General features: G+C 37.4%; 7 protein-coding genes, 1 long non-coding RNA gene, 2 other non-coding genes and 1 pseudogene across 14 annotated transcripts in view; 6 read left to right on the top strand and 5 right to left on the bottom strand.

Moving 5' to 3' along the window:
- Positions 1 to 24,368: 24,368 nt before the first annotated feature.
- On the bottom strand, positions 24,369 to 24,941 carry LOC132143102 (uncharacterized). Its single transcript, XR_009434190.1, has 3 exons — positions 24,811 to 24,941; positions 24,541 to 24,658; positions 24,369 to 24,429 (listed from the first exon to the last, which is right to left on the bottom strand). It is a non-coding gene; the product is annotated as an uncharacterized LOC132143102 (long non-coding RNA).
- Positions 24,942 to 40,757: 15,816 nt separating this feature from the next.
- LOC132143758 (uncharacterized) lies at positions 40,758 to 43,535 on the top strand. Its single transcript, XM_059554266.1, has 7 exons — positions 40,758 to 41,007; positions 41,085 to 41,142; positions 41,980 to 42,306; positions 42,411 to 42,455; positions 42,540 to 42,683; positions 42,779 to 42,819; positions 42,911 to 43,535. Exons 1-7 carry the CDS (start codon positions 41,005 to 41,007, stop codon positions 42,998 to 43,000), a joined length of 708 nt encoding a protein of 235 aa, XP_059410249.1. The 5' UTR covers positions 40,758 to 41,004; the 3' UTR covers positions 43,001 to 43,535.
- A 574-nt stretch (positions 43,536 to 44,109) lies between these two features.
- LOC132143101 (OX-2 membrane glycoprotein-like) lies at positions 44,110 to 54,651 on the bottom strand. Of its 2 annotated transcripts, none has more exons than XM_059553252.1 (7): positions 54,585 to 54,651; positions 54,314 to 54,389; positions 53,345 to 53,677; positions 51,589 to 51,918; positions 49,148 to 49,429; positions 48,927 to 49,032; positions 44,110 to 44,504 (listed from the first exon to the last, which is right to left on the bottom strand). In XM_059553252.1, exons 1-6 carry the CDS (start codon positions 54,621 to 54,623, stop codon positions 48,944 to 48,946), a joined length of 1,149 nt encoding a protein of 382 aa, XP_059409235.1. In that variant the 5' UTR covers positions 54,624 to 54,651; the 3' UTR covers positions 44,110 to 44,504; positions 48,927 to 48,943. The 2 variants fall into 2 exon arrangements, with proteins under 2 accessions (XP_059409235.1, XP_059409236.1); XM_059553253.1 differs by having other exon boundaries at positions 48,927 to 49,002.
- A 4,612-nt stretch (positions 54,652 to 59,263) lies between these two features.
- tpt1 (tumor protein, translationally-controlled 1) lies at positions 59,264 to 63,993 on the top strand. The gene is made up of 6 exons (XM_059554252.1): positions 59,264 to 59,415; positions 60,366 to 60,439; positions 61,499 to 61,686; positions 62,014 to 62,119; positions 63,056 to 63,172; positions 63,542 to 63,993. The coding sequence occupies exons 1-6, from the start codon at positions 59,388 to 59,390 to the stop codon at positions 63,542 to 63,544; spliced, it is 516 nt and encodes a 171-aa protein (XP_059410235.1). The 5' UTR covers positions 59,264 to 59,387; the 3' UTR covers positions 63,545 to 63,993.
- On the top strand, positions 62,399 to 62,468 carry LOC132144358 (small nucleolar RNA SNORD58). The gene has a single exon (XR_009434349.1). It is a non-coding gene; the product is annotated as a small nucleolar RNA SNORD58 (small nucleolar RNA).
- On the top strand, positions 63,283 to 63,414 carry LOC132144362 (small nucleolar RNA SNORA31). The gene has a single exon (XR_009434352.1). It is a non-coding gene; the product is annotated as a small nucleolar RNA SNORA31 (small nucleolar RNA).
- A 1,380-nt stretch (positions 63,994 to 65,373) lies between the features above and the next one.
- On the bottom strand, positions 65,374 to 72,446 carry LOC132143750 (general transcription factor IIF subunit 2-like). 2 transcript variants are annotated; one of them, XM_059554249.1, is made up of 9 exons: positions 72,246 to 72,446; positions 72,007 to 72,080; positions 71,892 to 71,910; positions 71,664 to 71,808; positions 69,340 to 69,381; positions 68,958 to 69,039; positions 67,851 to 67,950; positions 67,613 to 67,756; positions 65,374 to 65,878 (listed from the first exon to the last, which is right to left on the bottom strand). In XM_059554249.1, exons 1-9 carry the CDS (start codon positions 72,309 to 72,311, stop codon positions 65,759 to 65,761), a joined length of 792 nt encoding a protein of 263 aa, XP_059410232.1. In that variant the 5' UTR covers positions 72,312 to 72,446; the 3' UTR covers positions 65,374 to 65,758. The 2 variants fall into 2 exon arrangements, with proteins under 2 accessions (XP_059410232.1, XP_059410233.1); XM_059554250.1 differs by lacking the exon at positions 69,340 to 69,381 and having other exon boundaries at positions 72,246 to 72,445.
- A 941-nt stretch (positions 72,447 to 73,387) lies between these two features.
- LOC132143100 (GPALPP motifs-containing protein 1-like) lies at positions 73,388 to 76,819 on the bottom strand (annotated as a pseudogene).
- Positions 76,820 to 77,266: 447 nt separating this feature from the next.
- On the top strand, positions 77,267 to 112,117 carry pibf1 (progesterone immunomodulatory binding factor 1). 3 transcript variants are annotated; one of them, XM_059554244.1, is made up of 17 exons: positions 77,268 to 77,722; positions 77,832 to 77,932; positions 79,079 to 79,277; positions 79,413 to 79,532; positions 80,047 to 80,180; positions 80,409 to 80,517; positions 80,827 to 81,008; positions 81,248 to 81,373; positions 88,786 to 88,884; positions 95,042 to 95,207; positions 96,397 to 96,547; positions 98,231 to 98,321; positions 98,436 to 98,538; positions 105,279 to 105,409; positions 108,125 to 108,209; positions 111,450 to 111,629; positions 111,890 to 112,117. In XM_059554244.1, exons 1-17 carry the CDS (start codon positions 77,474 to 77,476, stop codon positions 111,941 to 111,943), a joined length of 2,280 nt encoding a protein of 759 aa, XP_059410227.1. In that variant the 5' UTR covers positions 77,268 to 77,473; the 3' UTR covers positions 111,944 to 112,117. The 3 variants fall into 3 exon arrangements, with proteins under 3 accessions (XP_059410228.1, XP_059410229.1, XP_059410227.1); XM_059554245.1 differs by lacking the exons at positions 111,450 to 111,629; positions 111,890 to 112,117 and adding an exon at positions 111,271 to 111,420 and having other exon boundaries at positions 77,267 to 77,722; XM_059554246.1 differs by lacking the exons at positions 111,450 to 111,629; positions 111,890 to 112,117 and adding an exon at positions 111,100 to 111,120 and having other exon boundaries at positions 77,267 to 77,722.
- Positions 112,118 to 113,393: 1,276 nt separating this feature from the next.
- Positions 113,394 to 125,146, top strand: klf5a (Kruppel like factor 5a). Its single transcript, XM_059554247.1, has 4 exons — positions 113,394 to 113,972; positions 116,614 to 117,508; positions 118,744 to 118,803; positions 123,807 to 125,146. Exons 1-4 carry the CDS (start codon positions 113,802 to 113,804, stop codon positions 123,983 to 123,985), a joined length of 1,305 nt encoding a protein of 434 aa, XP_059410230.1. The 5' UTR covers positions 113,394 to 113,801; the 3' UTR covers positions 123,986 to 125,146.
- A 13,748-nt stretch (positions 125,147 to 138,894) lies between these two features.
- Positions 138,895 to 144,179, bottom strand: part of klf12a (Kruppel like factor 12a) — a 25,473-nt gene continuing 20,188 nt past the window's right edge. Inside the window, exons 5-6 of the mRNA XM_059554248.1 lie at positions 140,816 to 140,973; positions 138,895 to 140,713 (exon numbers count right to left, since the gene is read on the bottom strand). Coding sequence (XP_059410231.1) covers positions 140,520 to 140,713; positions 140,816 to 140,973 — 352 coding nt within the window. The 3' untranslated portion in view covers positions 138,895 to 140,519. The remainder of the gene's footprint in view (positions 140,714 to 140,815; positions 140,974 to 144,179) is intronic.

Genomic DNA, 144,179 nt, shown 5'->3' with positions numbered 1-144,179 from the left:
ACAGCAACACTGCTGTATAAACACATAATTGTATTGTATTAAATCAACAGTATGTTTCTTGTATATTACTTGCTGTAAATTCACGGCAATTAGTTGCCAGGAGTTTCCTGTAAAAATACAATACATTTTTAACAGTGCAAACCATAATCTTAACCATAAGTGCATGTAGTTAATTAATATTACTCAGAACCTAAATGTATAATTACACTGCAATAAGGACACCTTATAAAGTGTAACCGAGGCTTATTCGCAAAAGGCAAATATTCGGTATGGAAATTCACAGTTATACATTTTATTTTGAATGAATAGCTGTCTATATGTCTCTTCAGACTGATAAGAACATTTGTATGCCATCATTGGAAGTTTTTTTTTTTTTTCAATATCTTTTACATTGCATCGCGAAGAAAATGACCAATTTTGGTCATCGTTCTGTTATATAAAAAGAGTCATGGAGTTGTTTGATAAACACCTTAGTGACTACAAAAATCTGAACTGCTGTTTGAAAAATCACGCTGAAATTACATGCCAAACACTTGAGTTGTTTAGTGAGGCCTTAAGCGATGAGAATCATTGTTCCTTTGTGTTGTTATACTTATATTGGTGTATAACTATAGATATCATCATAGTACCTTTACAGTAAAGTTTGGAATATTGTACTTAATTCCTTTAGAAACTATATATATATATATATATATATATATATATATATATATATATATATATATATATATATATATATATATATATATATCTCATAAATGTATTGTAAAGTGTATTGTTATGATTTAGGTTTTTATTTTTTCTTTCTATTATTTTCTGATTTTCCAAAAGATCACCAGGCATAAGCATGTTCCATTTTTCAAGTTATGATTTGTATAGTATCTACACAGAGTACAAACTGAGAAGCCCACAAGAGCAAAAGCATGCAAACACATTTCCTGTATGAGCAGGGGGAGAATGCAACTTACCAGATATGATGGTGGGATTCTTTGCCACCCACAATGAAGAATAATACATACGACCTCCTTAAAGGTCAATGAATATACTCAATTCTATTTATAATGTACACCCACAATAAAAAACAGTAGGTATATATGACCTAATACATCAATGAATTACAGATCAATGAGTAACAAACGCCCTTTTATTTATACTGTACACACTGTTAGTTTTTGTGTGCATGTGTGTGTGTGTGTGTGTGAATAACTTAACCTGACATCCCATTCCTTATTCAATACTTATGTGCAAGTTTATAATTCAGTGTGCTGCTGTTGTATTTGTGTGTGCGTATGTGTGTGTTGGTGTGTCTAGACTGGTTTCACTTAAGACTGTGACTCATTCCATTGAAGGGACCTTCCACAAATGATTTCCTTATTTAATCGCAACACTTTATTTACCTTGACATGAGTCAGTTAGAGGTTTCTCTTGGAATACGTACAATAATTACAGTTTCAGAATGTATTTGCAAGACGTTCTTCTCATGGGGGAGCCCTTTGCTTCAAGTTATTTTTAAATAATAATAGTTAAAATTATAATAAACGTGAATATGTATGTTTGCTGCAGACTCTTGTCTGTAAATCACTAAACTGGTGTAGTATTTAAAAATAATTCAAGCAACCATCATTAATAAATGTTAATATCTTACTTTCCATCATAAATTCACCATAAAACCCCAAGAAAAGACTTTCGATTTACACTTTGAAGTGTGAATTGAATTCACAGTGTATAAGATAAAAAACATCAAACCACGTGGCATCTGCAAACAAATCATGCAGTGAGGCTTTCTTCACTTTTTTTGCAATGCCTTTTAACTGCTGTCAAGGTGATATTATAGCGGATGTATGAAGACGAGTTCACCTAGCAGGGTAACCACAGGTGTAGTTTATCCTATTAGCATATACTGTAAACACAAGTTTGACAACCATTTTTGAAATTTTTTTCTTCATTTTGAACAATAAATAGATTGTTTTATGATTTGGTGCAAATGTATAGATGTACAGTGTGAATGGATGTGTGTATGCATATAAAATAAATAACACTTTTTTTTAACACATTTTTTATTTTTTATTTTTTTATAGTACAATGAAATAAAGTATCCATAAACTTTTGGGAACACTGTATATGACATTTCGAGTTCTTTCCAGTTCTGTCAGAATGCAGAAATCTTTTCTCATTTCCCTGGAACAGGTCTTATTTCACATGTTTTGAGTTATCCTGAGAACCATATACCAGTTAAGATTTACTTTTGCTTGTCTCTCTTCTGCTTTTCAAAATAACACCGCAAGAGGTTATAGAGAATTGAGAATACAAAACACACGAGACCACTTAAAAAAAAAAAAAAAATCTGAGAGTCTAAGACTCGAATTATCAATTGCTACATTAATATGTTATGTGAAAGTTATATGTTGAAGGAATAGGTCATCCAAACAGAAAATTTACTCACCCTCAGGACATTGAATGTAGATGAGCTTGTTTCTTCATTGTAACATATTTAGAGAAATGTAGCATTACATTACTCGCTCAACAATGGATCCTCTGTAGTGAATTGATGTTGTCAAAATGAGCACAAAAACAGCTGATAAAAACATCACAATAATCCATAATTAAGACCGTTTTAACTTGAAATTGTTGTTTCTGGGTAAAATGCAAGTCATCTATCCATAAAATTACTTTCTCAAGATGTTAGAAATTCTTATAATATAGTATTACATGTTCAGAAGTGAAATATGCACAAATATTTAGGCCCTATATGTGTCTTAAGATGGCTGTATACTCAGCAGTGTCATGTTTGAGAATAAGTGTTTTATAAAAAACCTTTGAACAATACTGTGAATCCGCTCCTCTGTTATCAATGAGAGGAAAGTCTGTACTTCCTCAACACACAACAAGCAGCCATTTTTGGGTTATTAAAAAGGTGCGCTCGTTCAAAGCAGTTCTGTCTGATCCTTCCCTGGCTGTGCTGTTTTAAATCTAGTGGTTATTTTGTGTTTGTGTCGCAAGTTCAGTGAAGCAGGTAGTGATGATTCTCTCCTATATATTAAGCAAAATGACAAAAAAAAAAACATAATTTTAGTAGGCTACTGTTCAATTATCGAACTGATTAAAATTATGTTAGAATACAATAAAATTGACATCAACGAAAAATCATAAGATTTGACTATTTCATATTGGACTAACACTTTCTGCATCATAATGTAATTATAATACATCATCATTACGCATTAATTATGCATGGCACACGCAGTTAAAATAGTTTTGCCATTTATGTGCTCTATTGTATTATTGTACATCGTACATTAGAACATTTTAACTGGCAACAGTGAGACTGTGGAATGTTTTTGCTTGAGTTAACTGCTTATTTAATTTTACTTTATTTTTTTTAAAATAAATTTAAGCTTCTGTAATATTGTTTTAAGTTTCAGTTACATTACTGCTTGCTTTTAATTCACCAAAAAGTGTCTAAATGTCTTCTGAAAAAGACCATAACTATGACTCCATGGGGATTGAGAACCTTATTCAAAAGACCATTCGAGTATCTCAACGCTTATCTGCCTGTGACAATCCATTTACCGCTGTCAGTCCTCCGTCCTCGGCTCCCATTGCTTCTCCTCCAGCACCTGAACTCATGCAAGTGCACTCCACCCATCTCACTCCTTCGGAGCGTCAGCGTCGCCTCCAGCTTCACCTGTGTCTGTACTGCGGGGGTGAAAATCATCTCATCTGCTCCTGCCCTGTTCGACCTCAACGTTCAGCGGTAAGCTCCATTCAGATCCCCCCTAAAGTTGAATCCTTAAACCGTACCATGGTTCATCTGGTAACCTCTCATATCTGTGTCTCAGCGCAAGCCCTCCTCGACTCCGGTTCAGCGGGGAACTTCATTTCAACCCAGCTCCTCCAAAAACTGAACGTCCGCAAGCACCGCAGTTATCAAGAACTCCGAATCCAAACCATTCAAGGAAAGCCGCTGGGTCGAGGTCGAATCAGTCATGTTTCTCCCACATTAACGCTCCGCATTGGCTGTTTACACTCAGAGGAAATCTCATTCTTGGTGCTGGAGGAGTCTACTGCTGAGCTCATCCTGGGACGCCCCTGGTTGGTCCAACATCAACCCACCATTGACTGGAAATCCGGGGAGGTCCTTCGATGGGGAGAAAACTGTACTCATACCTGTCTAGCTCCGGTCAAGAGGAACCCGAGAGCCCTATTTCCTCCCTCTTCTTCGTCTTCAGTGCGAAAACCCAAGAAGAGTGGAAGCATTGGCTGGAGGGAGCTAATCACCAATTTCAAGTCATTACCGATCATTGTAATCTGGAATACCTCAAAGAAGCTAAGAGGCTCCATCCTCGTCAGGCCCGCTGGGCTCTCTTCTTTACTCGTTTTGATTTCGTTGTTTCCTACCGACCTGGCAGTAACAATGGTAAAGCAGACGCTCTCTCTCGCCTCCATCATTCCTTGTCGGAGGAGCGCCTCCCTGAGCCCATTCTCCCTCCAGCCGTGTTCGCCTGTCTGGTCCTCTGGGACTTAGACGAACAGATATCCCAGGAAAACCATCTCCACCCCGCTCCGCCGGGAGGTCCAGAGGGGCACATCTTTGTACCTCAACAATTCCGCACCGCCCTTCTGGACTCTGCTCATACAGCTCCGGGCTCGGGACATCCAGGTAGCAGGCGTAATCGCTCCTCAATCAACGGTACTGGTGGCCATCTATCTCCCAAGATGTTTCCCGGTTCTTTCAAGGTTGCTCAGTCTGCGCCATCACTAATACTCCCAGAAAACTCCCGGAGGGTAAACTCGTACCACTCCCTATACCCCATCATGCGTGGTCTCATCTTGGAGTAGACTTCATGACTGACCTTCCGAAATCTAATAACTTCACCTGTATCCTAGTAGCAGTGGATCGGTTCTCAAAGGCTTGCAAGCTGATCCCCTTACCTGGACTTCCTACCGCCTTCGAGACCGCTGAAGCCTTGTTCCACCATGTCTTCAGAAATTTAGGAATTCCCGAAGATATAGTATCAGATAGAGGTCCGCAGTTCATATCTCGAGTTTGGCAAGCCTTCTTCCGACTACTTGGTGTTACGGTTAGTCTCTCCTCAGGATACCACCCTCAGACGAACGGCCAGACTGAGCGGAAGATCCAGGAGATAGGACGATACCTCAGATCGTATTGCCACCAGTACCAGGACAGCTGGAGCCGCTACCTCCCCTAGGCTGAATACGCCCAGAATTCTCTCAGACAGTCCACCACCGGGCTCACCCCATTCCAGTGTATCCTGGGTTTTCAACCTCCTCTGTTCCCTTGGTCTGGTGAGCCCTCGGAGGTTCCAGCTGTTGACTATTGGTTCCATCAGAGCGAGAGGGTATGGGACTCAGCTCACGTACACCTCCAACAGGCAGTGCGAAGGCACAAGACCCAAGCCGATCGTCGACGGACAGACCCTCCCCAGTATCAGCCTGGTCAAAAGGTGTGGCTCTCAACCCGAGACATCCGCCTTCGCCTGCCCTGCCGTAAGCTGAGTCCCCGATACATCGGACCATTTACCGTGCAGAGGCAGCTGAATGACGTCACTTACAGGCTCAACCTTCCACCTCATTACAAGTTTTCACCTTCATTTCACGTCTCCTTGTTAAAACCCTTCACTGATCCTGTCACTTCTCCTCCCTCAGATCCAGGACCCAGTTACGTACCTCCTCCTCCCGTTCCAGTAGAAGAAGAACATATCTACCGTGTCCGCACTATCATGGATTCACGGCGACGAGGTCCCCGGCTGGAATATCTAGTAGACTGGGAGGATTATGGCCCCGAGGAATGCTCATGGGTACCCCGCGAAGACATCCTGGACCCAGCTCTCCTCACCCAGTTTCATGCAGACCATCCTGACCATCCTGACCATCCTGCCCCCAGGGGTCGTGGTAGACCTCGCCGCCGTCAATGCCCCTCTTCTCAAGCGTCAAGAGCCGCCTCGCCCCTCACCCACCTGTGATCAGAGACTCTTCAGTTAAGTCAACATTGGTTCATATCATCCTGTTCGCTCTCATATTCCCTGTCTGGTTCGGAGCATTCTGTGAATAAAACTATTAGACTTACCATCTTGTCTGCCTCCTGTCTCATCCGTGACCCCTTTGTTGTCTGTTAGACTATTTTAGGCATTTCATATTTCTCTTTGTTGTAATAAGTACATCTCACTGTAGGCATAGTTGTGGGAGTAGCTCATGTCTGTTCTCTTCGATAGGCTATTTTAACAGATTCACACATAAAATATCCAACCTACAAGGTGCTTCAACATCTCCATATATTTATTATCACAATTTATTCACTGCTTATCTATTTAATACTAATCAGTATTTATGTTATGTTATGTTATGTTATGTTATGTTATTTTATGTTATGTTATGTTATGTTATGTTATGTTATGTTATGTTATGTTATGTTATGTTATGTTATGTTATGTTATGCTATGTTATAGTAAAGTTTTGAAAAATCAGCATTTTCAGATTTTTTTTCAGGGGGCAGAAATCTAAAATCTCACCTAGGGCATCAAACTTCCCAAAATATGACACAACACAGGCTATTTTATATATATATATATATTAGTGCTGTCAATCGATTAAAAACTTTAACTAGATTAATCACACATTTTTTCTGTGATTAATTGCAATTAATCGCAATAAAAAAGAAATGTTTTTGTACGTTTTTAATATATTTTTTAATGTAATAATTTCACAATTAAATTTAAATACTTGTTTAAATGAGATCTTTTTATGAATGAAGGCCAGTATTACTGATATTAATACAGCTACTGATTTTTTTTTTTTTTTACATTTATTATTAGGCTTCAAAAATATAACAGTTTTTAATTTAAGTAAACTTAAAACAATGCTAACATAAACCCATAATAAATGTCATGTTTACTCCTGCCCTTCCTGTCTTAACAGTTAGGAAATATACAGAAATTTAATAAAGTTATCAAAGTTATATGCAGTCTGCACTGCATAAACTATAAATTAAATAGTTAATCCTTATTAAAGCTACAAAAGTTATTTAGTCAAGAGCAGCGAGTCATTTTCTCTGTTCCCTTTGTTATTTAACTTTACTGACAGGAAGCTTTATTGGCTGCTGTCCCTTTAAGAGCAGACAGACACGCGGATCTCACCGTTTATATACTGTCTATGGATCTTGCCTCATTCTCTCACAACTCTTTTTGTTCATTTTAGACTTTATATAAATCATTTAAGATTGCTCTTATGAGGATAATCGACAAAACTGGCACTTTGGGATGTTTATTGTTAGTTCAAGCGCTTAAGAGAACTGGATTCTGGCGCCCTGTCGATGCATTGTGTGTGTGTGTGTGTGTACGTGTGTATGTGTCACATAAGGGCATTCACAGACAGCGCATTCTCTTTTGTCTTGCCGCGCTTGAAATGTTTAAAAGCATTTAAATAAATAAGAGCGTGATCATATAATGTAAAGCTAGCCAACGGATGGCAGAAAATACGGATGCTGCGTTAATTGCGTTAAATATTTTATATAATATAATTAAATTTAAATACTTGTTTAAATGAGATCTTTTTATGAATGAAGGCCAGTATTACTGATATTAATACAGCTACTGATTTTTTTTTTTTTTTACATTTATTATTAGGCTTCAAAAATATAACAGTTTTTAATTTAAGTAAACTTAAAACAATGCTAACATAAACCCATAATAAATGTCATGTTTACTCCTGCCCTTCCTGTCTTAACAGTTAGGAAATATACAGAAATTTAATAAAGTTATCAAAGTTATATGCAGTCTGCACTGTCGGCGCCCTGTCGATGCATTGTGTGTGTGTGTGTGTGTACGTGTGTATGTGTCACATAAGGGCATTCACAGACAGCGCATTCTCTTTTGTCTTGCCGCGCTTGAAATGTTTAAAAGCATTTAAATAAATAAGAGCGTGATCATATAATGTAAAGCTAGCCAACGGATGGCAGAAAATACGGATGCTGCGTTAATTGCGTTAAATATTTTATATAATATAATTAAATATTTTGACACGTTAAACTAGACAAAAATTAATCGCATGCGTTAACGCGTTAACGTTGACAGCACTAATATATATGTATATATATATATATATATATATATATATATATTGTCGGGAGCTCTCATCAGTGCCGCCCTGGAAACCAAAGATTTAGCGAACAAATTTGGGAAGATATTTGCAAGGTGAGCAAACCGCCAATAGTAGATTATGGAGCATATAGCCACCCGCCAAGGAGAATCGGAGCGAGAGATAGCAGCGCTTCGCACTTCCACTGCCCAACGAGTTCCACTTGGCAGTGGAACTCGGGAAGGCTGGCCTCGGTAGGAGTGGGTGAGCGTGCTGGCACCGCTCTTAACGGTGGAGGTGCAACATGCATTTTGTTCAATGTCACTGGCTTTGACACCATCTGTGATCTTGTTTAGGCCGTTGAGTTGGCGGAGGCAGCCCAACACAGCAAGGCTGGGGAGCAAGTGCCGCCTTTTCTCCGGAGGGTGAACCAGGAGCGACGCATGCCGGAGCGCATCTTGCGATCGGTAAGCAGGCAGACAGTTCCCATCCCACAGGACAAGCCTATGCACAAGGAACCACCCCGATTGCCAAATCAAGCCTGGATGGCAGGCTGCGCTCTCCACCATGAACCACCGGCGGGGGCACCGCGGATGGAGGTAAAAGTTAATGGATGAACCTTCCTATCCCTGCTGGATTTGGGCAGCACTGTCAGCCTCGTGCAGCCTACAGTGTTCCCCCCTGCGTGTGGAGTCCAAGGCTCTCTTGCCCATCACCTGTGTACATGGAGACACGCAACAGATCCCCACTTGTCATGTCACCCCAAGCACCTGGCCCATCGAATTGGGGATTGTGAAGGATGTCCCTGTCCCCATGCTGCTCTGGAGAGTCTGGCCGGGGTTCGACTGGCTGCTCGCCGTCATCACTCAGCCTGACAGCCCCGCCAGGAACCACCGAGAACAGAAGTTGACCCGAGGGCCTCGCAGACGCCCCACCTTGCTAGTTTCAGCCAGTGCCAGAGATGGTGAGTCTCCCTCCCACAATGCTAACCTCTATTTTGAAGTGTTCCAACAGATGACAGGATGGGGGCATTTGCAAAGGAACAACATGGGGATGATCAGTTAAAATATTGCTGGTTATACGTAAGGGTGATCGAGGGGAAGGAGAACCAGCTGTCGCCTCATCCAGTTCCTTACTTTGTTGTCCAGAATGGCCTGCTTTACTGTGTCGCGCAGCGAAGTGGGGAGAAAAAAACTGTTAGTTGTGCCCCGGACAAAGACCGAGACCATGATGGAGTTGGCACACTCCCATCCGATGGGCGGCCACCTGGGGGCGCAAAACACCATACAATGGATCCGTGACCATTTTGTCAAGCTTGTCCAACCTGCCAACAGGCGTCACCATGGACACCTCCCCACAGCCCACTGATCCCCCTGCCTATCATCGAGGTGCCCTTCAAGCATCTAGGGATGGACTTGGTTGGGCCACTGCCAAAGTCCACCCGGGCCAACGAACACATTCTCGTGATACTGGACTACGCCAATCGCTACCCAGAAGCGGTCCCCCTTCGCAAGACCACATCCAAAAGCCATTGACCAGGAGCTATTCCTCCTCTGTAGTCGAGTTGGCATTCCCACGGAGATATCGACCGACCAGGGAACCCTGTTCATGTCCCAGCTAATGGCTGACCTCTGTCATCTCCTGAAGGTAAAACAGCTGAAGACCACGGTTTACCACCCCCAGACCAATGGGCTGGTCGAGCGATTTAACCAGACGTTGAAGCAGATGCTCCGACATGTGGCCGCAGATGCTGCCATATGTCCTCTTTGGCATCAGTGACGTGCCCCAGGTCTCCACTTGTTTTCTCCCCCTTTGAGCTCTTGAATGAGCTGGGTAGCCTGGGCTCGGGGGTCAGGTAGCAGATTTCGTGGGGCGGCGGCCATGTGTTCCGTTCCGTTTCACCTTGTCGGGAGGCCATGTGCTCCATGATTTGTTGCTGGCGGATGCTCACCTCGGTGAGGTGCTTCAGCAGATCTTCCATCGTTGGGGGAAGAGCGCCACCTGGGGAAACAGGAAGGGGACGTGAGCAAAACAACCCGGAAAAAAAAATTCCGTCAACAAGCCAAGTGAGGTGACAATGGATGTACTGGGATCCTGATCGGTAACTTCTTCACTGCAATCCCTGTATTCTCCACCAGTGTGACGGGGTGAAGAAGTACACGAGGACCAAAGGGTGGATTTTTATTGGTAAATGTGAAGGGAAAGTAGCCAGCATGAGGGGTTTCCAGTGCTCAGTGCTCGGCCTTCTTTTCTCTTTCACTCTCTCTCGGTGCGCAGTGCTGTGTGAGTCCGTGAAGTTCGTGTCTGATGAGGGCTGGCGGTCACACACTGCTGTCTGGAGGGAAACACAAAGAAATATTAGCCGAGTGTGACCGCTCAGCCCGTAATGAGCAGTTGCAGGTGTGCCTGCTCCGTTTCCAGGGCGACGCTGATGAGAGCTCGGGACAAGCGTCACAATATACAGGTCCTTCTCAAAAAATTTGCATATTGTGATAAAGTTCATTATTTTCCATAATGTAATGCTAAAAATTAAACTTTCCTATATTTTAGATTCATTGCACACCAACTGAAATATTTCAGGTCTTTTATTGTTTTAATACTGATGCTTTTGGCATACAGCTCATGAAAACCCAAAATTCCTATCTCAAAAAATTTGCATATTTCATCCGACCAATAAAAGAAAAGTGTTTTTAATACAAAAAAAGTCAACCTTCAAATAATTATGTTCAGTTATGCACTCAATACTTGGTCGGGAATCCTTTTGCAGAAATGACTGCTTCAATGCGGCGTGGCATGGAGGCAATCAGCCTGTGGCACTGCTGAGGTGTTATGGAGGCCCAGGATGCTTCGATAGCGGCCTTAAGCTCATCCAGAGTGTTGGGTCTTGCGTCTCTCAACTTTCTCTTCACAATATCCCACAGATTCTCTATGGGGTTCAGGTCAGGAGAGTTGGCAGGCCAATTGAGCACAGTAATACCATGGTCAGTAAACCATTTACCAGTGGTTTTGGCACTGTGAGCAGGTGCCAGGTCGTGCTGAAAAACGAAATCTTCATCTCCATAAAGCTTTTCAGCAGATGGAAGCATGAAGTGCTCCAAAATCTCCTGATAACTAGCTGCATTGACCCTGCCCTTGATAAAACACAGTGGACCAACACCAGCAGCTGACATGGCACCCCAGACCATCACTGACTGTGGGTACTTGACACTGGACTTCAGGCATTTTGGCATTTCCTTCTCCCCAGTCTTCCTCCAGACTCTGGCACCTTGATTTCCGAATGACATGCAAAATTTGCTTTCATCTGAAAAAAGTACTTTGGACCACTGAGCAACAGTCCAGTGCTGCTTCTCTATAGCCTATTTCCTGCACACGCCTGTGCACGGTGGCTCTGGATGTTTCTACTCCAGACTCAGTCCACTGCTTCCGCAGGTCCCTCAAGGTCTGGAATCGGTCCTTCTCCACAATCTTCCTCAGGGTCCGGTCACCTCTTCTCGTTGTGCAGCTTATTTTGCCACACTTTTTCCTTCCCACAGACTTCCCACTGAGGTGCCTTGATACAGCACTCTGGGAACAGCCTATTCGTTCAGAAATTTCTTTCTGTGTCTTACCCGCTCGCTTGAGGGTGTCAATGATGGCCTTCTGGACAGCAGTCAGGTCGGCAGTCTTACCCATGATTGCGATTTTGAGTAATGAACCAGGCTGGGAGTTTTTAAAAGCCTCAGGAATCTTTTGCAGGTGTTTAGAGTTAATTGGTTGATTCAGATGATTAGGTTAATAGCTCGTTTAGAGAACCTTTTCATGATATGCTAATTTTTTGAGATAGGAATTTTGGGTTTTCATGAGCTGTATGCCAAAATCATCAGTATTAAAACAATAAAAGACCTGAAATATTTCAGTTGGTGTGCAATGAATCTAAAATATATGAAAGTTTAATTTTTATCATTACATTATGGAAAATAATGAACTTTATCACAATATGCTAAGTTTTTGAGAAGGACCTGTATATATATATATATATATATATATATATATATATATATAAATTTATTTTTTTATATTTTGATCATGACTTTGCACCACAACCCTAAAATAAAGCCGATATGCACCAAAAAGAAAAGAGAGAGAGATCACAGCCATTTGTGCATATTTTATATGAGGGGGATAAATCATACGAAATTCATATGACTTTACTCATACGAATTTCTACTTTTCATGACAATTCATACATACACAGTAAAAAACATTGGGTTGTTTTTTTAACCTAACCATTGGGTTACACATATTGGGTCAATGTGTTGGGTTATCTTAAAATTTGTTGGGTCATTTTTTTTCGCCGTTGGGTTAAATATGTTTCCTGCTTCACTCCGTTCAAATTTTAACGGTCCAGTCCAGTCAGCGACTCAGCGCGGACATCAGTGGCAGCCTGCCTGATTATGCAGGGTAAGTATCTGTTAATATAATCGTATGATGTATTTAACTGTTATAACATTAAGTAATGTGTCTGATACGTTAATTATTATTTTTTTATACATTAAAAAAAGTTTGTATTCCCTTTAGTCCGTTTGTTTCCCCCAGAGAATCAGATCGATTGTAAATTAATGCTATTCCTGTTTGTTCACCAGCATTAATACATTAAAAGATTAGCTGCAAAAATGTTTAGACAAGTATTACTTAAAGTTAATAAAAATGTTAGAAAAGCCGCACGGACCATTTATCGGATCTGACCAGTGAAAAAAGCTGCTCGAGCGAGCTGAGCTCACACATCAGTCATGCGACAGACAACAGACTCTTTGAGAATCATTTGAATTAACCTGCAATTTTCTTTTATAAAAGTTCAAAACCTAGATGAAAGAATAGCGCGCAGTCGTGAGGTAATCCGCTCTTTCAGCGAAAATTTATACCAGTGCCCCAAATTTACATAACATTACTCCTACGACCAACCTTTAAGAGGGGAGCATAAAACTGAAGTCATATTCGTCTCAGTGCACTACCACTAATTAATTGTACAGTAAAAGTGTTTTTATGGTTTATTCATATTGAATATTTTTATGCATCTATTAGAATACCCTATAAAACAGCAATTTCTCTTATGAAGCTAGGTTGATTGATATGTTTTTTAATGTGTTGTACTAAATGTGTTTATACTTATGTTTTAGACAATGGACTTTTTCGTGAAGGAAAAATTGCAACAATAGAATTTCTGCCTGTTAATTGAAACATTACAAGGTAAGTAACCTTTAAATTAATGATACATAAGTTTTCAATTTTACTTAGACTTATGACTTCCAAAAATTATGAAAAATGACAAATGAGGTGAAATAAGTGTATTGCCGCATTCCATCCAACAAAGCTTCCTTTCATTTATAGTGTACTTTCGTTCCTCCCTACAAGTCCAAATCAGTTAAAGGATAAAGGGTGGTACAATTTACTTACATTAGCCGCAAATATTGCCACAAATTTTCTGGAGGGAGTGAAAACTGGTTGTCTCTTAGTGAAAATGATAGTAGATCCCCACAAAGATTTAAACAGTAAGCTTAGTTTTTTTTTTCCTACTTGTGCTTTCTCTGTACTTTTGTCTTTTAAAGGCCTTCGTGCAGAAATTGTCTTTAAAACCCTGCCTGCCATCTGCACCATACCACACAAATAGAAAAATGGTGTGCACATCATACACTGAAATGAAGCAGTCCTTCACTGACATTCAACCTGTAAGTAAAAGCAGCACTTAAAATTACAGTGCCCTGTGTAGTCAAGTCACCTTTATTTATTTTGTATAAGACAAACGTTGTACAATATAAATCGTTCCAAGAAGATATTTTGAATTAAAAAATTATGACAGAATTTTCATTTTTGGGTGAATTATCAGTTTAACCAATTTAAATTCGCTATAGCTTTTAACTCATTTAAATTCACTCATTTGTGAATTTAGTGTATCAATGAAATATCATCACAATGCATGTTAACTTAACTTTTTTTTTACAAATTCTTTTAAGGTTGGCACTAATTAGTGCTGTACTTGAATAACGAGACAATCCAGAATCCACATGTCCTGGTGCTTGGTGACAAGGAAAACTCCTCCGAGGTTTTTATTATTTTAAACGGGGAGGCGATGGAACAGAAGACGATACTACAAGCAATTGATCTGTGTTTTAAACTTTTCTTTGTGTATGACATCTACTACCTAAAGCCCTCTGCTCCCATTTGAGAGTTTTTGGAACACACAGTCTTTGAACTGGTGCTCTGCATCTAACCCATCCAAGTGCACACACAAAGCAGTGAGAAGTGAACACACACCGGAGCAGTGGCCAGCTATAGATCCAGCGTCCGGGGAGCAACTGGGGGTTCAGTGCCTTGCTCAAGGGCACTTCAGCCATGAGTATTGAGGGTGGAAGAGAGCGCTGTTCATTCACTCCCTCCCACCTACAACCCCTGCCAGCACCAAGACTCAAACCTGCGACCTTCAGGTTACAGGTCCAACTCTCTAACCATTAGGCCACAGCTGTGAAATGTATGTTTTGATGTGACTATGAATTGACACATTTGTACATCTTGAAAATGTATGTTGTATTTTTACACATTATTGTACATTTAAATTAAATTATTTAAAATATATTTCTAAATGTATTACTTGCATATTAAAATAAAAATCTGTAATTTACAACAAAGTAGTTTCAAAATATGGTTGTATTAAGTAATTTTTAATAAAAATACTGATGTTAACTAATATAAATAATTAACTCAACTGTTGGGTAACTTTTAACCCAACAGGATTTTAACCCAATGGGTTGGGTTGAAATAACCCACAGATGGGAAGGTGCTATACCAACCCATAGTTGGGTTACAGGTTGGGTTGTTTTTAACCCAACATTTTTTTATGTATTTTACGAGGTGGTAAATTTGTAGAAATTTGTACGATTAACCACCCCTAAACCTACAGAAACTGTACAAAGAATAAGCCACATCATACAATATGTTCAAAGGTTTTTTTTTTGTGTTTTGTTTTTTTGTTTTGCAGATTTAGAAAATGTGGCTCAGCTTCAACATATATAGCATGTTAATTGGACTACAGAAGTAGTCCGGCATTGTGCTGGACAGGGGTGCTTTTCCCAAAAGCATTGTTAGTTAACTACAGTATGGTCACAAGTTTCTTCAAACTCTATTTGTAACAACAGAATTTGAGACCATAGTTGCTTTTTGGGAAACGTGCCCCAGTTTAGCAAACCAATGTGTAAAGATAATAATAATGTCTTCAAATAAAATTCCTTTTGCGCAATCAATAAATCCCAAAGCTTTTATATACAGTACAACCATTTAACAACTTATGTACATTATTGTAGACCGGGTAAAGTAACTGTGAAATGTGGTGTGACTTTTTTTTTTCCTTAATGAGTAGGTGGATGAAAATACACAAGGTAGATGCCTCTGACCTAAAATCACGTTGTGTTTCTCTTTCAGAGAAAAAACTACACACAGTATTGTGTGATTGACAGTGTTTGGCAGACTTTGATTAACAAAGTGAGTATTTCATTTTTTATTTCAAAGAACTTTAAATACAAAACAAATAAAACACTTTTGGAGGGGTGAAAAGGAATAGAAACACTCAAATTACATGAGTGAGCTTAACATTTTCAGCTATTAGTACACTTCCCCCTAGAGTGACAACAGTTTAAGTAAAACTTCCTTTTTCAGTTTTTTTTTCAACTACTTGACTACTTAAACATCAAAACTTCATACAAAATCTGTAAAACCATAAATTTATCCTCAGCCTTTGACTCAGTTTTCAATTATATAAAACACTTTTTTCTTGCTAAACACAAGACAAAATTCTGTATGTAATATACACAAATCTAACAGGTATTAATATTATGGCAAAGGTGCAAATGTTTGCTTTTGGGATGTGTTTGTGATATTTTGAATGCAGTGCTTCATTTTGAAAATAATGTAAGGCATTTTGTGTGTGCAATTCTTGGATTTGTGTGTAAAGTTAAAAAGGCAAACTTTTGAAAATGTAAGCAGTTGAAAAAAAACTGTAAAGTAAACATCAAGAAAACAATAACTTGGCACCAGAGGGTGCTCATGTGTAAAACATTTTTTTTAAACGTGTTTCATAAACACTAACAAATCAGTAAAGCATTTTCTCTATTGACTTTTGGTTACAGATAAAGTTACAGACAGAAGTTCTCTCTCTCTCTCTCGCTCTCTCTATCTGTGTGAGTGTGTGTGTGTGTGTGTGTCATATCAGGACTCAACTCTGTATAATGACATGGGTATGACACAGGTATTACAAGGAGAATGTGACTTATGATACCTTATCATACACAAAACGCTTATAAATCATACAGAATGAGTTTTTTTTTTGAGAAAGTAAAAATGCACAAAGTTTCCTGTGAGGGTTAGGGTTAGGTGTAGGGTTGATGTATAGAATATACAGTTTATACAGTATAAAAACCATTACGCCTATGGGATGTCCCCCTTTTTCACAAAAAACAAACTTGTGTGTGTATGTGTGTGTGTGTGTGTGTGTGTGTGTGTGTGTGTGTGTGTGTGTGTGTGTGTGTGTGTGTGTGTGTGTGTGAGTGCGAGAGAGAGAGCAATAAGGTATAAGAGAACATGAATGAAGTCAAGGCTGAAGAGCATTGAAAGGCATGACACATAGCACACTTCAGAAACCGAGGAGACGTAATATGTCATCCAAGTACTTTTGCCTAAAGTTTTGAATACTGTGAATTCTATTTACTACACTTTTGGCGTACTGTTTTTTGCATACTATATAGTTGGTAAGTGTTCAATTTCAGACATGGTGGAAGCATGGAATGTTGGACACTTCATGCACTCAACTGCTGTCCCCCTCAACAGGGGGATGTGCTATCATATTTGATTATGAATGACATAACAACCTTAAAGGGGCATAATATATATATATATATATATATATATATATATATATATATATATATACATCTGTCACGAATGCACACAGGATACGAGAGATCCAAATGCAGTGTTTTAATGGGGTAATTCAAAATCAATCCAAAAACAGGCAAGAGGTCATAACCATAAAAATCAGTCCAAAAACAAGAACAAGAAACAAGAAAAACACAAGGGAACACAAGAAAGTAGGGTGACGGAAAACAAGGACTTCATGAAACAGATAGAGACAGGCTGGTATATGGACAGGTGCATAGAGGAAAACAGAGACAAAAGACAACAACAACAACAAAAAAAAAAAAAAACAGGAGGGAACGGAAAGTTCAGGGGCCCAGGGCAGAGCCGACAGGGCAGGAATCCAGGGTGGAGCAGGTGGAACTGGAGCCCACCACAGCCGAGCAGACGGGACTGATGCCCACCAGGGCAGTGCAGAGAACCACCACTTCCATGTGGTCGAGACAGCAGCCCACAAGGGCGGCGCAGAGGACAACCACAGCCGTGTGGTCAAGACAGAAGCCCACCAGGGTAGCGCAGAAGACCACCAGAGCCGTGCGGTCGAGACAGAAGCCCACCAGGGTGGCACAGAAGACCACCACAGTGGGATCGATGGCACAGGAGAGCAAGTCTGGTTAGGTAAGCCTGAAATAGAGAACATGAACAGGTTAAGGGTGGCATCCGTGGCCCTGATGAGATGGTAGATGGCCTCCATGGCCATGACAGGATAGGACGAGCGCTCAGGAAGTTCGGCTGAGACGTGACGAGGCTCTGGAAGTTCCGCAGAGATGTGAAGAGGCTCTGGTAGTTCAGAAGAGACGTGAAGAGGCTCTGGTAGTTCAGCAGAGACGTGAAGAGGCTCTGGTAGTTCAGCAGAGTTGTGAAGAGGCTCTGGTAGATCCGTGGTGATTTGACTGGGTTCAGGAAGATCAACTGTGGCTTGACTTCGTTCAGGAAGATCAACCTTGACTTGACTCAGGAAGATCAACGGTGACTTGCCCTTGCTCATGAAGATCCTTGGTGACTTGCCCTTGCTCATGAAGAACACTGGTGACTTGACCTTGCTCATGAAGAACACTGGTGACTTGACCTTGCTCATGAAGAACACTGGTGACTTGACCTTGCCCATGAAGAACACTGGTGACTTGACCTTGCCCATGAAGATCACTGGTTACTTGACTTGACTCCTGAGATCTAATGAATCATAATGAATCATAATCATAATCATAATCAGTGTTAATGGGGACCTGACTCGACTCTGGAGGGACCACGGGGACCTGACTTGACTCTGGAGGGACCACAGGGAGCTGGTCAGTGGGGACCTGACTTAACTCTGGACGGTCACCTGTGGCTGCCATCTTGTGCAGTGGCACATGACCGGTGGCCATCTTGTGCAGTGGCGCTGGGCCAGTGACCATCTTGTGCTGGGGCGCTAGGTCGGCGACCACCTTGTGCTGTGGTGCTGGGCTGGTGGCCATCTTGCGCAGTGGTGCTGGGCTGGCGGCCATCTTGCGCTGTGGCACTGGGCCGGCTGCCATCTTGTGCAGTGGCTCTGGCCTGCCGGTCACCTGGTGTTGTGGCGCTGGGCTGCTGGCCATCTTGTGCAATGGCGCTCTGCAGGCGGCCACCCTGCCTGGAGACACAGGTCTATCCCACTGAGACCGATGTTGTAGGTACATGGTGAAACCCAAAAATCCAGGATCTCCAGCTCCTTCATCTCCCACTCAGGCACAGGGTTATCAAGACAGGTGCTGAATAGGTCCTTCAGGGCCTCATCATTATACCACTATACCACTGCCATTGTCCAAAAGACTTGAGCCAAACCACCGAGCTCACTCCCCTTCTGACGGAGAGTGGTTAGGTTTGACAGTCTCCCCATCCGCTCCTCTATGGTGGTTGGGGAATGGATACGAAATCCCACACCACTGGATCTGGGCATGATGTCCCGAATGTCCCTTCTGTCATGAATGCACGCAGGAAACGAGAGATACGAATGCAGTGTTTTAATGGGGTCATCCAAAATCAATCCAAAACAGGCAGGAGGTCATAACCATAAAAATCATTCCAAAAACAAGAAACAAGAAAAACACAATGGAACACGAGAAAGCCGGGTGATGGAAAACAAGGACTCCATGAAACAGATAGAGACAGGCTGGTATATATGGACAGGTGCAAACGATGAAATTGGAGACAGCTGAGTGCAATTAACAGGTGTGCAATTAACAGTGATGAATGGGACAAAGGCTTGTGGGAAATGTAGTGCCTGCAGTGGGGTGACTATGGGGAAGTGAGACCACTATTAGAATGGATGGTGGGGGGTTGCTGCGGAGGGCTGTTCCAGTTTCCAAGTATTAGCAGTGAACGTTAGGAATATTTTAATGTGATAATATAAAAAATTAACTTTAAGTTGACATGCTCTTGAAAGTTAACTATCAGTATGATGGCTGACTTGAAGCTCTTTATTTCCTTACTGTCAGGTTCCATTCTATTAAAAATTATATCAATGAGTGACAGTAATAAGTTCTCGACAAGAGCATATTTATAGATGAATTCTTCTACAGGCACATTCTTCTACATAAAGTATTTTCTTGTTGAATATCCTGTTTCGCTTGTAAATGGGTCACATTATTAGAGTATAACTGAAAAATATATTAAGTAGTTTGTCAAAACAAGTGAACATATTTATTATCTGTAGAAGCACCTTATTGAAGTGATTTATTATGATTTTAAGCAATTATTTCCTGTTACCAATGTCAACTAAAAAGTCATCAGTCATGGTATACGGCAAGTTAAGGGCTTGTTGCAAGAGACAGGAAGTGGTAACTCCTTAGACTTCCTGTGGTTGTGTACATACAGTTCTGTAAAAACTACATTGGTTGCACTAGATATTTTGCTATAGTTTACTGAGATTATCATCTCATTCATAGTCAATACTCATGTTTACAACATATATTTTTTTATGTTTGCATATATACTAAAATGTGCAATATTGATGTTTTGGTAGCATATAAAATGTACACGTTTTTTTAACTATTTTTATATTTGTATTATACATATATATTTACATTTTTAGTATTATATAGATATATGGGAGTCCCTTAAACCACCTCACCTTAAATCTTAAATATATATATATACTGTATATATGCACTACACTGTCCAAAACCAGTCAGTATCTGGTGTGACCACCATTTGCCTCACGCAGTGCAACACATCTCCTTCACAACCGCCGTGCGTTATCATGCTGCAACATGAAGTGATGGTCGTGGATGAATGGCACAACAATGGGCCTCAGGATCTCGTCACGGTATCTCTGTGCATTCAAAGTGCCAACAATAAACTGCACCTGTGTTCGTTGTCCATAAAATATGCCTGCCCATACCATAACCCCAACACCATCATGGGCCACTTGAAACTACAATGTTAACATCAGCAAACCTCTCACCCACACGACGCCATACAGCTGTCTGGGGAATAATTATGCTGTCTAATCAGCATCTTGATATGCCACACCTGTGAGGTGGATGGATTATCTCGGCGAAGGAGAAGTGCTCACTAACACAGATTTAGACAGATTTGTGAACAATATTTGTGAAAAATAGGCCTTTTGCATACATAGAAAAAGTTTTAGATCTTTGAGATCAGCTCATGAAAAAATGGGGGCAAAACAAAAGTGTTGCATTTTTAATATTATAATTTTGTTCAGTGTATATACAGTCGTGGCCAAAAGTTTTGAGAATTACATAAATATTAGTTTTCAAAAAGTTTGCTGCTAAACTGCTTTTAGATCTTTGTTTCAGTTGTTTCTGTGATGTACTGAAATATAATTAAGCACTTCATACGTTTCAAAGGCTTTTATCGACAATTACATGACATTTATGCAAAGAGTCAGTATTTGCAGTGTTGGCCCTTCTTTTTCAGGACCTCTGCAATTCAACTGGGCATGCTCTCAATCAACTTCTGGGCCAAATCCTGACTGATAGCAACCCATTCTTTCATAATCACTTCTCGGAGTTTGTCAGAATTGAGTGGGTTTTTGTTTGTCCACCCGCCTCTTGAGGATTGACCACAAGTTCTCAATGGGATTAAGATCTGGGGAGTTTCCAGGCCATGGACCCAAAATTTCAACATTCTGGTCTCCGAGCCACTTAGTTATCACTTTTGCCTTATGGCACGGTGCTCCATCGTGCTGGAAAATGCATTGTTCTTCACCAAACGGTTGTTGGATTGTTGGAAGAAGTTGCTGTTGGAGGGTGTTTTGGTACCATTCTTTATTCATGGCTGTGTTTTTGGGCAGAATTGTGAGTGAGCCCACTCCCTTGGATGAGAAGCAACCCCACACATGAATGGTGTCAGGATGCTTTACTGTTGGCATGACACAGGACTGATGGTAGCGCTCACCTTTTCTTCTCCAGGCAAGCCTTTTTCCAGATGCCCCAAACAATCGGAAAGGGGCTTCATCGGAGAATATGACTTTGCCCCAGTCCTCAGCAGTCCATTAACTATACTTTCTGCAGAAGATCAATCTGTCCCTGATGTTTTTTTTTTTGGAGAGAAGTGGCTTCTTTGCTGCCCTTCTTGACACCAGGCCATCTTCCAAAAGTCTTGGCCTCACTGTGCGTGCAGATGCGCTCACACCTGCCTGCTGCCATTCCTGAGCAAGCTCTGCACTGGTGGCACTCCGATCCTGCAGCTGAATCCTCTTTAGGAGACGATCCTGGCGCTTGCTGGAATTTCTTGGACGCCCTGAAGCCTTCTTTACAAGAATTGAACCTCTTTCCTTGAAGTTCTTGATGATCCTATAAATTGTTGATTTAGGTGCAATCTTAATAGCCACAATATCCTTGCCTGTGAAGCCATTTTTCTTCGACTTTCTTTGCAGGTCACCATGGTTAACAATGGAAGAACAATGATTTCATGCATAACCCTCCTTTTAACATGTCAAGTCTGCCACTCTAACCCAATCAGCCTGACATAATGCTCTGCAGCCTTGTGCTTGTCAACATGTGCTGAGTTAACAAGACGATTACTGAAATGATCTCAGCAAGTCCTTTAATGACAGCAATGCAATGCAGTGGAAAAGTTTTTTTGGGATTAAGTTAATTTTCATGGCAAAGAAGGACTATGGAATTCATCTGATCACTCTTCATAACATTCTGGAGTATATGCAAATTGCTATTATAAAAACTTAAGCAGCAACTTTTCCAATTTCCAATATTTATGTAATTCTCAAAACTTTTGGCCACGACTGTATATATATATATATATTGCAGCTGTATCATAGAAATGCATGGGGTAAAACATAATCAATCTGCAAACCTATGTGTAATGGCAAGAAAAGGGGCTTCTTCAGTCAAAAAACCATAACAATGACCTTTAATTGCCTTACTTGTTACACACCTAGTTATTATGCAAAACAAGGTAAAAAATGTGACACTTTCTGTTATAGACTGTAGAATGTGCTACCTGAAAGGAAACCACATCCCATTTTGATTGAGAGTATGAAAGGAGGAGCACAGAAGAATGTTAAAAAGCACTGAACAATCTAACATTTCCATCTAGAGCACTGTGGATTTATGATGCAAAAAAATGTTATGTAAATGTACTAATGTCTTGTACTATTTCTTTCCTTTTTTTGTGCAGATTTAAATCTCTGCACACTGTGTATCTCTGAAACCTAGTTTATGCCTTTGTTAAAGGTATAGTCCACCCAATAATCAAAATCATGGAATTAATAACTCACCCTCATGTCGTTCCAAACCAGTGTGACCTATGTTTATCTTCGGAACACAGTTTAAGATATTTTAGATTTAGTCAGAGAGCTCTCAGTCCCTCCATTGAAACTGTGTGTAAAATTCTAACTGACCCTCTGATGTCACATGGACTACTTTGATGATGTTTTTCTTACCTTTCTGGACATGGACAGTATACTGTACACACAGTTTCAATGGAGGGACTGAGAGCTCTCTGACTAAATCTAAAATATCTTAAACTGTGTACCCCCCCCCCCCCCCCCACTGGTTTATTGTTTATTTTTCCTGCTATTGACATTTTTAATGATTTTTTAAAAAAAAAATGGAAAAATAAAACAAATGCGTATAAAACATAGCTTATTGATAAGCAACAACAATATCCATAATCACCTTAAATAGTCTATACTGCACATCACAATCCCATTCATGGAAACACCAGTGTTAATATTGCTATAAACAACAACAACTAAAAAACATTTACACCTAGGTAAAACTATAAACAAATAAATGTGACTCAATTATCTTAGAACTTTAAAAAACATTTCATTTACCTAAAACAATGATACAATTTAAATTAATCAATTCAATTCAATTTTAGACACAATGCAATTAATAGTAACATTTTCTTTCCTGTTCTAAATAGTGGTAACTGATTGGGAGAATTCACAAAGGACATTTTAAGAAGTTGATAAGCCTCCAGAAAGCTGTATTTAGCTTAATAAACCAGTTTCTCAGCAGCATAAGTTGTTATACAGTAGTGGAGTAAACTTCGAGAGCAGTGAATGGGGGAGTATTACAAATATATTTTTTGCATTCTCATTTACTCAAATAGCAAAAAAAAAACTCTAAAGATAGCATTTTCACAACTTTCAGTCAAAGGAAAAAAACTGACAGAGACTGATAACAGCAGTCAGAAGAGAGAACAATGTCAAATTTAGCATTCCTCCCAAAGAATCTGGATTTGAAACACCCTTGCATTAGCCATTTTTTTTTTATTTGATACAAATGTGATATAATACAAAGTATAGTGTTATAAATGCACATCATTTTTTAAAAATCAAAATATTAAAAAATTGTGAGGATTTACGATGTTGATGGCCGCTGAAACACATCATCAGTCATGTGAAAATGGTCCATGATCTCCTCCTGAATGGCCCACAGATACAGCAGAAAAACAGTGTGCTTTAGTGTACTTTTAATTGCTTTTCTGTATAATGTTAAACAGAACAGCACTCATAGTAAGGTGAACTCATGTCTGCAGGTTCATCAGCAAGATGCTCCTCACCATCAGGAAAGTCCGCAGTGCTACTCTCACCAAATGGGTCTCCTGTTATTACCACAGCTGTTCTGAGATTATGTATAGGCTGTTCATTGAAAAAAAGAGTGATTTACATAAAATTAAATAACAAATTATTTACATTTATTCATTTAGCACAGGTATTTTTTTTTTAATTATCTTAAAAATGAGGAACACCACAGGAATTATTTTTTGTCATATTAGTGCATTGATTAATGTTTGTGGGCTAATTAAGTGCACAATGTGTGTATAATGTGTGTGTGTGTACACTATATATGTATACACACATGGACAAACTCATATACTCATATACAATCCAGGACAGCAGGATCATCATGTTACAGATAGGGCAATGTTAGAATTACTCTGAAAACAATAAAAAAGATAGAAAAAAAGAACTGTTAATAAACTATAAATAATTGAATGTTTTAGACGGGTTTCTGGTGTGTCTCTGCAATTGTTCACTTATTTACACACCTGCAAAAGATGGGGTACGTCCAGAGAGGTCTGTTTATTGTCAGCCAGCATCAGACATCAGCAGCTGTCTGTCCACTGCCTCACAGGTGTCCACTACAGAGCCACATTTCTTTATTAACTGATGAATAAAAAATAACGTATGGGTAGTTTTTTAAATTGTTTAATTCAGTTCAGTGTAACAGTGTATACAGTCATATATTATTTTGGATTAGGCCAAGCTGAAACATAATTTCAGTTATTTCAATGTCAAATAAATAATTAAATACTTACATAGTGCTGCTCTGTGAACCCTTTGAGATTTTTAGAGAAGTCGTACTGGATTTTCTGAGGAGAGAAAATGATCAAAACCAGTTTTATGTAACGTTACGTTATGTGCAAATGACTCGAAAAATAGGCTAATACAGCAAACATTTGGACGTCTTTTGACCGTTGAAAAGACGTCCGTCCGACACGTCCCGTCATGGTTGAAAAATAGTTCCAAAATGAAAGTTGAACCGACGTCTTTGACGTCTTCTGGACGTGAACTGCACGTCTTTTCTGCACGTCTCCTGGACGTCTAAATGCGTCGTCTCCTGGACGTCCAAATGCGTCGATTTCTGGACGTCGTCGTTTAAATGTTTAAATGCGTTGCTGCATAGTTTAAATGTATGTATATATAAGCCTGCATATAAAATAATCACACACCCACTGTGTAACATCGTGAAAGGCAATCAATTCCCAGCAAACATTGTCCGTGTCAGACGGACGTCTTTTCAACGGGCAAAAGACGTCCGTCCGACACGTCCCGTCATGGTTGACATCGTGAAAGGCAATCAATTATGTCTTGAGGTTTAACACATCTTGACAAAAGTTCTAGATCGGTCCAGTCAGACCTGAACATCCATAAAACATCTTAATCAAGTGTACATCACAAACAATAACACATTATTTGTGGACATATGCAAAAAAGAAGCATGCTCTGATTTAGCACATTTTATTGTTTTTGAACAGTTTAGCATCTGTTAACCAAACTAAAATACCAATTACAAAATACTGAATTATTATATAGAGGGATAGTTTACCCAAAAATGAAAATTCTGTCATTTACTCACCCTCATGTTTCAAACCTGTATACCTTTCTATGTTCTGATGATATTGTTTTGACGTTTGCTTTACTGGGTCAATGACAAATAAGAATCTTCAAGATGATTAAAATCTATTTAAAAAATTAGTTTTTCAATGTAATCTTTGTATCCATTTTGGATTTCTGAAATCAGTTTACAGGCCTACCATTTTCATCAGAAATATGATTTAATGAGGGTCATCACTGAATAAAAAGTGCTGAAATACTCAATCTTGAAGTCCATTATTATTGTCAAAAATTTCTATTTTCGCAGAATTTGTTTATTAATGTATTTATTAATTGCATTTATTTTTAAATACTTTAATCATATAAATAATATTAAGAATATTATATTTGAACGTGGCATAACCACCTTGCAGGAGCCATTGTTGTCATGTGACAAGAAAATCATAAAACATAGAAGACCCTCATCATAAAATATGTTTGAAATCATTGCTATTTATAAAATCAAAGTAGCGTAAATGATGTTAAACTGTATAGAACCGACATGAATTCAAATATTACATTTCTGAGAATGCGTTCACGTGTTTTCGACTAAAATGTTAAAAGATGGTTTCTTTTTATCATGTCTTTATTAATCTTGTCATTGACTTACACAGTTGTCTTATAAACTCAAAGATATTTGGAAGAATATTTGTAACCAAGCAGATCTCACAATCTATTAACTGCCATTGTAGGAAAAATGATTATGATCGTAACATGAGGGTGAGAAAATTGTAACCTCCACCCCCAGCTCTTCCTGGAGCGAGCTTCAGGTGTTCTGCCATCGCTGCATCAGTCTCAGAGACTCTAACTCTTCACAGCATCTGAGGGAAGAGAATATATTTATTTTTAAAATAAATAGAATAAAAAATTTGAGATAAATGACAAATGGCACTTACTTTCAAAACATCTTTATGGTCTACAGCTAAAATAAAATAAAATAAATAAATAAAAAACCTTGGAACAAAATGAATGAATCATGAATGAAAGATTAGAAAAAGGTAATCAACATGCATTAGATTTTATTTTTATTGTATAAAAGATGTGTTTTAATGTGTTGCCGTTGAGAAACACTCTTGTGTAACTGTGAGAAAGTGAACAGGACATTTCTGATGATACAGGAGGGCTGTGATGTCCCCTGAATAATTAATTAAAGCGTACCAATAAAAATTACATCAATATAAGTAACTTTTAGCCTACTAACGTTAGCGAGTTTTAGCCATACTCAGTGAATTTCAGTTGACAACGTGGGCATCATTTCTCTCGGTTCCTTCGTGTCAAACAAGTAAAACTCAAGCACGTTGATCAAATAATACAAAATGTACTTACCCAACAGTAGATTTTATATAATATATATCGATACATCCAGGGACGTGCATAGACATTTTGAGGTGCAGGGGCAGGGGCGGACTGGGACCAAAAAGTGGCCCTGGACTTTCTGGCCCACAGCAGCCCACCACATCAAAACGCAAACGCCCCTGTTTTGATGTAATTTATTTATTTGATATTTAAGTATACTGTTTGGGGATTTTAACCAATAGGGCAACTGATCCTCCATTGAAAAAAAAAAAAAAGATAACCTGCGTGCTGCAGCTGTTCATTTAGCGACTCCTAGTGAGCGATACATGTTCATCACGAGACAAACATTCTCCTAGAACTCACACTTTGCATTCAATTAACAGATGCATGAATATGCGGTAATATAAGTTCATGATCCGATTCGTGAACAGATTATTCTCTTGAGTAAATCTTTTAAAATAATCATTTATTTTGTTTAACGAAAACATTGTGGAAACCAGTGGTTCACAAACTGGATAGATCTGAGGTGCAGGGCTCGCAAAATCGCTAGCCCGACGTCCAGGGGCTATTGTGTTTTGCAGTCAGGCTCCAAAATGTATCACTGCTCTTCCCGACGGGCTATCATGAATAGCGATTTAAAATTCGCGTTGTTCACTCGATTGGAGGGGTGAAATGTATCGTAGTTGATCGTTTTCACTTGTTTCTAAATCTTGCTGATTCAACTTTTTTAAACAATTTGCGCGCGTTCGAAGCTTGCGCGCACTCGTTCAAAGCACGCGCTGTGAGCAGCATTTCAGACAATGCTCGTACAAAGAATTAATTCATCTTTTGAATTGAATTTTGAATATATATATATATATATATAAACTCACGCAATTGTTTCATTTTCAAAAGATGTCTACAAAATAATCAGTTCACAGAAACCATGGTTCTCCTATAGTATTCACTAGGTTTATAGAGCAGCAAAGGAAACCATTCCACAATGTGCATGTTTTGAAAACATTTTTTATTATGATTTCCGTCAATTAAAAAAAAAAAAAAAAAAAAAATAATATATATATATATATATATATATATGTGTGTGTACCGGGTGGGCCGGCCCACATTGGCTAGCGGCCCACCGGGAAAAGTCCCGGTGCTCCATATGGCCAGTCCGCCCCTGGGCAGGGGCTCAAGTGAAATAAAGGGCACTTCTCATAATTAGTTTTTTTTTTTTTTAAACAAAAAAGTATATATATATATATATATATATATATATATATATATATATATATTAACGCAACTCTGACTTCCTTTTAAAAAAAAATTAATTTAAAAAGTTAATTAATTTTATCTTCCTCAAACTCACGCAATTGTTTCATTTTCAAAAGATGTCTACAAAATAATCAGTTCACAGAAACCATGGTCTCCTATAGTATTCACTAGGTTTATAGAGCAGCAAAGGAAACCATTCCACAATGTGCATGTTTTAAAAACATTTTCTATGCTACTAGTTTCAAGTATATATGAAGAGTTCAGATGCAAAAGCCTCTAAGTGCCATCTGAAATTTTCTTATGAGCTTTTTTTTTCAAGCTCCTATTTAAGTTCAGTAATTTAACTTAAATGACAATTAATAGGTAATTTTCATTTCCAGTAATGTGAAATAAGTGAACATAAACATACAAGCTTGATAAAAATGATCATTATTGAAGGAAATTTCAGATGGCACTTATAATAACCTAATAACCTAAATAACTGCATCAAACAGAGGGGCGTGTTTTACTAATAATTTGTTTATTTTTGCAAAAGGCACTACATCGTTTTAATTATTTTGGTGTTATCAGAATACATAACACTTTAAAATTAAACTTACCAAAATAATTGAGTAAAAATTCAATAAAAGCCAATGTCATGTATGTATTTGTGGTGGTATGGAATACTGTTTCGAGGAAATAAAAAAAGTTAAATTATTTAAATAGTTAATTTATAAATATTGTTATTTTTAAAGTTTAATGTTAACTTATTTCTACTCAGTTTTATTTATTAATGTACCAGATGCAGTTACTCAGATTTACTACATTTTTTAGAGTGTATCCTCCATCTGTTTGTATCTGTAGATTTCTTCTAAATTCACCAATTTAGATTTCTAAATTTCAGGGGGAAACACTCTTGATGTAAGTCAATAACTGGGGACGTTCTGTATGCAAATTAGGCGTCAACTAGTTAAAATGCGCACATTTGCATCTAATTGACAGGGAAATGCAGGTAAATAGGATAAACAAAATAACTAAAGCATATCACCTGGTGGTGATACATGCTTATTTTATTAACTTATTTTATTACATGGCTTGGTTGAATTCCAATGTAGAATGCGGTCTGTTATAACCAAAAGACCGCTGTGTGGAGTATAACAGACCGTTGCCATGAAAAACAGAGCGTTGCTATGGACTCACAGGATTCTAACCGTAGAGACGGAGCGGGCTATTAGGGACTTTAAGCAACAGCTGCGAATGGAACGGCTACAGCGACCGGAAGTTTGCTGTCACACCGCCGTAGCCAAGAACGTAAAAATCACTAAGCAACGGTAAACAGGACAGCGCTACGCGGCATTAATTCATTTATTGAGATACAAAAAAATGTCATTTAAAAAAGCAAGAGAAGGATTGCTTTTGGCATTAAATGACAATCTTTTGTCAGAAGAGGAGTTTTTAATATTGTATGATGTAAATAAGTCTAAAAACCTAGATTTACCATGTAAGCAATACTTGTCTTTTAACCTTGATTACATGGAGGAAGACGAATGCTTAAATGAATTTCGTGTCAGAAAATGTGACCTACCAATTCTGGTAGATGTTCTCGGGATTCCCAATGAGATCGTTTGTGATCAGAGAAGTGTTGTGGGAGGAGTCGAGGCGCTGTGTATGCTCCTTAAGAGGCTGGCATACCCTTGCCGGTACAGTGACATGATGCAAAGGTTTGGTCACCGACAAGTCCCAGTCCTGTGCATGGCCACAAACTCCGTGCTGGACCATATATATTCTGCACATCATCACAGGATAACGCAGTGGAATGTAAACATACTGAACCCTGTAGCATTGAGAAACTATGCTGACTGCATCCTCCAAATGGGAGCCCCTCTGGATAATTGCTTTGGGTTTATTGATGGCACTGTACGACCCATTGCCAGACCAGGTGTAACACAGAGGATCCTATATAATGGACACAAACGCATCCACAGTCTAAAATACCAGGCTGTAGCCATCCCTAATGGTTTGATTGCCCATCTGTACGGCCCTGTAGGTATGTCTGAATAATTTACCATCTATGGAAACATTGTCATTCCCTTTAAAATTTATAAAATAAAATAAAAACATTTTTTAATTTAAAAATATATTTTAACAGAGGGAAAGAAGCATGACTCTGGAATGCTGGCAGAATCTGGGCTGTTGGCATTGCTGCAACGTCATGCCATCTCTGTAGATGGCCATCCAATGTGTGTGTATGGGGACCCAGCATACCCACTGCGTGTGCATCTGCAAGCCCCATTTCGACATGTTCATCTCACCCCTCAAATGATGGTATACAACAAACGAATGAGTGAAGTCAGAGTGTCTGTGGAGTGGTTGTTTGGGGACATAGCAAACTACTTCAAGTTCATGGACTTCAAAAAGAATTTAAAAATTGGTTTGAGTAGTGTTGGAAAATTGTATGTTGTATCTGCTTTGTTAAGAAATGCACTAACTTGTCTGTACGGTAATCAGACATCGCAGTTTTTTAACTTGGATCCTCCACACATTCGTGACTATTTTTCATGAGGTAACACATACATGCAAAACTACACTGCTATGTAGGCCTATGTATATATAAATACATTTAAAAATAAAGATAAATAAATATAACATAGTATACAAACACACAATATAAAACCAGAATTGTATTTAAAAAGAATAAGACATTTTATAATAACACATTTTTTATTTTATTATTAACAAAAATATAGTATACATAGTTTACACAAATACACAATATACATAAAGTAAAGTAATAAAGTATAGGCTACTAACAACATTTTATTAAAAATATGCTATTTTATGTTAACATATTTTATATTTTATTATTAATAGAAGGATTTATACATTGAAATGTTTTATGAATGAAATCACAAATAAATGTTTTTAAATGGCAAAAGAATAATCATTTCTTTGACATATTTTCAATGAGGCTAAGTAATGCTTGCCCTTGCTGTTGCTGTTGCTGAAGTAGCATAGTCTGCATTGCCTGCATTTGCTGTTGCTGTTGTTGCATTAGTTGCATCATGTCCCTCATCTGCTTTTGTGTTTGTTGTGCTGCTTTTGCTTGCTCTTCAACCTGTATTTTTTTCAATTCCAATTCCTTTTCTCTTAGAACCCTCTCAGTCTGGCTTCTCTCCCTCAAAAACTCAATGGTGTCATTCCCACTCCTTCTCCTACGTTTGTTGTTTGTCCAGTCCTCTCCCTCTTCACTAAGCCTCCTGTTGGTCTGGCTAACCCTCTCCATGGCCTTCTTCCTTGCCTCTTCTGCTTTGGCCCTGTCCGTCTCTAACTTCCTCATACTCTCATCACTCCCTTTGTTTTCCTCAGCTGCTCTTTCTTTCTCTGTTATTTCTTCAATTAGTATATCAAGTTCTGTTATTTCTGCAGATGTTCCACTGCTCTTCTCGTCTTTATTGTTTCTGGCCTTGTATTTCGTCTGAATCAAGTTGAATCTCTCCCTCACTGACCTCTGCATAACTCTGAATTTGGGTTCTTGAGAGCAATTCAGTGTGTCTGCTATACTTGACCAGGCCTTGCCCTTGTCAAAACTGCCCTTTTTATACCTGTATGGTTCTGTGAGCAGGATTTCTCTACAGAGAAGCACATCATGTTGCTCTTTCCACTCCATAGGGACTCTAATCAACAAGAAACATGAAGTAAATAAAGCTAATTTATGAAAAGTAAGTATAATTAATAGTCTTGATAGATAACTAATAAAAATAACCAATCCATTAATCTATTTCTTATCTGTTAATCTACTTTACCCAATTCAAAATATTTTAATAGCATAGTAATACATTTAACATGGATTTTGAGAAGGATAAATGCAATACTTACATTGTCCGCTTCACATCATCTCTAATCTCAATGCTGCCTGAGGTGTTGTTGCTAACAACAGACATATCTTTATACAAACGGAAAAAATTGTTAAAATTAGCTTAAGCTTAAAACATTTTAACACATATTATATAAAACACTAGTGGTACAATTATAAACTGATGCAAATTACAGTGTCATATGCCATAAAACATAACATTTATTTACCAAATCTCTCACGTTGTAGCGACTCCGGCAAATCAGCTGTTCTCCCGTAGTAGACCGTTAAAGTAGAACGTCACAATGTAGCAGTTAAATTCGCGCATGCGCAATACAACGCCAGAATGGCGTTGCCGTTCCACCAGAGGGTGTTGCTTAAAGTCCCTATTTTCTTTAGCGGAAGCAACACAATCGGGTTTAACAATCGGGGGAGAGGGAGAGGGAGCGCTTCAGAACTCCTGACCTGATATTTAGATACTATATTTCAATAAATATATTTGTTTGACAGGGAAGCTGTGTGCAAACAGAAATATATATTATTTTTCAAAAATAAAAATAAAGCATCCCAGAAAAAAGGGCACTTTCTCTCCAGGAATAAAAAGGGCAGGTGCTCAAGCCCCCTTTCATGTCTATGTGTGCACGTGCCTGGATACATCTCCCTCCAAGAGTCCTCTTCGAGTCCTCTCCTCCTGGTTGCCTGCTCCGGAACTTCCGAAAAAAAAAAGCGAGATCTCGCGAGATAATCTATCCTGTAATATCACAAAATATATTACTATGTTTTGTGTCTACATCTTGGCAGCACCGTTTTGGCAATTACATCCAACTCAGACCGAAATGGTGACCGGATATATATCTGTTTTACATGTATATGCATAGATTCCATAAAAATAATAACAACGAATACATAAAACAGGTTGAAATGATGACTAAATTGCAGCATGGCTTTGCAATCACTTAACCACACTGGGCAGTTTGTGATTATCATTTATTTAAACAAGATAAAGCAAATGTATTTACTTTGTATACAAAACATTTTTTCCTGCTAGTCTTGCTTGGATGTCTTTTCACAACCATGACGAGACGTGTAAAAGACGTCAGTGGACGTCTATTCACAACCTCTTAAAAACTACTTGGTAAACTTAAATTAATTATTGCAGTATTAATCAAGGTGTAAGCACAGCTTTTGCATACTCCACAAGGATTTCATAGAGGGTCACGATGGACGTGTAATGCACGTGTAAAAGACGTCACTAGGTGACGTCCTCTCACAGGGCTGGACTGGGACAAAAAATCGTCTCGGGTATTTTTGCCCAGACCGGCCCACTATATGATCATAAACACCCCCCATCTTTGCATGCCCTTAATTATATGCATACCAACTCCTATTCATTAAAACCACTAATGCCATGTAACGAGTGAGAGTTAACAGATGAAATAAGTCAAAATTGTATATTTATTAATATAGTTGAACTATACTCCACAGCGGTGAACCCTAAAACAAGCTATAAGCGGCTCTGGCATAGCAATACCAGTGTGTCTTACAAGATTTTTGTTAAAACTATGGTGGTGTGTCTTCGGTCCTTCTAGGGGGGTTCGGGGGCATGCCCCCTCGTGAGAAAATTTTGTGCATTTTAATGTTAAATTCATTAATCTGGTGCACTTTGAGAGTTCAAAATTAAAAGCTCCAACCCATATTCAGTCTGCAAATTAAACAAAGAAAAATTCAAACCTCTTTTAGTTACAGTGTCTATTTACATTACACCTATACATAATAATAGTTATAATATTAATCCAATGACAGTAATAGCCATATTTTGTAAAAACAAATGCACAAAAAAATAAAGGAAACTTTCTTAATTAGTTGTACCAATTTCTATACTTGAAAGAGATAAGCACATGATCTTTTATTTTGACGCAAACTGCATCAAGCTTTTATTTTGGCGGAAAACATGGTTTACAAACGCCTCTTATTAAATTTCTAGTGAATTGCGGTAATCGTCAACTATGCAGATGTGGAAATAATCTACACTCATGACATGGCCTAAGTGTTTTGAAAGTAGTTATGCTTACCGCAGGCTCTACACTTTCTCATCTCTCTCCTGATCCTCCGTCCTCACTATCATCATCTGCCACAAGAGCTGATGAAGGTCAGAAAACGTATATTTTGACACAGTTTACAGTGTCTGCTTTAAGGGCCTGGTTCTATTTTTTCACGCTATTTATCTGCACATTCCTTGCGTTTCTTCTCCATCTTTTTTTGCAGATACACACTGACACTGCTGCCGCTCGCTCACTCGTTTAAAGTTGTGATTGGGCCAGCCCAGTGTCAATCAAGAAAAGAGCTAATGGGCCGCTGATCTACGTGTTTCATGGGCTAGTCTGTCAGAAAAAAAACTAACACTGACTTTGACCAATGCATTACACCGGCACAAACCCAGCGCCGCCAATTAAGCAAAACAAAACAAAACAAAACGAATGGGCCGTCGATGTACAAATTTTATGGGCCGTTTAAAAAAAAAAAAAAAAGTATGAGTATGAGATATATCGGCCCAAAAAGCACGTCAGCCCATCGGGCAAATGCCCAATGGCCAATGGCCAGTCCAGCCATGTCCTCTCACAACCGATTCACAACACGGGTAAATATTGAACTACACGCAGCTAAAAGTCAAAGAAACAAATATACATGAAACCTCATAGAACTATAGACATGTACAAACGTATCTGAATGCATTTTTAGGAAATGTTCTATGTTACACATTTCTACTGATTTATGCTGTCCTACCGCGATTTTTGGCCGGCCACACGACGTCGCCGTCGGACCAATGTTTGCTGGGAATACAGTGTATTTAGTAAAACAAGTAAAATCTAATTCAGTACATTTTTATTAAACTAAGTACAATCAAAACCAATCATTTTCTTACCAATGTTTCAAGAACAAGCTGGATCCTTGATGACTCTACAAGGTGAAAGAAGAAATGGTTTACTGAAAAGTTCTTAAAAAGCAGGATTTCATATTATACCATTTCTTTAAACCATTGGTTCTCAAACTTGTTATACCAAGTACCACTTCAGAAAATATTTGTTATTAAATATTAAGTTGCACCATAATGACCAACATTAAATTTCAGCAGCGTAGTAGGCCTAACTATTCAGCTACAGCTCTACAGTTAAAAAATGAGGCAGTTTTATTCTAATAAGAATATTAATTGTTGTCAGACACTTTTACCATGGGAAATACAGTTTGAACATTAACACTACACTGTGCTTACATACAGGTAAAAGAAAATAAAAAGTTTAAATTAAAATATAGTTTTAAATGTAATTATGTAACAAAAGTTACAAAACTGTACTGTACATTAACTGTAACATACTTAAATGTGCAAAAAAAAACTTACTCAACGATTAAATTAAAAAGTATTAACATTAATTAGTTTAATTTAGTGATTCACCTGCGTTACAACTAGAGGGGGCCTGACACTTTGAGAACCATGGCTTTAAACAATCCTTTTTTTTAAAATTCATTTTCATTAATTCATTAAAATTGTACCGACATTTGCACTTATATGTTTCAGAAACACTTTGAAACTATTATAAGAATAAAAACATATATAACACACCTAATGCATGGGATTCATATCAGGAAAATGTGGAAAAATCTCTAAAAGACAGATATTAACACATAACTTACCAGCAACACATTAGGTGAACATCTAACTTGATCATCTGTGATAAAGCAATGCATAAATACACACACACGATTATTTATTTATCTTCTGCAGGTTACATGTCCTTTAAGCTACGCATTTGTAAACTCTGGTTAAGTTATACTTTACTATTTTCGAAAGATAATAAAGATAGCGATTTTCTTACCTCATTTTGCCAGTATGTTTGCAGGACATCGCAGAACACATCTGACCCTTCTTGTGTGCACAGTTTTTGTTCTCCATTCACATGTCACAACTCAAATTCGCTCAAAATAAAAAAAAATTACAGGCAAATATTAAATAATTCGGGCCCGACCGAGCAGTCAGTTATAGACGGTTTCATCGGGCGCACGCACCTGGACCTAAGTTAACTTCCGGTCTGTGTTGTGTATTTCGTTGTTCGTTCGTATGTTTAAATATCAAAACGAGGCACAGGTGTTTTTATATCTCTGTATTTCTGAAGGAAGACTTGCATGTTATATGCCTGATAAAGCAGCGTGTGAGCGTACCAGCTCTGCTTTGTTTACAGCTGTTACTGGGGAAACCTCTATATCTTGTGCTTTATGTCTATGCTTTAAAACATCGCCTGCTGGCAAAGAATGAATTTGCATTTTCATTAAGTCCGCCTGATCCAAGCGGCAAACATATTTTGTTTGTTATCAAAAAATACCTAGTCTAGAGGGACTTGGCTGTTGTTATTGATTCTATTTGGAAGTCTACCGGAAGTTAAGTTAGGTCCACAAAAGCGCGCATGCGCAGTAACGTTTGTTTATGTTGTTGCCATTGAAACAGCAGCTCACAGTCAGCCGCCTCACTCACAGAAAGACGACAATAACGGTCATATTTTTAAATGTAGAAAGGCGCGAACCGATTCATTATCCAGTTTCCTGAATGACAGCCAGATTAACCAATCATGATCGAAGTAATAAAATAAAACTACCAATGGGAGTTGTTTCAGTGTGATAAAGCAGCAAAATGTATATAGTTTTATTGTTGTTAATGATGATAATATTTAACATATACATTTAGATTTTATAATAGGTATCATGACTAAAATATTTTAAAATGCTATTAAAATAATAATAATCTTAAATAATTTAATATAAATAATTTAAAAGCTTGTTAACCTTTTTCAACCATTTAGCATTAAACATTTTTAACGTTGTTTCATTAAAACAACTGACCTTATTTCAATCATATTTCAATGTTGAAAGTTGGTCATGTGCTGGAAGTTTTTCAACGTTCATCTTTAAACGTTGAATCAACGTTGTTTCAACGTTGACACCACAACTGACCTTATTTCAACTATATTTCAATGTTGAAAGTTTGTCATGTGCTGGAAGTTTTTCAACCATTCAGCTTTAAACGTTGAATTTCAACCATATTTCAACGTTAAAGGTTGGTCATGTGCCGGCTGGGTAGTCTCTATTTCGTCCCACAAAGTGCATTAGACTCGTAAGCATCGCGGCTATTAAATTAATGGGTAAAACAAACATTTTAAATGAAAAAACATACAGTTTAATGTGCCAGTGTAGGAATTAGTATACAAATAATAAAGCTGTGTATTTATTTTGGAGTCTTTACTCACCTCACGAAGCGGTTGTTTCTTTCTTTGAGGAAAGGAGCCGTTATGGAAGCATACGGGTAGCAATATTCAATTTGGGATGTAATATGCAAAATGACAATGCAATATATAAAATGACAATGCATTTCTGTATTTAAATTTACAATTTCCTATACATTTGTGCAACGTTTGGTGCAAAATTAAAATTAAAATTAAATTACATAATTTTCATTTGCCATTTCATACACCAGTTTTAATATGTAAAATGAAAACTAATTTTAACGCTTTATAATATAAAGCAAGGCGCTTTATACCGCCTTGTTCACGCAGTGATTGACATGGTGGGAGGGGGCGGACACGTGATCGGCTCGGAATGCATTTTCAATGTGCACATTGACTTTTGCTACATTCATTGTGGGACATTGAATGAAAATGCAATCGAAGTGTCTTCACCGTCCCGTATACGGGACGCCTAAATTTACTTCAATATATTACAATTATATCCTAATCTAATCATGACAAACTATATATTGTTGGAAAGGTCTAAGACTCCTTAATAGATATTTGACCCCTTTTTGTTGTTAAAAATTATGAAGGAACAGTAAAATATTAATTTATAAAAAGAGTGCACCTCAAAACATATACATCATAACAGGAGTTCTGACCTTTGTCACAAAAAATCTACTCCGCTTCCTTTTTCCCTATCACATGTTTTAGTAATCATCATAAATTATATATCATTTGAAAGCTTAAATACTCCAAATTCATCCTATGAAAACCATTTTGAAATCGGACACTGCGTTACCATGGAAATCGTACTTTAAAATCTTTTAGTGTGCTCCCCCCCCCCTTAGTGGGAGGGGTCATATTCCAAATATATTACGGTCTTTTAGAATCAAAACTTTTCATAATCTTGACAAAATACATATCGTTGGAAAGGTCTGAGTCTCAAGATTCCATATTCGGTGGTTATTTTGTCATAGACATAATATTGAGAGAGAAATTGATACATTTGTGACAGAAAAATGCATCCAAAAAATTCAATGGAGTTTCAATGGCACCCGGTGGCTTTTTGTGGTATAACGCCTAAACAAAATTGCATATGAACCTACATTTTTTTTATATCAACTTCAAATTTGGAACACAACTTATTTAGACATATGGCTTTAATTTTATAGCAATTTTGGATTTAAACATTTTATAAAATATTTATTTTATATAAAATATAATAAAAATAAAATAATAAATTTATTTACAGTAAATTTAAACTTCTATAACTTGTTTATACTTTCATTTTTTTAAATTCACTTCTGCAATAATCTGCAGATTGTCTTCTTTAAAAAGAGACCAACCTTTGGTCTGTATTCAAAAGCGTTTATGAATTATAACAATTTAAGTGTGAATAGTGTACTTTCACGTCTATGTTCAAAAATGGGGGTGACAGTTAAAAGGTTAAGAAAAATAGCATTTAAATTATAATTTTGCCACAGTTTTTGCTTGAACATGTTATACATATCTAATCATTTCTGTATTACATTTTATTTAAATTTTGCAACTTATAAAGCGTTAAAATTAGTATTCATTTTACATATTAAAACTGGTGTATGAAATGACAAATGCAAATTATGTAACTTAATTTTCATTTTCATTTTGCACCAAACGTTGCACAAATGTATTGGAAAATGTAAATGTAAATACAGAAATGCATTGCCATTTTACATATTGCATTGTCATTTTGCATATTACATCCCAAATTGAATATCGCTACCCATACGCTTCCATAAGCCGTTACTTCATACGCACGCGTGCGCGAGCAAACATCAGGAGCGCGAGGACTCCAAGCCTCATGCATTTTCTTCTTCTTGACAACAGCTGAATAATTTAAACTTATTTCATTAATCAAATAAAAAAATCTAAATATTACTATTGTACCGATTGTTATAATTAAAGTTTTTTATTAAATTAAAACTATTTTTAGTTATTGCAGTCTGGAGGAAATTAATAAATAATAATAACAAACATGGTGTAGTCACTGGATGCCTGTTTGCTTGTATATATTCCCTATTGCTGAGAACAGTGTTTTCAGAAATAATTGTAACATTTTAGTTGGATATTCTGGCTGTTTAGAAGATTTTGTATGTCCTTTTGTTATTTTATTTATTTATGTTTTGACAGAACAAGTGTGAAGATTTGTACAACCATTTAGGTTTTTATTTTATTTTATTTATTTATTATTTCACATGGAAAGTGCCACACAATTCATTGTTCCATCACATTCCTAAAAAGTAAATAATAATAATAATAAGTCAAATTTCATTTTTGTTACTTCTCTGGGTTCTTCCAGATGCTGGCTTTTACAAGTGAGATCTTCCAGGAACCACTTTAATGTTAACAGAGCCTACAGTAACCCCTTTTTAAAATGTGAGTTCCTCCAGGAACCTCCAGAGCACTTTGAGGTCTCAGTGTGACGAAAGGTTGACTCCAGAACCTTAGAACTGGGAACAAATGTGCTTCAAGGATCTCATGAGTTCCTGCACGAACTGCTAAGACTATAATGGTTCTTCCAGGAACCCTATTATGAGAAAAAGACATTTGAGGCACTTTAAATACATTTTAAGGTTCCTGGAGTACTCAAAAGGATACCTGAGGCACCTTTAGTTTTTACAGTGTAACCCTTTAAGGTCACAGTTAAACTGAGTATTCTGACTGTGCTGCTGTTCAGTCATTATCCACAATGAGGGGCCACTGAGTTCATTTGTTCACTCATTGTGCTACTGTCAGTGTTGCCAAACCATTTTCAGGGGAAGTTGCTTAAAGGCAGGATGATTTGTTGCTAAAAGTTGTTAAATGATGTTTTCATTACAAAATAATGTCATTATGTACCAACATGAAATTGGTAAAATCGTGTCATTGCATGAATTTACTCAGAGTTACTAGCATCTCAGCGAAAATGTTTATTTAAAATATGTTAATTTAGATGTGTTCATAAAAATAATATAAACATATTATTTGTAGTAGTATAAACACAACATTGAATTATTGAAGTTACATGTTCTTACATTGAATGTATTTTTTTTTTACATTGAATGTATTTTCATAATAAATAGTAAAACTACACAATAGGATATAGTTTTAAGAAGTATATTTTTAGTTAGTTAATATAATAATAATTATTATTATTGTTATAAACTATTATTTGCATTGGGCATATTTACTGTGTCAATATGAAATAATTTCACAGTTATTTTACCTTGATTTTTAATCATGCTTTGCATTTTGTTGTGTTGTAGGGTTACAGGAAATGTCTTTTTATTGATTAAATTAAATTAAATAGCAAGTTGCTGGGTGCTTTTAGGAAAGAAAAATGTTCTATATTGTAGGGAACCAAAGTTACCAAAATAGCAACAAAACTGCTAAATTGACAACTGTTTCTTGATCCTTTTTATTTTCAGTATTTGCATGAAGGTTCAGCCACCCTGGACAACATTCAGAGAACCTGAAACCACTACAGACACACGAGATGAGGTTTGACACTGTCAATGACGAAAGAAGACAAACTAAGAAGAACAACCCTCAGAAAACGGACACAGACACAAAGCTGAACAAATAAAAAGAATTTGATGAGAAACAACGCAGGTGAAAAGCACCTGTGATTCAAGGATTTGAAGATTCAAGTCAAGAAGTACAAGAAAAGAGAAACAGAGATGGTAAGAGATTATATTAGATTTTTAATATGCATTTTCTGATAAAAAGACCTTCAACATTAAGCAACTCTTTCTTCTAGATTATACTGGCCACTATTGTGATATTGATGTGTGTCACTGCCAGCAGCACCAAGAACGGTGAGTATTCAGATCTGCCCTATAGACTGACTGATGTCAGTCAGATATATATTCCTAAATGTGTATGATGGTATGTACTATGGTATAAGTTTGAAATGTGATGCCACGGCATGTGTGCAATGCATATAGCAGATAATGTTTTATGAGATATATGGGTTTTATGAGTAGTACCTGACCTTGGAAAAGTTTTGCTGTTTGTCGTATTGAAGAAAAAAAAATCACTGACATGTAATAGTTTTATAGAAAATGATTATATATTATTACATTTATTTATAATATACATCCTGGTAAATGTTTGCTTATAAATTTGAATAACAGAATTTCCATGTATGTTTTAGATACCTCTGTATACTTACATTTGAATAATTATCTAATTCATCTTAAATCAAGTTAATTTAGGTGAATAACCATTGACTTTGTCCAAAAGCATAGAATAAGCAAAGGTAAAGCCTCAAACATTAATGTGCTGCATTACACTATTGGGTGTGATGCACGGTTACTAAGAAATGTTAAACCACCTCTATGAAAATAAAAATAAAACATCTAAAGAATTTATCATAGATGTATAGGCTGAGGTGTTGTACAAACACACAAACTTGAGATTTGTTCTTTATTTGTTCTATAAAGTTGTCCTATTAATGTTTATACCACTAAATATTATTTGTAGTTTAAATAACAGTATCAAAAACCTTTTTTCAGGATTGTATGAAAATTCTGCTTATGGTCTCAAAAAGTTTAATTTAGTTGATGATGTCAATGCAGCTATCTAAAGACCTGATATATAAAAAATTTACTCTGCTATTTTTCTTGACCTATATTTTTTCTTCATTCCTTTAGGGTCTGAGATGAATTGTCGTTCATTGATCAGAGTGCCACGAAACACAGTGTTTCTAGCTCCTGTTATGAGCGTGTTGAAGATAAACTGTTCTGTAACTCTACATGGATGTCAAAGGAAACCAAGAGTCTCATGGTGCAAACTCTTTGGAGAGGACTGTAAAGCTTTAAATGATTCAAATCACATCAGAACTGAGTGGAAGAACATCACAGAACAGGAAGGGATGGCTTTCCTGGTTTTCCTGAACATCTCAATGGAGGATGCTGGTTTCTACAGATGTAAAGAAGGCGACATGTCTATAGGCCATGCTATTAATGTGACTGTGACAGGTAAGAGACATTATCATTAGAATTAATAATATTCACACTTTGTTGATTACAAATTGTAAAACATTACTAAATGTCTTCACTAAGACATTTTATTATATTTTCAGCTGATAATATGAATGAAGAGTTTTCACTCACTCACAATAACACAAGTAAGGACATGACCTTTACAACATGATATTATTGTCAAGTTTTTATGTATAATTTCTACATCTCTTTAATATGTTCTCCTAAAGTACCTACAACAGTACATGATCTAAATACACCTCCAAACGATGGTCTGCAGTGGTTTTGGTATTTTGTATACATCTGCAGTGGAATAGTGGGGCTGGTCTTCATAGTTATGATCATATCATTTCTTTATATCTGTAGACGCCAAGGTGAGTTATTTGAGTGTTTTAACTAAACATAACAGTTGCTTTTATAAATGATACTAGTTTTGTGTTTCCTTGCTTAATCCTATGAAATATTTTAGGGAGAAAGTCTCCAAGAAAATATATGGCAAATAAAAATCAGGTATGTTTTGTTTTAAATATGTCTGTGGAACTTTTTATCGTATCTGTTGAAGCTATTTATTTATTTATAAATGCTGTTTTCACTTCCACAGTACATGGAAACACACAAAAAAGGCCTGCTTCTTCCTCCCTATCTCTATCTGAACTCAGACGTGCTGACTTCTGTTGTATACCATTTTTAAGAAACTATGCTTTCAAAGAAAAAAAGGTACAAAGCTGTCACTGGGGTGATGCCCTAAGTTACAAAAGCTAAACTGTACATCTTTGTACCCTGTTTACCCTTATGGTACATCTACTTCATAGGTACACATTAGTACTTTAAACATACATACGTACTAAACCTTCATAAAGGGTACGGCCCCAGAGACAGTTTTGTACAGTGCAGCTGTGCACTGATGCAGAACAGCATCAGAAGAACAGAATGTTATTTAATATGCTTCTGAATCATCAGTCGATGTGAAGAGATCTTTTTTTTTTCTGTCCGTTTGTTTGTTTTTTCGTCATTCAGTTATTAATGTTCAATGTAAAGATTAAGTTACTGTTAAGTTACTGTAATGCTTCAGAAATCCGGTTAATATCTTGCAGTTCAGATTACTTTAGAAGTATTAATATGACCAACTGTGGAAAGCATTACTCCATAGTTGCTTCAGAAATATTGTGCCATTGTTTTTGTGATTTGCTGATTAATACATTTTTCTTTAATAAATTCTTCTTAAACATCACAAAACACTATGTATACTACCCTGTTTTGTTTAAATATTGATATATATATATATATATATATATATATATAAATAAAGCATATATAATACATAAGATGGGCAAAACAATGATTTCAAAAAGAGATATGTATAAAGATATGAAACTGATAAGGAATTATTAGTTATATATATTTAACTGTTTAATGTTTTATGAACTTTGCTGTAGACCTGGTACATTGTTATTATTATTAGAGTGGGTGGATCAAAACATGGTGTAGACCTTTGACTAACCTTATTATCTTTTAACAACGCAAAATTAAATACAATATCTTATGTCTGACAATGTCACACAGTTTAAGAGAACAAAGTGCATCTTTACTTCATTATTTGAGGGATTTCAGAGAACTTCTTTAAAACACATAACACACAAAGAGGTGTGAAGGGGAATGGAAATATATAATTTCAGAATGAAGAGGGTGGGCTAAATGTTTTTAACTATGAGTTCACTTCCATCTAGTGGAAAAATGTCTGTCATACTTTAATCACTTTATTTCAAACATGACGACAATAACTTGACACAAAAGAACATATATGTTCTCATGTCTGAAGGAGTTCCCCTGATAAAACTCTGTTATTTTATTACACACATCAAAACATCAGTAAAGCTATGACTTTTCTATGGTTACAGAATGGCAGAATTCAGATAATAAAAGTCTGCTTATATTTTGGTCAATTTAAAGAGCATGATTCAGTACAGCTGCACTAAGAAAAAATGCCTCACTAAACTATACAGTCTATAATAAATAAGGCATTTAGTGTTGAAAGTGTTGTGATAACATGTTTGTTTTTATACTGTTACACTGAATATCAGTTATATTAGAAGACGTTGACTCAGATTCATCAGAAGGAAAGACAGAAGGAACACTGTTGTTTGGTCAAGGTGAAAATCTGAACTATAGCAGCAGTTCCTTTCATTTCAGTCAGCCTGAAGAAAGAAAAGACAAGAAATATAAATGTTTTAATATCCTATAATTAGGCAGCAAAAGCATTTTTTAACAATGAGTGTTCAATATAATCCTCCAGCTCCTACAGCTAATGTTTTATTTCATGTTCTCCATCTTGAGTTGATACAGGGCCGAGTTGAGTGATGAACAATGTTTCTTTATTATTCCAGTTGAGGCTTTTTTCACACGAGACTGCATCAATATTGAAACAGAGTTAAAAATAAATGACTTTTACAGCTTAAAACTACTGCTGCCTGCAATCTGTACTCCAACCAATACGCTCGTATAGGTCGTTTGTCCAAATCCCTGAATTACGACCCATCAGAGCATATACTACAATTGCGCCCCTATCGACAACAGGACGTTTTCATATTAATGTTTTGTACTCTTTTATTTGCACTCTGATTTGCGTTTCATGTAGATCAGTTGTTAGATTATTGCGTTATACCTTGATATGTAATCATGCTATCATGGGTTCAATCCCAGGGAACGGATGTGCACGTAAAATGTATATACTCAATAATCATAACTTAGCATGATTTCTGTGAGGGTTAGGTTTAGGGGTGGGGTTAGGTGGTCATTCGAACGAATAAGCCACCTAGTAAAATATGTAGGAAATACTGTGAAATCTGTGTAAAAAGTCCACACATTGCATTTGAATAAACGTGCGTTTTGATTGGTAATGATTTCATGACGACAGACGCAACGCGATACTGTCATTATTTTTATGCCCGCTAGATGGCGCTTAACTTTAAAACTTAAATATAGGTCGTAATAAGGTGCTTGCACAAACGACCTATATGGTCGTTTTTTGTTGGAGGACAGGCTCGCTGCCTGGGTTAATTTCTACTATGTGGTACATCCTCATGCTTCCGTCATCTACGTCTTACATGGTAACAAAAAGTTAGTTTTATTTCATTATATCACATATTTAAAAAAAATTATGATGAATTAAAAATTTCAATCATTTTGTTCAAGCAGATGTGACCATTTCCTTATATCCTGTGGTGCTTACAACATGAAAATCTGGATTGTTTTCCCTCTCACAATATTGTTTTAAGTGAGAGAGAGAAAAAAAAAAGAAGAAAAAAGGTTGTATTCAATTAGTCTTTTGTAATAGGCCTTTAACTGGGAACACTAGCGCATAAACATGGGCATGTATATTTATAGAATATATTTGTGGTCTGTTATACAATTAAATTATTTTGTTAAATTATATTTATTTTTCTAAATGTTACAGGGGTTAAAAATAAACTAGTAAATTCTGGAATAAAAAAGTTAGAACAAATAGTTGAGCTCAAATGATTGAGCGAGAGGTTAACGGCTCACACACAGCAGTGTTTTGACAAACACCACAGAGCCACAATGTTTCCACTGTTCACAGAATTCAATGTATGAACAGCTCTGCAAAATACACTGGGTTAAAAAACACTTAAAATAGATTCCAATGGTGAAAAAAAAAGTTTCAAAGCAGGTGTATAGAGACATTATTGCCTTAATGTCCTTGGGAAGCAAGTGAAAGATGATGGTAGCAAAGAAAAGCTCAGTAAAGATGTTTATGTGAAGAGGGAGAATAATCTTGGGAAGAACCAGGCTCAACTGAAGGAGCTCATCCTCCTCTAGAAACATCAGATAAATGAGTCACTCAACATTTAAGGAACAGCAATACAGTTTTGGGTCAAATGGAATGTTACATTAATTTCTAAAGGGCCAAGTTATTTCTCCAATCCACTTACTGTGAAGGATTCATCAGAGCTTGTTATTGAAAAGAAAAAGGTTTTCTTTATAATCTTTATAATCTACATTCTCACTCCATTCTGGTATTTAACATCCACTTTTCATATTTTAATCAAGCTGATGAATAAGTGATGTCCCTTCCATTTATTTCCTGTTTCATTCATAAATCATTTCCATCATTGGAGTAAAAATAGTTGCAATGGCAATTTATATTGATTTTTTGTTCATCATCACACTTCATTGTTTCCTTGAAGAAGCATTGTAAATATTAAACAGTTATGGTATAAAATGGGCTTCTTGCAAGAGACAGGAAGTGGTAACACCTTAGGCTTCCTGTGGTTCTCTACATAAACGGGGCTCTGTATAAATGTAATATACCGTTGACTTTGGTTTCACTAAAACCCTTGTAACTATACTACTTTTTACATTTTATCTGACAACAAAAATTTATTTAAGTCCTTACTAAATTACTTATTTTAGTTACTTTTTATAATTATAATAATAATAATTAATTACATTTATATAGCGCTTTTCTAGGCACTCAAAATGCTTACATTGTCAGGGGGGTATCTCCTCATCCACCACCATATTTTTTATGAAATAAAATTTAAACCAGCAATCACATCTAGGAGCACTTCACTGATTATAAGTCATGAGTTTAGTGCAGTAATGAGCTATAAGAGAATAACTTAATGAACACAACCTGAACAGAATGATTTGACTTCCTGTATGATGGGTCTGAGGCCCTTTGTTCATTCCCCAAATTTAGCTGCATTGTTTTTAATTTAAAACTAATATGATTTTTTTTTTCTTTTGGCCGTCTCAGGTGACCTGCAGATTCTATGAGAGGAACATTGAAGAGAATGAAGCAGGAAGGATGACTTGGATAAAGAAGAGAGATTAGTGAGTCATTCTGGTATCTCTCTCTTTCTATTTCTGGCTATACATTTCTCCAGTAGCTGTTTTCATCATCTCCTGTGTAAAATGCATCTGGGCTATTTATTAACAAAAGTGCAGTCTTTAACTTAAGTAACTTTAACTTAACAGAGTGAAACACAATATATCACATCTACAACTGTAAATCTAAATTACATCGTAAAATCTAAAATGTACAAAGTATTGACATATTATATTATATTATATTATATTATATTATATTATATTATATTATATTATATTATATTATATTATATTATATTATATTATATTATATTATACTAATTTTATAAATTACATGTTATATTATTGTACTATTTACCTGTGGAAATGTTACACGACATGCTGGCCTGTCAAGAGTGATATTACCATATATGTAACATATATGGCAATATCATTTTCATACATAATTAAATTCACTGGGTAGATATAATGTAGTTTATAACATATATAAAATCCCCATAGTAGATTTGTATATGTACAAATGTTAATAATGTCTATATTATGATTTTTTTGACATCATGTTACAACCACGTTTTATTTTATATATGTAACTTCATTAAAACAACATATTAAAAACCTGTATGTTATGTTTTTGTAATACATTTATTAAATACATGTATGTCTTTCATATTTACACATACATAAACAGTAACACTTTAGTATAGGGACCAGTTCGCACTATTAACTAGTTGCTTACTATCATGCATGTTATTAACATATTGGCTGTTTATTAGTACTTATAAAGCACATATTCTACACAACCATATTTTACATTCCTAATACCTAAACTTATAATACTTATAATACCTAAACAACTACTGTACGTTACTAAATATAAATAAGCAGAAGATTAGGAGGCAAAAGTAGTAGTTAATTGTTTGTTAATAGCGAGAATTGAACCTTAAAATAAAGTGTGAACACATAAACCTACATAACTATAAGGACTAGATGTCATATATAAAACTGTTAAAATTTCTTATAATCTTCAAAAATGTTTTTACATCATAATACAGCATATTTCTGTAACACTTTATTTTAGGGTCTCTTAACTATTAGTTAAGCAACTATTATTAGTTGCTTATTAGCATGCATATTACTAGACAATTAGCCATTTATTAGTAATAATTAAGCACATATTAAATCCTAAGTCTACATGACCTTATTCTACATCCCTAATCCTACCCAATACCTAAACTTAACAACTACCTTACTAAATATTAATAAGCACCAAATTATGAATTTTTTGAGGGAAAAGTCATCGTTAATAGTGAATAAGAAATCCCTATTCTAAAGTGTTACCCATATTTCATATGTGGAAATCTAATATGTACATACACACATATTACATTTGTGTATGGGTCAGATATTTTAACATGGTGGACTGAAATACTTCTTTCCCTCAAAAATAAATGAAAAGCTTGATTTTAATTTCAACACAGTAATGTGTAAATTGTTGCTTCACCCCGTCAAACATTAGTTTAGCCAAAGTAAACTTATTCTTCTTCCTGTGTTTATTCTTGCACACAAACGTCTATATTCTTGTATGTGTACTTAAAACATAAAGGCATGGATCCAACAGCCTTTTTTTTAACATTTATAACTAATTTGTAAATTACTATAAAAATTGTGCATGCCCGAATTTTCTGCATTTCATACACTGAAACATTCAGCACTGAAAAATTCTGCATTAAATAAATGTGAGACATGATATGAGTGGACCTACTGACCATATCAGCAGATGAAGTTAGCATCTCTTCAGACAGATACACAGACAAATGAGCAGCACAAGGGCCACACAGCTGGCTGAAATGAGAATGACATGGACGTTCCTGGCTGCAATAATAAAACACACACATATTAACTAAATAAATCAAATATTCAAAACAGTCTACAAACAAAACCAGAACATAACAGGACAAAAACATTGAATTGAGTAAGTTTCACTCACATTTATTCAGAGACACATAGATGGCAGACTCAAGGCCTTGGTGACGAACTTCACACTTCACAAGTTTATCATCCAGAAGCTCAGTCTGCATTTCAATGGAACTGACCACCATGGTGGTGCCGTCCCCTAAATGATACAATGATGTGACGGCAGGGCCCAGAGTTTGATTATGACCCTCCACATTCCAGGAGATCTCTGCTGCAGGACGTGATACAGCTGAGCAGTTCGCCTCAACAATGCCCTGCGATACGGTGATGTAACTGGCCTCAGGTTTGGGTAGGACTAGGAAAATGACAGGAAGTTCCTTATGTAATTTTTTTAAGTGTAAATATTTGTAAATATGACTAAATCAGTTTCATGACTAAATTTTAATTTCACGATATGACACTTAATTAATTACATTAATCACTTATCAGTGTATTTTCTGGAAATCTGCCCCAAATAACTAAATCACACAGAAACACGGAATAGACATTTTGAAAGGTGGTTTTAATAGTACAGTATTGTTTAAAAGTAGTACTTAAAGCTTAAAAATAATAATTTTGCGTATGTGGGACATGTTAGTTTAGGGACCAATTCTCACTATTACTAGTTGCTTACTATCATGCATATTTCTAGCATATTGACTGTTTGTTAGTATTTATAAAGCACATATTAATGCCTTATTCCACATTACCACATTTTAGATCCCTTACTCACCATACCTGAACTTAACAACCTTAATAACTATTGATAAGTTGCAAATTAGTAGTTTACTGAGGCAAAATGTGCAGGTAATAGTTAATAAAAGAACTGGTCCTTAAAATAAGGTGTAGTTTTTTGTATTATTTCAGCTAGTTGACACCACTTTTTTATTATTGGTTTAACTTGGTGTACTAAAATAACTGAAACAAACTGAAGTAAGAAATTTATTTAAAAAAATATATAGACATTAAAAAAATAAAATAAAAAAAACATGCAAAAGATTGTTTTACTAAAACTTTAAAATAAAAAGAATACTGCATAACTTAAGAAAGCTAAATCTAAATATTAATAAATACTAAATCTCAATGATACTAAAATATCACTTTGTCCTACTGACAAATGAAACCCATATCTATCTTTAATTTGTTTGTGTTCCATATCAAAGTGCTTTCAAAGTGAAATCAAATTTCTTATTTTGCAGATGCATTCAAATCTTTATTATCTGCTAATTCCATCAGCAATTGCAGTAAATTAACACATTCAATTTACAGTCATAATTTTAACATTTTGATTACTTTTTAAATCTTTAGACTTAAAATCCATAGAGATGGTTGCTGAGATAATGTTTAGTTGGGAACCCTCACAACAGTCTAAAAGTGTGCCAAATATGTGAACTTTGTATATGTCCATTACAACCTCTGTATTGGTCATGCTGAACTTTTCTTTGTTGTATTATAAGTGCTAGAAGACAACAGAAGGCACTTGTGTTGTTATGCTGATTACAAGCCGTCAGACGCAGGTCATGTCTGCTGCAGACTCCATCAAAGAGGGACACTGTGACATAAGTCAGATAAGACAAATAAGAAAGAGACAAACTATGACTAGACGAGGGGAGAGTGAGGCTCTGTCCACTTCTGTGGCTGTGTTAGCTTTTTGGTGACAACAGCCAGACTGTTTGGGGAATATCAACAGAGGGAAAGCAAACACAGTGGAGCTTTGTTCTAGAGGAACAGAGACACAGTAATCACACTGGCCTTTTTCCCAATCTATCATAAAGTCAACGCCAAGCATTATAACCAGTGTCAGCTTTCACTGATTGTGAGCTTCCTCCCCATAAAAGATCTAACTATTCCCTTAATTGTATTTATTTCAGGTTTTTTTTTCTCTTTTCTGCACTTTTACTTTTTAATGACAGTGTTTACACTGTATGCAAAACCTGAACGGCACACAGACAAACACTTTAATTTCTCACCCTCTCTGCATCTTTCAGTTTATTACAAATACACCCGGAAGAGAGGCAAGGGGGCTGTTAAATACCCAAACCTTGCTAATGGAAAAAGCACATTGATTTTCCATTTGTTTTCTATTCTACACACGTGTGATATGTTCCAAACCCACACGTGTGAGATCTGATGCAAAATTACACGTGTCAGATTTATGTACCTTTTAGCTGTCACAGCTTAATTCTGTAGCAGTGCTATTTACTGTAGTAACATCCATTTTGGTATTATAAAACATCAAGGTTCACTTTAATTCAGCAATTAGAAACATATATTAGAAGAGGTACATTCAAGCTTTTTAAGTACCTGCACCTTTTTTTTTTTTTTTTTTTTACTAATCAAGAAAAAAAAATCTAAAGTGTCAGTCTGCAATGCACTTTCACAATAACATTTAACTTTTGGGTAAATATCCCTTGAATTTTAAAGCAAATAAACATGCCTATAAGCACTGTCATTACCCATAAACTAAGCACTCACCATAAACTGACAGACAACCTGTCGCACTCTTAATGCCATCTGGATACGTGTGGAACTCGCAGGTGTAACAGCCCTCATCCTCTGTCTGAGCCCGGTGTATGGAGAGCTTGGTTTGACCAAGTGATGGACTTAGTGTGATCCGATCCTTGAAAGGGGTTTCGATGATGGGTTTGTCATTCTTCACATAAGAAGCAACAGTGGTGGTGTCCCCTTGCTCAGCTGTTTTTTTCCATAAAACCTGCCGGACTCGCTTACTGAGAATGTACTTGCACAAAAGAGCAACAGGCTTTCCACTCACAACTGTTTTATTGGCCATCATTTCCACCATTGCTGAAAGGAATACAAAAAAAAGTGAAGAGATTTTACATGCTCTTTAACTATTAAGTTGGATGGTTCACCCAAAAATTTAAATCATGTCATTATTTCCACCATACTTCACTCTTTAAAATAAAGGTGCTTCACGTTGCCATAGAAGAAACTTTTTTGTCTAAATAGTTCTATAAACCTTGAACATTTGAAGAACCTTTTTGTTCCACAAAAGGTTCTTTGTGGCGAAAGAAGGTTCTTCAGATTACAAAAAAGGTAGGAAAGAGATGGTTATTTAAAGAACCTTTGAAAGAATGGTTCTTTGTGGAAACAAAAAATGGTTATTTTATGGCATCGCTGTGAAGAACCTTTTAAGCACCTTTATTTTTTAAGAGTGTTGTTGACCACTGACTTAATATTTTATGGGGGGAAAAAAACGACTGATTTCTCACAAATATCTTATTCATGTTCCACAGAAGAAAGAAACTCATTCAGGTTCAGAAAGACGTGAAAGTGAGTAAATGATAACAGAATCTTCACTTTTGGGTGAACTATGCCTTTAAAGACTATGTTCAGGTACTGTAGATATTCAGAAAATGCGCGAAACTAGAAATAAGCATACGTTTATTGCCTTCAGTTGTAACTGTCACGATCCACACAAGAACGGAGGAAAAGAAGATCTAATTGCAGTAAGTTTTAATTAAGGGAAAACCGTACATCAAATCAGTCCAGGCAGGGGTCAAAACCAAGGTGGCAATTAAATATAAAACAGGTACAAAATAAACGGGCAAATACAGAACTCAGGAGTGGCGTGATAAATACAAGGACTATAATACAAGGTGTATATATACAGGGTATATATACACAGGGAAATGACAAAGCTAATGGGGAATTGGCTGAGTGCAATGATTAATGACCAGGGACAGCTGAGTGCAATGAAGAGACAGGGATCGTGGGGAATGTAGTTCAGGAAGTGACAGACACCGTGGGGAAGGAGGACATCTAGTGGTTACCCAGGGAACACAAACCAGACACTGTGACAGTAACCCACACTCACTTAGGCTGATAAAAATGAACTTATCAGAAACCCAATGGCAGTTTTTATCTGATGTAGAGTCTTGCGGTTTTCGTGATAGTTTGTTGTCAGTTTTTTAAGTAAAAGAGGCTAGGCAGAAAAGTGGTTCTCACCACTTCCTGTTGGGGCACTATTTATAACTAATTGTCAATGTTTTGTGAGCACAATGCGATAACCACCAATAACAGCCATTCATCATGAAACCATCATAGTGCAGGTCTAAAAAATAGCATTTCCTATTAAACACTTTTGCAGTCCCCTTGATGAGTAATATTTCCTTCTAAATTCCTATTTTCAAATCATCAGTGTGGAAAAATATCAAGAGCACAGAAACATTTTTAGATTGAAAGTTTGAAAGTGAATACCAAGCCTCACCCATCAGTGAAAGACACGTCCTTCCTCTCTGCTGCCCGGTTGGGTACACATCAAACAGACAGTGGTAGCAGCCCTCGTTTGCTGGCGTGACTCTTCTGATGGTGATGACGCTGGTGTGAGCTTGCGGACCTGCGGTTTGCTGTGAAAGCTCGACTCCATCCACTTGGGTGACGTGGCCATACTTATCAGGCTGATAGTGTAGTATAGTTTTATTTGTCATGTCTAACCACAGCACTTGTTTTAAAGTCTCTCCTGTCTCCAAGGTAATATTGCAGGCCAGCATGAAGGGAAGTCCAGTCATCGCCTGCAGATGAGACGGAGCAAGGACCTTACCTAGGACATATCGCCCAAACAGATACGATTTAAAATGGTATCCTTTTGTAAATATTAGGAAATATTCAACAACGATATGAAAGAGCACATGGGTCAATAGTTTTAAGTAATTTTTTTATTCATACCTATTAATTTGTTCAAAAATACATTTAAAATGCAATGAATTAACCCACCTCTTCAATGATGAGCATTTTCTTTTCTTATTTTTTTTTTTTTTACTTAATTTTGTTATTTTTATAGGGGCCATAAAGAATAAAATGGTACAGCTTTCCTGTCCTTTTCATAATGAAAATAAAAAGCATATTTTTCCACCACCAAAAAAAGGCTTCTTTAATCTTTTTTATTTTTTATTTTGTCACATTCACATTTTATATCTCACAGTTCTAATTTGTTTTTCTCAAATAAATATGTTAATACATTAAAGGTTACAGCACTCAGTTTAATCTCTTCTTGAAAATGGAATAAAGGTGGATCAAAACCATATAAATCCAACACAAAGAAAACATTTCTAAGAACCATCTGCTACATGTGTTTGAGGATTTATCATTTTATATTCATGGTCATTATATGTCATTGACCCACATTCTGTTCTAGATCTTAGATACTGTAATGCTCAGAAAGGAAACAAGCAGGCACCTTGAAGTCGAGAGAGCAACATCAGTGTCAGCCAGACTTGCAGAGATATTGCAGACATAGATCCACACATCTTGACCTGCAAGATCATTTCGTTAATTTCACCAGAAAAAAAGTGCATTAAAGCAGACTCTACATAAACAAGTTTCACAATGCTATAGTTCATTACAATGAGTAACCAAGGCAGTACTAGTAACCCTAATTGCTGCTACACTGTGTGAAATGTCTAAAAAATATATGGCACTAACAAAGCCTGAGAATTCAAGTTACTTACAGCCACAGATTTGTATAAAGCAGACAGTCCACACGACATCAGTTCAGCTCTTCAACAGACATTGCTTTGTTATAAAAAAAATTATAATAATAATCAAATATTTTATTAAACATATTGATGAAATTTGATAAATTCAAATGCCCAACAAAAAAAGTTTTTGTTCTGGTGTACTAAAGATACATTTTCTTTTTGGTAGCATACAGTCCATATCAGACTTTAAGGAAAATATTTGTCCTACATGTCTGGTCTGTGTTGCAATTTGAGGATTCAAATCACTATTTATGGCATTCTCAGTGGTAACAGTGCAATTCAGCATGTTTGCATTGTTTGGAAATGTGATTGTTATTTGCCAGGTGTATTTATGGCATGAAAAGCCAAATCTCCAACCACCTGCATCCTGTCAAGGTTTATAACCTTTCTGGCACGTTAACAACAGTTTAGGTACCATCAAACACCCACTGTATTGTCTAGACTAACATTAACTTGAGGAAATAGCTTCCCTTGCCCTTTACACAAACTATATGATTAAAATCACTTGTGGCTTAACTCTGCCAGTAAATCCACAGAAAGAGTGGTTCTAGCAGATGATTTTAGGGCCACATGGCAAATACTTCCAGGCAGCCACACCCCCCTGCTGACCTCAAAAGATCATGGTTGGGCCTTTTTTTTTTTGGTTGATGTTGCTGTAGTTGTCCACAATCCCCCAACCCCCATGACATTTCATAATAACATTCATTAATCATGTTTAATGTGCTTAACAGTTCTGGGGTTTCGTGTTTTAGGCATGTTAAACATTTTATAAAAAAACTTTTATATAATGTGTAATGATTTGAATAACAGTCTATAAATCATGATCTGTTAAACGATATAATAAGTATATTTGTTAATCAACAATCTAGCTTGAAGAATAATCTTCTAAATATAAAGTCTTCATAAAATAATTGTACAATTTCACTTAAGGTTAAAGTTTTATAACTTCTTTGCTAGAATATAAAGGGGGAAAGAACACTCAAAGGTCCATAACTAAAGTAATTTTTTTTAAGTATGAATAGACAGAATGCATACATAGACGTGGAAAAACCTGTTTATTATTTTTGAAACTTAAGAAGATAATTTAAAACTTCAGCCCCTGGTTTGGTTTTCCCTTTATTAAGAAACTAGTATTAATACAATATTTAGAATAAGCGACTCACCTTGCAATGCATGTCTGCGTTCATCGGTGTTATAAAAACACAAGCACTGGCAGATCCAGTGGCTCGGCGTTATTCTGGCATGTGTGAGATTCGGGATACGAATGGCATGGAAGTGAGGAAGTTGGGCATGCAGTCGTGGGACGCATAGTAATCAGTGCTTAGAAAGACCCAGTGACGCTTAGCGCATGGAAGCGTGCAATTACTAGACCGAGTAAACAGCGACATCTGGCGATGTGAGCCTTTTCTGACCAATTTCTATAGCTCCTTTTTTGGTAAAATGCCTGCCTGACCCAATTACAAAATAAATATTATTTGAATAAATATGCTTTGGTTATGTTTGGAAACATAAAATGATAAATATAAAATTAGCCATGCTATATGAGAGACTGGGAGCTAGTTATTGTATTTTGATAATGTCATGCCGATTTTTGAATTGTCTGTCCTGTCTGGGGGTTATGTTTAAAGCCGGAAAGGCAATACTACAAAACACTGAGCCTTTTTAATTATAGGCTAAACTATAAACATTAAATAAATAAAATATATTTATGATTAAACTTTTCACAATAGGCTACTGTAGCTTTGCAGGTAGGTTTCTTAAAGTGTCTTGGAGACATTGCCACAGTTCTTCTGGATTGAGTCTATCTCAGTTTGTTCTGTTTCTTCATGTCAATCCAGACAGACTGATGATGGTGAGATCAGATCTCTGTGTGGAGCATTGGCTGCTGTTAGAAAAATCTCACTGGTTTAGTACAATTAATGCCAAAAATAATGTTTGGAAATGTAAACTGATATTTCCTATATATATATATATACACAGTACAGACCAAAAGTTTGGACACACCTTCTCATTCAAAGAGTTTTCTTTTTTTTTCATGACTATGAAAATTGTAGAGTCACACTGAAGGCATCAAGGGCTATTTGACCAAGAAGGAGAGTGATGGGGTGCTGCGCCAGATGACCTGGCCTCCACAGTCACTGGACCTGAACCCAATCGAGATGGTTTAGGGGTGAGCTGGACCGCAGAGTGAAGGCAAAAGGGCCAACAAGTGCTAAGCATCTCTCGGGAAACTCCTTCAAGACTGTTGGAAGACCATTTCAGGTGACTACCTCTTGAAGCTCATCAAGAGAATGCCAAGAGTGTGCAAAGCAGTAATCAAAGCAAAAGGTGGCTACTTTGAAGAACCTACAATATGACATATTTTCAGTTGTTTCACACTTTTTTGTTATGTATATAATTCCATATATAATTCCACATGTGTTAATTCATAGTTTTGATGCCTTCAGTTGGAATCTACAATTTTAATAGTCATGAAAATAAAGAAAACTCTTTGAATAAGAAAGTGTCCAAAGTTTTGGTCTGTACTATATATATATATATATATATATATATATTAGGGATGGGACGATAACCGGTTTTATTGATAACCGTGATAAAATGTGCTGAAGGTTAGTAATATCGTTTAAAAATGAATTATCATTAAAACCGTGTTTGATTATCGCGGTTTTAATAACTCACTATTAAATCATGTCCAGCCAGCAACAGTCTGACGCAAGCGCAGCGCACAATGTTTTTTTTGTTTTTTTTCGAGAAGGAATGGCGAAAGTCAGTGACTTTTCTATGCTTTTCTATGCTTCTACACTTTTCATTGTAAGGAAGGAAATGCCACAGAATTTAATCTTTCTTTAAATTAAGTGCATAGAGTTGCTTGTTTTATTAGTTGTTTGTTGATTATTAAATATAAAATTTGCTGAAATGTTTTCAGTGTGAGCATCAACTATTTTTGAACACTTTCATCTCGTTTCAACAAAACCGTGATAATATTGATAATCGTGATAATTTTAGTCACTATAATCGTGATATTAAATTTTCATACCGTCCCATCCCTAATATATATATATATATAGTCGTGGCCTTGTGGTCAGAGAGTGGTTAGGGAGTTTGACTCCTAACCCTAGGGTTGTGGGTTCGAGTCTCGGGCCGGCAATACCATGACTAAGGTGCCCTTGAGCAAGACACCAATCCCCCAACTGCTCCCTGGGCACCGCAGCATAAATGGCTGCCCACTGCTTCGGGTGTGTGTTCATGGTTTGTTTGTGTGCACTTTGGATGGGTTAAATGCAGAGCATGAATTCTGAGTATGGGTCACCATACTTGGCTGAATGTCATGTCACTTACTTACTATATGTATATATCATCATTAAAAAAATAGCTTCACATAGATGCCCTGTGAACATCTCCCTTAGTACATCCCGTTAATGATCTTTAGGCAGTTGGGACCACAGTCACCAAGCAAACCACTGGTAACACACTACACTGCAATGGACTGAAATCCTGCAGCAGGAGCAAAGTCACCCTGCTCAAGAAGGCATATGTACAATACAGACCCGTTTAAAGTTTTCCAATGAACATCTAAATGTTTCAGATTAGGCTTGGGAGAAAGTGCTGTGGTCAGATAAGACCAAAATTTAGCTCTTTGGCATTAAATTGACTCGCCATGTTTGGAGGGAGAGTAACGCTGACTATGACCCCAAGAACACCATCCCTATGAACGGGGGGCAAATGAACAGGGCCATGTACTATAAAATCACTTCGCCATCCCTTTCAGAGTCTTAAGTTAGATGTATTAATCTGAATTTAATGTTTTCTATTTTGTATTTAATACATTTGAAAACCATTGGACTACTGTACAAGGACTACTGTACATATTTGACAACACAGACATTAGTTGGTGACTGCATCCATTTCAGATGTATATTTTTTCCCCAAAAACTTAAGTTATAAAAAAGTATTTATAGTGAAATGTATTGTTGTTGAGCCCTGTGTGGGCCTAGTGAGGTATGTCCTGCAGGGCCAGCACTAAAGGGCCAACGTTTTGTCAGTGAGCAAAATCTCAGAGGCCCTGCGCTGGCAGCCCGCTGGGGGCCTTTAGTAAAGGGCCATGGCAGGCTTGTTTGCAGGGTGAGTCTCTGCTTTCTGTTGTTGTTTTTCCTCCAGTAGTGATGTCACTTCCTGGAGAATGATGCATTAAAAAGTAGAAATCAATCACTCCCATAAAAACATGTTGGGAGTATTTAGAATAGGGAATGAAAAAATCATTTATTTGAGGGATAAAATTAACATGAATTCTTTTTTTAGTTAAGATGACCTGTTGTATACCAAGAGTATTTAGTATGATTGATTTCAATTATATGATGTTAATTCCATCTCAATTCATCCAAAAACAAAACAGACACAAAAATGGCCTTTACTGGAATTAATTTGATTATTATTTCCAGAGAGAAAAAGAGAGATAGAACATATTTTGCCAGTCATATAATGCCATATGAATACAAATGTGTATTCACAGGGAACATCTTAAACATTATCCTCAAGAAATAGGCCAAAAATACATTTGACTAATAAGCCAAAAAAATAAAAAATACAGTGGGGTCACAAAAAATATTACAAAAGTTGTAATGTTGTGGTTTGGTGTTGGACCATCAGAGGGCGCTCGTGCTTTCGAGCGAATATATAAAGTCTGAATGCAGGCACCGGTCTTTTTCAGCTGACTCCACGATCAGGTCACGGCCTGCTGTTCGCCTCCTCGCACCCCACACACAATCCAACAACATGATCATCTACAAGGACATCATCACCGGTGAGAATAGACCCTAACACAACGGTCCGGCCCAGATTGTTATGTTTTTACCAATATTTTTTGCCGTGAAATGTTGTGAAATTGTTTAAAAGGACCGCCGGTCTATCCCGAATCTGCGGCCTAGCTGTCTTGAAAACAGTTAGCACAGAGGCTAACCGAGCCTCCAAATCATGTAGGCGCGTTTCAACACTGGGCTCTTAAATGATTATTAATGTATACTATTTCTTACAGTCTTCGCATTACTAATTATTTTAGGACAAAACAACTGAAGGATATGAAGGTGTTCGGATATATTCAAGTAAATGGGAGTGATAGCAGTGGAGTTAAAACGCCGGTTTGCCAGTTTGGTGCTGGTTAGAAGTTGTGCCTTTAGTCATTTCAAAACCAATACTCTTACAAATTATGTTAAAAATTATATACTTTTGTGATTTTTTTTTTTTTTTTTATATAATTTTTTCTTCTATATAACGTTACATTTCTAAGATAGTTGAGAGATGATAAACGGCGTTACTAGTCGGGCCAGTTAACTTTAACGCTAACGTTATTATTCTTCACTTAGTCATCTTTTCTTAGGCCCTTAAATGTAAAGTTGGGCTGAAATATAACCGACATTTTCGAACTAGTTTGGAATTTTCATGAGCATCATTTCGGCTTATATATATATTTATAAAAAATTAATAATTAACACCGCTTACTGGGAATATAAGCGAAAATGCGAGAGATTTAGTGCATTGTTCATTTGATGTCAATTAACCCCTGTGCTGAAAACACTTAAGTAAAAAAAAAAATGTTTTGGTGGATGTAGTTGCACCCTGTGCTAGCAATGTCAGTAAGTTTTAGATTAGTGTGATGATTCAAAAAATCCTCTCAGGGCCAAAATAACCAAAACCCAACGATCTGATTTATTGGAATTGCTAAATGTTCTCTTGTATGTTTTATTTTTCCCACAGGGGATGAGATGTTCTCCGACATCTACAAGATCAAAGAGTCTGAGAATGGAATGATGATCGAAGTTGAAGGAAAGGTATGTGGTTTATATTTAAAGGGGTCAAATGATGTTACTAATAAGAACATTATTTTGTGTATTTGGTGTATTGTTTTTGGTTTTAAGGTAAAAAATAAAACCATTTTCCTCATAATGTACATTATTGTTTCTCCTCTATGCCCCGCCTTCTAAAACACATCGATTTTTACAAAGCTCATCAGTCTGAAAAACGAGGTGTGCTCTGATTGGCCAGCTATCAAGTGCGTTGTGATTGGCCGAATACCTCTAGCATGTGACATGTGTTGTGCCCTTAACCATCAGAACACTGCCAGAGATGAAAACATTAAAACCATAAACACGCAGAGCGTGACAACGTCATGTGATGACCCCAGGCGGGACTCTGCTTTTTCCACGTTGAAAGCCGATCTGATGATCCACAGTGCGAAGTTGATGCATTTCCTGAGCGACCTGCACTGATCAGCTCTAGTTTCCCTTTCATCGTGAAACACACAGCGTCTATACGACATGGTGGTGGCAACAACAATACTACAGCGAGAATAAACTTTACGCCTTTCTTTGAGTGAGCATTTGGACGGTGTTATGCAAATCTTCCCACACAGTGACGTAGACATGTGGGGGCGTGTTAGAATGAGCCATTTTGTTAGGTGTGGTTATCTCTTTACTTTTATAAAGAATATTTTTGGATTCAGGACTTTAGTTTTTGCAACTTTACAGATCTTTATGCACCAAGAGCTTGTAACGCACCGAAAAGAACTTTAAATCCCATCATATGACCCCTTTAACTTAATATCTTAATTGATTTTACAAGCAAAGGCCCTCTTATGGACATATAACGATGACAAACTTAGGACACCTTTGTAGGCAACGACCAATTAAAACAAACCATACTCGGAGTATGTACGTTTGATGGGCCACAGAACTGATTGTGAGACCAAACCTAGTCTGTAAAAAATTTTCTAATCTGTTCTGCAGATATTGGCATTAGTTGTACAGTTGTCAATCAGTATGCTAGTACTGAAGTTTTCACCTTGAGTGATAGGTCTGATATCAGCAGCAGTCTTTGCTTCTGTTTTGCAGATGATCAGCAGGTCGGAGGGAGACATAGACGATGCACTGATTGGTGGCAATGCGTCAGCAGAAGTTCAGGATGAGGGCTGTGATTCTACCACTGTCAGCGGTGTAGATATTGTCCTCAACCACAAACTTCAGGAGACCTCCTATGACAAGAAGTCTTACACGGCCTACATCAAGGACTACATGAAGGCGTAAGTCATGAAATTATCATTGTGAAGTGTGTTGTACCTTGCAACATGCTTGTTGAAATGTAAATATAGTGAATGTTCATTTTCCTAGTGTCATGACTTGAGTTTTGCATCATTGACAGCTCAGAGTCTTGTATTGTGGCCACCTGGGTTTCAGATTGTTTAGATGCCAAATTAAATGTCCTCGCGCTTTCTGCCTGCCCTTTGAGTGGCCTGGGAGATTGAATTGGGGACTACAAAACTTCTACTTAAAACTGCTTTACGTGACAACTTGCAAACTAGATAAAACCCCATACATGTTGTTTATAATTTTTTTTTTTCATTATGCAGCGTAAAAGCCAAGCTACAGGAATGTGCACCTGACAGGGTAGACCCCTTCATGGCTAACGCACCGGCTGAGGTCAAGAAAATTCTAGGCAACATCAAAAACTTTCAGGTGGGCTACAGTAATGGGTGAAACGGTCACTGTAACATTTGTATATGCTCAAAAGTTTGGGATTGGTAAGATTACGTCTTGGTGAAGTCTCTTCAATCAAAAATACAGCTTTTCTATTTGAACATGGTTTAATATAATTTATTACTGTGAAGAATCCTTTGAAGAATAGTTCAAAAGAGCAGCATTTAATGCATCCTTTCTGAATGAAAATGATTTCTTTTAAGTCTCACTGACCCCAAACTTTTGAACGGTTGATAAAGTGACAGCCCTCTAATGGACGTACAATGATGACCATCTTAGGACACCTTTGTAGGTTACGACCGATGAAAACAAACCATTTCTGAGTACGTATCCTTGATGGGCTACAGCAAGCTGATTTTAGACATGTTTTGCATTTCAAAACTATTTTCTAATCCGTTTTGTAGAAATTTTCATTGGTTGCAAAATTGCCACTCAATATGTTAGTACCGTATTTTTCGGACTATAAGTCGCACCTGAGTATAAGTCGCATTTATTTAGAACCAAAAACAAGAGAAAACATTACCGTCTATAGCCGCGAGAGGGCGCTCTGTTTTCAGTGGTAGACTACAAGAGCACTGAGCAGCATTAGAGCGCCCTCTGGCGGCTGGAGACGGTAATGTTTTCTCTTGGTTCATTTCTCTCGGTTCATGTCAAATTAATTTTGATAAGTCGCACCGGACTATAAGTCGCAGGACCAGCCAAACTATGAAAAAAAAGTGCGACTTATAGTCCAGGAAAATACGGTACTGAAGTTTTTGCCCTGAGTGACTGGGTACAGTCATTGCTAAATTTATAAAGAAAAAATTCATAATTTTCCCCATGCTCCTGCTAAAGTTGAATTCTATTGAAACTAAAGAGATTTTTGCATCAGTCTGCAGTGATTTTAAGACCGTTGTTCCTCTCCACCTCCTACAGTTTTTCATTGGCGAGTCCATGAACCCAGATGGCATTGTTGGTCTCCTTGACTTCCGTGAGGATGGCGTCACACCGTACATGCTTTTCTTTAAGGATGGTCTGGAGATTGAGAAATGCGTAAGTTTATGAGTTTTGTACTTGAGTAGAGTTTTGGTATATAAATATCAAAGTATAGAATGCCCTGCTCAAATGGTTCACACACAGTGTTTAGGAAATCATGCTCTGTTTAGCATCCACTGATAGGCCTGTTGCCATAATTGGTGGCCTCTGGGTTTGCACAAGGATGCAACAGTAATGTTCCTCATGTTTTCTGGCCATCTTTAAGGTGGCTGGAAAGGATTGAATTGAGGAGAATAGGACCACTGCATTAGCTTTTGAAAGCATCTGAAAAAATGTATTGGCATGATGATTGATTGCTTGGTCTGCTGAATGAAATGTTAGCTTGAAGTAAAACTCATTCTTTTGTGGTGTTCTTTCTCATCGTAGTAAACTTCCCAAGCATCTTAAAGTTACCCCTCCAATTCTGGCCTCTGCTTGGTGGATTGGGCCCATGGATTAAACCAGGCATTCCCCCTCATCCTTTCCATCAGGACCAGAGGCTCTTTTAACTTCAAGAGGCAACTGTTTTCATTTCTTGATTGGGTTATGCCCGTCTACGACAAGACGTGAACTGTCCTTTCATGAAATTAGAAACAGGACTTTTAGCAAACCAAACCGCAATGTGACAAGGTTGTGGAAAGAGAAACTGAGTATTTTTGGGGGTTTTCTTTATTTCTTCGTCATCGAGGTGAAGTTGACTTCTGGGTTGTCATTTGCTGTGCATGTCAGCTCCTTGTTTCAGCATTATGTACAGTTGTAATTCCCCGTTCCACATTGAATCAGAGGATTGTATAGGATTTCTTGGCACCATTACTGAATAAAGTTAAGCTGCTGGCTAATTTAAGTTTTTGCTTGTGTTAACTATTTAACTTGTCTTATTGTAAGCTGCTCCGCTCGTTGACAAAATGATAAAGGACACTATTCTAATTGGGTGTGAAGGAGACGAGCCTTTTTTCCGAGGTAAACTGTGAGCTTTACAACAGAGGTGCCCAAACAATTACCCAATGATGGGCTGAAATGAAATGTTTCTTTCAGTCCAACTAATGATGTTGGTTTTGAATCAAATTCACTGAAATTTCTATATACATTAAATGCAGAAAAAATGATACAACAAAAAGCTAAATTGGAAATAAAGATGTTAAAAATCTAGTGCAGAAATGGACCGAAGGAAAAACAACTACATAGTTTATCCTAGAGACCCCAAAGTTGGTCCAACTTTGCAATTGCCCAAATGCACCAATTTTAATTTTCCTATGTTTTCATAGGTCTGCCATAGACTCCTATTTGGGAAGAAAAAGCCTAATAAAGCATACACGCACATTAGGATTGATCTACTAGCCCTAATGGCACAAAGATGATTACGAAATGAAGATTTGCAATTTCATAAATTGAATTCACTTATATTCTGTACATTTAAAGCAAAAATAAGAGTTGAAGAGACTTTTCAAATGCAGCCCAATTTTTTCACCCTTTTGTGGCATTATGGGCCAAATCAGGGGTTTAGGTATCTCTTCCTTGTACAATTAACTGCTGCATCTGCTATTTTAAATCAGGAGCTAGAACAAAAAAAACTATTTTAAAATGACGTATATTATGCTGTGGAGAAAGATTCTGAATTATTACTAAAGATATTTTTATATGTAGGCCATATAGTTTGATAAGGTATTTCTTTTTAATAGGAAGTTTAGGATTAAGTTTTGCTATTCATTATATTAGCTGCTTTAAGTCCTTGATAAGCACATGAAAGTGTCTTGAACATCAGCGTAGAGAATGCCAAATGCATCACAATGCTGTGTAGTGTTAAGGCTCACCCATACTCAGCCCTGCAATTATTCAGGTTCATCTTTAATGTTTTGCAGATGTATACTTTAACTGCTTATCCAGTTTATCATTTGTAACCAAACCAGCTATCTAGACTTTGGTGTGCACCCACTTGTAAAACAGTAGAATTATGTAGGTAAAGTAAATTTGCAGATGTGCTCAATATCACTGGCTATGGTCACTGCAAAGAAAGCCTAAATAATGACCACATTTTAGATAATGAGCTGCTTTTGAGTTTCTTAATGCAATGTTTTTTTCATAATGGTCACATTTCATTTTTTTAACAACTCAAAATATATAGATATTTAAACAAAATTTTTAATATTTAACCCCAGTCCTGCTGTGTGAACTGTAAAAACAAAAAAAAGTTTCACAATGTGTTCAGGTACATGGAAAGATTTTGTACAAAAACATTTATTTCAAGAGCATTTAAGAACATTAAATACCATATAAAATAAGTGTTTAGATCACAAAACTAAATCTGAATAAAACAACCATTTATCATTAATCAATGTTTCTTTAAAAAAAAAAATCCAACATTAAGATACGGAGATAAGTTCTTTTCATGTCAGATGACTTAAGATTTGAAGACCTCGATAACTATATGCATAATGCAACCGTTAAGCATTGTAAAATGCCACATAGTTTTCTGATACACCTCTAAAAACAACAGAATCATCCTTGAATATATTATCCAGAAACAACATTTTGAACTTAGTGGAGAAGTTGGCTTTTTGGGTTTCATTGCTACTCGAGTCCAATGGTAACAGGCTTTGAAAATGATTAGTCGCTCTTCTCTTCGTTCTGGTAGTGTCGGTACTCCGGTTTGAGCTCCCAGGTGTTCTTGTGGGTGCCTTTGACATTGTATATGCCAATGTCTCGAAGAATCTCCTTCAGGTAAATCTACAAATTAAGAAAGGAAGATTTAAGAGGTAGCTCTTCGTCGTGGGACTCCCGTGAACAGGCATCAAAGACTGACATGGAAGAGAAGAAATTGAATAAAGTTGTTTTCTTTGCACACAAAAAGTATTCTCATAGTGTCATAAGATTAAGGTTGAAGTGCTGATGTCACATGGACTATTTTAATGATGTCCTTTCTGGGTCTTGAATGTGTCAGACGCATTGCTGTCTATGGGAAGGTCAGAGAGCTCTCAGATTTCATCAAAAATCTTAATTTGTGTTCCGAAGATGAAAAAGTCTTATTGGTTTGGAACGATAAGAAGGAGAGTAAATAATTTCACAATTTTCATTTTCGGCTGAACTATCCCTTTAAGCAGCAAATCAACATAAGAATGATTTCTACCTACCTGGTCTCATGGCATAAATGTACCTGGGTGCACTTTTAAGCGATACGCAAAATACATACCAATAATATCACTGCCGTTTCCAAAATAAATGAATAGGCAGTAAAACTCAGACACCTTTTATTCCTTTTCACACAAATTAATACAAAGTTTCTATCACACAAGTTTCAATTAATAAAGCTTAATTTTCACACAATTACTTCATGTTATGGTTTTAAAACAAAATTAATATGCTGGGAGATTTGAAAACTGATGATTTTGAACGTTAGCATCGCACATATCCAGCTTCATATCTGTGGGTTTTAATAGACGGTTGGTTTGTTCTGTAGCTCACGGAGTAAAGAGATGTACTTAAGAGGCGAGGAGCTCCTATTCGAATCTCATGTAAAAATGGTTCGACAAAAAAGTTCAAATCTGCATATAAGAAAGTTGAAATGGCACAGTTGCATCAACAAATGTGTTTTTATATCAGTTTTGCATTTCTTAACACTATCGGGGAGGTTAAGGCCCAATCCCAACTCTATTTTAAACCCCCTACCCTTGTCCCTTGAAACAGAGTGTCGAGGGGTAGGGGTGAAAATATTCCCCTAAGAATTGGGACACCACTACTATGCCATCAAATGTCATCATAAGTCGTCTAGCTCCTACAATACACACATATACTGGTGTGCATTAGAGCCTTTAATTACCAGTCTGTATTAATGCACTACTTACTGACACACACACACACACACACACATATATTGGAAATCGCACAGCTCACACATCCAGGAGAAAAGAAACTAGTCAACGATGCCCCACGATTTAGCGAATTAGCGATTTTTGCAAACATTTCATTAAAATCTTTATTAATGCCAAAAAGGCTTACATTTATGTGTCTTTTCATTCGCTCGGGCAGCCATGTTGCTTCATCCATGAACGCACAAAACAGGGGTAGGGGAAAGGGAAAGGGCTAAGGGGTAGAACTGGGATTGGGCCTAAGTGTGGGGTTTGGTGTAGGGCATATTTCCAAAAAGATAGAACATTAACTTTTAGCGACAGTCCCCAGATATTTGAATTCTGAACCGCTGCAATATGTACCAGAAGCAACATCATGAAAACACAGCAGTATGTACCTATTTCAACGTAATAAAAATGCACCAAGGTTCACGAATTGAACCAGTGTTTTAATGCCCATCAGTGGCCATTTCTCTTTAAAACTGCGGCGAAACATGCAGTAAGGTACGTAAAAGGTTGATTTCTAGAGGATCATGTGACACTGACGACTGGGAGAGATGGACTTACCCCAAACGTTTGAACAGTAGAGTATATGTTATTATGTAATGTAACTCACCACAGGCTGTTTTGTGATGTCCACCAGATCCTTAATGTTATAATACTGGTGCTTCTCAAAAGCAGAGAACAGCATGTCCAGCACCTGCTGTTTATCTGCTCGTGCCCTCTTCCCTTCTTCTTTCTTCTTCTTTTCATAGTCCAGCTGAGGGGAAAAAAGGAACAAAGAGTTTCCATCAACAATACACTGCATATTAGATACTTCAGACATCTGTTTTATGATGCAAAACTTGACCTACATTATAGGCGTGATTAGCCACAGGTTTGTAGTTGGTGGTAACTGCTTTGTCGAGCTGTTGAGAGAACCTGAGGGGTTTAGATAACTCCTCGATCTGCAGTCTGCAAAAAAATAAAAATAAGACAACAACATGCTTTATGAGTTCTAGCTATGAGAATATTGAAGTTTTTATCAGACATCACAGATCTTGAAAAAATAGATATGTATAGATGTAATACATTTTTTCATAAACATGTCTTTCTGCCTTTAATTGCCTAATGATTATGAATGTGTCGGGGAAAAACAGCAAGGAAGCTGCATTAACATTTTAATAATTCATTAATAAACTAGTGCTTTCTTTGTTCTAAGTTCAAGAGATGAAGTAGGCAAAACTGTCTCGTGATCTCCGCAGTAGTTGATGTGCCTGAATGTATGTTTCATATGGATTACATAATTTGAGAATATCTGATTTCCATTATAATCGGTTTATTTGAAACTTGACATTTCACTCTCTATAGATATATTCTTTTATGTCGGGAAGGCAAGCATACGCTGATTTTCCGAGTTTCAGGCTCAAATTCACAGAGGCGGCAAAAAACACATCCTGTTTGCTTTCATTTTATCTTACAAAGGCGCAACATAGAACCTTTACAGATTTGAAATATATATTACTCTTATCTGTTTGACCAGAAAGGAGGGAGTATTTTAAGAGAAAGTGAGCACACCAGCACCTCCATCTGTCCTGCTGTTTAGCTTCCACACTTAGGTGAACATTAAATTGAGCGGCCATGTAAAGTTGTTGCTACTTACATATTTCAGAGGATAAGCCATATTTGAGGTCGATGAATAATATGTGAGCATTTGGATGTCCTGCCCAAGTACTGTATTACCACAAAGACTTGCCGTGAACGATCTGCACGAATTGGCCAATTTGGATTTTTATTCATCTATTTTTATTTTTCTAACAAACTGTTGGTCGACTATTAGGGGGCAGCCCCACTAAACATACAGCAGAGTTTTTGGTTCACACATTAAACACTTATGAGTTTCTATGACAATTATAATGCTGTTTGTGTAGGCAGCTCACTAAATTTTGGAATGGAGCTAGTGTGTGCATATGTGAACATACTTCTTCAGCCTCATGTAGTTTTCACTGACGGCCGGTCTGCATTCAGCTCTCTGCACCACCATTCCTTCCAGTGCAATTTTATCTTTGTGAAAGAAAAGAGACATTAATACTCAAGGACAGTTGTAACTGTGTGCAATCGCTGCTGTAACACACAGCCTGATACTGCTCAGTCATTACATTAGCTGTGAGAGGCACAACAGTGCATTCGCTGCTCCAGGCTGTGAAATTTTAAATGTACCAATTCTTTAAATTAGGCAATATAAAGCATTTATAATTGCGGTTTTGCTGGCTGATTGTCAAATCAATGGCCAATAACAGTACAAGGCTTGACGTGGTCCTTCTTGGACCTCCACTCAAGCAGGGGGCGACGGTGAGCACTCACCTGGGCCTGTACCTGAGCCGCCGGTCTCGGCATCTGACTGCCCTACAAGAGGGATGGCAACATGAGAACGAGGGGGAGTACATGCCAAAGTAATAACGGCAGGCCAAGCCTCACGGCAGCTTCTTACACAGCAGTGAGCGAAAGCATACGCACAAATAAACAAACCACGCAGATATGACCAACAGCCACACAGAACCTCTGATCACTCAGTTTATGAGTTAGCTCCATTGAAGCCAATGAGGAAATTCATCTAAATTAATCCAAAAACCACAAACATCCCGGACATCAAGGATGTGGAGATTTATATAAAACATTGGATTTGTTTTTTTAAGGAAGAAATTAATACTTCTATTCAAGGATGCATTAAGTTGATTAGGGGTGCTCCGATCATGATCGGCCGATTAATGCGCATCATAATGCTCAGTTAATAACGGCTCTGTGTAGTAACAGCTGCTCTATGTTACCGGCTTTACTGAAGAGATGCGCATAACGATTGGCCCGATCGTGATCGGAGCACCCCTAAAGTTGATCAAAAGTGACAGTAAAGACTTTTTTTAACATTGTTACTTTTTCTTTCTTTTTTTGCATTCATTATCCTGAAAAAAAAGATAATAATAAAATGAATGAATGCTTCACTGTTTCAATCAAAAACTATTAAGCAGAACAACTGTTTTCAACACTGATAATAATAATGGATGCTTAATTCATTGTTGCAATCGCAGGAAGAAATTACAATTTAAAATGTATTAATGTAGAAAAAAATAATGCAATATATTGTTTTAATACAAGAAAATTGTAATAATATTTCACACAAAAAATGTGTATTTCTGCTCAAATAAATGCAGCATTAATTTTTTTTATAAAAATCATTGAGCCTCATGTTTAAATAACTGGTCCCAGGACACTTAAAGAGAAGTGACCAGGCTTTGGAACTCAAGCACATTTACAACAACTAAAGAAATCCTCACTGTCACTACAAATAAAACATGAATTAGCACGGCAACTATAAAGAGTTGGTCATGCACACACAGCACCCAAGCTACACAACACAACTCCATGTTAATCAAGGAATAATTAAGGCAGTAAGTAGATTTGGTTTCTAAAATCATTGATACTTGAAGGCCCATTCTAATGTCTTCTACCATTACAACACCACAATCACATACACTGATTGAGAGGTTAGCAACTGCAAAAGCTAAAGAGACCAGATGAAAGCTATTACAACCTAATATCTGATTCATAGAGAAGTAGAGAGTAGAGTAGAGAGAAAAACTGAATAGAACTGGAGGAAGAGAGTAAAAGGTAACTGAAATATGTGCAGGAAATCCCAGAGATGGCACGACATGACTTACCCAATGAGCTGTTTGAAAGCAAAAGTTCAGTTAACAGGAAAAAAACTGTGATTCTTTATAATAACTTTTATTCAAATGTAAACATCTAACATTATACTAGTCTTAGCATAGTTTACACATTCAGAACTGATTAACATTTTCTTGATCACGAACGGCACTAAATCTTATCTCCATATTTAATGAGTGGCTATGCTATTTTTAATTTGTAAGATTTAGTCAAAACAGTCTTATAGGTTAATTGAGTGAAATCAAGTGTTGTTGCTATTATGAATATCAAATAAAAATATGGGTATTTAAATATATATTCATGTGACCATATATATATATATATATATATATATATATATATATATATATATATATACACATACATACACACACACACACGTTCTATAAAAGATTACCCAGAGATTGAGTCTTAAGCTATTCTGTAAAATAATTGTACATTTTTTGCTATAACTACTAAATTAGCAAATGCTTCAATTTATTTCATATTATAACACATTGTACATCCTGCACGTTAAACATATGTACAATTTAAAGAAAATGCAGAAAATAAAAATCACACTGTTCTTAAATGAGTTTACAATACATCACTACATTAAAATACTACATGAACATTCTCATGAATTAATGAAAATTAAACATCTTGAACTTGATTTTTCTTCTCATACATACTTGATCATCTGAATATTTTTTGTGTTCAAGTCTATTGTACACTGTCCTATATGTCCCAGGATATTCTCATCTCTGTTACTATACTATCTCACTATTTGTACTCTTATCTCTCTTTTTCTTTTTTAAATATACATTATAAACTATTTTACAGTCCATGGAGTACAGCTGATGTACATTTCACTGCAGGTTATATATACTCTATGTAACTGTATATGAATCTACTTTAACTTCACATCATTTAAATGCACATCAGTCAACAGTTTTACATGTAGTGAGATCCTGGTTCTCGTTCACCTGTAGAGTTCTCAGTGAAAACAGCCAGAGTCTGTCCACCGACCGTCTGCAGAGTGAATGGATGCTCTCTGGGGGCTCGTACCATGGAGGATTTCTGCCCAATGGTGTCTAAGGTGGTCAGCTCCTCATTGAGTGTGAAAGACACCTGTCAATCAATCAGAAAAACATTGAGTCCATAGTGAAGTCTCAGATACAAAAACACTGAATGTTTAAAGACTTACGAGTTACCTCTGCTTTGCCTTGATTCCTGCACAAACAAAATGTAAAAATGTTAATATTTTAAATGAACGTTGTGCTTGTAGTATTCCATAACATATAGATGGTATTTATTTTTTCTTCATACTTGCATATTCGGAGCTTTCCAACCTCTCCTCTCCCTGTGGCTTTGGCCCATTGCTGTGACAAATACTTTGGGACCTTTATGAAGTTTATGCAAACATAGCTTTAAACCAATGCCCATATTTAACATGGTTTTAATAATTACAAGGCAAAACATATAAACCACACTGCCATGCGTGTTATTGTAGATGCTAAAAACTGGCTGCACTAGCAGTTCATCATCGAGCTATTTAAAGCACTTACTTTGACCAGCCATACGCCCGTGTTCTGTTTTGCCCCAGTTAAATCAACGTCTCCTTTGTCTGACATGCTTGTTAATAGTTTAAATATTTATATTCTAATTATTTCATGTGGATTTAATAAGCCGCGACCACGCTACACACTCGTTAGCTAACACACCATCAACAACAGCGAAGGTTGTATGGTAGCCTGTTGGGACAAAAAAAATGAAAAGCGTGTTGGTTAATACATGCAACATAGTGACAAAATCCAGGAATTTGGAAAACAGTTAACAAAAATAAAAAGGAGGCTGGTGGACGTTCTATTTGTTAGCTCATTATCATAACTTATAATAGTCCATTTAAAGGAATATATTTTTTACGTCGCTTTGTCATTTTTAGTCCAAATAAACACTACTCGATTTATTTGTTAGTGAACATGTTTTTGAGAATAGAATAGAATCCCTTAGGAAAATTAACCATGGCTGTTCAAAAAAACCTTGGTTGCTATAGATAAACAAGGTAACCACAAATGACCTACGAGTTTGCTACACTACCCATATTTTAACAAATACACTAACCTTACCCGTATTTAATTATATTAAAAATGTGTTTGTACAAATGGCAGTCAATACGTCAAAAAATAAAATATGGTTACTACACTTTTACTGTGATAAAACATTGGTATATTTTCGTCATGAAAAGAATAGAATAAAATAGAATAGGTATTTATTTACAGAAATGAACACTGTACATTTATGATAGCATAAAAAGCTCAAAGAAACAATTCAGTTTAGTCTTACAGCCACGAACCTACATGGTTAAAATTATATCGCAATAAAATAATAAAATATATTTTTACATGGGGCAATAAAAAAATATATTTGGACCATCACGATTATTTGCATTGTTACATTATCACTATGAATTTTTTATTCACATTAATATAGTAATAGTGTATTGTACAGGAAATATGTAATTGATTTAAATGGTAAATTAACAACGGCATAAATCAGAGTACAGCAAAAAAACTAGTGATATAAATACTTTAGAATTTAAATTTTTAGCAACATAGTGCTGAGGGTTTTTTTTTTTCATGAATGTAATAATTTGGTATAAATCCTTTCTGTCTGTTATTGTTAGAGTGACGTACGTGTGATATCAACTTGGAAAAGTCTAGGAGGAAAGCACAGTCTGGTGAACAAACCATGACCCAAAAACATAAAACTGAAAGAATTCAGGGGAGTTCAATGTATATAAACGATAATAGTTAAGTATTCATTACCTATTAATAAAAAGGCAGCCTAAAAACTTGCAGAAGTCACAAAATTACAAAACTTTTAATGCATTATCTCATTCAATTAGACATTGTAGGGAAAAAAAATTTAATTCAGGAGGAAAAGTTGGTCCTCCTAATTTTACATCTAACTGTCAACAAAAGCTCATAATGTTTTGATGATGATGATGATGCTCAAAGATTCCAATGCAGTACAACACCCATTAAAAAATACAAATCTTGACAACGAGAGATAGGTTTGTTGAATGTCCCTCACAGGAACATGCGGTCTTTGCTGTGTGAAAAGCGGGTGTTCAGCTCTTGTGACTTCTTGAGCAAAGCTTTTTTCTGAGCCTCATCAAACCGATTGACTTGGAGGTCTGTGTGTCTCTGTCGAAAGGTCTTCTTTCCACAGGCTTGTTGGCATCCTCCTCAGCTTTTCTTTTCATCATTTGAGTGTGCATACTGATGAGAGATTCACCACGCTTGGACTCCTAAAAAGAGATTGGCATTCTGAGACTGAAATTCACATTTTTATACTTAAGCAGTCACAGCTTCATCTAGCAAACTAAAGGTGTGGTCCATCAGAGTGAACTACTTCAAAATAAATTGCTTTAATGTATAAATAAATAAATAAATAAATAAATAAATAAAGAAAGAAAGAAAGAAAGAAAGAAAGAAAGAAAGAAAGAAAGAAAGAAAGAATATATATATATATATTCTACCATATTGTAGAATATGTGTAGAAAAACATCTGGATTTAACTGAACTTACATTATATTTTTAAACTTTTTCAGCCATCTCAAGCTCTTTCTGAGACAGACGAGATCCATCATCCTTGGCAGATTCACCTTTTTCCTTTTTTAGCCTCTAGTCGTTCCTAGGAAAGACAAACAAGAAGGGAATTTCCAAACGATCCCTGAAATCCCTCTTTTCCAAAAACCCAGGGTAAATAAAGCTTGTATTACCTGCAGAATCACATATGATGTCATTGGAAAATCTATGATGACTCTCCACAACAATCCCCACATTTCACATCTGAACTCAATTACATTTATTGCTAACTCACCCTAGCTTTTCGCTCACGCTCAGCGGGAGTGTCAGTCCAAACGGAGCGGTCTTTGTTCTCAGGGCCTGATCTTTTCTTAAAGGTTCGTGCTTCCAGGCCCACGTGCTGCAACTCAGGAGGCAACTCAGTCATCCAGCTCTCTGGAGACCACTTTGGGGCCAGTCTAAAAGCAGAAGAGTCCCAGACTGTTTAGTCCGCCCACTTATGGGATTAAATCCAAATCTATTTTAATGTTGAACAAAGCGAATCAGTCAAGTTCTTTTTTGTCATTGTGCAAGTACAGCAAAAGGACTTGTCCTGGGGTATGAAGTATGCAAACAGAAATAAAAACAAAGTATATAATATATACGTTCCTGTGGCTCACTGGTAGAGCATTGCTTTAGCAGCGCAATAGGTTGTGGGTTCGATTCCCATGGAACACATGTTAGGTAAAAAATGTTAGCCTGAATGTCCTGCAAGTCGCTTTGGATAAAATCATCTGCTAAATGCATGAATTCAATTCAAATTCAATATAAGGCTTCAAATTAGAAGCATGTGCAAAGATAGAAAAATACAAAAGTGAGAAGAAATAATACAAATAATAACAACAGAGTAAATGATGATTAATAATATATCCAAAATACTAGCTGAATTAATAGATTTGAAAAATACATGAAAAGCACTTACATCCACTCATGTAAGTTTGTCTTTCATTCTTTGAGCTCTTCTTTCAAAGTCCAAGGCCACAGAGTCCTGGGACGGTCCTTTTGATGGCACGGGTCCAACAATATATTCATCTTCTTCTTCTTCATTTCCACTTGACACTGCTGGTGAACAGCCTGGTGGTAGAGCTGGTCCTAAATATCCTCTAGCAACTTCTTTTTCCTCTTCTTCATCTTCATCTGCATCTTGTCTTTTAAAGCCTGGAGGTAGAGCGGGTCCTATTAAAGGTGGTCTGCAGGGAGAGGAGAAAGAAAAATAAATCAATCAACATTTATATTTGCATGTAAAATGAGAATAAATATAGCAATGTGTGATACTACTAACTTTACAAAACAAAAATGTATAGAGAAGTCATGATGTCTACTGGGTTTGTTTAATTACAGGACAAATTCCTGTTACCGTTCTGGAGATCTGTCTTGCTTGTGATATCCTGGGGGAAGAGCTGGACCAAAGAAACCATCGTCATCATCATCATTCTCCTCCTCATCATCATCGACTTGCTTTATATCCATCTCATCTTTCACACTGCCCCTGCTGCTGTTGAAGAACCACAAAAAATTACACATAAATATCTGCTTAGTTTTTATCATTAAAACTCTGTAGCTTTTATTGTGGAGGCAAAATATACTGTATAAAGCAATGCAATACAATGTTGATTTACAACTGCACACATAAACATTCCTCAAAAGCCTGATGGATCATACTTACACTTGAACATGATTTCTTTCTAAAAAAAAAAAAAAAAAGATCTATGAATAATTATGTAAACCTAAAATGGATTTTTAGCAAGGGATTTTACTTGATAAAAAGTATAAAGTATTGATCGGACTACAGAAGTTTGATCAAATTGATTATTTAGAGGTCTTCCAAATTTATGTATCAAATATAATACATTATAATTTATAGGGTTGACTATCTCCCAAAAGCCTAAAAATCCTTTGGATATATCAAAAGTGATTCATTTGTCACCACCAAACACCTTATTGAATATGAATCCCTGAGAAGCACATTTATTTGGAGACCCATCAAGTATCATACTTTGAAGAAGGTCTGTTCCTAGATGATGATGAGTTTTTGGCTCTCTTGAACACGACCTCCTATTGATCACTGTCTTCACATGAGCTGGAGGACTCAGAAGCTTTATATCTTGGAGGCAAAGCTGGACCTATAACTGGAGGCAACATTAATAATTAATTACAATCTAAAATAATGTACTGAAGAACTTAACTGTTGTTGGGATAAAGGGAGAAAACACCTAAAGGCAATCAGCTCTGTTGTGCATTTGCATATTCAAAATAATATTCATTTAAAATAAATAAATAATAATTAAAAAAAAAAATAAAAAATAAAATATATATATATATATATATATATATATATATATATATATATATATATATATATATATATATATATATATATATTGCAGTTCACTAAGCAGCTAACGTTACTACAATGTGTATGTCAGCATACTTGCGCCTTCTTCATCTGAATCATAATTTTTGCTTTTCCCCATCGTCAGTGGCAAAGCGGGTCCGATTATGTTTTGATTAGACAATTATTGTGTTAGTAAAAACATATTAAAACACATTTATTCGTTCACAAACCCAGAAAAAGGCTACGATACATAGAACACATTTTCTTATTTCCGGTCTTGAATTTTAGGTAGATTTCAAACTAAGAGTCCTGTTCCGGCGGAGTCCTACAGGTGGCGCGTTATTTTCCATCAAACGCGTTTCTGAGGCAGACGCTCTTTGACGCAAACTTCACTTCTCTTCTCCGTTGTCGCTGTCAGCCGTTGTTGTTCCTAGGGAGGCGGGACGCTCGAAAACAACAGTGAGTGTAATAAAGAAGTAACATTTTTATCATAAAACACATTTTTCGCCCAACATAAGGAATTTTAAAATTTGACGTCTCACATAAATTATTACTCTGTCTTGTTTTTCTTGTCAAAAAAGCTGCGAAAGTCAGTTAAGTTAATTAACGTTAGCCTGAAATAACCGAATTTGTCTTCTTGGTTTGTCCATCTGTCATCGCTTAGCGACTAACGCCTTATCCGTTATCCGTTAATTCTGCCCTTGAGCTTCTGACCTTCTCTCCTGACTGACTGCTAATAACCCACGTTTACCAGTTGTAGAAATTGGAGGAACAGTCCTATTTCCTTGCATGATAAGTCGGTAGGACAGTTGACTGGAGCGGTGTCGAGATGCCCCCTAAGAAGCCAAAGAGCGCCACGGCAAACATCTCCAGCTCCATCGAGTCTGAGGACATCAGTCTGGAGACAACAGTCCCCACAGAGGACATCTCGTCTTCAGACGAGAAATATGGAGCAGGGAAGGTCACAAAACAGCTCCTGGAAAGAAAAGAGCTGCTTCATAACCTCCAAAAACTGAAGATAGAGCTCTCACAGAAAAATCTGCTCATAGACAACCTCAAAGTGGACCATCTTACCAAGGTAATGGTTGGTGAACTCAGAACTAATGTCTACATTGCATTGGAATAAGTTTGGAAAGTATCTAAACTTTGTTTTGTCGTCTATAAGTGTTTTGCACATTCATTTGTAGATAGAGGAGCTGGAGGAAAGGCTGAACGATGCTCTCCATCAGAAACAGGTGCTCGCTCTGCGTCTGGACAGCCAGCTCAAACTACAGCAGGATGAAAACAGGTTCGTTTGAACACAGTTTGACTGAGAAAAAGATTCACTGGAAGCAGGGATGGTCAATATATCCAGGGTCAGATTGGTGTTGGCTGAATAAATGTTTAGTGGGATTGGTGTGATGATGCTGAATATTTTTAAACCAATAAATGATAGCATATTCTAGTTGTCCTACTTACTGTTAATCACAAATAATGATAGAAAACTTACTCTGTTTTAATCATACTATACCTATACGTAATGTTCTAAATAATAATTATACTAGTTAATATTTACTTAATAATCCCTTGTCATGGAAAAATTGTACAGCAGGTGCAGGGTCGATGCTCACAGTAAAATATTCTCCTTTAATCCTGTAAAGCCTGACATGAAATAATAGAAACTTAATTTATCTAAAATATATGTTTTTACTTATTTAAAATTTATATATATATATATATATATATATATATATATATATATATATATATATATATATATAATATGCACACTTTGCATATGTTTTTTATCATATTTGATACAACAGGCTTTTATTGCTCATATATAGTATGATATAGTGAGAATATGGAGCTCATACTTGAGGAGTTGTTATTTACAGTATATGGCCCAAAAAATAATTTTCATAGCTTGTAATGTAAATCAATAAGATCTTTATAACAGATTATTTAAATGCCTATAAATATCAGTTCTCACTCTATATCTCCCAATAATATGTCTTAGTAAGATGATATGCTCAAACTGAATTATGATCAAAGCAGATAGTTTTTTTATTGTGTAGGCGAAACATACCAATGAACAAATAAACCTTTCTCAAAAGCCTGATGTATCAAATTTGATACTCACATTTTAATATAATAAAAAATGGCTTAATCAAGTAAACCTACATTTCTGCAGTCCAGTCAATGTTCGTTTTGAAATATTCCTACTTTTAATTTGTAAATATTAGTAAAGATTTCACAGCAAAAGGTCGGAAGACATTTTACTTGCTAAAAAAGTATGAACTTAATCAGACGACACAACACAAGGCATGTAGAAGATTGTGCACTTCAGGATTTTCAGCAAAGATTTGATCATGTCGGTCATTAAGAGGTCTTATAAATTCATATATCAAATATGAAACAGTAGGCTTCATGAGGTTGAGTGTGTCTTCTGCAGGAAGCAGCAAGTCTTGAGGAAGCAGGAGATGGACACCATCATGCTCAGACAGAAGCAGCTGGAGGAGACGAACCATCAGCTGTGCGATCGAGCAGGTGATCTCCGCAGGAGCTTGAGGGACCTGGAGCTGTCTGAGGGGAAGTACGCTGAGCTGAAAGAGCTGCCTGAGGACAAACTCACCATCCCTGAATACGTGGCAGTAAGCACCGAATTATCTGGAACTGGAAATGGAAATAAAGATATGTTATTAGATACATTTATTGGTGCTATTAATTCTTCCCAGTTCTTAAAAGCTGTAATGTGTGTGTATATGTGCCCCCCCACAAACACATAGATTCAGTTCTACGAGGTTGTGAACCCTCTGAGGGCTCTTGTGACTGAGCTGCAAGTCAAAAAGTCTAACCTGAATGAGGATCTGGACAGTCATCGGAACCAAATTAGATCACTAATGGAGGTGTGAAAAAAAAAACCCTTCCCTTTTTGGGTACTAGTTTTACTACAAGTACTACTCTTTAAAGTCAGCATGGAATTGTAAATCTATCTATCTGTCTGTCTGTCTGTCTATATATATATATATATATGTATATATGTATATGTATATGTGTGTGTGTGTGTGTGTGTGTGTGTGTGTGTGTGTGTGTGTGTGTGTGTGTGTGATTTTTATTTTAATGATTTTCTTAAATGTATGTTGTAAATTTATTTTAACAATTCTTCTGTGCATATGTTTAATCTTGTCTAATGTTTAATAAAAAATGATCGTTTAATCAAAGTGGTTTTCTAATGAAAGCGACGACTTCTCTTTGGTGATAATATGCAGTTTTGAGTTTGACGATCAACTATTTTGATTGGCTGTTCTAATTTGCACTGGTATAAATGCAGACTCAAGTATTCCAGACAACGGTGAAATAATCTTTCTTATTGGCATTACTGTTATTTGCATTGTTGCCGCTTTCCCATGTCCCAACCAGAGCTATGAGGAAGAGAGGAGAGCGCGCTCAGAGCTGGAGATCCGCTGTCAGAGAGTCACGCTGGAACTCGCTGACACCAAGAAGCTTATTCAGGAAGGAGACTACAAACGAGAGAACTATGACAAAATCAAACGGTGAGGGAAATGTCCTGCTAGACCACAAGAGCGGGCAACCTTTCTCTTTTAGTATCCCCTTTCCACATGTACACTCCATTCAAAAGACTTTTACATTATTACAAAAAAGATCAAATAAATGCAGGGCTGGTGAGCAAAAGAGACTTCTTTCAAAAACATTACAAATGTTCTAATGCTGTGGTTGTGAGTGCATGATTACAAATATAACCTCTCTTACTGTGTCCACAGAGAGAGAGATGGGTATGAAACAGAGGTTAGAGAGTTGAGGAAGAAGTTGGAAATGCTGGACCTCACACACACTGCCCTGACCAAAGAGAGGAATGACCTAAACAAGGAGGTAAGATGAATGATAGATCAGCATTTCCATTAGGCCAATTTATTTAGTTAACCGATTGAGCCATGTTTAAATGATCAACATCAGAGATTCACACTTGATAATAAACAATGTTTCAGATTATTTTCTTTCTAGACATATGTAGATGTATTTAGAGAGCAAGATACAGTTCCTGTATATACACATTAAAAAAAGAAAAAAAAAGAAAGTCCATTATCCATTAACAAGGATGACAGCAAATATAACTGGCACAGTTGTCATTGTCTCCTGTTGCTTAACTCTTTCTCACTGTTTTTCCTTTTTCCTCTGCAGGCAGCCACTCTTCAGCAGTCTGTAACATTGATGCAGAAGGACAAAGAATATTTAAACAGGCAGAACATGGAGCTTAATGTGCGCTGTGCTCATCAAGAAGACCGTCTGGACAGACTGCAAACCCAGCTTGAAGACACGAAGAAAGCCAGGGAAGATGCCTATGAGAAATATGTTGCTTCTAGGTATGTGTGATAAATAGTAAGGTTGGTGCTTTCTTTTTACTTTTTCCTACTGTTAAGTTAAATGAGCAATACAGCATTGGTCTGTATTAAGAATTTTGCATGATATAAAAAGATGGGCCAAATCTGGTGACTATTGTGGCAATATATTTGGATTTGGAGCAGAGATCCATTAATGATGTCAAATCTTTTTGTGAAGTCATTACAGTTTGACAGTTGTGCTGTTTGCATCCCTCCACTAGAGATCACTATAAGACAGAGTATGAAAACAAACTGCGTGATGAACTGGAGCGCATTCGAATGAAGACCAGTCATGAAATCGAGAGCCTGCAGAGGGCTTCTAAAGAGATGTATGAGAGAGAGAACAGGTGAGAGCATGCCTACATGTCTCTGACTGGACGGGGACAAATCATTGAAAAAATCTTTGATATAAAAAGAAATTATAATAATAATAACCTAACTGTTTACCATGGAAAACCTGGGTATGTAAGAAAGTTTTAGAATTAGGATTTCCAGTCCTGGAAGTCTCATCGGAAATCTTAGAAAATCATAGAAATTTCAATAAGAAATATAAATATTTCTAATTATTCTTCTGTAAGATATTTCATTTGCTAGAAATAACTCTATAATGTTTAAGTCATTATCATTATTTAACAATGATCCTTTAATAATAAATGACAAGCAACTGATATATAAAAAAATCGGGGAACTTAACATAGTTTCTTATATTTGTCTTCTAAACATTGTTAGGAAAATTAATGCAACTAGATACTGGATACTTTGTAGATTTAGTTTTTACAAAACTTCATCATATTTTCTATGATATTCCATCATCTTGAGTCAGCAGTGTGGTCGAACGCTGCACCCTTAGTGACCAAAGACAAAATAATCTTAACATTAAAAAGTAATGAATATCTAGTAGCTACATCTAAAGAATATCTGATTTAAATTATTATAATTGTGCGAATAATCGAAATCGTAATAAAATCGCGATTTGAGCATGCTCGATTTCTAAATCGCTTTATAGCACGATTTTCCGCTGCCCTGACCTCCGCAGTATGCTCTCCGAAACAATCAGAATGCAGCTCGTTACTGCTTCTGAACCGCGTACACATAACTTACTGTATACACGCTGCAGACGGAGTACGTGTGAACCTGTATAATGTATAACAAATTTATTTCAACACCTGAGGCGTCGCTACAGTGCGCTCTATGACCAATGCATGGCAAAAAAAGAAAAAGAAAAAAATCCCAGGACACGGTTTTTATTTATTTTTATTATTATTTTTTTGCATATGTTTAGACATTTTGTTTGACATCTTTACTTAGTGATTATTTTGACTTATGTGTGTTCTAGAGACATGTTACAACTTTTCGATATAGCTCTCATTGGTTCTCTTACGAGAGCTCTCTCGTACTGCGTCTTAGCTAAGATATCAGCATGACGAGCCATTCCGAAGCTGCTGGCATCGCCGCCTTCCACTGCCGTTTCACAATCCTTTCAATTCTGTTATATCCAGCTGTTCTTATGTGTGTGTGTGTTCGCCCTGCGACACACACTCGTAAAAGAGCTCGCATCTTTTTTAAGATGCCTTCCTGCGGATCGTCAGAGCCCCACTCAGCGAGGGAGACTGGTACGTCATCTGTGTCTCCTGCCTGGGTAAAGATCATGCAACGCTCGCGCTCGCTGACGGCGGATGCCCCCACTGCGAGATGTTGCCATGGTGACTCTGAGGACTCGCCTGGCCTTTTTCTCTGAGCCTGCATTCTCCGCTGCGCTGAGGCGCCATAAAAGCATCGCTTCCAGCGGATTCCGGAACCGTCTTCAGCTCAACCGAGCTCGCCGGTTCGCCCTGCTTCACCGGCCCCCCCTGCATCGCTTCCCGGTGGGCAGCGCCCGCGGTTTGCCGGCGCGTCGTCCGAGGAAGTCGATCTCAGGGCCGCGTCGGGGGAAGAGGACACGCGCTCTCTGCTAGCTTCGGGCAGTGAGGGCTGGGCGAGCTCCGAGGATCTCGCGCCTTCTGCTCAGAAGCCCAGCAGACGAGCTGACATCGAGAAGGAGCTGGGGCGAATGCTCGTGTTGGCCGCGATGAGTCTCGACCGCGAGTGGTTTGCACCAGCGCCCCCCCTCTCGTTCCCGGCTGGATGGTATTTCCCTTTCGGATGAGCGTACTTCTCAAAGCCCGCCTCATTTCTTCCTGAGCTTCACGAAGAGGTGGCGAAGGCTTGGAACGCTCCATATTCAGCGCGAACTCGTTCGTCTGTCTCACTAGCATTCTCCACACTGATGATGCTAAAAACAGGAACTACCACTCACTTCCGCCGGTGGAACAGGCGATAGCGACGCACCTTTGTCCGCCCTCTGCTGGACGGCGGCAAAAGCGGTGTTGCCATCTAAAGCCTGCTGTGTGACGCTGCGTCGGCACTACTAACGATGGCTGCTTCATCGAAGCGCAGGTGTACGAGTTCCGCTGTGGCCGAGCTCTCACCCAAGCGCGCCGCTGTTTCAGTTCCAGGAATTGTGACTGTCTCAGCGTTTTCTGCAATGCGCAAGCCTGCACAGTTGCCCGCTTGCCTGCACACAAAAGCCGTTATCACAACAGCTTCAGCAACGCAGCTCGAGACCCCCGTTCTCGCTCTACCGGCCGTCGCCCCTCGCCGCGGGGACCGCGGCAGAGGATTACGGTGAGGCCGGGACCCCCGAAGCCATCCCAGGAAAGCCATCTATGCATGCTGCATGACGCTGCGTCGGCACTACACACGATGGCTGCTTCATCGAAGCGCCGGTGTACGAGTTCCGCTGTGGCTGGGCTCTCACCTAAGCGCGCCGCTGTTTCAGTTCCAGAGATTGTGACTGTTTCAGCGTTTTATGCAATGCGCAAGCCTGTACGGTTGCCCGCTTGCCTGCACACAAAAACCGTTATCACGGCTACCCAGATATTTCCCGAAAAAGGTGTAATTTCTGGTGTCCCGGCGACGGCCGATGGTGCTATTAATGTAATGACGATGCCTACTCCTCAGTGCCCATCTCCACATGTAAGCACAGCCCTGCACACAGGGCCTGCGCCCATAAAAGCGACTCAAGTCGATCGCGCACACTGCATAGTAAGCGTGCCCACCCCTCAGTGCCCACAATTACTATGTCACACGCGTCATGTGGTTTCTGTAAAAACAAAACCCGTGCACGCTCGTCCGGCCACGGCCGATGGTGCTATAAATGCAGTGACGATGCCCACTCCTCAGTGCCCATCTCCACATGTAAGCACAGCCCTGCACACAGGGCTCGCCCACATAAGATCGACACAGATCGGTCGAGCGCGCCGCATAGTAAACGTGCCCACTCCCCAGTGCCCACATACACTATGTCACATACGGCGCGTGGCTTCTGTAAAAACGAGGCCCGTGCACGTACTCTCTGCACAGGCAGACAGCGAGTTGAAAGTGGTAAATGTGCACATATGCAGCCCACAGTTACTCGCAGACATATCGAGTCCCACGGGACCTGCTCAGCCTTCCCCCAGTCCAAGCGCCGGGACGGGGTCGAGGAGGAGCGATCTGCCCGCTGTGATCAGCACGCTCCCCGCCTCAAATGCGCAGCACACCCGAGCGCCGCCGTTGCCCGGTCAACAGAGCGCGCTTCGCATCCTGCCCTTAGCCATTCATGCAGATGCATGGTCAGCGCTTCCAAGGGTTTCGGATTGGGTGCTAGGCATTATAAAGAGAGGCCACTCGCTACAGTTTTTCCGACGCCCTCCGTGCTTTTCAGCGCTCGTTGAAACTACGGTCAAAACAGAAGTAGCACACATACTTCGGGCCAAAATGTCAAAACTGTTGAGCAAAGGGGCTATAGAGCCCGTGTCTCAAGCTCAAAGCGAGGGGGGGGCTGTACAGCAGATACTTTCTGGTGCCCAAGAGAGACGGGGGTCTCAGGCCCATACTGGATCTAAGACAGCTGAACAAGGCATTGATGAAACGCAGTTTCAAAATGCTAACGACCAGGAAACTCCTCGCGCAGATTCGCAGAGGGGACTGGTTCATGTCAATAGATCTGAGGGACGCGTATTTTCAAATACAGATAGCGTCAAACCACAGGCGATATTTGAGATTCGCCTTCGAGGGCCAGGCATACCAGTTTACAGTCCTCCGTGGCTCCTCGTACGTTTACGAGGTGCATGGATGCAGTGCTCGCTCCTCTCAGACTCAGAGACATGTGAGTGCTGGATTATTTGGACGACTGGCTGGTTCTGGCCCGATCACGAGCGGAGCTCGTGGACCACAGGGCCGTTTTACTCGATCACCTCGAGAAGCTCGGCCTCAGTGTCAATTGGGCGAAGAGTTCGCTGAACCCCAGTCAGACGATTCTGTTTCTGGGTATAGTTCTGAACTCGTGTTCCATGACGGCGCAGCTGTCACCACAGCGCGTGATGGGCATTCAGCGCGCAGCGAGTTCTTTCCGCTGCGGCGCGACCGTGACGCTCAAACACTGTCAGAAGATGCTGGGCCTCATGGCCTCAGCATCTCCGGCTCTGCAGCTGGGCCTGCTCCGCATGCGCCCCCTGCCGTTCTGGCTGAAGACGCGGGTGCCGCGCAAAGCGTGGGCGTCTGGCCGGCTGCATCTCAAGGTCAATCAGAGCTGTGTCACAGCTCTGGCACCTTGGACAGCGAACGGTTGGTACCGATCAGGTGTAAGCCTGGGGACTTCCCCGAATGTGAAGATGGTGTCGACGGACGCCTCCACTTCGGGATGGGGAGCGCTGCTCGAGGGCAGACAGTCCTTTGGCCTATGGTCAGAACGGGAAAAGCTCCATCATATCAACTGTCTGGAAATGCTGGCAGTGGAGAACGCGCCGATGCGCTTTTTTTCCCCAAATCAAGGATCACCACGTCTTAGTCCGTTCGGGCAACATGTCTGTGGTGTCCTACAAAAATCGCCAGGGCGGTCTCGGGTCCTTAAACCTGTACAGGCTAGCGGAACGCCTCCTGGTTTAGGCTCAGCGCGACATGCGTTCGCTGAGGGCAGTGCATGTGCCTGGGCTACAGAATCTGGGTCCAGACAGGCTGTCCAAAGGCAATGTTCCTACAGGCGAATGGTCTCTACACCCACAAACAGTCCGGCTGTTGTGGAAGAGATTTGGCAGGGCGGAGGTGGACCTCTTCGCGTCCCATGAAAACGCTCACTGCCCTGCGTTCTTTTCCAAGAACGAAAGTGCGCTGTCACGGGAATGGCCGTGCTGCCCGCTTTATGCTTTCCCTCCCGTCTCCCTCCTTCCGCAGGTGATAGAACGGGTTAGAGAAACGAGATGTTCAATACTGCTTGTAGCACCTCTTTTGAGGAACCAACCATGGTTCCCAGATTTGATGCAGTTAGCAGATGTCGCCCCGTGGCCAGTACCGTTGAGGAGGGACCTCCTCTCGCAGGCCAGGGGCTCGATTTGGCACCTTCAACCGGAGTTGTGGTCCCTCCATGTGTGGGCGCTCAACGGTTACCCGCTGATCTCGCAGTGGGAGTGCTGAATACCATCACTCAGGCTAGAGCTCCGTCGACACGGCGTCTGTATGCCTCGAAGTGGTCGGTGTTCTCCAGCTGGTGCACAGCTCGAGGATATTCACCCCTTAGTTGTGAGGTGACGGAAGTTCTCTCCTTCCTACAGGAGCTGTTGGATAAGGGCAGAGCCCCATCCATGCTCAAAGTTTATGTGGCGGCCATCGCAGCGTTCTGAAACAGCGCTCGGTCAGTCAATAGGAAGGAAGGATTTGGTCATCCGGTTCCTCAGAGGAGCTAGGAAGCTGAATCCTCCCAGACCTCCGTCAGTCCCTATGTGGGACCTCGTGGCGATTTGGAGGCCATGAAGGGTCCCCCTTTTTGAGCCTATCCAATCGGTTAGCCTTCAGCATCTGTCTTTCAAGACAGTATTCTTGTTGGCTCTCGCTTCGGTGAAGCGTGTGGGTGATTTGCACGCGCTCTCTGTGAGCCAGTCGTGCTTGGAGCCTAATGACTCAAGGGTCATACTCAAACCTAGGCACGGTTATGTGCCGAAATTCCTCAACACGCCATTTCGGGCTCAGGTTATTGCCCTGTCAGCCCTGCCGGTGTCAGGAGAGGATAGAGACTCGAGTCTTCTTTGCCCTGTCAGGGTTTTAAGAGCTTATGTGTCTCGCTCTGCTGCCTTTCGGCAGACGGAGCAGCTGTTTGTCTCGCTCGGTGGACGTTTCAAGGGAATGGCTGTTTCGAGACAGACTCTATCCAGATGGATAGTTGACGCCATAGCGTTAGCTTACGCTTCCAGGGGCCTTCAGTGCCCGTTGGGCGTCAGAGCACACTCCACAAGAGGCGTCAGAGCACACTCCACAAGAGGCGTCACCTCGTCGTGGGCGTGGTCTACTGGGATCTCCTTGCAGGATATATGTATGGCGGCAGGTTGGGCCTCGCCGTCTACATTTATCAGGTTCTATAACCTGGAGGTTCCCGCCTTGCAAGCAAGGCTGCTGTCGGTATAGTCGAATCAGGGCCCTGAGGGGAATTCTGAGTTCATGAGCGCTATGCGCTGCCGACTGTTATATGGGCAGTATTGCGTAAGACCCGCATTGCCACATTGGTCAGGCTTTGCCTCGACTGTGTGATGTCATATTGGCGCATCTACGGATGCTGCTAGATATGGGACGGAGGGCTTTCCCCCTTTTCTGTCCTGGACTCTCTTTGAGTCCCTCAGGTGACTGTGCACTGTAAATCCTGGGCGTTGCTTCAGGTTTATTGGTGTGTTATCCCTGCGCGCACGGCGTTTTGCATTGGGTTCCCGTAGCGTCTTAGCTAAGACGCAGTACGAGAGAGCTCTCGTAAGAGAACGTACTCGGTTACTAAACGTAACCTCGGTTCTCTCTAGAAGAGCGAACGAGTACTGCGTTCTCTGCCGTGCGCACGATTCACTCTGGTTCGCTTCGGCGATGAAATAAATCAGGTGAGTCAGCCTTTTAGAGCTCCTTTTATAGGTTGGGCCACACCTGTTTCGGCGGGAAGTGGCAAGAAGGGCGCTGTTGCATCAGCCCGCGCTCGATAGGCTGTGCAGTTGCCGCAGAACAAGCCAATGAGCGAACGAGCCGTCTCGCCTATGGCTGTGTACTGCTGCAAATGCGCTTTACAAAAATACAAAATTAAGGATAATTTTTTGCTTCAGTATTTCGTGAAAAGAGACTTTTCCCGTAGCGAAAAGAGAGAACCGAGGTTACGTTTAGTAACCGAGTACGTTTTCTTTTGGAAATAGTTTTCAAATTTATACTGCATGCATTTATGACTGTAAAGCGTGTCAAAATCTTGATTAAAATCGAAATTGCTAAATTGATCGTGTCCATATTGCATAGCCTTAATTAAAATCTAACACTGCTGCATGCTTTATTTTACTCTTGCGCTACCACAATGTATTTTTTTCTGTACACTGTATCAGAGCAACATTATCCTTGTAAGTTGTTTTGTAAATTGGCACATGTCTCATTTCATGTCAGCCTCCACATTTTACAAATTGTTTCTCCACTTTTGTGGGACTATAATTCCTTATTAACTGTATTTATGCCATCTGTCTGCATTAAAATGACTTATTTGTTAAATATCAGTGGAAGGATGGGGTTTGCATGTTTGCTTTTTACATGTAACAAATGAATGGTGAAATGAACCAGTATTGAACGATCATTGTTCATATTGTGTCAAGGCTTTAAAACACACTTAACTTAAACCTGTGCTACATAATATACAGTATTGTGTCAGGAAATGTGTTAATTACTCTTCCAGAAACCTTCGTGAAACCCGAGATAATGCTGTTATTGAGAAAGACAGAGCACTGAATGCAGAAAGAGATGCCCAAGCCAAATATGATCAACTCTTAGACCAGTAAGTTCATACAAACCTCTCACATGTGCGTGACAATCTCTAGCTGTCTTTATATTCTGATTGACATTTACTCAATAAAAAACACTATTGAGCAAATACATGTGCAGGAATTCTTGCCAAATCATCATTCAGTGGAAAGAAGAATGACGGCTGAATGTGTGAATCATACAGTTTTAATACACCAGTGAAATATGTGAGTAATGCAAAGATGCCGTACCTTCTTTGCATTTTGAAATCAGGATTAGGGTGGGTATCGATTGCGTATTATTGATACCGATATTGTTTATCGATACCGATACTTTATGATACTGTTATCAAATCATATTTGGTGCAAAAGTGAAAAGTTGATTAAAATATCAAGTTATTTTATTACTGCTGAACTTTAGCAACTTTATTAAAGTTCTTCAGGCAAGAGCAGTGAGTTATTTTTCTTTGTGTTTTATGTTACTAACATTAGAGGAATAGTCCACCCAAAAATGAAAATTGTGTTATCATTTACTCACTCTCAAGTTGTTTTAAACCTGAATGAGTTTGTTTCTTCTGTTGAACATCAAAAGTTATTCTGAAGAATGTGGGAAACCAAACTGCTGGTCCCCAGTAACTTCCATATTTTCTTTTTCCTACTATCAAATTCAAAATGGACCAGCAACTGTTTGGTTATCCACATTCTTCAGAATATATTCTTTTGTGTTCAGCACAAGTATAAATAAAAATGATTAGAGGTTTGGCACAACACGACAGAATAAACATTTTTGGGTGAATTATGCCTTTAATGACAAGCGGCAGTATGTTTAGTACTGTCCCTTTAAGAGCTACACGCATCTGTTTTTCTCTCATCTGTTTACTTTCACTTAAGACATAATTAACTGTGTTTATCTGTGAACCTTGTGTGTTTTAGGAAGTATTAGCGCAATCAGTCGCTAACTAAGATAACCAAGTAATCAGGTGCTGTTTGACCGTGTACGGACGCCTCTGGTGTACGTGCGCTGAATAAACACTTTAGAACAGCACGTGAATTCAACTTTTAACCGGCAAGGCTTTAAAACGCACGCAAATAATGCAGTTTTGTGATTGCAAAAATGTGCAGTGCTCATGAGTGTACTGTAACTCTAGGGAATGAACATTTGATGTGAATGTGTCTCACGAGTTGCAGTTGGAGCCGGGAGACATAATACAGTGCATTGCTTGAGGTGGATGTTGTATTTTGTTAGTAAATGTTTCAATATATTACTACTGTTGCCTCCTTTGCCCACTATTACACTGTTGCTTTTAAATGTTAAAATTAATGAAGAATCCTAAAATATTAAGCAGCACAACTGTTTTCAACTTGATAATAATGAATGTCTTTTGGGCAGCAAATCAGCATATGAGACTGGTTTCTGAAGGATCATGTGACACTGAAGTACCCACTGCTAAAAATTCAGCTTTGCATCACAGGAATAAATTACATATATATATAAGTATATATATATATATATATAGAGAGATGAGCTGTGGCGTTAACGCTGTTCTAGCCTTTGCGTGCGTTTGTAAATCTGTGAAAAGGACCTTTCTTCAGGGCTTTTTTATGTTTTGCTTGTTTTTTCTTGAAGTCAAACATTTCCGGCTTGACTGGATTCCTCTAAGGACAAATCAACTAATCTTCGAGTTAAGTGATGATAGACATGTCCATATACTGTCACTGTAAGTAAAAGTGGGTGTAGTCCTGTTTTTTACTCTGATGTCTGTGTATGATAATCAACAACTTTACAAGTTGTAGGGAGGCATATTTCAACCTTTGTGTGTTCTTGAACATTAGTTCTTATATAATTAATAAATGCCTGTCAATGACAAGTAAACAGTCAAAGTCAAATTGTTGTCCTCCTGGTTATGAGTGCTATAATTACTTTTGGAGCCTGGGTTCTTAAGGAGGAATTTGTCGTACAGTATATATTCCAACAGTTTTAAAGCCTGTCGGACAGAGGTGCCGAACATGCCTTTGTTAGTCATTCCATTGTGATGCAATGCAGTTGAATCCTTGTGTCTACACTGTCAAGATCAGGACAGTATTGGTTCTGGACACTGGACTGTGATAGACGAATGTAAACAAATAGATGACATGACCAGAATTAAAGAAAATAATCATTGAGTTGCCACAGCTCCGTCAAGGCTCACTGAAAGGCTAATTTAGCATTTGAGCTCTGGTAAAACATGCTAAACTGGCTAGAAAAGAAAAAAGACGAGTATTTGCATTTTGGTACACTCTACTGGTTCATGCCTGCAGCCAAAACATAGACCGTTGAAGCAAAGGCTTGAAAAATCCATACTTTAAATGTAAACCTAGTGTAGGTGTAGCTACACTATCGTTAAAAAGTTTGGGTTCTGTAATATTTGGTAATGTTTTTGAAATAAGTCTGTTATGCTCATCAAGGCTGTAGCTATTTGATCAATGCAGTAATATTGTGAGACATTGTTTCTATTTGAACTGTTTAATTTGAAACTAAGCTAGTGTCCAGAACCAGACCGCAGTCTCCTATATTTTGAGGACCCCTGTAATATGCTGGTTTGCTGCTCAAGAAATATTTCTTATTATTATCAGTGTTGAAAACACTAACAATGTTATTGTGGAAACCATGATACGTATTATATTTTGTTCAGGATTCTTTAAATATCAAGTTTCTTTTTTTTTTTTTGGTAACCAAGTGCAAGTTTGTGTCACTTTCTTTTTACTTTCTTTTCACTTTCTCTGTAAAAACAAGCATAGACGAATGACATCCCCATATTGTCTAGAATTTAATCGTTATTTCTCAAAACTGGTTATGATAAGTGGTTAACTTTTTTTGGTAAGTGGTTTAAATATAATTTATTTTATTATAAATTTTGCCATTAAGGTAGCCATGAAAGATGGCATGGATGATTACAAATAAATAACAGATAAACAAACATTTCTATTGCAAATTAGTGCTAGAAAATATGCTGTTTATAAAATTGCTTTTTTAAATGAGACTTGCATTACGGTACTCAAATTGAAATTTACAGAATATTTGAAAATGGGCACTATTTGTCAAAGTGGCAAAAATCTTGTGGTTTATTAAATGTTTTTTTCTTAACTTTACTATCACTTTCTCTTTCTTTTTTGCTCCTGCCTCTCTTTCCTCTTTTGCTGTTATCTGTATTCTCTCTTTTGTTATCTCTACACTTTAAGATGCGTCTTTCTTTATTGTGGTAGGTTATATGAGTGTCTAGAAGTGCAGTTTGTTGCCCCTCCTCTTTCTCCTGAGTGGGCAGCACTTATTTGCCCATGTGAGAGGCATACGGTGTCACTGAGCTCCAGCCACATGCCTAGCATACCAGCAGATATGCTACACACAGTTGTTGGGCATACCCCACGTTTTTCAGCCTCGGGGAACGGATTGCTCGCATTCACAGAGAAGCTCGATCGAGGGCAAAAATGACAGATGCTGCTTTACCCTGCTCTTGAGAGGTCGAGTCTACGGTCTGTGGACATGTTGTCCAGCAACTCTATTTTGGGCTTACAAATTTATGTGGGGGGAGGAGGAATAAAAATTTATCTTGCATTGCATTGCGTCATGCCGAGAAACAGAATGAAGCAAAAAATAATATTCTTGCAGTTGTCAAATATACTTGCAGGTGTGATTCCAAGATGACAAGATGTCTATGTAGCAAAGTAAATGTCGCAAACATAAATGGTGGTAAATGACAGTTTGTGAATCCTTTAAAATTTGCTGTATTTCTCCATAAATATGACCCAAAAGATCATCAGATTTTCGCGCAAATCCTGAAAGTTGACAAAGAAAACCTAATTAAACAATAGAGACAATGACAATGATAGTATAAAAATTATACTTTGTCATTTAGTTTTTCTAGAAAATGATCCAATATCACATATCTATGTGTGGCAAAATCTCTAGGATTAGCAGCTAATTTGAAGGGAAATTAGAGTCCATTAGTTCAGAGGTGTTCTCTATTAATGGATTGCCTGTCAGGTGTGCTCTTTTTCTTTTTCTTTTTTTTTTTTAATAAAGAACAGGGATCTATCAAAGTTTGATCATGTTTGTGGAAGTGTGAACAAAGGAGATCTATGAGGACCTAAGAAAAATAGTTATTGTTGCTTATCAGGCTGGAAAATGTTACAAAACCATCTCTAAAGGATTTGGAATTCACAAAATTTACAATCAGAGATTGTGTACAAATTGTAGGAAATTCACAACCATTGTTGCCTTCCAGAAGTGATAGTCCACAATGTTACAAAGGACCCTGGGGTAACTTCTAAGCAACTAAAGGCCTTTCTCACATCGGCTAATTTTAATCTTCATGAGTCCATTATCAGTAAAGCACTGAACAACAATGGTGTGTATGGCAGAGTTGCAAGTAGAAAGCCACTGCTCTCTAAAAAGAACATTGCTTAAGATCATATTGACAAGCCAGAGGGCTATTGGGGAAAAGTTTAATGGACGGATGAGACCAAAATCAAAATTTTGGGGTTAATGAGATGCGTTATGTTTGGAGAAAGGAAAACACTGTGTTCCAGCATAAGAACCTTATCTCATCTGTGAAACATGGTGCTGGTAGTATCATGGTTTTACTGTATCTGGGCCATGACACCTTGCCATCATTGATGGAACAGTGATTTCTGAATAATACCAGCAAGTTGTAAAGGAAAATGTCAGTAAGTTAATGTTTTGGAATGGCAAAAGTCAAAGGAGTCAAAGTCTAGACCTTGATTCCAATTGAAATGTTGGATGGACTTGTAGCAAACAGTTCATAGGAGGAAACCCACCAAAAATCACAGAGTTTAAGTGGTTTACTACGGAGGAATGGGCTAAAATTCCTACAAGCTGTTGTGCAGGACTGATCAGAATTTACAAGAAAAGTTTAGCTGCAGTTAATCTTTCAAAAGGGGGTCACAACAGATATTGAAAGTGTAAAACTGGATAATTTTTCTCAATAAATAAATGACAAAGTATATAGTTTTGGCTCATTTGTTTGATTGGATTCTCTGTCTACTTTCAGGACTTGTGAAAATCTAATGATCTTTTGGGTCATATTTAAGTAGGAATATAGTTCACACACTTTCAAGCACCACTGTATATTTATCAGACAACCGCTCCTTACAACATACTGTTCCAAAAGCTTCCTCACACTCCCTTTTTGCCTGAATTTATGTACATAAATAAGTTTAATATACTTTAAGCCAATAAATAGCTTAACAATATCCAGTCTTACTCCATAATGTATGATGGGAGTTGTCCAATTACATACAATTGGTCACAATTATTACATTAGGTGTTGGTCACCATTATGATGTCATATCCTTTGTATTCTTTACAAAACTGCCTACATTTGGCTCGATGTTGGTGACAATGCACAAACAAAAGGAAAATCTTGACCTGCCAGTTTGGCCCCTCCATGGGTGTGGTCACGGTTTCAACCAAACCCCCTGGAGCTCTCCGAAATGTTTTAATCCTTCAGAGACATGGCTATAAATGTAGGAGGAGGCAAACATACTCAATCTGTTTGGGCATGTTGCATCTTGGGGTTTCAAGATAAATCGGTAACTTTCTGCCCGAGGAAATACACTTTGCATGTTAGAGGCGGCTGCATCTGATGTTGGCATCACCCTAATAAATCACAGTTTAAATGACAGTTAACACTATTTCAAATAAATACTGTGCTTTTGAACTGTCTATTTATTGCAGAATCCTGGACAAAGAAAGGTTCCACAAAAATGTAAAGCAGCAAGACTCTTTTTGACATTGATGATAATAATAGTAATAATAGCTTTGATGATAAATGATGATCTTTTGAGCTTTATGTTCATCAAGGAAACTAATAGGAACTACTAAGCAGCACAGCTGTGATTGTATAACTGAATAACCTCAACTGTGATATAAATGTTTCTTGAGCAGCAAATCAGTACTTAAGAATGGTTACTGAAGAATCATGTGATCCTGGAGATTGGAGTAATGATGCTGAATATTCAGCCATAACAGCTGGTTGTGTAAACTTTTTACATTTTGTTTAATTTTAAAGAACAACGATTCTGCAAACTTTTCCCATGCAAAGTTAGTCTTAAAAGTAAAAAGTGTTCACTGTTTTCTTGATGGACAGTGTGCAGAATGAGTGCAGATTCACTTGTGTCTGTGTTTTTGTCCAGGTTCAGGCAGTTGCAGCTGAGTTCAGACAGCAGGGTGGCAGAACTGCTTAACCAGGTGAAACTGAAAAAGTTTGAGTTGGAGCGTTCCCAGATGGTCCAGGAGGAGACGGCCAGGAACCTCAGCCTTTGTCAAATTGAGTGTGAGAAACATCAGAAAAAACTGGAGGCAAGGCACTATAAAATAGAATCCATATGGAAAAGATGAAAATGAACAAAGTGATTTCATTTAGCTTCATTGCATGTTGAAACCTGTTAAATGCTTAGTAGTTAAGGATTACTTCTCCATTTTGTCATAATTTACAACAACTTCATGCCATTTCCAACCAGCATGATTGATTTTTCCAAGAAACACAAGAAATACTGAAGTTACTGGCTGTCTTTTTACCATATAATGAAGTAAATGGGACTAGCTCCAAAATGATAGCAAACTACATGAAAGTGCTTTCTCAAGTCATACAGGTTTTTTTTAAGTCTTCAAAGTTTTATATTGGTTATTTCATTAAGAAAAGTATTGGTATCAGTGGATAATGGATATTAGATACGTAATTCAACAATTTGTTAACATTTTAAATTAAAAGAAAGCATAAAGATAAACCTGTGATCTAACAAGTTATTCTATAAAAACATCAATAATTTCATAACCCTGTTTATAATATGAAGCAATTAAATCTCCCCATGAATCTTTCATAACTGTACATTTATAGTGAATATAACAGACATTACTTTTTAGATACCTCCATTTACTTAAAACAGTTGAACGTTTTGTTGTTTCATTTTCACTTTTTATTGTTGTTTTAGTGTTTCAGACAAAATAGTGTCAGAGTTTAATATTATGAAATCTATAAAAAATCTTACATTACATTTTTGATTCTTTAAATTTATTATCAACTTTTCATGTTGTACAAAAATGTTAATACTGGTGCTTGCATACAAATGATTTGCATGAGGAGTTTTTTGGTCATTTTACTTTTTGGATCCCAATGGAAAGACCAGTACATTCTTAAAAAAAGAATTTCCTCCTGTACTCCACTAAGAAAAGAAAGTCTTTGAAATGGCATGAGGATAAGTGATGATAGAAGTGTTATTTTTGGGCGATCCATTAATTAATCATTACCTTTTGATTTAACTCTTCCAATATCAGGTTTTAATCTGATTGTATAATTCTTGTAATGAGCTTCACACTGAATCTCTGATCATTTAGACACCAGACAAGGGTTGAACCCCATGCCAGCCTCATAGAATAAGGACTGTATTTGTCATCATCATTAAACTTATTTGAACACGATGTTATGACACCACCCTTGTTACTCAATATCTGTTGTTATCTTTGTCCCTCTTTTGATTTGCTTCTGTAGGTTCTAACAAAAGAGTTCTATGGGCTACAGACATCATCAGAGAAACGCATCACTGAATTGCAAGCCCAGAATTCTGAAAAGCAAGCGCGACTGGAGACATACGAGCGATTGGAAAAGGAGCTGGATGATGTTACCATGCAGGCTGCAGAGAGTAAGACTAGAGACCGATTCAGTCATTGCAATGGAAGACCAAAGATAAGATCAGACCAGCACATCAGCGAGGTTGAACACTGCAGTTTAGGAGTTTGTTTGGTCAAGTCTTCCTGAAATTCTTACCCGAGGGTCTTATTTCTCCATATATGATTCTGTAGTTTTAAGGATGTCATTACGAGTCTGTTTTATGATTAATCATGAGACAGTTGTTCTGCAAAAAATCACATGTGAGCAATGCAAAAATTGTTTACTACTATAATCAATCCCATTACATGTAAAAATTCAAAGCATGTTAAATACGCTGAGGTTTTTTTTTTTTATAGTTTTGCATGTTCAGAATGTCATACTCATTCAGACCTGAAGACTGTTTGACAAAACAGCCCCAGTGCTTGTCCTTAAACAACCTTCTTCTAAACGTCAGTGAATATGCTGACACTGAACTGAGGTGATGCTAAAGGCTGGCCTAGCCAGGTTTTAAAAACAACAGGTTCTCATCAAGTTAATAACAGGTTTTTAACGTCATCAAATCTGCATAGATCAAACATAAAAAAAGAATACCTAGTGCAAGGAATGCAGGTTGATACTGGATGCAATCCTTTGAAAAGTACATTCAAATGTTGAATACACATGACTTGAATACATTCAATGACTTGAATAGACATCATGAACCTGTTTTTCATTTCTGAATTAAGTCTCATTTTGATATTTGGACCATAAAGTAAAAAGTGTATTAGGGGAGATCCGAAAATCAAAATATAAATATTAATAATATATGAATAATATTTGTAAAAAAAAAAAAAAAATACAGAATAAAATGTGTACACAATAAAGTAAAATTTATTGAGAAAATTGTAAAAGATTTTTAAAATGTTATAAAACCAACATGGATTTCTAGTGACTTGACCATAGACTGTATAAAAACATGGACGTAGTGTCTGTGATGTCATCCATAGATTCCTAAAGAGCGTTTTAGAAGCTCAAAGTGGGCGGAGCAGGTCGTCGCCATCATGGCTGCACATCGGATAATCGAAAATGGGCAAAAGGCAGCAATCCACCTGTCACTCAAGTGGCCACGCCCTTAATTATGCAAAACTTTAAGGCTAAAAATAATTAGAATGAATGAGTTATAAAAAATTCACCCCCCCTCACAGTTGTCATGAAGGGAAAAATTTGCTATATAGACTTAAAGCACTTATTGTACCAGCCTGTAAACGTTTTTATTTTTTTTTCTGCTGTAAAGTTGGGCATTTTGACATGGGGTGTCCATGGGACTGACTCCCTTTTGGAGCCAGCGTGTAGCGACCAGTCGATGAATTGCAGTTTGAGTCACTTCCGTGTAGGCTTCACGAGAAAGAGCGGGAGGTTGCTGCTTGAACTTGACACACGATTCATCCTATTCTTTATTTTGGAGATTCTTAATTGTTATTGACCCTTATGTTTTTGTTTTTTTAATTGGTTGTAAAAACTTGCTCCTGGGTCTCTAAGCCTCATTCTCTTTTTAATCTGTTTAAACACCACATCAACATTTTTCACTCACACATAAACTTTCCTACACAGTATGTATTGTAAGAAGACAGAAAACTGTTTAAAGTCCTATTAGTGCTCTCCCTTCTGGCCACGATACTAGCTGGGTGGTCTAGACATGCTTGCTCTTAAACATACTTTTTCTGATTTTTTGTAGTGGAAAATGAAGATGAGGCAGAGAGGGTGCTGTTTTCATATGGTTATGGTGCAAACATTCCAACAACTGCCAAGAGAAGAATGAAGCAAAGGTGAAGTCTGAGGAGGTCACTCGTCTTTGAAAACCAGAAGCTCATCTTTGAGTTTACTGACTGTTTTCTTGTCTGCGTGACTCTAATCATAGGTTTCTGAATGTGTGTGTGTAGTGTTCACTTGGCACGAAGGGTTCTGCAGCTGGAGAAACAGAACACACTGCTTAGGAGAGACCTGGAAAGACAGACGGCGCACAGCAGTCAGATCTCTGAAGAGGTGCTGCATTTCACTCTTTCGGTGTTTGATAAGAATGCAGAAACACACACATATACACACATAATATATCTGGGTGGGTGGGAGTAAAAAAATGTTGGCAGCTAAGTCTTTCTCGCTTTCTTTCTTTCTTTTTGCATGGCCTCTAAAAGAAAGCGCTCTCAAAAGCAAAGGGCAAACCTAATCTAGAAGCAGCAGTCAGTCACAATTAATTTTGCATTTCGTAAAAAAACAATTTTTGACTAACACAAAAAGAAAAATTAATTTATATATATATATATATATATATATATAATTTTTTTTTTTTTTTTTTTTTTTTTGCGTTAGTCTCTTTTTTTTATAAGACTGAATGGGAACTAAATTTTTACAAGCTAAAAAAAGGCCAAAAAAAACTATTGGAAATGTTGTACATACACCTAGTTTTCTTTGGTGTGTTCATGAGAGAAGCAGTCTGTGGAAGAAGTAGAAGAGAGAATATTTAGTGATTTGTGAATTAATCTGGATTTTTAAGTCATTGTATTCATTTAGTTCACAAAACTGATTTGTTCTTGGATGATTTGTTCATGAAAATGAGTAATCTGGTTACTCAGAGATGCATTCATGACTCGTGAGCGGACGATTATCAGTGAATGGCATGATCTTGAATTTCAATTGCTTTCTCACACAGAGACACACACACACACACACACACACACACAAATCTAATAAATTATTGTGTGTTTTTCTTAAAAATTTCTCCTTTTGCATTCCATGGAAGAAAAAAAGTATGCATTTGGAACAGAATTAATTTCATTTTAGGCTTGAAATTCTCTCTGAAAAAGTATCTATCGACATACAATGAATAAGCTGTATGAAATTAGTCCCAATAACATGATATAATTCAGCCATAATATTTCTCGCCATGTAAAAAGCCACAGAAGCTGGAATGACATTAAATACAAACAAACAAACCACTGAAAAGGTTAGATTTTTAAACTGCCTATAGCATTGCAAAGTGTGTTCTAGTCCTAACTGCCTTTCAGTTTTCTATTTCATTCAAAATCTGTTCTATTTGCATATGTCTTTATGGTGAGCTCAGGGTCAGAGCTCAAACAAAACCACAATCAACCGTCTTAAAAATGGTGAGAGAAAATTGTCCCTAGAGTTTGGAAAGCATTTTGAAATATTAAAACAGAAATAAGACAGAGAACCACATTTACATTTAACTTGGCACAATATCTTTTTTTCTGTTTTTGAGTCCTCTTTAAATCGTATTAAATTGTATTATATTTGCTTTTACAGATATTCAGTAACTTCAGCAGCATTTTTGTTAGTTCAGAAGGTCAGTTGTGCGGTTTCAACAATAGCAGAAAGTACTACAGGCTGTAACAGAAACATTCAAGGATCAGCTTTCATCTAAAATAGTGCTTTGGAAAGTCCAACTTCATGCTTTACATGTGTTTATTCAACTGTGATAAAGATTAGAGCTGTAGGCAGTCTATAAGATTGAAAAAACCTGTAAAAATGCTTTTAATGTTTACAGTTACATTTTAGATGTCACCTATTTTGTCCTTCTTGATTATGCCTTAAAAGTGCAATCAGGTCTCTGTAAAGTTATATAAAATAAATATAATATAAAGAGATTTCATAAGTAGTCATTCCCTTTAAAACTACATGCATATCATCACCGGTGAGTCATTGTTGCATTGGGAACAAAAAAAAAAAAAAACTCCAAGCAACAAAAGGTAGCCTAATCAAAAAACACAGCAAGCAATGGATAAAATAATATTTAATTGGCTGTCCATTGGAGAACATTGAGCTCAATCTCTTTAGATACAGAATTACTACTGCATATGCTAAATAGATACCAGCTTGAATGCTTATTCAAACAGTTACATACATTTTTTACATACATTACATACATGAAATTGACCAAATTTTAGCAATTTGTTTCCATTTTGATGTGAAAGACTTTTTTTTTCTGATTAAAACATAAATGTAATCTATTGTGGTTTAATATTGCAAAAGCATAAAACATTGTAACCTCAAAATCAGAAAATGTATTTAGTTAAATGTAAATTTAACTCTGAAAATGCTAAATATTCTATACTGAATAATACTGAATGTCTTTTTAAAATGTAAAAACTCTGCTAAAAAGTCCAATCCTTGCACTTTTGAGCTACAATTGGTTATTAATTGGTTTCAGTAGGTGATATAAAGCACATCAACTGCTTATTACTCAGATAGAATATAGTGTGTTGTTCCCATGATTACAATACATTTGTTGGCAGTTAGTAATACATTTACTGTTAGTTTTATGACGTGACACTGCCTGTGGTTAAAGTTACCCAGAAGACAGGTCTTTGGTTCTTGGAAAGGCAGTTCCTTGAATTTCGGATGTTGCATAGCTCTTGCCAGAGTCAATGTACTTGAAGGCAGTAGTTAAAGTAAAATGTAAAGGTTTTTAAAGCAGAGGGATGAAATGCTGAGCAGTTTAAGTGGTGTGAAATTAGGCTGGTGCAGGAAGTTTAATTATTCTACATTCTTTAGTCTCATTAATCTGACACACTCTTTCTTCACAGAGCACTTCAGTGTTTATTAGGGGTGTAACAGTATGTGTATTCGTACCGGACCGTTTCGGTACAGGGCTTTCGGTACGGTGCACGAGTGTACCGAATGACCGAATGCAATATTTTGTGTGCGGAACATATACATTTTCGTGTTTCCAAATGAACATATTAAGTTTCCGCGTTCAGCGCAAATCCCGCCCTGCAGCTGATTCTAAGGCCGGTGACACACTGGCTGTGTGGTGTGAGTGTGGCGTTTCTGCTGCGTGTCAGTTGCGTGATGGCTGCTTCGCGTTTTCTTTCTTTACACACCAGAATCGTGCCTGACGCGGCGCTAGCGCGCTACCGCTACTGTAGGTGACATAGAGGGAGGCGCAGACAGACCAGGATCTTGTCTTCACGACAACAATATCTATACTTCATGTTGCATAAATATAAATATAAATATAAAGCCTACTGATAAAGGACACCATCAACAGTATTGACGGCAAAATAGACTATGTTTGACAGGTGCAATATGCCAGTGTGTCACCGGCCTAAGATTTTCAAAAGGCATCACGCGAGTGTGAACATCACTACAACTAGGAAAAAAACGATTGTAATTCAAACGCAGCTCCCATTGGCATTTAAACAGACCTTTGCTCTTAATTCCGATGGGTCCAACGCAATAACAAAATCTGAGCAGGTCTAAAAACTGAAACTGTTCATGCTGCACTTTACACTTTGGAAAAGTTATATATATTTGTAAAATATGAGCAGGCCTACAAGCTGGGATTGGTAATGCTGTACTGTAATCATAGTTATTTATTTTTATTTTTAATTATATTTTATTATATGATATTGGTTTGAGACTGAGAGTATTTTATTTAGTGGAGAACTTTGCAGCAGTATTTTATTTCCTATTCTTTTTTTATTTTATATATATTTTATTAAAAAAGTATTTTTAATATGTGTAAACAAATAGTTAAAAAGTTTATAGTAATAAACAACCTGCAGTTTAATGTTTGCATTTCTTTCCCTTACTGTACCGAAAATGAACCGAACTGTGACTTTAAAACCGAGGTACGTACCGAACCGTGATTTTTGCGTACCGTTACACCCCTAGTGTTTATTGCTCTGTTTACAATGCTGCTGCAGACTCTATAGAGCCATGTTAAAGTTGTGAATGCTGTGTTTGCATTCTGAATTGAATGTGGTGTGATTAAAAAGAGAAGTCTATTTACAGCACAGTTGGGAACTGGGAAGAAAACATGCCTTTTGGGTTTTTTTTTTTATTTTTTTGTAGTAGTGCAGTGTAGCCTGATACATGATCACATGACTCTTTCAATGAATCATTAATAAAAAAATAATAATTGTGAGCAGTTACTGAATCCACTTACTTTCAGGTAAATGTCTCAAAATTATTTACAAGAATTTCGACCTTCATATGGTTTTGTTAGATGCATTAAAAAAAAAATGCATTCATTTCACTTTTTGCATTCATTATAATTCTGTTTACTCAGCCCCAATGACATCAAACCCCCATCCTTACTGCAATGTTCAAAACAACTCATTCTTTGATCAACCCATATTTTGAAATTCCTATTCTGAAAGAGGGAAAAAAGCACCATAACAGTGTTGTGGATGAAAGAAACTCCTGAACAAACATCAGCTGTTGTCTGCTCCACATCTAAATAATCAAGGGGTTATTTGTTATCATTCATTTTCACGCCAAATGCTCTGTACACTTTTTTTTTTTTTTTTTTAAATGAATACTTTTATTAAACAAGGTTGCATAAAATTAATCAGAAGTGACCATAAAATTTTTTATAAGTTTACAGAAGATTTCTATTTTAAATAACTTAATTTTGGACTTTCGATTCATCAAAGAATTCTGAAAAAAAAAAATGTAGCAGTTTCCACAAAAATAAAAAGCAACTATATTTTCAACATTGATAATAAGAAGAAATATTTCTTGAGCACCAAATCAGCATATTAAAATGTTTTCTGAAGGATCAAGTGGCACTGGATGTAGACATGTAGACAGGAGTAATGGCTGCTAAAAATTAAATTTTGCCTCACAGGAATAAATTACGTTTTAAAATAAATAAATAAATTGTTGTAATAATATTTTTACAATATTACTGTCTTGCTGTATTGTAGACCAAAGAAATGCAGCTTTGGTGAGCTTAAAAAAAGGTTGTTTTTTTTTCAAAAACATTACCAACCTTTGAACAGTGTTTTACATCTGGGCCATATGTCTAGATTAGGCTGTCCAGATATGCATATTTAAATCGGGAAGTCTTTGTCCTTTTGATCAGTCTAAAGCACAATTGCTAAGACTCATTGTAGGGATTTTACAATTCTAAAACATTGAAACTTTAAATGGTTGAAACTGAACATATAGGAATGTATTCTGATTACATTTAATTATACTCTAGAAAGAGAAAGTGCTGAATAAATACATATGCAATTCATATAATATATGCAGTAAATGCTGTAAATGAGAAAGATAGTTGCCATTAAAAAATAGTTTGGATCAGCTTTTAATAAAGAGACATCACAAGCCTATGCTTGTTCCTCTCTGCCCTCCTACACTACAGTTTAACCCTGGTACACTCTGTTCTCGACCTAAAGTACTGATTTATGAATAAATGAACACATCCAATCTTTTAAAAAGGGGTAATAATAACAGATTGGCACCAAGGTAATTATCATTGTCCTATTAGGAGTGTGCTGAGACAAAAAGTGCTGAACGATTTTGTTGCATGCTCATATATTCTAAAAAAACAGGCTATTAGAAAATGGCCAGAGGGAGGAAAATGTAATTGCAGCGTTTAAAACGACCCATAAGAAAAATCACTCGCTATATATGACTTGCTTCACAGACATAACATTGGATCTTTTCCTTTCATTGACGTTCAAAGCTGTCATAATAGGATCATAGCAGACCGTAACTGTCATGCTTGATGTTCTCACAAAGCACCAGAAACATCGATGTGCTGATGTACTGTATTTAGCCCTTGCGCATGTTCCGTGTTTACGTATATCATGTTTCTCAGTCGCGTGTTTCATCTGGGGCCGGAATGAAGTGATCACCCTTTTCCTTTGCCCTATCAGATGCACACTCGGGCTTATCCTCAGCCAATTGGAAGAGCCGTTGAGCAGTGTTAACGAGTTTACTGTGAACCTGGCCTCCGCTGTTAGCAAACAGACATTTACTATGTCAGACATGACTGATTGGCACTTTGTATGTCTTTGTAATTCACCGAGGATGAAAACCAAGTTTTCTTTGCAAAATTCCTTTAGATTGCTCTCTTAGCCACCCACACAGTGGAAGCCTCTCGTTGCATGCAGACTTGAAGAGCCCCACCCTGCCACAGCAGCCCAGAGATAGCGAGAGCTTACCTGTGAACTGGTCCACAAGTCATCTTCTGTCATGCTCTATATCCTATCACCCCTGACTGTCGCTGACTGATAGCCTGACAGAATAACAATGGCAGAGGGGATTATAATTGATCAGTTAAAGCACTGTGCTTTAGATGTGTACTTTTGATGATCAGTTCATCTATGTCTGAAACCAAAACAAAGACAATCTTTTGCTATACCCTGTTTTACTAAATTGTTTACTACAAAGAAATAAATCCCCTATGTATGCCATTCAAAAGTCTGGCATCGGTACGATGATCTTTTTCATGTTTTTGGAAAGACTAATGGTCATCAAGGCTGCATTAGAATATTATATAGATATTTTCAACAAAATAAAATATTATTACAATTGAACTGTTTTCTTGTTTAAATATATTTTAAAATCATCAGCAATTACTCCAGTCTTTAGTGTAACATGATCCTTCAGAAATCATTTTAATATGCTGATTTGCTACTCAGGAAACATTTCTTTTTATATCAGTTGAAAAAGGTTGTGCCGCTTATTTTTTGTTTTTAATTTTTGTTATTTATTTTTGATGAATAGCAAATTCACAAGAACATTTATGTGATTTTATAATATTTTTTTTTATAAGAATGTCTTTACTGTCATGTTTGAGCATTTTAGTGTAAAAGTTTTTTTTCTTCCAAAATTAGGCGTTTCCATCACTTGTTTGTGATGCGATACTTCAAAATGTGCTTAAAAGCAGGGTGTTTGAAGCATAGCAATTGTTACATCATGCATCCCTGTAAAAAAGATAGAAAATGATCATTATTTTGACTTTCTTTCAGTTGGAGGCAGCAAACCAGCTTCTTCAGCAGGCCCAGCAGCCACACAACTACCTGATTGAGACTGTGCGACAGAGAGACACTCAGATCCAAACACTGAAAGAACGTCTCACGCGATTAGAAGAGGAAGTAAGGTAAAGGGGAAGTAAATGATTATCACAGATTTATGGATACATCCTGTTTTTAATACAAAAGTACCATTTAAAATCTTTACAAAGCTTTTATTTTGAAAGCATATAGGTGGAGTCGCACGAGAATTATTGCCATTGTTTTGTAACAATAGTCGCAACGGTTTCTGACCAGTAATATGCGTGTTCCAAGGTATGCATTTGTATTGGCCGAGGAAAGATAGTTGGCAATATCTGAAATAACTTGAATACATTCCAGCTTATTGAGGAGTAAAGGTAATGCACTTGCCAATAAAGGTCAGACTCCATCTGACAGGAGTGCATGTGCGTGCATGCATGGCTGGATGTTCTTTCTTGGCTCTCTCACATGTCAGTGACTGCTGTAATCCCATACCTGTATATGCAAAGCAGGTTTTCTCCTGTATTCGTGTCTTTAGAGGTCCTCCTGGGGCTAATGTGAAAAATATACAAAGGAATCTCCTAAATACCAGCATCTGGCAGCTTTCATTAGAAGGTTACTTGTGGCTGTGGGGGTTCTTGAATAAAGATAATTTTAAAACTTTAGACCTTTATATTGAAGGGATGGAGAGGTTAGTCTCGGTGAAGGTTGTCTGTTCATTGCAAACAGGTGCTGTGCAGTCAGTGAGGAAATTCATCATGATGCAATTCATTTATCGTTCACTGATTTCACATTAGTTTTATTAGTTCTGTCAAGCCCTCCAGGTTGTGAGTTTGTTCACAGCTCAGTGTTAATTCTCTAAAACTGGTATGGCACTAAGAGAGAAATACCTTCCCGCTCACTATTTTTGTCACCACTTACTACTCAAGTGGTTTGACAAAGATTTGCTCTGTTGAAATGCAGTTTTTGTCATGTATGACTTTCAGTGCTGTATTTCACACAACAAGCAGGTGACTTTTACACCTGTATACCCTGATGTGACGAGTGGGGCGGGGCCGAGGGACGTGGGAGCGAGGCCGGTGGAGTGATTGGAGATGAGCTACACCTGTTCGACCCATCGGTCTCGAGGCCCACGGAGGAGATGGAAGGATATAAAACTGGAGCGACGACAGTGAAGGACGAGAGAGGACCAGGCCTGGGCTTTATTTTAGGTTTTGGTTTTATTTTGTGCGCATCAGTCGTCCGTGAGGGGCTGGTGCGCTGTTTTGTGTTTATTTTGTTATTAAAGCTTCATTTTGATTGTCCGCCGGTTCCCGCCTCCTTCTTCCGGATGAATATGAAGGTTTAATGCATTACAGTGGTGCCGAAGCCCGGGAGAAGGAGGGACACGCTGCTGAAGATCCCTCGCCGCTGTGGTGAATCCGCGGTGCCATCGAGCAGGCGAGGAGTGTGCCGCCATGGACGCTCGAGGCGGTGGGCTGGAGTGAGTTGCCGGGGACGGGCGAGCTCGCTGCCAGCCGCCCATGATAGGGAGGGGCGGCTGCCGTCCGTGAGGGAGCGGAGGAGTCGGCGCCGTTCACCAGGTGGCCGGAGCCTGCTGCCATCCGCCGGAACGGGGAGGAGCAGGGAACGGGGGACTCCTGCCGGCTGCCCAAAACCGGAAGAGCCGTCGCCGTCCACCGGGCGGCGGAGGAGTGTCGCGCCGTCCGCCGAGGGCCGTCCAGTGCCACCGCCAGGCACCGCGGAGGAGATCACCCAGCTGGTGGAGGGCCGAGCAGCATCGAGCAGGCGAGGAGTGTGCCGCCATGGACGCTCGAGGCGGTGGGCTGGAGTGAGTTGCCGGGGACGGGCGAGCTCGCTGCCAGCCGCCCATGATAGGGAGGGGCGGCTGCCGTCCGTGAGGGAGCGGAGGAGTCGGCGCCGTTCACCAGGTGGCCGGAGCCTGCTGCCATCCGCCGGAACGGGGAGGAGCAGGGAACGGGGGACTCCTGCCGGCTGCCCAAAACCGGAAGAGCCGTCGCCGTCCACCGGGCGGCGGAGGAGTGTCGCGCCGTCCGCCGAGGGCCGTCCAGTGCCACCGCCAGGCACCGCGGAGGAGATCACCCAGCTGGTGGAGGGCCGAGCAGCAGTGCGTCTGGGAACCGGAATTGTTTTTTTTCCCTCTCTCCCCTCTCTCATCTCTGTCGCTCCTCCTTCCATCTCTGTTTCTCTCGCCTCGTCTGTCCTACCCCCAGGTTCCCGCTGGTCCCCGTGAGCGGTCCCACCCGGAGGGAGGGGGGGGGGGGGTAGAGCGCAGTCTCAGGAGTACAAAGTTTTTTTAGTTTTTTTTAAAGGCTTTTAGTTGTGTTTTGGGTTTTATTTGAGCGCACCAGTCGTCCGTGAGGGGCTGGTGCGCTGTTTTGTGTTTATTTTGTATTATTAAAATGTTATTTGATTGTCTGCCGGTTCCCGCCTCCTTCTTCCCGACGATTACAAAGGTTGTATCATTACACCTGAAAAACATTTAATGTACTAATAACTCTCACTTAGAAATTGCTGGTAAAGTTAACAAATAATTACAAAGAAAAGGCAAGTAACACATGCAATTAAACATGAAATCTTGAAGTGAAATTGTATTTTGTAAAACATACTCTAGTAATCTAAATCATTTTTTCATCCTAAATGTATGCTACTGTTTTAAGCACGTAAAATCACAAATAAATACTTGGTTCATACTTACATAGGTTAAGTCGTAAAAATTAAATGAATTTTGTAAATGTATGTTAGAAATGACTACACAGGCTTGTCAAAGTTCAAGACATCTTCTCTTGAATTTTTTACAGTGCACTACGGAAAGAGAAGATCACACTGCTGCAGGTGAAAAACAACATGGCAGCAGATTTGGAGAGACTCCTGAACCACAGAGAGGTAACTTGTGTCAGCTGATTTTAAAGGAATAGCACAGTTATTCAATTCTCTTTTTTTCTCGAGCTTTCTTGAATAAGAAGAAGTGCTCTAATCTATTTAGCCCCCTAGGTTTCAAAACGCAGTTTGGTTTTTTTATTCATACTGTGAAAGAAAAAAGAAAATAATCTAGAAGGACCTTAATATTGTGTCTTGTTTATTTTACTGTTCCTTTGCTAAATGTTGTAAAACATACTGAACCCAAAATTTAGATTTGGATGCTTGCTGTGTATAGTTTGGCTGGATCCCTATCCCTCAATGACCTACCAAAAAAAAAGGGTGGACAGAGTTATACACATGATTAAGCTGCAAAAAATTGTGATTCATACAGTACTGTACAATAATACGTCATTTTACAGTTCCATAAAAAACGTAATTCATCAATTAATATTTTAAGCCTATCTTGCTATACTATATACTTAATGCATATATATATATATATACACACACTAACACAGAGTCTAGTTTAGGTGCGGCCTTTCCAATTAGCAGTAACACTGTGTACCTGCAGTTTACTCTCTAAACAAGTCATAACTTCACTGTAAAAACTATTATGCAAATTAGGAATCTGCAGCTCTAGTAACTGATGGATGCCTCAACTTTGTATGTTTAGGAAGCTCTCCATGCAGCTTAGTTGCGACGACAGCTTTCCTAAAAGTTTCTGAGATGCAGTGAATAACTAGAAAATCCAGTCTCTCAGGTCAACTGTTTCCCATGCTCAAGTCATCAGATTAGTAATAACCTTGCTGCTTGCGGTTGTTTTTGATGACCGAGAGCTAGTACATTGCCTCATTGAAGGGAAGCCATGTGTAACGCCAAATCCACGTGATCCATAGATTCAGACTTTAGTGTTTTGAATGACAAGGTATGAAACAAAGAACAAGTCAGTGCACAGTATGAATTTTTGTGAAATTGTGATTGTTGAAATGTTTCTATTAAATGAATGGAGTTGTGCTGTCTCTTAAAGGCACATGAAGGTATACTACACATCCTCTGACATTCTGAGCTCTTGGGATATTAAGGGCAGGGCGTAACTTATTAAGCGCCGGTGCAATCTGGAGCTATTTTCAACCAAATACTGCTGGCACACACTGTGCCGACTTCACAACTTCCAGTGGCATGTTGGCAGAAAGCATTCAATCCTCACAGACAGCTGCTCTTCCCTGGCTCTTTTTGGCATGCCAGCGCATATGGTCGCGCAGTGATAAATAGAAATATTGAATGACTTGCGCATCGACCTGATCTACATTCGCATGAACGGAGCGATCATGTGCTAGCATTTTACATTGTCGTCGTACACGTGAATAGTAACCGTTCGCGTTCAATGCTATGCACATTTGTTTTGACACCAAGACTTGCGTTCCTTTAAACAAGCTTTTTTTCTGTACGTTTCTGTAGCTGCATTCCTGTTGCATAATATGGAATGTCTGCCTCCTTTATTTTAAGACCTAAAGGGTTTTACTTGGGACAAGTATGTACAGTTTTTGTGTGCAGTATTGTGTGGCCTTTAAAATATCTTCATATATCTGTCACCGGTGCTTTTTCTGTTTAAAAAGCTTTTTGGCGTCTGGGATTTTTATCAGCATGCTTGAACACGAGTATGAGCAGCAGCTCACATCACACGTCTTTTTCTATAAACATTTTAAATTTATTCACACAAGTCAGGGAAAAACATGAAGCAATTGTTTTTTTCCGATCTAGCCACAAATTGCTGGGAAGTAGTAGCTGAGACGACTGTGGTTGAACACAGGAATCATAAACAGAGATGAACTCACTAATTAATATGCAGCTATCCGCAAGTGTTTGTCTTTATTAAAACCTTATAGTAAAACACCAGATAGACAGTATTTATTTTTTTACCTACCAGATTAATAAATGTTAAGAAAAGCATTATAAATATTGCAGTTTCTTTTTTGTTTTTTCTGTGTCACATTGTTTAAAAAGAGATACTGGGTAAATATTTTCCTTTGTGACATGTATGCAGCTACATTTTTCATCCAACCTGTGTCCGTTCTCAGAATTGAATTACACTGATGACTTTAATGAAAGAACACTGTTGAGTTTGAGGGCGTTTCCTTCAATTGATTCAGAAGTATGTACACTAAAGCAGGCATGTGTGCTTTGTAGAGGTTCTCTCAGGGCACCCCTTGTACCGGAGAGGTTATGACGATATGCCTCCAATTACTATTGAAGCTTTGAATGAAGTGTTTACATGAACCCCTAGGCTGCTCCAGCAGGTTTCTGTAATGCTTTTTTGTATAGGTGATGTATCGTAAGCCACTTCCAATTAGAACATTAGAAAGAGAACAAGAAAGAATGAAAGGAGTATCTGCAAAAAAAAAAAACAGACATAGAGCAATAGTTCCCCCAAAAATGTTAATTCTGTCATTTATTTATTCACACGTGTCATTTCATTGATATTTACCATGTCTGTCAAGTGGTATTAAGGACAAAAAGCAGCATAAAAGCACTGTATATTATTCTTAATATCTGTCAAGCTCCAAAAAGAATAAAATAAAATAGTAGCCTAAGCAACTATATTTAAAGTCTTCTAAAGTACTAAAATGTGCTTTATTTTTAAATTGTCCTGCAAATGTTTGATTACAAGGCATTTAAAAGCAAATGGCATTTGGTGTCTGTAATTAGCTTTTTTATTATCTGAACACAGTTGTGAGTAGGATTTCAGAACTTCAGAACAGGGAAAGATTTTCAGTCAATGGCACCACAAATTTAATTTATTTATAATGCAATTTTAATTTGTTATATTGCTTTAGAAGTGGATTTTATATGGCTTTGGAATATAGCGTGCAAGTTGTTTAGGCTTCTTTTATGCTGTTCTTTTATTTGTTGACAGATATAATCTCTACAAGCTGTTGCATGATAAAAAAGGTGTGCGGAAATTCCAGATTCTTAATTTTAAAAAATTATATGCAAATAATAATGTTTTAAATGGCATGCGGTTGTATGGATTGCTGCGGAAAGGTGACGTTTTACTCCAGGACACATGGGATGTTTGTGTTAGCAGTTTCAGTCTTAATTGCCTTACCTAAGGGCATAGCACTGCTGGCAAAACAGGACTGCAATCAAAGCACCACAGAATCTGCAGGCTCTTTCTTACCTGTTTTGAAGGGGAAGTAAACAAACATAAGGATGAAGCTCTTTAACCTTCAGGCTACCACTGATTTTTTTCTTGCTCTGTTGCAGGAACTTTCTGTGATGAAGCAAGTCCTGATTAGTATGCGCTCACAGCAGCACGGTGGGTCTCTGTCTGTGTCCCAACCTGAGCTTGAGACCGATGGAGTCGCTACAGCAGTTCATAGACCCAAAGCTTTAAAAAGCACAGACAAGGAGCAATACAACTATGGTCCCAAACCCACAGTGTTTGTAAGTTTGACTTGACTTCCCATGTACAGTACAGAGCCTTTCAAATGGTATTTTGTCTTCTCTATGAAATAAAAAAATTACACATTTTAAAGCTTTTTTTTTTTTTTACTTTCATATTCTTTCTATTTAGCTTTCTATTTGAGCTGATATTTACTTACAGCTAGACTCACATTAACTTTTACAGATTTTTTTTACTCAGAGTAAAGTCCAAAGAAATCGCCAAAGATATTTAACAATGATGTTTTTTTTTCTTTCAACAGACCAATAAAGAAGTTCCAGAATGGTACAGAAAAGTCAAACGGAAAACTAAATAGAGACTTGTTGAACTTGTTTAAGACTTAAAGAATGCTCCATGACATGCAATCACGATGAAAGTGTGTTTTAAAAGACCTATTACATAACTAGATACACAGGTTTGATGTGTAGCCATGAATGAGAACCTTAAACTATGAATTTTCCTTTTAATGGTAATAAATCTTTCAAACAGGTGTGTGAAATTGTTTTTGAAGTAGGCCTACTTAAAATTGTATAAGCAACACGTAGATTTACAGTATCGGAATATAATAATTTTTATCTTCTCCCTGTAGAGATATCTTAATATCTGAATGCATCATTTGATGGTAATACGATCTGGATCCTTCCGTTTTGATTAGTAAGACGCGAGACACGCTGTTGATAAAAATAGAGCGGCGCGCGCATACCTTATAGCAGCCGCGTCGCGCGCTTGTTTGTGTCATCTTAATGTTACGCGCCACGGGCTCGAATGTCCAGCAAGAACAGGGGTAGCAGAGAGCTGCATTTTATTGATTCATTTCATTGATTCAGTCTGCTTGGGAAGGATATTTTTATTTGCCGTGTTGTTACTTTTAAATGTGAAATTATGGTAAACATTTATTTTTCATTGGGATTGTTTACTTTTATTTTACAGCTAAACCGTAAACGCAGACGTGTTGACAGACACGCATTTAAAACTTGGTAGCAGGCTAGCAGCTGTATCTAGTTATTAAAGATGAGAATCGTAAGGGATTTGAGGATTCCATTCTTTAACGGTTTCATGGATTATTATTTAGTGTTTTCGATGAATAAATATTTGGGAGGGGAAAAATCATTGTAGGATATTTACTGTTCTTGGAAGTCAGTTGCCAGATGATGAGATCTCAGATGAGATTTCAGATTAACAAAAGGAAAAACAAATCAGATATAATAATAGGTTCATAATAATAATAGTAAGTAAAATTAATAAGTTAATGCAAAACGTGTATAACATTTTGAGGCGACAAAAATACCGATAGAATATTGTCCAATGTATGCCTACTCATAAAAACAGCCTACTAAAAAAATGTAGCCCTAAATTTTAAACGTGCATTAATAATAATTAAAAAATAATAATATTATATCATAACGTGTAGCCTTTCACGTTAAGTACAACATAACATTATATTTCCGTCCTGTAAGTGACTAATAGATACATTAATCCAGTAAGAGATTCATAAGTGTTATTGATTCATTAAAAGAGTCGCGAATCGTACAACCATTGCCACGCTGTATGTTGGTTCATTTAAACGAACCGACTCTCAAGAATCATTCGTTCGTTCGCTGAAAGATTTTTTTTCTTACGATTCGTTATAGTTAGACTATTTACTTGTCTGCTGTAGCTAGTTATTTTGACAAACACCCTTTTTCTGCATTTTATAAAATAAAGAGTGCTTTATTATAAAATGCACGTTGAATTAACTTATAAAAAATAATGAATAACGTTAGATTTCGCACACATTAGGCTATTTCTGTTTATAGTCAGTTGTGATTTTATTAAGTAGCATATGCTGCACTGCTGTCATTATTTAAATGCTTAAAGAAATGCGTAAAGGGGTGGACAGATTTAACTCAGTGTTTTGATGGGTCTGTTGCGCTGTTACAGTAAGAGCAGTAGTAAAGGTGTAGTCACTTTCTCAGTGACTGTCAGCGTGAGGCCCCGCCCTTCAGCGATGATACACATATATCCAGGAGCTCCGGGAACAGAGCGAAGCGAAACGGGACATTACTACCGAAAGCGCACGTAGCTACATACATGCACGGTGGGAGTCATTCCATGCACCAAACACTCAGCTCCTCTTCCTCAACGTCTATCCAAACACATCTCGCGGACCCTCTCTCCGTCACATCCACGGCTTTATGGCCGCTACGCTTCTTACGATGAGCGCTGCGCTCGCACCGGGACAAGATGACTTTCTCTCGTTTCTCAAACCCTCACTATCCGACGGCTTTCAGGAGGACTCCTCACTGTTTTCTTTTGAAACCAAGAATCCCGACACGGAAAGGACCTTACCAAACGACTATTCTCAGGTAATATATATATGTATATAATTTTTATAAGTTCTTTGAATGGAGCTTCGCGTTTTCGTTTTCCTCGAGATGCGACTGCATCACTACATGCATTAAAGATCAAATGCATGTATGCAGTCTCGTGAATGGTGGGCCGTTGTAGATGATGCGGCAGGCTGCACGCCTGCAGTCCCATCAGCATCATGCCCCATCAAATGCAACAAGCCATGTGCGATTGTGGATTTGTTCTATACGATAATTTTAAATGTAATTCAGTTTAAAATAAATGTAACTTTGCTTAGCCTTTTACTGTTAGTCGTTTTAATTACTAAAACTTGCTAAAATGTTACAGTAGCCTATCGGATTCTTGGAAATTTGAATTTTAGGCTACTTTTCATATTTTCTATAAACGTTCAAAAAGTGTAAATTCAAGATAACTACACTTTTGTCATAAGAACGTATTTCAGTGTATACAGGCCAATTTTAACGAGTAATCTCTGCTTGTATTTTTATTACAACTAATCGCTAATTTCCATCATAACGTCATCTAATTGATTTATTCATTAATTTATATAGGCTATCAATTACACCAGGTCAGTTTAAAAATGAAAGATGATAAATACATTTTGACATCATGATCTGCATAGATTGTTTTTATTTTAATTTTTATGTTATTAGGCTACCAAAATTTTAAATTTAGGTTTATTTTTTATTCGAAATTAAAAGTTGATCTTCTACGCAACTTGTGTTGGCTACTTCAGCGCTTACCCAAATCTTCAAATGCAAACAAACAATAGCCTAAGTAAGTAAATTAATAAGTAGCCTGCATAAATGTCATAACCATAACACATATTGCTAGCATAATGAAGAGTCACCACTGCTCAGAATTTGAAGTAGTCCAAAGCGTCCTCCAAATGAAGAATCACTCGTGCATCTCAGAAGGATTTGGTGATGTTTTTGGGATTTCCCCGTGGCTGTAACGCAGGGGAGAGTCTGGGCTGGGTCGGGGAGAGCACAGACTCCTGTCAGTTGCTTGCAGTTGGTTTCTTGGCTACCATACCATCAACAACTGACTCCCTCTCCTCACCCACGCGCGCCGCTCTCGCGCTCCTAAAACTTCCCAGCAACGCAGAGCCTCAATCTGAAAACTTGTGAAAGAGATACATGTCCGGCGAACAGCTGGAAGATCTAAATCCAGAAATAGCTATGTGTAGCAGCCGCGTAAAGAGCACTTAAAAAGCTCTTGCATTCCGAGAGTCTGTATGCATGTGTGTCAGTGTTTTTATTTTCCCTCATGTTTATTCCTCTAATGACTCCATAGATGTTACTCTCAGGAAGTAATGAATGAGTCTTGATTTACTATTTTCTGCTGATTACGGATTTATGATAATTGAAAGGCATTTATTTGGAAAGGCTGAGCAATCTCTCCAGCATGCTTTCCACCTGTCAGCAAGTCTGTTTTGAGCTTGTGGTATGAGCGCTGTTTTACAGTCTAAGGTGGAATGTAGCAGAGACTTATCGAAGAAGACTTGATAAATGCTTTACCTCTGACTGCTCCATAAAGCAACACAAACAATTCATGCTCTCAATACATACACAATCGCAGATCAGCTGTTAGAACCTCAAGTTCTGATTTTTAGGTTTTAAATCTTGACTTTGAGTGAAAATCAAACTTTCACTCAAACATTCATCTTGGGCAAATATTGTAAACATAAAACATTCAATGACAGCAAAATGAGATATATTTTATATCAATAAATATAGAATAAATAGAAATGATTCATTATTAGTTAATAAGAGTACCTGTCTGTTAATTGTTTAGTAGAAACGATTATCGGTTACTTAATAATGGCCAAATATCGGTCATTTACTTAGCCTGGCCGATAAATCGGTTTATCATTAGATGTATATATTTAGTTTTACCTTTGCTAATACTCGCCTTTTCTTTTTACTAAAATGTATTTTATTTTTTATTTTATTATTATTATTATTATTTTTACTATACATTCAAGGCTAATTGACTTCTACTACCATTTATTATTACTATTTACCATTGATTTACCACAGCCCATAATATAGTTTGAAAAGTCGTCATTTTTTCAAATAGTCAAAAGTGTCCTCAATTTAAGAGGAAACAAAGGAAATATTTCTTAATTACTTAATTACTCAGCCTGGCCAATAAATCCGTTTATTGCTAGAGCTATATTAAATTTTTAGTTTTACCTGCTCCAACATGATTGTTCATATTAATAATTTTTTTTTGTTAATCCCTATAACACGGCAAATAATCACACAGCACAAGTGTACTGGGAAATAAAATGCATGTTTTTTATGCAAAATAGATTTATATTGTAAGCTAAATTAAGTGTCTGCTGTGTTCAGTAGTCTATACATTATTTTGCTGATTAAGCAGCCATGCTGGCCATTGTTGTAACAGTAAGTGAATATTTGCATTCCTGCAAGCTTTTCTAAAATTTGATGTATACCGTGTTTGTGCTTGGCAAACACAAACAGTCCCAGGAAATCCTGCCAGCTTTGCTGACAGAAAGCAGCGTGTGCAATATTCCAGCCATTATTATTCTGAAATCTGTTTATCTTGTTTGCCTTTAATGGCCTTAACAACTGCATTTACAATTGTATGCCTCTCTCTTCTGCTCTATAGGCTAAACTAGAGATGGATAAATATCTGTCTCCACAACCTGTGGCTCTCCCCGACCCAAAAAAGTCAAGACGAGAGAGCGTTTCTGCAATGGACCAGTTTTTCGGGGACGACCACAGTTCCCCTTACAGCATCAACATGAATGTCTTCCTCCCTGACATTGCTTATTTAAGAACAGGGATGTGCCGGCCAGCTCGGCCTTCGGTCCCCAGCCAGATCAAAACTGAACCTGTAGCGGCACCTTTCTCTCATCCCGAGTGCCCGGTGAGCTCAACCAGCCCCATTTCATCTGCTCTGCCCAATTTCACCAGCATTTTTAACTCCAACTCCACTTCGGGGTCTGAAATCAATGGCATGGACGATAACTCAGGGGTTTTTATCAAGCAGGAGATGCAAGGCTTTGACATCACACAGGACGGGCCACTTTTCCAGCTTCTCAGCTCAGAGCTGGACGTCCCGCATCAAGCCGACTCACACTCCCACCCTCACACGCACTCTGTGCCCTCACAGATGCCTACTTTCCATGACCTGCACTTAGCGTCCCAACAGACTGCTGCCAAGACGTACTGTGGCATGTCTGGTTACCCTCTCGGCCCGGGCCACTTTATGCATCCTCAGGGTCAGGCCCACTCGCAGCTCAAAATGCCCTATCTTCCCCCCTCGCCTCCCTCTTCAGAACCTGGCAGTCCTGACAGACAGAAGGAAATTCTTCACAATCTGACACCACCACCATCTTACGCCGCCACCATCGCCTCCAAAATGGCTGTCCATGCGCCCAGTCACCCAACACCTGCCTCGACACGAGCTCCAGCCACCACTGGGTCCATGCCTGTCCGTTACAACCGAAGAACAAACCCAGACCTCGAGAAAAGACGGATACACCACTGTGATTTTCCAGGTACATACTAATATTTTCAATTGAACTGGAGCCATATATCAAAATCGTGATGTAGACAAATTGACAAGATGCTGTGGTGTTTTCTGAAGCACTGTGTTGCTTTCTACTGCACTTTCTTACTCACACGCTTGAATCCACTGTTAAATAATTCAGAGATGGCCAAAGCCTTTTAACCAGTGCTCAAATTGAATGCCAAAGAGTTGACGTCAGGCTGATTATTATTGAATCTTGTTGCATCAAATTGACTGGACAAATTATAAAACAGACAAGCCTCACAGTGCCATTAATAGTGCATTTACGCTAAGAAGCTGCATGTCTGAAGCAACGAGCATCGCAATTAGGAACCCATCACTGCTTTACTTCTCTGAGTGGGGTTTTACTGCTAACGACATGAAATGGGCTTTGGATCCCTAATTGGAAAAGAAAGCATACTGAAACCAAATAACAGGATGCTCTTATATGTGACTGTGGCGATGAGTGAACCAACTGATTTTGTGTTGGTGACTAAAAAAAAAGACATACAAAAAATTCACTCTCCTGTCCTGCTTTTAATGCATCAGACATTAAAATGGCATTGTTTTGTTTTATAATTTATTACTGAAATGTGTAGTAATCGTAATATTATTTTAATAATTATTTTTTGCTATCAAAAGCCTTACAGCTTTTTATCTGTGAAAAGATTAAACCTCGTTCTGCTTATGCATCAAGCATATTATATTTATTTATATATATTTGTATCAGCAGCCTCACAACATTATTTATCTTCTAAAAATGAAAACACAGTTGTCATGTTGTTTATGCATCAAGAATAATTGAATTTTTAAATGTATTATAATTCATAATTATTTCAATAATATTTTAGTTTTTTCTAATATTTTAGTCTCACAAGATTTTTTTTTTATTTCTCTCAGAAGATAAAGATTGTTCTTGTCATGCTGTTTATGCATCAAGCATATTGATTGCATTGTTTTTATTACTGATAATTTATATAAATGAATAATGTATAATTATTTTAATAATCAATAGTCTTTTTCGGTCTCTAAAAGATTAAAGCACACTCTCGTCATACTGTTCGTGCATCAAAAATAAAAATGGCATTTTTAATATTTTAAATGTATCATTTGAATCTTTAATAATTTACAATTATTTTATACATTTTGAACAGCTTCCCAACATTTTTTTTGCACGCGCAAATGCTTACTGTTGTTACTAACAAAAGCTGTTCTCTTTTTTAGGTTGTAAGAAAGTTTACACCAAGTCATCCCACCTGAAAGCTCACTTGAGGACACACACTGGTAAGAGTTCCCCAATTAAAAATGGTTTTATTTATGTTGGATAAAGCTAGCCTCCTGTTTTGGCACTTTACTGTCATGTTGCTGGGCAGAAGTGCGTTGTTGGCATGCACATGCGTTCATTCTTGCACGCTGCCTGAAAGCTATCCTGCATCGCTTCCTAATACTGCTCCAAAACCAGGCCCCAATACATCAGCAGGAACAGCCTATTCTACTTCCCTTTTCCATATCAATTTATAACGTCCAGTAGTTGAATGACCTATAGCCAGCAACCTATAGCCAGCATTTGAAATTATCAGTAGAAAAATGTTTCGTTCTCTGTAAAAATATATTTGAAGATATAGATTTAGTATCTAAATGGAAGTAAACAGAAGAGCAGACCTCATTTGACCCAGAGAAGTGAATATTAAAGAAAGTGAAGTGACATTCAGCCAAGTATGGTGACCCATACTCAGAATTTGTGCTCTGCATTTAACCCATCCGAAATGCACACACACAGAGCAGTGAACACACACACACACTGTGAGCACACACCCGGAGCAGTGGGCAGCCATTTATGCTGCGGCGCCCGGGGAGCAGTTGGGGGTTCAATGCCTTGCTCAAGGGCACCTAAGTCGTGGTATTGAAGGTGGAGAGAGAAATGTACATGCACTCCCCCCACCCACAATTCCTGCCGGCCCGGGACTCGAACTCACAACCTTTCAATTGGGAGTCCGACTCTCTAACCATTAGGCCACGACTTCCCCTAACTTCCCCTAGTTTTCTAATACATTCCGGAATGTGGCCTTTGGTATGTGAACTTAATCAACTGATAAACTACTGCACTTATCAGGCCATTTTCATTTTGAAGGTATAGATTTATGTTACCAATTCCTGAGTCTAATTACAGGCTTATACTGGTTGTAAAGCAATATTATGATAAGATAACAACACCCACTCTTTTCTGAAAGACTTGACATGGCACAATTTAGACTTTTGACAGTTTAGCTCTGTTTGAATAAACAGCTTGTCAATGTGAGATTTATACACAATGCAAGTGCCAGTTTGAAAATCATAATGGCATTAAGTTTGCAATACATTTGTATTAAGTAATTAATTAATTTATTTATTTTGTCTCCTTGAAAACAGGTTGGGTCAATTTAATGATGCCAACATTTTTGCTACCCAAGATACACAAAATGGCTTAAAAAAAATGCACAAAAATCATAAATCTTAGAAATACTTATACAAAGCTCACTAAATAATTTTAAATTAATTAAATAATAATTTTAATTAAAAATATTTTTATTTTATTTTATTTTTTTACCTGTTACAGTATTTGAGCACAGAACTTAAATTGTTGTAAATCTTAATGTTTTGGACCACAAACTTCAGTTGGTTCTCTTTTAAAATATTAAGTAATATTATAAAACTTTCATCATCCACTATCTTGTTATCTTGAACAGGTATGATTAATTAACAGATAAACATCACTTCTATTTTATTTAACTAAGAAAAACCGCACCATGTCCAGAAAACCAATGAAGATAAAACCCAATCCAACCAGTCCTTGGCGAGAAGAGAGGGGCCTCAGGCAGGCAGCGCACAAGATGAGATACCCAAACAAGTCATTACAGGATTCATGTTCAGGGCTCTCATCACAAATGTTTAAGCTCATGACAGGCACATGTTCTGACGTTTAGCTGCTTAATTGTTTTTGAGCGCCGCACCTACTGCATGAGTTTGAAACTCCTTAACTTACAGTATCACTCTTTGTAGTTCGTTTTCTATTACTTAAAAGCCAATGTGAAGCTACGTCACGCCAAAGTCCTTTTAAGACAAGTCATGTCACTCGGCGGCCATCTTTGAAATGTCTCTCGGGTATCCAAGTGCAGCTCCTATCTCTTTGAATGGGGAAACATCAAATTCTCCAAAACTGTTCACTTAGCTTACGATTAAATTTCATATTTGAAATCACTGAAGAAATCTGTCAACAACTGTGTCATAAATGGTGTTACTTTTGCTCAAATAGCATTATAAAAAGCTAATTTCTCAGGCTAGATATGCCAGTGCACATGCGCAGTCCTAAGAGCACATCTCGGAGCGCTGACTGTTTCTATAGCAACCAGCACTTTGATGACTTTACCAATTAGTGATTGGCTCTTTCATTCAGAAGGCGGGGCTTCCTGAGTTTGAGTGGCCATATTGAGCGTTGCATTTTTTCCCATTCAAAACTATACGAGTGGCATGTCTTGGGTATTCTGTAGTCTTTGGTCATGCAGGGTTGCAAGCTGGGACGCCGCCGCCATTTTAAGAGGATCAACCTCTGCTACAAATGCTGAAATGAATACAGATAGCTGCTTATCTATTGTTTTGTTTTTGCCTTTAAGTTAAATATTCACATTCTTCATTGGATCGTTTGCAGGGAAGAGAATAATAATTAGATTTTTTTTTCTCTTAAGTTTTGTAGAATTTTGTTTACTTTGATCTGATAAGCATGAAAACAGTTGCCCTCTAGACACTTCTTCAGCCATCATAATGGTAGATTATCCAAATAAAGTGTTTGTTCAATAAGCTGAAAGAAGTCGATCCATTTCTTTGTTTGTTTTTAATGATGAAGTATAATTGTTGTCATTGTAAATATAAATTCGTCCATGGCCACGGAAGAGTGTGGAAGAATCATAGAGTGTGGATTATTTTCAGCAGACAGTAGCCAGTACGATACCACTTATTTTTTTCGATTCGATACCAATACTTTTAAAGGTCAGTATCGCCGATACCGATACAGATAAGATACTTCTAAACTGAACTTTTCATTTATGAAATGTATTAAATTATTAAATTAAAAAGAGTAAAATGAAATGTATTAAATTATTAAATTAAAAAGAGTAAAATGGGTTAAGACACCCACTTAACTTTACATTTGAAGTGCATTTTAACTTTCTGTACGCCTTAATTGCAACTTATTAGGTTATATTTTTGTTTACACGGCTATACAATATGTTTACTGTAGTGTTAACCACAGAAATCTACAAATGTAGTTGAACTACTGTCACTTTAGGGAAGTCGTGGCCTAATGGTTAGAGAGTCGGACTCCCAATCGAAAGGTTGTGAGTTCGAGTCCCGGGCCGGCAGGAATTGTGGGTGGGGGGAGTGCATGTACAGTTCTCTCTCCACCTTCAATACCACGACTTAGGTGCCCTTGAGCAAGGCATCGAACCCCCAACTGCTCCCCGGGCGCCGCAGCATAAATGGCTGCCCACTGCTCCGGGTGTGTGCTCACAGTGTGTGTGTGTTCACTGCTCTGTGTGTGTGCATTTCGGATGGGTTAAATGCAGAGCACAAATTCTGAGTATGGGTCACCATACTTGGCTGAATGTCACTTCACTCACTCACTCACTTTAGCTTCATTATCATAAGGGACTGCCAGTGACAGGCTGTTGCATGCATACAATGCAACATTTTATATTCAGACAGTGGTTTTACTAACATTATAGAACAGAACATGATCAATATGTACTTTTATTGTACTATGTAGGCTAGAGTTATTTCAGATTATTTAATGTGAAATAACTCAAACATGTCCTTTGATAAGAATTGTTCTGGGCTGCTGTTCCCAAAAGCATCAATGCTTTCTTATGATACTTTTGGGAAATGCAGTCAGAAGAGAGTGAAAACTCTCTGTGATAGATTGTTTCTGTCTTGCAGCATTTGCGTGTGTTCAGATGAGCAGGAAAATTGTTCTATCCTACACAATTATTTGCTTTCAATTCAATGCATATTGTACGCATTATTATTATTTTTGTTAAATAAACATAATCACTGGTAAATAAAACACCTTAGTATCAATATTTTTTATTTGCCTATTGATACTTTCGATACTTGTATCAGTATCAATATATCGGTACTGCAGGATTGATCCCTAGCAGACAGACACAAGCATACTGTATGTTTACACTTATTTCAACAAATGACAACTTAAATTAATTACCTAGAAGCTTAAACAGTTTTTTGCATTTTTTTAAAATGCTGGTTTAATGTAGTAAGACAGTGATACTAAAAGACATGCAGATGAGGCCAGAATATTAACACAACTTGTTTAATTGCATGTTAAGCATTTTCCTCCATTTAGAAAAACGTAATGAAGAAAACGCTCATGCATTAGGAAAGTATTTAAAGTTAATATTTTGGGTTCATCAGTTTTTTTTTCTGCATATATTATTCTGTATTATTAAGGTGGAATGTGGTCTTTTATGATCGATGTTCCGGTACATTAAGCATTCTTTGTATGAGAGGAAAACGCTTAACATGTAAATAAATATGTTACGTTCACATTTTGGGCTTATGTGTGTACCTGCACGTAGTAACTGTTTGGTTACCAACATTCTTAAAATTATCTTCTTTTGTGTTCAACAGAAGAAAGAAACTCTTACAGGTTGAGAATAATTTGAGAGTGAGTAAATGATGCCCTTTAAAGATACAAAATAAAGTCACATTATTCATAATCGCTCTAGAGAAGTCTAAATGTATGATTTGCATTTGTATTATCTGCCATCAACTATGAATACCTATTTTAATGCACATGTAGAGCTAGCAGGATTTTCCAAAAGCATTGATAAACCAACTTGATTTTTGGTCGAGAAAAGAAAAATAACTTTATCATCTTTTACAAACAACACATTCTAAACCCGAGTTCTAGAAAGGCAAACATTGTGCTGCTATTTATGGCCGACTATGAGTCGAGTCTTGTCAGCTTCCACAAACATACCGAAATACTGAAATACTTTAATCTTAGAGATTGAGTTAAGTGAAGTTTATGTCCTCCACACCTCTCGGTGTATGTTTGTTATGGTTACTATAGTGATGACAGAGAAACCCTACCCACACAGATTACTCATTTAGTATTACTAATGTATTAGAGAACAGAAACCTGTTTTCTTTTAACCATGAATGATAGTTTCTTCCGTGTTGTGTTCGTGACTTTATGTACCTAACCAAATGTGGTGTCCATTGTGTTCTGTGTTCAGGTGAGAAGCCGTATAGGTGCACGTGGGAGGGCTGCGACTGGCGGTTCGCTCGTTCCGATGAGCTGACGCGTCACTTCAGGAAACACACGGGAGCCAAACCCTTCCAGTGCGCCGTGTGCAGCCGTAGCTTCTCTCGCTCTGATCATCTCGCCCTGCATATGAAGAGGCACCAGAACTAGACATTAAAACACACTAACTGAAAAATCCACACATACATATTGTTATTATTATGCACTTGAAGTGATAACAAAATGACTTGTATCTTTCTCTACACCTCGACGAACCTTATAATGTTTAGGGTAATCTTCTGTCTCTGACCTGTCGAGAGCTGTCGACTGTAAACTGAAAAGCTTTTGATATTACCACAAAATCTAGTTTCCTTTTTCCTCTCTATTTAGGATGTATAGAACACATTTCCGTTAGGACCCTCATCTCATTTCGACATTCTCTTTAATACAGATAAGCTGCGTTTTACATGAGATTCGGCTCTCGTCCTCTAATTGGGAGATAAGATGTTTTTAAACCTTATAAAGTTACTGGATTTCGCCTTGTATTCTGCAAAGCACTAAGACAGAACTCCCCTTTTTACTTTGCACTTGAATTTGACTGGAAAAGATGAATATCTCTGTATGATAAATGCTTTTAATATATATCACTGGAATAGTTACTGCTCATATACCGGGGTTTCAGGTACACAAGCAATTCCCTCTTTTTAGTTGAAGTGTTTTATAGCTTTGGATGATAATGTGCTGCTACTGAACAGCAATTATTTCATGAATTATTAAGCAATGGTATAGAAAAAGCACTGAGAAGTGGAAAAGGGCTTTAGACAGCTGTGTGATTTGTACGGTCTCCTTTATACACACAGAAGCATGCCGACCATTGGTTTTCCTACTGTCATTGATGCATAAGCTTATGAATGTACGAGACCACAGTGACTGTTCTTTTGAACACATTTCATCTTAAAGTGCCTTTTCATGTTTGTTTTGATTAGCAGCACATGCTTAAACTTCTTGTTCATGAAAAGACAATAAAAATTCAGCAGCATATCATTATTTCACCATTACTGCAATTTGGCTGCCTTTCATACGTTTAGGAGAGGGTTAAAGCATCAACTGGTTCTTTCTTGTAAAACCGATGTACTTATTGCATTGGCTTTGTGAAGTGGAATTTGATAAGTTTTGTGTAATTGAAATGCCTTAATGTAAATACTATGACATTTTATTGTACTGTAAATATTATTTTGATTCATTTTGTTGCTCAGTTCTGTTTTTTTTTTTTTTTTTGGAAAAGGATCATAATGCTTTGGATTTTGGCTGTGTGACTATTTGTGTTTTTGGATTTTTATATATATATATATATATATATATATATATATATATATATATATATATATATATATATATATATATATATATTTCACTTATTTTGTAGATTCTCAGATTATATTTCTAAATTGGTTGTCCTCTTGACAAAATGCTTTTTTTGAAATGAAACAATAAAATCAACTTGCTTTTTACAAACCTTCAGACTTTTTTTTTTTCTTCGTTTCTGTGTTCAGTTTCTACAGAATTAATGACAAAACTACAAAAAATAAAATAAATAGAATGATCACTTAATCAACCTATCTCATAGCAGATACACTACCTTTCTACAGTTTACATTGGTGTATTTCTAAGGGCTCCTGTTGACTCACTGTACCATTTCTATTTGTTGATGTTTCTAAGGTCCAAGAAAAGAACTGCTACAAAGGAGTAAAGATAAAACTATCATCAAAGCAGAAAGTTAAGTTTCAAAGATCAGTTGGACCCATGCCACAAAGTTTGAATGGCTCTTATCTGATGGTTGACATCGTAAAGAAACAATTTCCACAACTCAAACAAACCCTAAAGCTCTGAAAAAGAAAATTAATGGGAATTCCTTTTTATGTCAACATATGTCAAGAATGAGAGTGACGTTAGTACAATGCCTCAGTGTTATTTTTTTATTGCCTAGTGCAACCCATTTCAAATTTTATATTTTGCCCAACAAAAACATTAAGCAAGGAAGTGATAGTTTACACCAAAAATGCCAATTTTATAATCATGTATTCACCTCCATGTTGTTTCAAACCTGTATGACTTTAAAAGACATTTTGTGAAGTGTCTGTTTTGAGAATGAGATGGAATAGAATTAAAGTCAACAGTAGCCAAAATGCACTACCAACATTCATAAAAATATCTTTGAATTGGTGATATTCAAATGTACAAATGATATTAGTTACCCATACAAAACACAAGTGTTAATTTAGGACCTTAAATGTAATTTGATAGCAGAATTTGGTCTCGTAATTCAAGAAGATTTCTATTTTTAATATGGACATACTTTAGTGTGCAGCTCATGTACAAGACAAACATCTCAAACTCTAGTTTACAGCCTTTAAAAGTCAATCTTATCACTGGAATCTTAATGGTATCACTTCTGGAAGAGATGATTTCTCTGCTCATGGGCTCATAGATCCCGACCAGAGTCCACTGTGACTACTGAAAATGTCTTAGCAATCAAATCGAACCCCTTCACAATAATTCTGGAATTAGTATGATGCCCATTTTTATCTGATTCTCAACCGGTATGTGGAATAATAATGATCTGTTATGTTCAGAAACGATCAGCACGGATGGACACTTTTGTTTGTTTTAAGAGGCATCACTGGTTTCTTGGGGTGCAACCGAATTACAAGCTGCCAAAACGTTGGGGACCCCTGTGAGCAAAGAAACAATACAGCTTTTGATATGAGATCAGGAAACACCACGAAAGAAAATAAATGCTTTCATTGCTTTTGAAGAGAAGGGGAATTTCTCCCTCTCTTCTACACATGTTCTTAGTTTGATTCCTCGGACAAACCTCAGCCCCTGGACATAATGAACTTCAGATGTCAAAGACAGGCAAACAATGGAAGCTCCACTGGACCCAATCAGGAGGTTCTTCAAGGTTCCTCCTGAGAATTGTTACTCCTACAAGTCCCCTTCTCTCCTCCACTCTTTCTTCCTCTCCTGCCTCCCCCTTTCCGTAGCCTACATGAAGGTTTTAAACCCCCAGGGTGAACATTATTTCTCTAATGCATAGGGCCCCTAGTTTTTTCTTCACTTTCAGCCCTCAAAACATCATAAGCTGCTCTTTCTCATAACCTGTCCCAGCCAGATCAATACAAATGAGTCTCCCGTTGCTGTAAACAAACAAAAGTGCCAAAGACAAAGAAAACAACTTTATTTCTCACAGATTTGTACATGTCATGATATGGACAGTGTCAGGAAGAAGGACCAGTTATAATCCGGTTAGCCTAATCTATTCCAACTCTAAGACTTGATTATGTGAATTGGGCCAAAGGATTGTTAGCTTAAGTTTTAGACCAACAGAACCAAAGTAACAATTATATAGGCCTTTATATAAGCCAACACAGTTCAAGCAGTCAAGGTGTCAGTTTCTGGGCAAAAATGTCTGATTTACAGCACTATACATATCACCCAATTTTTACCACTTCCCTCAAGCACTAATCATGCAGCTGGATGGTCGGGTTAAATGTTCAAAAAGCAAGGCTACAGCCCCTTGCATTTTCAAAGACAGTTTCCGTGACACACATTCCTTGAAAAATTAAGGTTAATTGAAGGTTAATTCTTCTTTTTCAGTACATCTGTAATAGCATGGAAATCTAAAATACAGAAATCTTTTTTTTTTTTTTTGGGTGCTGCAGTGAAAATGTATTTTTGTAGGCCAACCCGTAAGTTACCATCACCCTTGTTTCTTCGATAAAAGATGGTATGTTCTTCCATTGACTTTTGGATTGCAGAAAATAAACTCTGAGACCAACAAAAGTTCTTGCATGTTTTATTCATCATGATAATCTTCACAAATGAACTACAGCATGGTTGCATGACTTCTACATCACCACCATTAATATTCCAACAACTCTTTCAGAAAGAAAAAAATCACATGGAAGTTGTACTGATGTATTATGTCACAGATTAAAACGAGTTAACCACAAGCATTTACAGACTTATTTAATGCATTTATTTAAGCACTAAGTCCTTTCAAAACACCCGCTGATTTCAGGACATTGAGAACCGGAAATGCAAACTCGTTTCTGTGTTTTGACCTATGCAAAATTTGTAATCTCTGCATAAATATATCAGAAATTCATAAAATTCTCTTATGTCTTCTTTAGTACTCCATAGGCTTTTCACACTTAGTTAACAGTTGTTCTAAAACCCAGTTAAATGGAATCCTGTGTAATCTTGATTCACATCATACTGCTCAAAATTTGCCCAGGGTTAACTTTTAATCCTGGGTAGGCTATTCATAAACGGAACATTCCTAAACCCTGGGTTAACATTCCTTTTTGCATATTAAAAGTGTCAGTGTTATAGACTGTATGAATGGAGCACTTGATCTGTCTACATAACAGCTTTTTTCCTGGGTGTCAGTTGCTGAGGATCACACTGTACAAGTTAAAGCATCTAACCCCACTTTTAAATTACAAGTATGAAACATACCTCGGATGTTAAAATTCAGGGTTTAGAACGATGATAACCCAAAAAGCCCTTATGTGGTAGAATGGGGAATATTCCCTTCCTTTAAAGGGTTAGTTCACCCAAGAATGAAAATTAGCTTGTGTTTTACTCACCCTCGAGGGCATCATATGTTTATATGACTTTCTTCTTTCAGACAAATCCAGTCAGAGTTATATAAAAATTGTCCTGGCTATTTCAAGCTCTATCATTGCAGTCAGCGGGTGATGTAGTTAAACAGTCCACAAGTCGTCCAAATAAGTCCATGCATTCATAATAAAACGTGCCGCACACTGCTCCGTAGGGTGAATAAATGCCTTCTATAGCAAAGGTAGCAAAGTTCCCTTACTTTAGCAAAGGAAAACCAGTCTCCTCTTGGTTCATATCAAAATCTTCAGATATTTTTTTTTTTTTTGCAAATCCTCGGTTTGTACTTCTAATTCGTGACCGGCGTTTTTGTTTTGTTCTCTCTCCACATTCGTCACTAATCACTCAATGCAGATGTACTACAACATCCTTCACAACGGCTTCCATGTAACGGAAGTGAGAGAAAAGTGTTTATTACGTTTAAAAAATATGGATATTTTTCTTACGTAAACACATGCATTTACTTCAGAAGGCCTTTATTCAGACAAATACAGTTTCTCCGAAGACTGGGTCGTCTCTCAAGTGACAAAAACCTTTTTGTCCTTTCCTTTCTGGCTCTCACGACAGATTGCTTGTGATATTCCTCATTTGTAAGTAGTGTAAATAAATAAATGAATAGATCAATCGGACAAAATGTTTTTGAAACAAACACAACATTGCGATAGGATATATTTCTGTTTAATTTGTCCTTGACAGGTGCAGAAAAAAAAAGTGCATTTTGGATCCACAGCCCACAGTCTGTCTTTTCACGAAACCAGTAGAGGTCGAGTATCTGTCTGGTTGAATTACTTGATAAACATTACATTTCCTGTTCCTCTTTATTGAACTTAAATATAAAGTTTTATTGTTTAACGTACAAAGTCTACCCTATATTTGTGAAAAGTGTGAAGAGTGTGAAAAGGTACTACTGGCTCATTGAGCAGATTATAAACAATTAATGTCACATCTGGGCTTCTGGCTGCAGGCCGGTACAACATGTTGCTTTTGCTGCAATTTTTCCAGTGTAGCTTTACAGACCACCCACACAGTCAGGCGGACCTGTTCCCAACACACTGTGGAAACATAATAAGCATTGAATGAACACATGGGAGCTTGAGCTTATGGTTCTAATCATGTTCTTAATACCTTAATGGACAGTGGTTTCAAATGGGTACTTTCCCTTCTTAAACATCAACAGTGCTGCTCCTGAGGGTGCTGTGTGTTGCTCATGGCTGCTCTTGACATTTGTTCGCCATAGCTGAAGACAAACTTAAGCTTCCAGAAGACAGCTTGGACACTGATACACATCTATGTGTTAAAAAGAGGGTGATTCAGTGGCCTGCAGGGTCCGGGTCCGTGATTCAGTCTCTCTGTACTCTCACACCTCAGTGTGAGGAAATCAAAATGGCAGATGGTGAACCACCATGAAGTACTGCGAGTTTCTCCATGACACTGAGAGGCAATCTCATGAGCTGATGTACCAAAACAGCTGCGGCTAAAGCAGCTAGCATGGGAACGCTTTGGAGCCTCATTGCGGAAACACATTCACATCTAGTGACCGCTTTGTTAATTCTGACCCTTTGTTTATTAAGTGTACTTAAATCAACGATCTGTGTAGGACTGGGCAGGATGCTATTCAAGAACAATCAAAGTCATAGGAACAGATCATTCATAGATGATTTGATTGACAAATGAAACGCCTTGATTGAGGCTGAGTCAGCATGAGAAACAAATTAGACATTCAGAACCATTCGCATTAAATGAAGTATGAAGAGATCTGGGGATAGATGTCATAAGAGATATATTTCAGCTCTAGGGTTTGGAGGCACATGTCTCATAAAATCAGTTTCATAAGGGAGGTAAGGTAAAAGGTAACTACTTTGATTGTAGATAGATAGATAGATAGATAGATAGATAGATAGATAGATAGATAGATAGATAGATAGATAGATAGATAGATAGATAGATAGATACCATTTTCATTCTTGAGACAGTGTCTAGTGGCACAGATTGGTTTAACAAAAAAAAAAAATTAAGTCTATAAAAGTAGCTAAAGTCCCTAATTTGCTCTTCCCATAGTAACAACTTACCTCATATAGTGACTGCTCACCAAAAGTTACTGTATGATGTCAATAATACCATCGATATGTTTTGCAGTTTATTGAGGTAAGTAGATGACATCATTTTTCATACAAAACTCCATTAATAATTATTCAACCAACACTGCATTAATTTCTATAGATTTTTTTTTGCTCAAAGTACACTCTAATAAGTCACCAGTCTATCTGTTAATGTTTATGCAAATATAAAACTAGACTAAGACCCTCTTGAGTGTTCTTAACAAAGAAAAAAGAAAAAAACCTTGCCTACACAAACTCTGCGCAGCTACAGAAAATCAAACCATGAATAAGAGCATTTATTGATTTACTATCCAGTGTCTCACACCAGACACACACACACACACACACACACACACACACACACACACACACACACACACACACACACACACACACATACACACACACACACATATGCCATAAACCTGACAGATTTTCTCAGTGACTACTTATCAAATGTAGAACAGGGAGAACAGGAGACCTCCTCCTTCTGTAAACAGCCCACTCACTATCCCATTCTTACCTGCAGCACACATAAATGATTCATTACTAGTGATTCAGATATTAGATTAGTTTGAGGTGAAAGGCGAGTTTATGCCAAATCCCCATTATTTTTCATAACTGAGTGCTTTCAGTAACTCTTTGTTGGATAAAGCATGCTTTTCCCCTTTTAAACACCTTTCCTGTCAGAAGAAATTTTCTGGTTCACATGTAATTACCTGTATTGACTATGATGGACAGGCCTACAGTATATACAACACGTGTATTAAAAATTACTAATGACTTTACATTCATTCTTAAGTTTGTCTGAATGTTTTGCAGATCTCATTTCTTATAATTAAAGCTTTTAAACATCAATTATATAGGACTATTTTTAGGCATTGTAGAGGGCAGACTGTCAGCGCATAGGTATTAAGTAATAAGGTGTTTCTGACAAAAGAGCAGCAAGCAAATGACAGTTTAAAGTGCACAATCATGCACAATAGACAAGCAAATGGCAAGCAAATAGGAGTCACTTCTCAAGATGTGTCATGCTTGACCAGACCCATAAAAGTTTTTGAAAAGTTCAAGCAGCTTCTAGTTTAAAAAAACAAAACATTTATTGTCTCAAATATCTGAGTTCTATTAATGGGTAATCCATATGATGATTGGCAGCAGCCCAAGCATCCATGACAACAGATGATTGAAGCTAATGGGTTCTCATAATGTTTCCATTCACTCACACACACACACACACACACACACACACACACACACACACACACACACACACACACACACACACACACACACACACACAGCAAAGGTGAAAGGTGTTGACGTATATTAAAGGTTTAAACATTTGAGTAATGCCACAAACAATTTCTCTTTCCATGCGCTTTTTGTTGACAGAAAACAGATGTGGCAGGTGTCTCTGGCAAGAACTGGTTAGATGTGTATTGTGAGGAGATATACGCATATTTGAGAGAAAAGGACGCTACTGGTTAGTGACCCTGCCACAGGGCAGCAGAGAAGCTCCCTCGGATTCTTCCCTGCAGCCACTCAACCTCAAATAACACAGACCAGATGTAGCTTGTACTTTTTTTTTTTTAAATGTGGGAATGTGTGCATAATAGAACATAAACTAAAATGTTGTTGAGTAAAGCAATTGTGAGCCATTAGTATCTGTATAATTCAGTATTAAATCATGAGATATTGAATATTATTCAATTCTTACATAATTCACTTTAAGCCAGTAATTATAGATTTATTATTTAGATTTACTGTAATTATTTAATTTACAAATATGTGACCCTGGACCATACAATCAGTCTTTAGTCACACAGGTATATTTGTAGCAATAGACAACAATACATTGTACGGGTGATAATTATCGATTTTTCTTTTATGCCAAAAATCATTAGGATGTTAAGTAAAGACAACATTCTATTTAGGTATTTTGTAAATTCCCTACCATATCAAAACTTAATTTCTGATTAGTAATATGCATTGTGGTTTAGTTTTGTGATCTAGGGTTTTATATTATAGTCATTACATATTATTAAATACAACTAAAAAAAGAAGTATATAAATAATATGAAGTATAATTTATTTAAAAAGGGTCACACTTTACTTGATGTCCAATTCTTGCTTCACTGAAAAACATGATTCATTGAATTTACTAAATTTTTGTAAGGTGGTTAAGTGGTGGCAATCAATTTATTTGAGCTACATTTAAATAAAGTAATTTAGTTCACTAACTTTCAGTGTTTGCTCTTTTTAAATGTAGCTAAAATAAATGGTTTTCAATCACTTACCTTAAAAACATTTAGTATCATCATTTAGTATCTGTGTAGAAACAAACTACGACTTTTGCTGCAACAAACTCCTAATTTGCTGCTCATTAATAGTTAGTAAGGTAGTTGTTAAGTTTATTAAGTAGTATTAGGGATGCAGAATATGGTCATACAGAATATGTGCTTTACATGTACTAATAAACAGCCAATATGTTAATTGATCCCTAAACTAAAATGTTACCAAAAAATGGTATTTAAATTTAACTATATATATATATATATATATATATATATATATATATATATATATATATATATATATATATATATATATATATATGTATTTAATTATTGGTGGTACTCTTAAAATCACAATATTAACAGTGAATACTGCATCAGCACAAAACTCATACTAAATCAATAACTAGATAACATGGCAAAGAATCAAATTTTATGAAATATATCAAATGCTATATAAAATAATTGTAAAATTCTATTTATATAGTTCTGATGCATTTTTGCTTGATTTCCGACACTGCATATGTAGGCTACATGAATGTATTAATAGGAAGGTTGAATATTGTAACACTAAACCAGTCAAGCTGACAGGAATTCATGAGCCATGAAAAGCCATGGAATGATCCTTTTAAACCCTGTCCATAACTACACACACACACAAAATAAAATAAAATAAAAAAATCACTTAACCCAAGTAAGAAGTTCACGTAACCCAACCGGAACTCCTGCAATCTGTGGAGCTGTGCTTGTGTGGGTGGTAGGGATGTAAGAAGTTTCAGTTTTTTACTTTGAAAGTCTCAAGACATTTCTTTTCTGTTAGTTTATGGTATGCATATATGTCTCAAAGGTGGCAAGGCAATTTGTGCGCGGGCGGACAGCCATTCCAAAACTTTCAGAGCGAATTGCTCTTCCCCCTCACTCTTTTCCTGGGGGCTCACTAATATGAACTGGCCGCTCTCATTTTCCCATGCTCTTGGAAGCTCTCATTTTTAATGCACACACGATACACACGTGGACGCGCACTCTCACACACTCAAATGTAGTCTGCTTGTCTACTTGACGGATAAGACGCCTACAAATTTCTCCAAATCTCTTTCGCTCCCCTTTGCACACAGCTGCCGCATGTTCACTCTTCACATTCTCTCCAGTGTTGATGGAAAACAGCATTCCGAACTCCCTTTTCCAATGGTACATTAGAGACCTTAGACACAATAGCATAAAAAAACACCAAACAGAATTGTGCTAGCGACCCTTGAACCCTTGCCTCCCGCCCTCGCACACGCACACACACATCCACTGACCTGAGTGGGATGAAGCTCCTTAGCTCATTCCACAGAAGAAAGACTGCAGATGTTCCTCAATCACTTCCATCGGGATCGCTGGCCAGCTCAGGCTTAAAGTCACTATTACCAGACATTCTAGAATGGCCTTATGGTCCATCACAGCTGAACAGGCATATCTGACATATCCAAATCCATATCTGTCCTCTTGCATGGGCATTATGCCTCATGGTAAATGATAGCTACATGTTGTTCAGCATGTACTTTATTTTAAGATTAATTGGATGGTCATAAGAGAGGTTCAGGATTAACACTCGACTGTGCGGCAAATGTGAGATAAATGTGTTTTTAGTGGCAAGTTTATTAGTCTGCAACTTTACAAGGAATATGAACATAAAAATAATATACTCTATTATTTAAAAGTTTTGAGTTGTAAAATTGTTTGATGTTTTTTGAAAAACTTCTTTCAAGGCGGCATTTATTTGAACAGAAATACAATAAAACTCTAGTATTGTAATTAAAATATTATTACACTTTAAAATAACTTAGTCCAGTCTTCAGTGTCACATGAGGCATTCTAATATGCTGATCAAGAAACATTTATTATTATTGGCAATGTTGAAAACTGCTTCATGTTTTTGTGACACTTTTTTTTCAGGATGAAGAGAAAATTAAATAGAGTGTATTTAAACAGAACAACTAGAACAAGTGACAATTTCATATGGTAATTATTAAAAAATGACATGTCCTGTCCTTGCTAATGTTATGAATGTAATCATATGCTGTCTGTTTTCTATGTTTATAAATTATATCAAATGTATGGTTTTGCTTACACACTACCATTCAAAAGTTCTTTGATTGTAAGTTGCTTTGGATAAAAGTGTCTGCAAAATGAATAAATGTAAATATTCAGTTTGGGTAAGTAAATGTAAATCTTTTGTAACATTCTTCGTATTGATGTCATAACTGTACATTACTCTCACTTTTCATCAATTAAATTAATTTCCAAATAAAACATTTTGATGGTATATTTTGAATATTTATGCAGAAAATCATAGAAAAAAATATAACAAAATGTAAATATACAAATACAATTATTTTATATTATTTCATAATAATATTTAAAAATATTAAACATTATTATTAATTTATTGATAATTTCATAATCTCATAATCTCTCTCTCTCTCTCTCTCTCTCTCTATATATATATTTATATATATAAATATAGCATGACTAGCATGTCACAAATTTTTTTCGGTGTAAGTCTTTAGCTGAATAACTGCATGGAATAACCTGCTAATCTGGAAAAGGCAGCGCATTTAGAAGAGGTGGATGAGTCAACAAGAATGATGCACGAACACACAGGAAAAAAGTCAGGGATATGTGGCTTCTCTGTGTAGACAGAAACCTTCTGTCCTGGCCAGGGATTCCCTCACTTCCGTGGGAACATTCATATTTAAAGTAAGGAAAAAGATGAGCGAGACGAGAACCCTGCCGCCAATCAGCCATAGTTTCCAAACACAGCCACCCTTCTCATGTCCTCACCTTGTCACTACCATTTGCTGCGGATCATTACACTGACAGCTTTCCTGAGAGCTGCTCCAAATCTCACCACAGCAAATGTGATTGACACTCTACGATTAAAAAGCCAGAATAACGGCAGCTTCCTCAGACAAATGTGACTTTATGTTCCTGACACAAAGAGGAATTTCCAAATATTTACCAGAACTCCCATCCCCCAAGCTCAATTAGCTGTATTATAAACGCAGCCTCAGAACTGCCTGTAATGGGAGTAAATGGGAAGTAAACTATTATGTGACTGCATTTGTTTAGCTGCTCAGCGGTTATCCAGAAGACAGTGGATTCGGAACATTATGTCACAATCTCTAAGAGAATTCTGTTATTGGTCATAAATGGTTTCACTCCAGATTTTACGCCGTGGTTACAGGGCTCAGTTACAGGGCTGGTTTGCCGAATCCCAGACACCAGAAAAGATTGGGACACTGCAGTTAATTAATCGCATTGTCTCCTTATGTGTCATTTCACCACTATTTAGGCTCAATGTAAATTAGCGCGCAGGCTTTCACTGTCCAACACATCAGACTATTGTGTATAAAAGGTTCTAAATGCCTTTGATAGGGCAGAAAACTTCAGAATATGAAAAACATTCTTTGAGGCACCATGCAAACATTTACTCTCTCTCTCTCTCTATAAAACTTTCAAGTTTGTTCATGCAACAGAATTGTCCGTAACAAAGAATGACTCAAAGGGTGGTTATAAAAAGCACACCTTTACAATTATCAGTTTAGCCTTTGAACCTCTGGTTGTAATTTTGCTGCAGTGGCACCAGTATAATTGTGACTAAAACATGACAGAGACTTTGTAGAGTCTGGCAGTATGCAGTGCAAGTACTGAAATCACGTTTTGTTCGCTTGGCACTCTTCTAATGCCCTGGGGTCTGTTGTGAAACCTGTAGCATTGCACCAGAGATTTGCATGGACACCTGATTCTTGCTCAAACCTGCAAATGCTTGGCTGAATCTCGTGCGTTTGCTTCTGCGAGTCATATGGCGTTGGCTTCAGCTGTTTTTGTTGTAATGTGACTTACGTCAGAGCGCCTTTTGATCACTGGTGGACAATTTTTAGACAAAGTCAAGATTCATCAAGAGCCAAAATTATTACATTTTCTTTTTCTTCTAAAAAGATAAAGCAGAAAAAAAAGAAAGAGCAAAAGCAAGACAAGTGAGCAAAGCATGTGCCAACTAAAATACGAACATCCTGCTTATGTCGTTTTTTTTTTTCGTACACATACACGCTCATTCTCTCTCTCTTTCTGTTTTGAAGAGTGCTCAGCGGTTGTGTTATGACAGAGATTCTTTTGTTTGGATTATGAGGCAGAGGAAAGAGGAACAACAAGCCTTACTGCTGTTTTTACTGTCAGATAAACAATATTTTCATAAGGTGTTTCTCATCCTCTCAAATCAGAGGGAGATGACTGATTGAGACATGGAGGATCTATTTCCAACCAACACAAACACACTCAGTGTGTACGCTGCTTGTCCTACTGACGGCTGTGGAAATGTGACACTGGCTTCATAGCTTGATGTAAAACAGCTTTACGAAGCTGAAGTCATGAAGTAGGCCTTGCTTTTATTAGGTGTTGTGATGCATGTCTCCATTTTCTTTAAAAAAAAAAAAAAAAAAAAACATAATTTGCAACATACAGTAAAATCAATGCTACATCAGGAAAGTCATCGGCCAGCTGGAATTCCATTCAAATCACGGAGAGAAAAAAAGAATGAAAAAAATATCTGTGAAACCGGTCTTAAATCAACATTTAAAGGTCATATCTAACATACCACCGGAAAACAAACACAAAAGCACACTTCTAAATAAAGATTACCACATATTTCTATGATATATTGCAACAGCATTACTACAGAAACATACCATTAAATGCCACATGAATGTTCTAATGTTAATAAAGATGACTGTGCCATTAAGCAAAACTGAATTTTAAAAAAAAATCATATTTCGTGATATATCTAAAGCAAACAGAATGATTAAATGATTTTGTCTCCTGTTTTTTTTTATAAGGGGTAGTTGTCCACTAAAATCTAGCCAAATATCTTATGTAACCCATTTTCGACTCATTTAAAATTAATCAATTATTAATAATAATAACAACAAACTCAAATTATAGTAGTATATGAATAACCTGTATCGCAAAATGAGGTTTTATTAAGATATTTTTAATATTGACTTGGAACATGTTTAACAGAACTTGGAACATGTTTAAATCTCTAATTAGAATATTTTGTGCAAATATAGGCCATAACCCCCAGGGTGATTTGGCCCAAGCATCTGCACTTATAGCCTTATAAAGGAAACGAAAAAGTATTTCATGATCACTTAACGTAAGCCTATACTGACAACACTCAAAGAAAACGCATGGCATTTCGCTCAAATATTCGGCATAGTCTGGGTAAAGGTGGGTTAAAGGTTAAATCGAGTGTCATGAACTGACCTGCACGATTAAGTCCAGTTTAGAACAGCTGTCTTAACTGATGACAAGGAGTCTGTTAACAATGGCAAACTACTGCAACCTTGTGGTGAACTGAAGAAGTAGCCTACAATGTTTATTTAAAAATGTTCTGAAACGTACCCGGGGGAATGCAAGAAAAAAGGCCTATGTTATAATAAAATAAATAATACTTTTATATTATTGTAAATTATCAAAGTGTAAAATGTTACACAAATTTTAAGTCATTGAGATAATTCATGATGTTTCAGGAAACCATCCTGCTCAGCTGGCACCTAAACTATGCAATAATAATAATAATAAAAAGACAAATTCATGCTTTTATAAGCTTTCAGAAATATGTTTGAAATACATATTTACAAAAAAAATTATATATATATATATATATATATATATATATATATATATATATATATATATATATATATATATATATATATATATATATATATATATATATATATATATATATATAAAATTAAATGTTTGCAATATACGAAATTGCAATATCAAGAAACATGCATTTTGCAAAATCGCATAGTTTTAGTTCCATTATCTACATCCATCCATAGTCTATTTGATCTGTTATAATTTCTCTTTTGTATTCTGTTCTTTCTAAGAATATCACTTAATCTCTAAACTCATAAGGCATATGCATTTGGGCCTTTGTATGGTCTTTAACATCACACAAGTCTTTTCTGTACATACAAATCTGTGCTTTTATTCATGCCTTTTTCTAACATATACTGTATTTATATATAATTTCACAGTTAAATCCATATAAAACTGAAATGTTTACCATAACATCATTTACAGATACATCATTGTAGAAGAGAGAGAGAGAGAAATAAAATAAAAGGAATGCCCATTTGACGATCATTTACAATCATGATTTTTAGTCACTGGGTTCCCTGTAAAATACTATACATTTTGGCATCACATATTTATGGACAGAAGGGTGCAAATCTCGGAATACAGAACAAATATATGACATACAATACAAACGAACAAAAAATATATACCACATGGTAAGGATGATAAAATATACAGACATCTGCTACACTAGTTTTGTGCACAAATGATGCAAGGAAAATGTAAAACGGTGTGAGAGAATGTCTCCCTCATACAACTGAGTCCTGAGAGGACAGAACACTACATCAATGATATGGCCATCTCCTAACATTCAGTTATATAACATTTCAGATTCCATAATAAAGTGATAACCGGAGCCCATGCTAGAATGTGACCTTTCAATAAATGCCTTGTGATAATGTCATGTTTTATGTTTGCTTGTCTTATTTTCTTTGTTTTGTGTTTGTGGATGCATGTCTTTTTAATTGAAACAAGTTTGTACTTAGATCTACACAATGACAGCCATGCCATTATTACCCTGCACATTGTAAAAAAAACATTTTTCACCCCAAAGTTTTATTTGCTAAATGCATTAGCAAATCTTGCACTGAACAGATGTAGGCTCCTCTGCAATGCTTTTTAGACAAACATTGTGATATGCTATTCCATAAGGCTTCCATGAGTAATCCTGAAGGAAACCTGAAGGTTTGGAGACTCAAATACATTTAAAGGTGCTCTATACGATTTTCAACCACTGTATTGACTTATTTCACTTAAAATCTATCTGATATTTTCTTCTAAAATGAGCATTTTTCTCAGGCTCTCATGTGCAGGTTTAGCAATTTCACTTTAATGGCAATGCATAGGTCACTTCATTGCCATTAAAGGAAAATAACTGAACATAAATATAGGAGCCTGAGAACAAATGCTATGGCTTTTGCTTCTGCATATAACTTTGGCTTTTGTAAACAATGTCAAGCTAAGTATTATGCTATAGGAAAATGGCATGTGGGAAAGCTCCGTACTGTCTCATTATAAATGCAAGGAGGGCTAAGGGTAACAGAAAAGCTTGAATTGCGCAAACAGAAGGGTTCTGACTTCACTCTCTGCTTAGGATGTTGTTACTACACTATATCATTACATAGCAAATAGGTGCTTGCCTATTCTATAGTATTTATGTGTAAAAATCGTATACAGCACCTTTAACAGCACATGGCTTTTAATAGTTAGTACAAAGACTCTGCGTCTCCACCTTTATGAATAAACCTCACATAAAAGTGCAGAAGATAAACCATATGAGGGAAATGTAGATCTTCAACATGGTCTCTCATTCCTGTCAAATTCCCATGTCTTTCACCTCGTTGTCATGCGAGGTGTAATTCCAGACCTTCTGCATGCGACACTGGCAGATAGAGACCTGCTCTGTCTGTTTACATTGTCCATCAAACGTCTTTTTCACACTGTGCATGTTTGTGGGGCGTGTCTGCGACGGTGGAGGGCGAGGTGGTCCGAGCGGGAGAAGCTGCGGTCACAGTCGCTGCATTTGAACGGTTTGACGCCGGTGTGTTTGCGGTAATGTCGTGTCAGCTCGTCAGAGCGAGCGAACTTCCATGTGCAGTTATCCCATGTGCACTTATATGGCTTCTCACCTGAGAGAGAGGGAGAGAGAAACATATATAGAAAAAGTAAATAAAGTACTTGACAGGAACAGAAATTATTTCAAAGCGGCCTGGAAATGTAGGCTGACTCACCTGTGTGTGTGCGTCTGTGGGCTTTCAGATGAGAGCTCTTGGTGTAAACCTTATTGCAGCCCTCAAACTCACACCTGTGAATGCGTCTCCTCTTTGAGTCAGGGGATTCTGAAGGCCTGGGCCTCCGCAGGCTCTCGATGCTGAACGGCAACAGGGAACTGCAACGACAGCATATGATTTCTAATGTTATGAAGGATATCACGAAGACAGTTTTGTTTGGTACAACAATAGTAGTCACACACAAACTCACTTACTGCTTTTCCTCTCATTGTGGGGACATTCCATAGGCATAATGGTTTTTATACTGTACAAACCGTATTTTTTTATCCTCTTACCATAAACCTTCCCCTCACACAAAATAGTTCTAACATTTTTCAAAAAACTTCATTCGGTATGATTTATGAACTGTCTTCTTCATTCCTCATTTACTGGTATGACTATACTTGTGGGAACATTTAAATGTCCCTGTAACATAGTGAATACCAGCACACACACACACACACACTTACTCAGCTATCTAAATGGGGACATTGCATAGACTTCTGATGCTTTATATACAGATAGTTACATTTTACTCTGTATATAAGACGTTAGATCTAATGTAATTTTTAATTCAGAATGGTGTGCAAAAAAAAAAAATATTTCAAAATAAATTCCCATGTACTTTATTCATGATTGATCTGATTAATTATTAGTAATAATATTTACTATTATAAAATGTTCTTTATACACACACATATGAACTGCAAATGTGTGGGAATAAAAAAAAAGAAAAAAAAGAAAAAGAAAAGTTTCGTTTACTTCAAATGGCCACTGGAGGGAGCTACGCTAACAGAATAAGCAATGGACGCCATTAGACAACGTTCCAAAGGTGAAGTAACGTTAAACTATTTCTCATTTTCCATCCTATTCTGCAGTCATCTAGAATTATATCAGTAGTTATTTGTTTCCCTTAAAATCTCCATTTACCAGATTGGATCTCTGTGGTGATATTTCCACAGAGGGACAAGCAAATATTAAAAGAGTTTGCATGCTTCATGCACGCAGTAAATATGTTAATCTAAGATAATTTAGGCTGGTGTTTACTCATAGAGTTTAAAAAATAGTCATGGCTAAGAATAAGTTTGAATATGCTAACCAGCCCGACGACAGTAATATTTGCAAAAAGGGCAGGGGCATGTTTAGAAAACTGTACAAAAAGCTACTATTTTTTTGGACGTCCGTTTGGTGGCGCTAATGGTTCAGAAATGTATAGACCTACAAACGTTTGCAGAATTCTATAACATTTTAAATTATTTGTCATTTAAAGATCAAAAGCGAGCATCAAATGTTTATTTAAGGACATTATTCGCCTACATTTACTGTGCATATTTTAAGTAAGGGGAAATCTGCCTTTTTTCTCAAATTCAATTTTATTTTCTTGTCAGGATAAATTAGATGGTGTGCCTACTTTTCGCTGGAAATGTTTTCCGAGTGGCAGAAGAGGCCTTTTCACCCCCCCCCACCTCACAGAGCCACTTCCTGTTTCTTTTGGGCTGCAGGAGTGTGAGGGTATGTGTGTGTGAAGGGGTGGGGGGGGGTCAACATGGGGCACCTGTAGCTTTTGGCACACTCCATCACTTTAGAGGACCAAAAAGGAAAAGAAAGAAAGAAAACCTCCTAGGTCTTTTCTCCTCCTTCAAACAATATCTACATTCTTTAAAATGCTGTCACTATTTTCCACATTCCATTAGAACTATGTCTTCATACGCACTTTGGAATTTTTATTCCGAGGTCAGAGGAACTCCATCTAAAATTTTACAGTAAGAATCAAGGACTGTTGTCAACAAAAAAGAGAACCAGGGAGGGAAACAGCAGCTGTTGTCAGACTAAACTCAGCACAGTCATTTATGTTCCGTCTTTTGTTTGTATGTTTCCCACTGGAGAACACCAGAGGGGCTTTCCAGGGGTGCTGACGTGCAGGGCAGCATCACTGTCTGGAGACCAGTTTATCAGTTTAGTATAATAATAAACATCCATTCATTATTCAGCTGATCACAGGTCAGGGGATACATAAACCTGCATCGACTCCTGCACCTGTGTCCACAACACGTTCAACCTGAAGCACACACTCCCTCTGAGACTGGTTAAGCAAGGCCATACTCGCAAAATGTTTACCATGAATGTGCTTTAAATCAGATCAGCCAAACGAGTAAAAATGACTCAACATGCTCAAAAAAGAAAAAAGAAAAAAAGGGGGGTACAAAAGCTACACTAGTAATATTCACTCCAGTGAAAGCTTTTCTAACTTTCTTTCTGAGAATGTATAAAGCTAATTATAATAATGCAAATAATAATACAATACTGGAATTATTTACAAATCCGGTCAAAATGTCGCAAAATGTCCCCAGGGGGGTTTTGTCAGATTTAAAATGTTGTCCCTAAACTATAACTGCATAGAAAACAGTATACTGTATATACAAACACTAGATGACTCACTGGATCAAACCCTTATTGATTTAAGAACCAACAAGTCAAATAAGCAATAAGACACATTCTCTTTCACACTAATATTCACTCCTGCAACTATATGAATCATACTGGCACCTTTGTCATTTCAACACATTCGTAGGCAGCACTGTCAGCCAATTTCCTTTGTTCCTATTTGCTTTCTTATAAGTTCACAAACACTTCAGGTAAATGTGCCATATCTAATTCTTTATATATAAATTCTGTCTACTATCTATGTGATGGAGACTTCTTGAAGTTGCCTCCCATCACTGTTTTCATTGTGTTCTCATTGTGTTCTTTAAGTACTGTAGGTATGCCCTTAAACGAAGCATAAACTTGTGGAAAGCTCTCAGTTGAGCTAATTTATGGGAATGTTTGTGCAAATGTTTCTCTTGGATTTATCCATTTATTTGTATTGTATTTACCTTTGCTGGATTCAACTCTTGTTCTTAATTATCTTATTCATGTTATGTTATAGTTATCTATCAATCATATGGTGAGGTAAGAGTATATGTTATAAAATAGGATGTTCCAATGAGTAAGAGCAGAAAAGCTGTGTATGTAAGATGACTGTCACTCATAGAAAGGGGAATTGGTACTCTTTTTAGTACCTGTCCCTCTTTTAGTTTTTATTAATAACCTTTAACATATTTATTTGCACATTTTCCACATCTGCTTTAGAAAGCACCTTTTTGGATGGCAACACGCGTCTCATGATTGCATCTTGATGTGATTCTCTTTGTAACAGCTTGGGTCCCTATCACAATCTACAAATTGTATTTCTAAATTCTTTGTCATCCTGGATATCACATCACTGTGCACACAGTGAGCTCTGAGAATTACCATCATATGTCACAATGATAGACAGGATTGG

This window comes from Carassius carassius, chromosome 7 (genome assembly GCF_963082965.1).
Source record: "Carassius carassius chromosome 7, fCarCar2.1, whole genome shotgun sequence".
NCBI classification, from domain to species: Eukaryota; Metazoa; Chordata; class Actinopteri; order Cypriniformes; family Cyprinidae; genus Carassius; species Carassius carassius.
Note: the sequence above shows the minus strand (reverse complement) of the source record. Positions and strands in the feature narration are given on the sequence as shown.

Bases quoted from the DNA above. Each gene is read 5' to 3' on its own strand.
- LOC132143758 (XM_059554266.1), top strand. The intron at 41,143-41,979 runs GTGAGTATTCAG...TCATTCCTTTAG, and splicing joins TGCCAGCAGCACCAAGAACG to GGTCTGAGATGAATTGTCGT. The intron at 42,456-42,539 runs GTAAGGACATGA...GTTCTCCTAAAG, and splicing joins ACTCACTCACAATAACACAA to TACCTACAACAGTACATGAT.
- LOC132143101 (XM_059553252.1), bottom strand. From the start codon at position 54,623: ATGTCGTGTGGACTGTCTGCTTTATACAAATCTGTGGCT. The intron at 49,430-51,588 runs GTGAGTGCTTAG...TCATTTTCCTAG, and splicing joins AGGTTGTCTGTCAGTTTATG to TCCTACCCAAACCTGAGGCC. The intron at 49,033-49,147 runs GTGAGTGAAACT...TTATTATTGCAG, and splicing joins CTATGTGTCTCTGAATAAAT to CCAGGAACGTCCATGTCATT.
- tpt1 (XM_059554252.1), top strand. From the start codon at position 59,388: ATGATCATCTACAAGGACATCATCACCG. The intron at 59,416-60,365 runs GTGAGAATAGAC...TTTTTCCCACAG, and splicing joins CTACAAGGACATCATCACCG to GGGATGAGATGTTCTCCGAC. The intron at 62,120-63,055 runs GTGGGCTACAGT...CACCTCCTACAG, and splicing joins GCAACATCAAAAACTTTCAG to TTTTTCATTGGCGAGTCCAT.
- LOC132143750 (XM_059554249.1), bottom strand. From the start codon at position 72,311: ATGTCAGACAAAGGAGACGTTGATTTAACTGGGGCAAAACAGAACACG. The intron at 69,040-69,339 runs GTGAGTGCTCAC...TCTTTCACAAAG, and splicing joins CGGCTCAGGTACAGGCCCAG to ATAAAATTGCACTGGAAGGA. The intron at 67,951-68,957 runs GTATGTTCACAT...ATTTTTTTGCAG, and splicing joins AACTACATGAGGCTGAAGAA to ACTGCAGATCGAGGAGTTAT.
- pibf1 (XM_059554244.1), top strand. From the start codon at position 77,474: ATGCCCCCTAAGAAGCCAAAGAGCGCCACGGCAAACATCTCCAGCTCC. The intron at 80,518-80,826 runs GTAAGATGAATG...TTTCCTCTGCAG, and splicing joins GGAATGACCTAAACAAGGAG to GCAGCCACTCTTCAGCAGTC. The intron at 98,539-105,278 runs GTGCTGCATTTC...ACTTTCTTTCAG, and splicing joins GCAGTCAGATCTCTGAAGAG to TTGGAGGCAGCAAACCAGCT.
- klf5a (XM_059554247.1), top strand. From the start codon at position 113,802: ATGGCCGCTACGCTTCTTACGATGAGCGCTGCGCTCGCACCGGGACAA. The intron at 117,509-118,743 runs GTACATACTAAT...TCTCTTTTTTAG, and splicing joins ACACCACTGTGATTTTCCAG to GTTGTAAGAAAGTTTACACC. The intron at 118,804-123,806 runs GTAAGAGTTCCC...TTCTGTGTTCAG, and splicing joins TCACTTGAGGACACACACTG to GTGAGAAGCCGTATAGGTGC.